The sequence below is a fragment of the Petaurus breviceps genome, unplaced genomic scaffold (genome assembly GCF_028583685.1).
Source record: "Petaurus breviceps papuanus isolate PSGF00001 unplaced genomic scaffold, PetGlider_PUasm1.0 37, whole genome shotgun sequence".
In the NCBI taxonomy this organism is placed as follows: Eukaryota; Metazoa; Chordata; class Mammalia; order Diprotodontia; family Petauridae; genus Petaurus; species Petaurus breviceps.
In genome coordinates this window covers 97,036,816-97,180,994 of record NW_027186296.1, presented here as the reverse complement: position 1 = coordinate 97,180,994, position 144,179 = coordinate 97,036,816, and the positions used below count along the sequence as shown (strand labels likewise).

At 37.6% G+C, this 144,179-nt stretch overlaps 2 protein-coding genes and 1 pseudogene across 12 annotated transcripts; 2 read left to right on the top strand and 1 right to left on the bottom strand.

The window, feature by feature from the left end:
• LOC138169548 (small ribosomal subunit protein uS17-like) overlaps positions 1–24,434 on the bottom strand; it is a 29,177-nt pseudogene extending 4,743 nt beyond the window's left edge.
• A 469-nt stretch (positions 24,435–24,903) lies between these two features.
• TIAL1 (TIA1 cytotoxic granule associated RNA binding protein like 1) lies at positions 24,904–45,800 on the top strand. 9 transcript variants are annotated; one of them, XM_069099081.1, is made up of 14 exons: positions 24,930–25,005; positions 26,181–26,285; positions 27,877–27,937; positions 31,910–32,006; positions 35,286–35,435; positions 35,674–35,728; positions 35,875–35,962; positions 37,849–37,924; positions 39,215–39,323; positions 39,844–39,939; positions 40,090–40,174; positions 40,511–40,634; positions 40,950–41,089; positions 42,892–45,800. In XM_069099081.1, exons 3-14 carry the CDS (start codon positions 27,897–27,899, stop codon positions 43,007–43,009), a joined length of 1,179 nt encoding a protein of 392 aa, XP_068955182.1. In that variant the 5' UTR covers positions 24,930–25,005; positions 26,181–26,285; positions 27,877–27,896; the 3' UTR covers positions 43,010–45,800. The 9 variants fall into 9 exon arrangements, with proteins under 9 accessions (XP_068955183.1, XP_068955184.1, XP_068955181.1 ...); XM_069099080.1 differs by lacking the exon at positions 26,181–26,285 and having other exon boundaries at positions 24,925–25,005; XM_069099084.1 differs by lacking the exon at positions 27,877–27,937.
• Positions 45,801–71,582: 25,782 nt separating this feature from the next.
• Positions 71,583–142,201, top strand: RGS10 (regulator of G protein signaling 10). 3 transcript variants are annotated; one of them, XM_069099077.1, is made up of 5 exons: positions 71,583–71,841; positions 95,068–95,186; positions 97,754–97,840; positions 114,180–114,323; positions 140,950–142,201. In XM_069099077.1, exons 1-5 carry the CDS (start codon positions 71,793–71,795, stop codon positions 141,094–141,096), a joined length of 546 nt encoding a protein of 181 aa, XP_068955178.1. In that variant the 5' UTR covers positions 71,583–71,792; the 3' UTR covers positions 141,097–142,201. The 3 variants fall into 3 exon arrangements, with proteins under 3 accessions (XP_068955178.1, XP_068955179.1, XP_068955177.1); XM_069099078.1 differs by lacking the exon at positions 71,583–71,841 and adding an exon at positions 86,728–86,884 and having other exon boundaries at positions 140,925–141,012; XM_069099076.1 differs by lacking the exon at positions 71,583–71,841 and adding an exon at positions 86,732–86,884.
• The last annotated feature ends 1,978 nt before the right edge of the window (positions 142,202–144,179 follow it).

The following is a 144,179-nucleotide window of genomic DNA, read 5'->3' as shown; positions in this document are numbered from 1 at the left end:
GGGGTGCCCTGGGTTGTTCACTAGAGGGATTAGGTGATTTAGAAGGCAGTGCTTTGGCTAAATGCCTAGACAGGTGCCTTTAGCCAGCCACTCAGGAAAGATGGAGAGGATTAGCTGTGAAATTCCTGGGGTTGGGGTGTGGTGAAAGAATAGAAATAAATTATTTTAGAACTGTGGTTTAACAAGTAAATGCATCTCTCTGAGTAACGTTTAAGTGGAGAAAGATAAAATAGAAGAGGGAAAGGTGACATAAAACAGGGATAAGAAGTCAAAATCAAGCACTATCCTGCTAAACACTGATCAATCCAACCCAAAAAGTATTAGTTAAATATCTACTGTGTGCACTGCAACGTGATAGGCCTGCCCTAGGGATATAAAGACTGACCCTAAGGAATTAAATTCTACTGAAGACAGGGAACATATAACCAGATAAGTATATACATGAAGGGAACATGTAAATATATAACTATGTACACAAAAACTTAAGGAGGGAGAGGACATTGATAACTAAGGAGATTAGGAAAGGCTTCCCACAGAAAAACACATTCCCAGCACAGGATCTGGGCCTTGAAGGAAAGTTGGGGTTAAGCAGAGGTATGGAGTGAACCTATTCTAGATTTAGGAGAGGACTGTGCATAGGCATAGAGATGGGAGATGGAATGATAAATTCAGAGAACAGCAAGTGAGAACAGAGTGCCCGAGGGGCAGCAGAACACAATAAAACTGGAAAGGGAGGATAGAGATTCTGAGGCCTTAATGCCATGCTGAGTTTCTATTTAATCTTAGAGGTAACAAGGAGGCACACAAACTTCTTAAGCAGGTAATTGACATGATCGGACAGTTACAGATTTGTTTACACAGCAGGGTTTACAACACTTTTCACCTCTGGGAATTTGAGTACCATCACAGAGGAAACTTTGGTAGGACATCAAAAGCTGGTGGCTTGAGGGTAGCACCGCCTGGCGGCTATTCTATAGTATCTTCCCTATTTAATAAATTGGCAGACTTCTTTTAGACAGATTTCGGAAAGCAGGAAAACCATCTAGAAATCTGGGCGAAGACTGCAATTGCTACTATAGTACCAGGGATATCCACAAGTCCATCCTACTATCTGTCTCTCTTTCTCACATACACACATACACATGGCACCAAGTTAGGGGAGGGCCTGATGCTGGCTAGCATCCTATTAACTCAAGTCCTATGTTTAAAAAAAAAATTTTTTTTTAATTTTCAACACTCATTTTTGTAAAATTTTGAGTTCCAAATTTTTCTCCCTCCCTCAGACAGCATGCAATCTGATACAGTTTATACATGTACAATCATGTTAAACATATTTCTACAGTAGTCATGTTGTGAAAGAAGAGTCAGAACAAAAGGGAAAAATCAGAAGAAAGAAAAAACAAAAAAGTGAAAACAGCATACTTCTATCTGCATTCATACTCCATCTCTGGATGTGGTTAGCATTTTCTATCTTGAGTTCAAGTTCTATTGAACAGCTGACAAAAGGTTTCCTTAACTCTACCAATGCAAGGATCTATATAACAAGGATACAGAAACATTTAGCTTCTATAGACCTCGCTTATCTCCACATGGAAAAAGTATCTCTTTAGCAGGGTTGGCTGTGGGCATTTGCAGAGTATTCTGGCATACACTAAGTCTGAAAGGTACCAACCCCATGAAAGTGGGGCCCAGAATGTCCTTAGGTGACCAGAAACAACCCTCAACACTGCCATGGGAGGCACAGTTCAAGGAAATCTTTTTCCGTGAATACTAGCTTTATTGACTTGTTGGGAAAATCTAGCCTAATGCACTGGATGGGGATGAGGGGAACCCAGGTGAACATTGGTCCTACCATAACATAAAAACAAAAAAAAATCCTAGGATGTTTGGGAACTTTTGTCAGTATCTGCAATTTCCAATGAACATCTAAATTTTAATTCAATTCAATAAGCATTTATTAAGAGCCTTTTCTGTGCTAATCACTGTTTTAGGTGCTTCAAACAAAGTTTCTTGCCCTCAAAGAGCTTACATTCCACATCTCAGTATCTCTTCAATATTATAATACTTGACATTTAAATAGTACTTTAAGGTCTGCAAAGAAGTTTACAAACTTTATTACCCTGCTTGATTCTCATAATAATTCTGAGGTAGATTTCCCCTTCCCCAGACCTATTTCATGAGTACAGATATTTCTTGTGGGAAAGTTCCTCCACATAGACTGCTTAATCGGTCTATATCTTTCAGTTTGAGAGAACTACCTAAGGGCATAGACAGACCTGCCTGCCTCAGGGTCATGCAGCTAGAGTCAGAAGCTGAACTTGAACCCAGGTTTTTTCTGCAAGAGTGGCCCTCTATTATACCATCTTGCCTTTTATGACGTAGGTATGTCTATTTTACAAATAAGGAAACTGAGGCTCAGAGCAGTTGTGTAGAGTCATACACAGGTCTTTCTTAACTCCAAGTCCAGCACTCTTTCTATTACACCATATTGTCTTTATATTGTAATACTTAGCACTGACTCAAAATTTTCATTTTTTGACAATCTTCTATCTATAATTACATCAAGGAGTACAGGAAGACTATAAAATAATATTAACTTGTGTTTATTGTAAAACTAGAGCATAAGGAACTGACACAAATTTATGAGTGACAACCAATGGATAAATGGCTAAAGGACATGAAGAGTATTTTTAAAATAAGTAAACATATACACATACACATGTATAGTTAATTATTTGAAAAATTATTCAGATTACTAATGTGAGGAATGTGAATTAAAACAACTTTAAGGTGCCACCTTATATCCATTAAATTGGCAAAGTTAGAAACTGACAAAAATTTAATGTTGAAGGACCTATGGGAAAATAGGAACCCTATTAAAACTTGTTAGAACAGAAAAATGGTGCAATATTTTTGAAGACCAATCTGGTAACAAAAAATCTGGTAACATAGATAAAACCTATCCTATTTATTACTATTTAACAATTTAATTTTTTTTCTTTTTAAACATTCTTATTCCTAGCTTTGGGTTTTATATCATCTTCACTGCCAAATAGAGATCTTTCCCATCCGCTTTCCAAAGAGCCATTCATAACAAAGAATTTAAAAAAAAAAAAAAGGAAAAAAGCAGGTCAGCAAAATCAACTAAAACATTACCAGTCTGATATATTCTATATGATACAGAATATAATATTCTATATCTGTAGTCTTCTTGACTTCTACAAAGAGAAGGGGGGGAGAGACTAGACGTGTATATACATCTCTTTAACTCTTCTCTAAGGGACATGTGTAGTCATTGTAATGCCTCTACTTTATATTATGCTGTCCAGATTTGCCACAGCTTTCCTTCCAAGGAGCAAGTGTCTTTTATTTAACGGCTACAAGTTGCCTTCTGAAGTGATTTTTGAGTCCAAGAATATAAAAACTGAGAGTGCTTCCATTTCTTCTCCCTCTGTTTGCCAGCAAATGATGGGACCAGTTGCCAAGATCTTAATTCTTTGCTGTTATGCTTGAAACCAGCTTTTTACACTCTCCTCTTCCATCCTCATTAAGAAACTTCTTAATTGTTTTTCACTTTCTGTTATCAGGGCGAAGATGTCAGAATGCTTTTTTTTTTTTTTGCTTTTTGTAGAGAGAAAGATAGGGCAATTGGGGTTAAGTGACTTGCCCAAGGTCACACTGCTAGTTTTTGTGTTGTGTCTGAGGCTGAATTTAAACTCAGATCCTCCCTGACTCCAGGGCCAGTGCTCTATTCTCTGTGCCACCTAGCTGCCCCTCAGAATTCTTTTTAACATTTATAAAAAGCTTTCATCTTAACTTAAATCCATCTTATGTTGCTTGAAAGGTCAATGGAAATTACAGTAATTTTATTTTGTCATTGAAAAAGAACTACCTACAGGACTACAATATTTCAAATAAATAGTATTGCAATTTGTACAAATTCAGATGAAATCTATAAAGAATTTGTATTCCTTATGGTCCTCTAGGCAGTATTGGGGATATAGAATTTTAGGATCCTTATTAAGGAAGAAAATGAAGACATGATTTTACGGCATCTTTTCTTTTCTTTTTTTTTAAACTGCATTCAAGGAGGCATAACCTAGGTCAATGATTTTGGCAGGTCACATTTTGCTTCAGCGGAGCCCAAGACACAAAATTCAGGAATTTCAAATTTTAACCCATGAGCAAACAGATGTGTTCCTTACAGTTTCAAATTCATTTTGTCATGGAGCACTGTCAAAGTAACACAAATTTGTAGAAATACTTAGAAGAGGAATGTCTGTTCATGCTCACACCACCATGACTGACTTTTAATGAAATGGCATATTTAAGAGTGTGTAGCTTGAAATATTTTATAATGAGTAATCATAAGTGATAAAACTATACAAGATGATCCAGCAATCTTAAAAAATAACCACAAGCAAAGGCAAAACATTTGAATCAAGAAAATCGTTCACAACTCTTAAGGCAAATTTTGTGAACTCAAAGCCTGTGTAAGGTCTCTAGAGGAGAAGGACCCCTAGGGTATAATCCTCTCATTTTACTACAGAGAAAATTTAACCCAAAAAGGTGATGAAACTTGCCCTTACTTATCAAAGAACTCCAGTGAGCAAGGTGGAAAATTATGTAAGAGATTGCTTTTTTTCCATTGGAATCCTGCCATTAGCTACTTCATCAAACTGCCAGATGTTGTCCTTTTGCATATGAGTTCACATATTATTACTACTGTCATTATCATTATCATTCAAGTTTAACACCAGTTAAAAATCTCCTCCCTTACACTTATATTATTTATGCTGGAAGGCAAAGTCTTCCTAAAGTTGCTCCAACAATTTGCTTGAATTACTACAAAGGATTTCTTTTTCCTAACTGGTTCAGTGGTTATTCAAAAGAAAGTGGCTTGGAGAATCTGCATGGCAGAGATTCAACAGGAAACCTTCTCAGGGTAAGCTTCCCAATTAAATCTTTCCACTACTATGAAGGCTTTTTGGTTAAAAAAAAAAAAAGCCTTGCTTTAAAAAAATAAAACCAAAATGCCCAGATGAGAATAGAAGAAAAACAAGAGAGATCAGGACCAATTTTAAAGTTACAAGCTGAATTTATTGCATTATTAAAATCTTTTTCTGTTCTTCAATAAATGTGTAAATGTTAGTTTTATTTGTGTCCGAGATCACAATAATTTTTTTAAGCTTTAACTTTTAAAATATGGAATAGTTTCTAAAGCAAAGTAAGTAAACAGAGGAGAGTTCATTACTTGAGCTTAAGTAATTTCATTTTGTAATACATAATATTTACCTTATTATTCTCTATTTCTTTTTTTTTAAGCAATTGGGGTTAAGTAACTTGCTCAAGGTTACACAGACAGGTGTTTCTGGGTGGGTGCTAAGTGTCTGAGCCCGGACTGGATTCCAGGTCATCCCGACTCTGGGGCCAGTGCTCTTACTCGCTGTGCTACCTGGCTGCCCCTTTCTCTATTTCCTTTAAACCACATAGCCCCGATGTTATATGAACTAGGAGGGCAAAAGGATGAGGTTTGTATTTTGGTACTACCATAAATTTTAAAAAATTTAGGAGTTTATAGTATTCTGAGGTGGGAGGAGAAGAACATGTATGTAAATAAACACAAAGTATATACAAGGTAAGTAAATATAAGTAATTTAGGGGCTTGTAAGGAAAGCACCAAGAGGTAAGATACAGGGAGCTCAGGATAGTTCTCTGAGGGGGTAGCACTTGAACTGAACCTTGAAGTAAGCTAGGGATTCAAAGAGAGGGAATAGGCCAGGGGAAAATCTGTGCAAAGATACAATGGTGGGAGATCAAATGTTATGTACAGTAATAGCAAGTAGAGCAGTTTAGTCAGAACATTAAGTCTATGAAAAAATAATGTGAAATTAGTATAGAAAGATAGACTGGAACCAACTAGATTAGGAATGATGTTAAATACAGAAAGATTTCATCCTAGGAACAGAAGGGAGTCATTGTAATAATAACTCTAGTCAGCATTTATATAGCACTTTACGGTTTGGAAAAGGGTGCACAAATATTATCTCATTTTATCCTCACAGCTACCCTGCAAAACAGGTGCTGTTATTATCTCCATTTTACAGATGAGGAAAATGAGGCAGTCAGAAGTTAAGGGCCTTTCCCAGGGTCATCCAGCTAAGTGTCTAAGGTCATGTTTAAACTCAGGTTTTACTGATACTAGGTCCAGTATTCTATCCACTATGCCACCTAGCTACAGCCATTTGGGTTTAGATTTTTGTGCAGCAGAGAGAGCTATATTTAGGAACGTATCAGTTTGGCAACTGTGTAGAGGGCAAATTGGAAAGAGGAGACCGAAATACCAATTGGGACAATATTGCCATAGTTCAAGCATGAGGTGATGAGAATGTGAACTACATTAGTTGTAACGGGAGTGAAGAAAAGAGATGGGTGTTATGGGGGTAGAATGGAAGTTAGGAGAAAGGCTTGGCACAGGAGGAAAGAGAATGAGTTCTGTTTGGGATATGTTAAGTTTGTAATGCATAGGGGATATCCAAGTGGAGATGTACAGTAGCAGCTGGAGATGACAGAATGGAGCTCAGGAGTGAGTTAAGGGCTGGCTGTATATGTGGACTTGGAAATTATCTGGGTAGGATGATAGTTGAATTCATGGGGTTGAGATCACTGAGTACAGATAAGAGAGTCAAGAAGAAAGCCCTGAGACACACCTATGCATGGGAGGTGAGACATGTATGATGAGCCAGGAATGACATTAGGATGGTGGCAGTAGAGAAAAAGGAAGAGTCAATAGGGTCTAGCAACCCATTGATTATGTGCCATGGGAAAAAGGGAAAAATAAGAAATGACAGAGGTTTGGAAGGAAGATGGTGATGTCATTAACAAAAACAAGGAAGCTGTGAAGAGGAGTAAGTTTTTGGTGGGAAGAACATTAATTCTGTTCAGACACTTAAAGAGTTTGAGGTACCAGGGGACATTCAGGGGAAATATCTCTGCAATTAACTTTGAGCAAGTAACTTAACCTCCATAAGCTTTAGCTTTTTCATCTATAAAATGAGGGGGTTAGACTAGATGGTTTGCACAGCCCCTTCTGACTTTAATTTATGATTGTATAACCAGACAAGTGGGAATAGAGACGAGAGAGTAATAGCATGAAAATCAAGAATATTTAGGAGGAAAGATTTGTTCAACAATATCAAATGCTACACAGTGGTTAATAAGAAGGAAGATTGAAACAATATCACAGAAATTGGCAACTAAGAGATCATTTAGAATCTTAGAGGATGAATTTCAATCTGATAGGGTCAGAAGCGAGACTGGAAAGTTTTGGGGCTGAGTGGAATACGATAAAATGGAATGAATATAAACAGCTTTCACTAGGAATTTGGCAGTGAAAGAAAGAAAAAAGTATAGGAATGAGAGTCTGAAGAGATGATAGGGTCTTCTGAAGGCTTTTTTGTTTTGTTTTTGAAGAGTATTTTTTTTAAGGATATGGGAGATCTGGGCATATTTATAGGCAGCAAGGAAGGAGGCAGTAGTAAAGAGAGAATCAAGATTACAGAAAGGAGATGATGGAAGGGACAAACTGCTAAAGGAAATGGAAGGAGATTGGATCAAGGATACCAGTAGATGGGTTGGCCTTGGAGAAAGATTACTCTTCCTTTGAGACTAATGCAAAGGAAAAAATGGGGGATGATTTTGAAGGGATATGAGGTGAGGAAGTTTATGGTAGATGATTTTTAATTTCTTGGTAAAATATAAAGTAATATTCTAAGATGAAGGGCTGGGGTGTTGCTAATATTATGGAAGGATCAAGGAGAGGAGGTTTGGAAAACATGCTACAGGAGAGTATGATAGGGAGTCTAGTCAGGGAGAGTAAAAGGATTGTTGTCTAGCAGTGATGGTCCAGCCAGTTAAGAACAGATATCATAATCTTTTAGTGGAATTTTAAATTACAATTATGATTTTTCCAGTGGCATTCATCAGTAGGTTGTCTCTAGAAAGGTAATGGAGCCAATTCAGAAAGGAATGAGCAGCAACAGGATAAGGGATTGGAGAACAGAGGAAGATTTAAAATCTAATTAACTATGAACATTAATATTTTTAATTAATCAATAATTTTAATAATATGTGGTGAGACGGAAGGTAGGAAGGAAGGAAGGAAGAAAAGAAAGCTGTGTTGCCCAACTGGAAGCTTGGTCCCTAGTGGGCAGCTCCTCCCTCACTTAAATACAATTCACTTGCATCACCTCCTGTAATGTAATGCCAAGCAAAGGCAACTTCCCAAGGTTCAAAATACCAGCATAGGTGCTCTCCATTTTATTCAGTGAAAAATTAGGAACAGAGAAGATCAAAATATGGCATCATTCAAAATACAGCATTTACTAAGTGTGATTAAATAATCTCCAAGTACTACCTGATTTAATCAAGTACTTCCCCACCCCAGGAGGTACATTCATTTAATCAATCACAAAGTCCCTCTTCTAAATACTACTCCACCCCTAGGCTGTACATTCATTTAGTCCATCACAAAGCCCCTGTTCTCAAATGGAGATTAGTTTCCAATCATAAGTAAAGTACATTTATTTGTTCAATCACAGAGCACAAAAAGGTCAAAAATTCCCCACCCTTGGATCACAATTGAACCTACCCCAGAGTTATAACAAGCTTAAGCACAGCACTTAATACCCAAATGGAGGTCTTTTCTTCAAAGCTTAGCAAGGACACAAGATACATAGCCAGTCTCCTCATTAATTCATTCTCTGTCTGCAGAACAGTCCTAGGACCCCTGAAAACATTAGCAAAACCCTCTTCCAGGATTTCTGTAAACATACAACAACAAGAAAATCCTTCTTCAGGGCTTCAGAACCAACAGCAAGGTACCAAGACTTCTGCAACAACAGCATTGTCCTTCACCAGTGGACAAATCTGGCAAAACAACATCAAAACAGACAAAGTACCAGCATAACAGCCATATCTCCTCAGTCCTTGGCAGCTCTGGGTGGCAGCTCTCAAAGTCCTAGGCAATTCAAAGTGGCTCTCAGCAATCCTCTCAGCCTCTCTCTGCCTCCACAATGCTGCTTCCAAAAAATTCTTCTGCCTCTCTCTTGTGTCTCTCCAAATTTATGTCACCAGCTCCTCCCAGTCCAGTCCTCTCTTTTCACGTCAACAAGTCCATCCCACAAGTGGGATTAACAAGCTCTGGGTTTTAACACCAAAAACCAAGCCAATACAGGGGGATCTTTATATTCCATTACTATTACACCTCCCTGATATCATGGTCCTCTTGAGAACAAAGGACAAACAGCAACTTCTGTGAGAATTAGAGAAGACATATCACATAAGCCCCCAATTATAAAAAGGGAGGAGTTGAGATGTAGAGAAAGACACTGAGCTGGGTACTTGACTCTTCAAGAAAGGAAGAAAAATGCCTTAGGAGCTGACTCATAATTTTCATCAGGATCTGAATCTAGATATATTCTTGGAGGGAGTGAACAGCAAAGGAAAAAAGCTGAGTAATGGTGGTAGTAGAGGGTCTAGAAGTGGCAACAAAGAGCCAAGAAGTGTGTGTAAAGTAAAGGAAATACACCTGTTCTTGCAGAACATCTCAAATCAAATTTCATAAAGGACCTGAAATTAGTCTCTTGAACTTTCTATGTGTGCAACACCTGGATACAACTGTGAATCACCTGGATCCAATCTTATACCTCTTCTTGTTGTTGTTGTTCAGTTGTTTAGTAGAGTGTGACTTTTTCTGACCCCATGGACTACATGGTCCACAGAGTCTTCTTGGAAAAGTAGTGGAATGGTTTGCCATCTTGTGAACAGAGATTAGGTAACTTGCCCAGGGTCACACAGTTAGTAAGTGTCTGATGCCAGATCTGAACTCAGTAAGATGAGTTTTTCTGACTCTAATGCCTGCATCTACAACACCACCCAGCAGCCCTATTCCTGCACTTAGCATAGTGCTTTACATAAAGATATTCCAAAAGTTCCTTCCATTCAATGGAAATCATTAAGCTAATAAAAGAAGACATACTGACCAAAAGTGTAAAAGCAGTACAATGCATTAAGATATGAAGAAAGGATCACTTTCAGTTACATATCAAGTGGTAAAAGTAGAAGCAAACGGAGAAATTGCAAGGATTGCTTGCCAACAATTCTTTGTTGGACAGCTCTCCTGAAGTAACAGGTTAATAAGGGTTTGTTTGCATCAAATGCTAAGTGCAAACTGGAGACTGTTTTGCTCACTGTTATATTCTTAACTAGAGGCCAGCTATGATTCAGGTCATACACAAGACTCTTTAACTGATTTTCTGACATGCTTTTGGTAGATACCCAATATGCAAAGAGAGATGTCCTCTGTCCAGCCATTTTATGCATTACTTTACTAAGCAGCTTATAATACAATTCAGAAATACACGGAGGACATGATTACTAATGCCTGCTCATGTAAACTATTTGAATAAAGTATCTAAAAATAATTTCAGGTATAATTACTAATACAAGGAAAGGACGGGGTCAAATGATTCCAGAAATATCTTTCAAATGCTGCATTAAATAATTACTGAGCTCTGGAAAAAGAGCTTACTGCAAAGAATTAAGTATAATTGCTGAATCATAAATATTAAGCTTGGCTGAACAGGTAGCTGGAAGAAAGGATTTTCAATCTGTATCTTCTGATAGCAAGACTGTGAATTTGACTTTTTGGTTGCCAAGTGGATTAGCCTAGGGACAACCACCAGAGGTAGTAGGGAAGTGTCTCCCGATACTTTCCGACCCCCAACCCTGTATGTCAGGAGGTTGTTAAATAAATTAATGAGTCACAAGAATTCTTCAGTGCCAGTATCATGTGGCTTTCCAAAATTTGCCTCCTGTGGAGGAAGATCACTACAGTTTCTAGTAAAGAGAAAGTCATTGAGAGATCTAACTGTACTGAGTAATGTAGGCACTTATTAATGAATCAGCTTTGTCTGCTACTGTGAGAAAATGGTGCAAACAGAAGGGTGGATGAAATCAGCATAGTATATGGTGGAAAAATACAGAACTGTACTAGGAATGTGTGTACCTGAAGGAAGCACCACATACTACATCTAACTCAAGAGGTATAAAAGATGCCCTAATTTTTTTTGGGGGGGGGGTAGGAGTGGAGGAGTACTGGCTATCACTCCATTAAAAGAGGCAGATACTCCAACATACACAAGGTTGCTGCTTCCTCTCTGGGACAGGGGTAATGGATAACCCTTAGAGCAAAGAGATGTTTTTGTGGAGAAGTTGAAAGAAACCTTGAAGACAACCCCCTCCAAAAACTCTCTAGAAAGGACTTTAGGGATCATTTAGTTTTAATTTCTTATTTTATAGGTGGGAAAAATTGGATTAAAGGGAGGGGAAATGATTTGCCCATGGTCACAAAGGAAAGTTCATTCAATACTTACTGACCCTGTTTGCTTCAGTTTCCTCATATCTGTAAAAGAACCAGGAAAGGAAATGGCAAACCATTTCCAACGTTTTTGCCAAGAAAACCCCAAATGGTATTATGAAAAACTGGTCACAACTAAACAACAAAGACTATAATCCTTAGAAGAAACATACTATAGAAATATGAAGTACATTGTAACCATACATATAGTATCTAAAGTTCTAACTAAAATGGAAACAAATTTTACAAACTCCTTCAACCTAAGTAGCCTTACTTCATAGATACCTCAGAATTCAAAGGGACCTCTCAAAGGCCATCTAGTCCAAACAGTACCTGAGAAAGAATTGCTTCCACAACACCACCTAAAAGTCATCATTTAACCTTAGAAGACATGCAGTGAAAAAAGCCTATTACCTCCCACTCCACTTTTGGATAATTCTAATTATTAAGAGAGGCATCCTACACAGAGAATCACACAGTGGTTCAAGCACTGGGCTAGGAATCAGAAAGACATCTTCCTAAATTCAAATCTGGCCTACTACTCTGTAACTATGGGCAAGTCACTTAACCCTGCTTGCCTCAGTTCTTCCTCTATAAAATGAGCTGGAGAAGGAAATGGCAAAACACTCCATTATCTTTGCCAAGAAAACTCCAAATGGGGACTGACCCAACTGAAATGATTGAACAACAACAATTATTAGGAAGTGTTTCCTTACATAAAATCTAAATTTACCTCTTTGAAATTCTGCTACTAAATCTATTCCCTGAAGCAAACAACAAACACTCATTAAATGCCTACTATGAGGTGGCAGGCACTGCATTAGGAGTTGGCAATACTGACAGTCCTCTCCCCCCCCCCCCAAGTAGCTTAATCCTATAAGGGAGAAAGCATGCACATATGCAATAAGTATGCACAGAATTAAATACAAGGTAGTTTGGGGCAGAGGAGGAAGTTCAGGTGCATACATGTGCACATGGGTTATGTGTATGTATATTTGTGTAAAGGCTTCATACTGCAGGAAGGTGAAATCAGCTGAGTCTTGAAGGAAGTCAGGGATTCTATGAGGCAGAAGGAAGGAGGAATTGCATTTTAGATGCAAGGGAGAGCAAATTCAAAAACACAGAAACAGGAAATGGAGTGTGTCATATGTGAAGAACAAGAAGGCCACTTTGGCTGGAAGGTAGAATGTAACAATGAGAGTAATCTATATATAACTAGCTATGTAACTTTGGGCAAGTCACTTTTAAAAGGATAACAAAGAGCATTCATCTTGTGCACTGACCAAAAGAAGAAAATTCTTACCCAAATCCTTGTACTCTCAAACAAATGTTGGAAACTAATATGGTGTTTTTAATGAAAATGACACTAAAAATGCATTATCACCTGCTTTGCTATTATGCTCTAAAGACCATGGTGCCTTTCCATCTGACTTGGAGTAGAAACCTGTAGGTTGTCTCCTCCAATAGGAAGTTAAGTTCTTTCAGAGTAGGGGCTATCAGAATTACTCCCAGATTCTCTATTTAAGGAAGGGTCCCAGAGTAAATACTTGAAGGACTTCTTCACATACTCCATACCAAGTACCCCCTTAACTTTACAGCTTCTTTTTATCTGTTGTCTTCCACCACTGGACTGTGGGCTTTAGGGTGGGGGCTATCTTTGGTTTTTCTTTGAATGTCTAGTACTTAAACACAGTGCCTGGAACATAGTTGGTGATTACTAAATGTTTACTGACTGACTGAAAGCAGGGGCTATCTTACTTCTCTACTTTAAACCCTAGTACTCAGTATACTGTTTTAGACATAAGTTTTTTCATTCATTCATTCATCTATAGCTCTTTACAAATATTATCTCATTTGATCTTCATGATAACTCTGTGAGACAGTATCATTCCCATTTTGCAGATGAAAAAAATTGAGGCTCAGAGTAGTCAAATGATTTGTATATGGTCAATATGCCAAGGATTTTTGTGGGAAGGCCTATTATGAAATTATGAATTTAACCCAATTCTACTGCAACGTCTTTAATGTCCCCTTATGACTCTAATATTCTCAGACTTCAGCAAGTTATCTTATTTTGGTAAAGAAGGCAACTGCACTAATTTCCAACAATACATATTGGAAATGGAATGTCAGAGATGGAAATGACATTAGAGATCATCTATTCAGTTTTAAACCTCAACATACAGATGAGGAAGCAGAGGCCCAGAGAAGGAAGGTGACTGTGCTAAAGTTACAGACAGCGGTAGAGCTGCAACTAGCATTAAACATCTACCATTTGCAAAGTACTATAGATATAAAGCTGAAAAATAAAATAAATTTCTGCCATAAAATAATGGACATATTCATAGACCTTATAAATAAAAATATGAATTATTTTAATAACTTGAGCTTTATTTTCATCATTAATGAATCTGCCTTGATCCACATTATAAGAGTATAGATTTTCAAAATCCAACCATCACAATTAAGTACCATGTAGACTATAACATTTACATGCAATGAAGTGAAGTGCCCACCAGAAATTATACACTAGAGCCCCCTTAAACCTGCTAGAGGGACCCCTACTGGGTTCCTTGGAAACCACCTAATAGGCTCCAATAGTAAAGAAATGTTTCACCTGTGTTGCTAAAACATGCCACAGATTCCCACAGATTCAGGTCTGTTTCGCTTCAGTAGAAATAACACTAAGGATTTGTTTCAATAAGAATAATACTGAGAATGTTTTGCTTGAATAGAAATAATACTGGGAATGCTTTGCCTTAACAAGAATAATACTGAGAATGTTTTGCCTCAATAGACACAATGCTACAGATATGGTACCCCTTAGAAACATATTTCGTTGCCAGCAATCACATTGTCTATAAAATTATGTCTAACAGAAAGCTTGCTGCTGTCTTTCGGTCTGAGAGGCAGTCCCGGCCGGTTATTCCTGTCAAATTATAATTGGCCTAGCTGTCCTGTTAATATCTAAGTGTCCATTACAGAAGAAGGTTATAAGCAGCTTGTTACTACGCATTTTTAAATCAAGTCAAAAACTGAAGATAATTTTCAAGTAGATTTAATAGTTATTTGTTTAGTTTTTTAATGACAGTATTAAAAAACCTCTTAAATTTTCCAACTGCTTAGTAGGTACTTTTAAGTAAGTACCTTGCTGGTGGAAGGCATCTCAAAACCTGCCAAGTCTTAATTGAAGAGGAAGTGCCTGAAGGTGACATAAGAACTGGGATCAACAAATTGAATTAACCAAGACCAGTTACAGACCTTGCTGGAAATTATCTCCTAATCTACTTCTAAACACCTTCAAAGAATTTCAGTTTGGGAAGCAGAAAGATCAGAATAGACTTCCAAATCGAGGATGAACAGTGACTGGTTTGGTCTCCCTATATCAAAAGGCTAGATTTGCAGTAAGAAAGGGTCACGGGAAACAGTAGGATTATGCTGCTTTTCTCCCACAACTATCCTAGTCTTCACCTTCAGTTGGCCAGGAACCTCCTGGGACAGACAAGGTTTTCTAAGAAGTTAGGCCACAAAATATTTATCCAGCTCCTGATATAGTCCTATGCTAGTAGGTACTGTGCTGAATACAAAAATATTATGGTCTGGTCTCTGGCTTACAATTATCACTTGAGAGACAAGACATACACACTTCAAAAATGAAATATAGGGCTATACATTATGCATAGACAACACTTGGTACCCAGGTTAAAGTCATTATGTGCCTTGACAATATGGCAGTGTAGCAGAAACCTGTCCTTCACACCTTTCCACCTCCTTTTTTTCATCCTTTTCCCATCTCTTTCTCTCTCTCTTTCTTTTTTTTACTGTGTGGGGAAAGCACTTTTCACAAGTTATTTAACTATATAAAAGGTAGGCTAAGCTGTTACATGTCCCTTAGACTGAAAAAATCTATTTTTATGAATTTATCCATTTTAATGCAATTCTACTACAACAAAGTAATCTGGGGTCTCTTGTGAATTAAGCCCCAAAGGGCCTCTTCTATAGCTGGTATTTAGGAGTCAAAGAAAAAAAAAACATTTCATCTCACCATCAAACCTTCATAGAAAGTCAGGAAAGAAGAATTATAGTTCTAGGTCTACTCTGAAATTGTGAATACTGCTTTATTTCTCTGAATTTCAGGTTTTAATTTTTTGCGCATTTTTGAAGTCTTCTGTCTTCCTATTATATTCATTTCCCATTTTATCTTGTAACAACAACAAGAACAAAGCAAAAAATATTCCATACAAACTTTGTCTGATGATATATACAATTTCTGTCTGAATTCTCTGTCATGATAGGGAAATAGTATGTATGTTTCAGTGGGTCTGTTTTCTCATCTATAAAATGAGGAGGTTGAACTATATGATCTCTAAGGTCTTTTACTGGCTAAAAAACAATATTTACCTCAGAAATAATAAACCTAAACAATTATACATAGCTTAGTACTTCCAGGATTTGCGATTTCATCAGTGTGTTTCCAATGTAGGTTATATAATACCTCTACACCTTTGTAGGTATGCTTTGTGAATTACTGAGCTTGAGAAATTGTCATACTCAACATTTTGGAGATGAGTTTTTTTCTAACTTAGTTAGCTCTGTCTTTGAACAACTGGAATAGTCACTGGTTGGGTCTGTACTTGAAGGCCTTTCCAGCTTGGTAGAATGTACAGAGTTCATTCTACTAGTATAGCCTTTGAGAAAGTAGAGTCACTTCTAATGAGAGTGAAGCACTGGAATAGGATATTTTATATAGCAATGTAATATTTCATATTTGTTGTTGTTTGGTTGTTTCAGTTGTATCTGACTCTTTGTGACCCCATTTGGGATTTTCTTGGCAAAAATACTGGAGTGGTTTGTCATTTTCTTCTCTGCCACATGCAGATAGCTAGATGGCACAGTAGACAGAGCACTGGGCTTGGAATCAGGAAGTCTCTTCTTCCTGAATTCAAATCCAGCCTCAGACACTGCTGTGTGAACCCTGGGAAAGTCACTTAACCCTTTTTTTTTTTTTACCTCGATCCTTACCTGTAAAACGAGCTGAAGATTTTTGTTGTTATTGAATCACACAGGGCACAGCTAGTAAGTGTCTGAGGCCTAATTTGAACTCAGGAAGAAAAGTCTTCTTGACTCCAGACCTGGAGTCATTTTATATGGCAATCAATATGTTTAAAAGCTATTTTACATATCCCTTGAGCTTTATAATAACTTTGTGAGATCAGTAGAACAGAAACTACTTTCACTTTAGAGATGCAGAAGTCTGGTAGACATCTTTCAAGGTTAACTACCAGAAGAGCCTCAAGGATCCTAATTATCTCCATAGCAAAGAGCTAAAACTCCCTCTAATGGTATAAAGTTATAATTTTCTGAGGACACAAAGTTTTTTAGGTTTTTCTAAGGAGAAAGTCTTTTTCAATCATATCATCAAATTCAAATTCTCATGTTAATCTAACTACATTTTAGGAAGAAAATATTCTGAAATCACCAATAATCTGCAATAACACTAAGACATATTAAAGCAATGAAAAACAGCATCATACAGAACCACATACTTTTCACAAACATAAGGTACACTAGCAGCCATACAACTCCATCCAGGTTGTGTTTTACTTTAAATTAAAACACATAAACATACATATTTACCCAAACATGTTCTGAGTTAAAAAAAAAAAAGGTAAAACAATGTTTCAACTGTCTGATCTATTATTCTGATACTGAAATAACTGGGGGGAGGAGGGGCAGTGAATAGACTCCTACTTCCACAAGCATAAATGTTTTTGTGAAAAAAAATCCATAAAGTTACACCTTGTGGCAACTTCTAGCATATCTATCAATCAGTAGCTGACATCCATGTAACACTTTGCATACACTAATCATATTTCATCCTTACAACAATTTTATGAGTTAGGTAATAAGCATGCCCATTTTACAGATACAGAAAATTATGTTTAGAGGCTTAATGATTGTGAAAAGTTACACTGCCAGGAGGTGGCAGGATTAAGATTCAAACCCAGGTCTACTAACTCCATTTCCAGTATTCCTTCCACACAACCATCCTGGTGTGAAAGAAAGTTCCTACCCTCAAGTAACTTTACATAAACACTTTAAATAATACAAAAGACAAACAGCCTTCCAAAACAAGTCACAAAGGAGTCTAACCCTGGGACTATAGAATACCATTTCCCCCCTAAACCCATTAAATTCACATCCTAAAAAAGGTACCCTTTGGGCAATACGATAATGGCCTTCTTTGAATGAATGAAAAATTTTAAGTGCTTACTTGTTACCAAATATGGTGCTAAACCTGGAGATACAAATATAGAAGTCAATTCTTGGCTTTGGGGAACCTACATGTTAATGGGGAACACCAGGGAAGAGTATTTCAGTTTGAAATCACTGGGATTATTAAGGGAGTAGATTTACATACCCTTTCTAGCAGCAGCAAGGACAGTACTGATTTATGCTTATAAAACTAGAAGGGGGTGAGGGACAGGGATGGAAGCAGACACAATAGGGAGGCACTCATCAATTAGGACAAAGCACTATGCTTACTATATTTATTTTTCTCTTTTTTCATAGAACTGTAAGAGACCTCATAGTCTTTCATTCTACTGAGGGGTAAATTAAGTCTCAAAGAGATAAAGTGACTTGTCAACAGCTAATACATGGCAGAGCCAGTACTCAAATGTACACCTAATTTTCTTCTGTGTCTTCTAACTTTGTACCTTAGCGGTCATATATAGATCATGCATTTGGGAATCAAATGGTTGCCACAAACCATTTTTCCTAACTATTTTATGATCATTTCAGATACCAGTTTCTGAGAACAATATAGAGGTTGAGGTACAATAGGTCTTTTTCCTGGAACACTTTGTTCCCTCTTATTTTCTGACATTTATAGTTTGTTGGTTGGTGTAGCAGCAAACACCCCAAGCGTCCTCAGGGTTGCTGCCACCACAGGTTCTTGGATCTGCTTTGATAAAGGAAAGCAACTCAAAATGGGTTAACAAGCTTACTTTTATCAGTCAAACATATATCATTTACCTAGTTCAGGGGAAAAAGGTCAGCACCCCGAACTTCAGCATATACAGAGAGAATTATCAAGACAGAAAAACAGATCAAGTAGACAGTTTTCCAAACTGTGCAACCATTACATCCATACCAAACAACATCTGGGTTTCAACATCTGGGTTTTTCAAAGCCGGGTAGCTCTGGACAACGGCTTCCCAGAATCCATATCAAATCACAGAACACTTCTCAAAGTGAGCCCCAAAACAAAGCTGCACATCAGGGCTTATATAGCCTTCTCCTAGCTCAGAGAATGTAACAACCTTATTGACTCACTGGCCAATCAAGAAGTATCTACTGAAAAACAAGCCTCCCACCCCAGGCTCCAGGTGCACTTTAGCCTAGGGGCAGGGAAGATCTTTAAATTTGCATTTCCATTACATTCGGCCCCAAGATCTTTCATGCCCATAGCATAGTCAATTTACTTTTGAATTAGCACTGAACATTTCTTAGGTCACATTTTCAAGATACAGAACTAAAGTTACCAAAGTGGCCACTGGGCCTTAAACAAACACAAAGTACATAGCATTATCACTTCAATTCAAAACAAGTGTCCAAATAAAGTTCTCTTGGGGTGGGGGGGTGGGGTTTCCTTCCCCTCACACAGCTCCAGCCCCTGCTTCCAAGTACAGAGAGGGGGCTGGGCAACAAAACCAACTAGGTGGGGTCAGTGGGAGTCCATGGCACTTCATTCCACCCACCATAGTCACAAGTCCATCCTCCCCCAGGGTCCCAAACTGTGGGATGCAGCCAGGAAACACATTCAGTGCCCCTGCTTTGCTGCTCAGTTCTTATCTTTTCCTGTTGCTGAATTCCAAACTCCTGGGTTCCTTCTCCTCCTGCAGGCGGCAGCCGCTCCTGGCTTCTGCCCAGGTCCCGATGCAGGCAGCTCACCATTCCTGCTCTCAGCTCAGTGAAGTCCACATGCAGGCCATTCTTCTCTCCTGCTCCACGGCTCCACAGAGTCACAGCTACCACAACTAGGAAACAAACAATTATCCCAGCCCCCATACTTTCCTTTTACTCTGCAGATCCTGTTCGTGATGCCATTTTGTAGCAGCAAGCACCCCAAGCATCCTCAGGGTTGCTGCCACCTGTAAGGGTTATGGGATTTAAAGATCTTCCATGCCCCATTGGACGTGCTGACGTAGCAGGAAGGGGCGGAGCAAGAGAAAGCGAAAGCCAAGCTAGCGTTCCTGCGGTGGCTGGCGGTGGTGGCGGCAGCAGCAGAGGCGGCGGCAGCGCGAAGCCCTTTTTGAGTTAGGACTGCTAAGGACTTTCTGCTAAGGACTCCTGCTGAGGACTGCCAGGGGCCAGAGCTGCTGGGAGCGCGCTTCCAGGATGCTGGGTGGTTGCTGTGCGTGGGGAGAGGAGGACCTTTGCCTGAGGTAGCCTGTTCTGTTTTAAAGGCTTGAAAATGTGGGTGCTTTCTACTTTATCTACCTGTGCCAATGTCATAACTACTCTGATGGCTTTCACTTTCTGGTTTTGGGACTCAGTCTTTTGGTATCTTAATAAATTTTCCAGCTTATTCCCTTATATGACAAGCATGATGTATTTTGTGATGGATAATTATATCAGCATACTGTAATCTCCATAGGCATTGTGAATATGGCATTGCTGATACACCACCACAGGTTCTTGGATCTGCTTTGATAAAGGAAAGCAACTCAAAATGGGTTAACAAGCTTACTTTAATCAAACATATATCGTTTACCTAGTTCAGGGGAAAAAGGTCAGCACCCCGAACTTCAGAACATATAGACAGAATTATCAAGACAGAAAAACAGATCAAGTAGACAGTTTTCCAAACTGTGCAACCATTACATCCATACCAAACAACATCTGGGTTTCAACATCTGGGTTTTTCAAAGCCGGGTAGCTCTGGACAACGGCTTCCCAGAATCCATATCAAATCACAGAACACTTCTCAAAGTGAGCCCCAAAACAAAGCTGCACATCAGGGCTTATATAGTCTTCTCCTGGCTCAGAGAATGTAACAACCTTATTGACTCACTGGCCAATCAAGAAGGATCTACTGAAAAACAAGCTTCCCACCCCAGGCTCCAGGTGCACTTTAGCCTAGGGGCGGGGAAGATCTTTAAATATGCATTTCCATTACAGTTGGTTATGTATCAGCTGCACACATGACATTGGTTTTGCCTTAAACATACTTATTTCAATCATTTAAATTGCATTCGAGTTATTAAATGCTTGAGGGCTAATTTTCTTATTTCTGAGTTCAAACTTCTCAGTGTTGCAGAAAAAGCCTTATCCTGGGAGACAGAGAATTTTAATTTGAAACAAGTTTCTTCTATGTGGTACCTGTGTTACCTGGGCCCAGTCTTAAACTCTCTGTTATTTAGTTTCCACCTCTGTAAAATGAGGGGGTTGGACTAGAAGAAATTCCAGTTCTAAACCTATGATCTTATTCATACCATGTTGAACTAGATTATCTCTAAGTCTCTTCTAGTTTTAAATCCTACAATCCAATAAAAAGTCATGAGGATCTTGAACCTGGCACTACTACAAGCAAATGATAAGCCCTAGATTTCTTTGAGTGATTAGGAATCTTAAAAGTGCCTACAACATAGACGGTGCAGCAGATATCAAGGGAGAAACAAATTTTCTAAAGAGCAGGGGAATCAATTTGATCATGGACTAGAGCTCTCCAATGGCTTACAATAGTTAGTCCCTGGTGTTTGTTGTTGTAATAGTAATGGAATTTAAAGATCCCCCTGTATTGGCTTGGTTTTTGGGTTGAGTGTTAAAACTCAGAGCTTGTAAATCCCACTTGTGGGATGGACTTGATGATGTGAAAAGAGTGTGCTGAACTGGGAGGAGCTGGTGCCATGGATTTAGAGAGGCAGAAGAATTTTTGGAAGCAGCATCATGGAGGCAGAGAGAGAGAGAGAGAGAGAGAGAGAGAGAGAGAGAGAGAGAGAGAGAGAGAGAGAGAGAGAGAGAGGATTGCTATGGGCCAGTTCGAGCTGCCCAGGACTTTCGAGAGCTGGCACCCAGAATTGCCAAGGACTGAGGAGACGTGGCTGTGATGCAAGTATTTTGTCTGTCTGTTTTGATGTTGTTTTGCCAGAATTGTCTGCTGGTGAAGGACAGTGCTGTTGTTGCAGAGGTTCTGGAACCTTGCTGTTGGTTCAGGGGTCCTGAAGGACCTCTCTCTCTCTCTCTCTCTGCCTCCATGATGCTGCTTCCAAAAATTCTTCTGCCTCTCTAAATCCATGACACCAGCTCCTCCCAGTTCAGCCCTCTCTTTTCACATCAACAAGTCCATCCCAAAAGTGGGATTCACAAGTTCTGGGTTTTAACACTCAACCCAAAAACCAAGCCAATATAGGGGGATCTTTAAATTCCATTACTATTACAGTTGTCTGCAAACACAATCTAAAGTTGAGTGTACTTTCAACAAGTTAGTGACTTAGAGGAAGAGGTGTTTCCCTACTGACTACCAAATAAAGTCCAAATTGCTTATCTTGACAATGGAGACCCACTACAACCTGGCAACCCCTTAACCTTCAGGTCTTACTCAATTCCCTTCCAACTACACTATTAGCCAAAGAACTTATGGTCCTCATACCTACCTTGGGCTTGCATTCATTTGTGCCTTTGCTCAGGCTATTCCCCACACCTGAAATTCTGTCCTTCCTCTCTTCCTGCTAAAATTACTCCTATTCTTAAAGCCTAACTGAAATATCAACTTCTCCAAGAAGTCTTCTTTGATAAACCAATTGTTTTTGACCTTTCTCTCTAGGACTTCAGACAGCAATCTATTCTTACCTTTCTTATGCACTTATCTATTAGTTATTTGAAGAAAAAATATTGATGGTCATCTTCACTTAAGTCCTCATTATGACATGAAGGATTCTCAAAAGCTATACCAAACTCTGGTGGGCCCTACCAAACTAAAAAGATTTTGAATACAGGTGATGAACTTTATCTGTCATCCAAAGACCTACTTAGCTAAGTCTGAAGAGATTAATCAACAGGTTGGTCACAGGATAGTTCTTTTGGCCCTGGCAGCTCTTGAAGACTGCCTACTAAATCACTGAGGGGTAGAGTCAAATTGGTGAAAGAATTGTCTATACTGACAAAACTCATAGATCCTGCCTTGTTCCTCCACTAACCTATAAGTTCTGCAAGGGAAAATATTGCCTTAACTAAATTTTATAGAGGCAAAATTCTCTACAAGCTAACACTATTCTGCCTTTCCTGCATTCTCATACTTGCAAGAATGGAAGAAAAGAATAAGCATTTATTAAGCACCTACTTCATGCCAGGCACTATGCTAAGTGCTTTTCAAATATTTCCTCATTTGATTCTCACAACAACCCTAAGAGGTCGATGCTGTTATTACCTCCATTTCACAGAAGTGGAATGGAATCTGAAGCAGACAGAGGTTAAATGACTTGGCCAGGGTCACACAGCTAGGTAGTGTCTGAGGTTGGATCTGAATAAAGGTCTTTCTGACAAATGGGCCCAGGTTTCTATCCACTGTCCCAAGCAAATCTATAACAGGAATTTTTTTTTCTTTCTATGTGTATGGGGGGGGAGGGGAGAAGGAAAGAAGGAATAAGCATTATTAAGCCCCTGGCACTTTGTGCTAAGTGCTTTACAAATATTACTTCATTTGATCTTCACAACAACCTTAGGAGGTAGGTGCTATTATTACCCCTATTTTACAGATGAGGAATCTGAGGCAGACAGCGGTTAAATGACTTGGCCAGGGTCACACAACTGAGTAGTGTCTGAGGTTGGATCTTAATAAAGGACTTCCTGATTCCATGGACCCAGGTTTCTATCCACTGCCCAAGTCTGTAACAGGGATCTTGTTTTTCTTTCTTTCTCACTGTCAGTAGGAGTGGGGGGGTCTGAGGAGGGAGAGAAGACAGATTTTTGTTGACTGAAAAAAAATTATTTTTATCAAATATACTTTAAATAAATGAAATGAAAGGGTTGGACTAGATGGCCTCTGAGGTTCATTCATCTACGATCTCTGAGCGCCATTCAAGGGCTCCCACAGTTCGGCTGCAAATATCTTTGCTGACTTACCTCAAACCATCCCCCTGCAGTTCTCTCGAGCGGGCTCTCTCCAAGCGATTCCTCGGCCACGGGACCGCATTCCCTCACCTGTCACCTCCGACTAAATCCTTCTCTTCCCTCCAGGCCCAGCTCCCAAGCCCCTTCCCCGACCCTGGCCGGAGCTCATCTCGGCGCACTCGAGTTTCTCGTAGCACTGTGCTTGGGCCTTCTCTTTCCTTTCCACTTGTCTCCTTCTCTCTCTGGCATCACCGTTATGCGTGTGCTTCATCCCTTTTCAGGAGAAGGGAAGGTCCTCGAAGGCAGGGCCCGGCTGGCGTATCTCGGTACCATCCACCGGGGTAGTGGGGGTGGGGGTGGGGGTGCGGGTACCTTGCAAGAAGTGGGCGCTTGAAAAGTGTCTGATGAATTCAGCGGGGTCTAACGACTTCCAGTCCCTCGATAGATTTCCCTTCTTCGACGACCAAGTAATCAGAAGACAGAAGTAAGGCGGCTCAATGGCTTTAGAAACTCCATGGAGATGAGGGGAGGAGAAAGCGGAAACTCCGCCCCAGATCCCGCCTATTGGGTACTCCGCCCTTCCGGGCGCTGTGCCAAAGGCTGCACTCGAGAAGCCTGAAGTGGCCCACGGCATTCTGGGATCTGTAGTTTACTTTCCGAACAGCTTGTCTCCTAGTTTATTTCCCCGCCTTTCCACGTCGCGTCCTCCAGGGACTCTTACTTCCTGTCGGATGCTTGCCCTGACGTGCGACTACCCTACCCAGAAATCTCTTCTTCACGTCTCTGCGATCGTGCGGATTAAAGACTCAGGACTGCAATTCCCATAAGTCCTCGGGAATAGCGTGTTCCTTTGCTCTCCTCTAGAACCACAATTCCCAGATATCTCAACTAGCTTGTTATGTGCCCTTTTCGTCGCTTCCGTCTTGGGTGGGCTGAGCTGGGATCGGCCGGCGAGTTCAACGGAAACAGTGTATCAGGTGTAACTGAGCACGGAGCTCCTTCAGTCTCCCAACTTTATCTCTCCTCAGACATCACCCCCTTTGCCCCGGCTCGCTGCCCCCAGTGTCAGGTTAAAGCTGCAAGCGGGCGGGCGGCGCCTGCGCACTGCCCAGCTTCCTGCCTGGCTGGTGGCGGCGGCCATTTTGTCCATCCTTCTCCTCCTCCTCTTCCTCTTCCTCCTCCTCCTCCTCCTCCAGCTTCTGCTCCTCCTGCTTTGAGCGCAGCGTCCGGAGCGGGCTGGGGGGAGAGCGAGAGTCCGAGAACAGGGTTCGGCGCCTTCTCCTCTGTCCCCAGCCAGAGCCCGTCTCCCCCCTCCCCCCCTCCTCCCCTACCCCGCCCCCCTCCCCCCCCCCCTCCTGCCCCCCCCCCCCCCCCCCCGCCCCTGCCCCCCCCCGCCCCCCCTTCCCCGGGTCCCGGGATCTCTCCGTCTCACCCACCGCGATGGAGGACGACGGGCAACCCCGGACCCTGTGAGTACCCGAGCAGGGAGGGATGCCCGATGCCGCGAGGCCCGGGCCCCTGGGGGGCCGGAGGGCCGGGGGGGTGGGAGGAGAGATGGGAGGGGGGGACAAGGCCGGGCCGGGGCCGGGGCGGCGGCCTCTAGCTGAGGAGGACACGTACACATTCTTCCTCCCTCGCCGCCTCCGCCTCCTCTCTCCTCCCAGGCAGAGACCTCCTCCCCACTCCCACCCCATCCCGGAGCCTGCCTCCCCTTCCCCTTATCTGCATCCCTTGTCCCAGTATCCGAGAGGCTGAGGCTGTCAAGAGACTCACCGCCCCTTGTTTTTTACCCCCGTCCAGGGTCGGGGGGTCCGAAGAGTAAAAGACTCAAAACTGGGGGGGGTGGCAAGGGGAGGGGGCTTGGTGATGGATGCAGGGTTAGGGTGGGGGGCGGGGAAGAAAAGGGGTGGGAGGGTCCCCGAACGGGGTGAAGGAGGTTAGCTAGCGGAGCATCTGTCTCATTACCTTCATCCCCTGCACCCCAAATTCAGAACCTTGTGTGTCAATCACTGCGCCTTCTCACTCCACTCTTATTTCTGCCATACATACAGCCTCTCCCTCTGCTGATCTCTCTTGACTGGAGTATTCACCTCATTTCTGTGCACTTGTCACCCAAGCATCTTCCTTTCCTTTTTTTTTTCCTCTGCAATTCACTTGGAAAGCCGCCTCTTCCAAATGGATAACCACTTGTTGAGCTCTTCTTGCCCTTCTCACTGGTCACTTTTAAGCCCCGAAACTTTCTGAGTTGGATGAAAAGAATGTCTTTTCTGAGCTTTTGTTTTGATGTCTCTGTCGTTTTCTTTTATTTTGCTTTTGTCATGTAAATGCAAGCAGATGAATGACTCCCTTCTTTAAATGACTTAATTTTATTGTCTTCTTTCTGAAGTGATGACTCAGCATTTGTATTCCTTTCCCTGTAGTGGTGGCATTCCTTTTTCCCTTCTGCTACCGTGTGTATCAGTTTATTCTGAATATTTATAATGGGGAATGTAGTTGTTATCTTTTATTTTGTTGGGTATCTTTTATTTTCTTAGTCTTCTGCTTTGCACTTCCCGTCTTCAACATTTGGAGTTAGATTCCTACTCTCAATACTTATGTCTGGTTATCATGATTTGAGGTTTACTTTACTTGTCCCCGTTAATAGACCAAATGATCTTGTGGGAAAATTACTTTCTTTGGAGTGGGGTTAAGATGGTTACACGAGCAAGTTGAACATTTGGCTTCCTATTGGTTTACCCTACCCAAAAAAGTAAGTGCTCCAGTAATATACTTTACTTTGAAAATTATTTTCCTTTTACTATTTATTTTCTTGTGAACATTGTATTAACCCTTTTGTTGATCACAGAACACTTCTCAAAGTGAGTCCCAAAACAAAGCTACACATCAGGGCTTATATAGCCTTCTCCTGGCTCAGAGAATGTAACAACCTTATTGACCCACTGGCCAATCAAAAAGTATTTACTGAAAAACAAGCCTCCCTCCCCAGGCTTCTGGTGCACTTTAGCCTAGGGGCAGGGAAGATCTTCAAAATTTGCATTCCCATTACACCTTTCCATTCCTGTTTTCACTGTCTTTTTGGGAGAGATGTTTTCCATATTAGATTTTCAGAATGGGGGCCAATTTATGCATATAGAATATACGAAAGGCCCCTTTTGGTGGAAACTTTGTATTAATATTTTTTGTTGTCTTTTCGGTTTGGTCTTCTCTTTTCGGAAAGAGGAGAACTGGAGCAAATTTTGAAATTTGTTATTCACTAATGAAGCCAAGTTCTAGTGTTTAGTTAGTGATGTGTAATTTGACTTGAAGTATTTGGAGAACTAGGTTTAACCTCCAGCTAGGATTTCTTTAACAAGGTAGAAGTTACTTTGTGTCTAAAATCTGAAATGTTTACATCATAACAGATTCTGAAGAAATAGCAGTTTCTTAATTGACACACTTGCCAATTACTCTTTAGACCAAAAATTGTTTTCCTCTAGAAACAGAGCACTCTTACTGAGATTTTCGTTCATCCCATATAGTACATTGACAACATCACATTTTTACTTCCACAAGTCTCATCAGGCTTTATCCAACAGTCCTAATATGCTAACCTCTTTTATGTCACCTGTTTCTACCCCTACCTTCTATACCTCCTCATCTCATGCTCTGACACTCATCTAAACTTGGATTTATCTGTTTACAGGTATGTACAAATATGTTGTGTATATATACATAAGTAAATCCTGTAAACTCTATCCATACCCTTGTTTGTCAATTCATGTTTCATTGCCCTATTTCCCTTTTTCTTTTTTTGACTTTGCTGTGGTAAGCTTTCTTCAGACTTCATCCATCCTCCCTCCTATGTATTACACCTTGTACACTGTCTTTTATGTAATATCTATTCATTGTTTTATATTCATTGTATTCCTTTCTTCAAATCAGTATAGATAGCAAAAAATACTAGTTTTCATCATAAACAGAAATAATTACCCTATTTCATATAGGACAAGCTCCATTTTTCTGTTTACTATCATAGAAATCACTAATAAAAATTTAAGATAAAGTAAGTTCAGATTTGTGATGTATCAGAAAAAAAGAATAAGTTTGAATTCTTTTTTTTTTTTTTTGAAATATGCTTTCTGGGTTTTTCCTTAAACAGATACTTGCAGGCACAAGTTTGAAAATGTTAAGAGAATTAATGTTAGATACTGTGTCTGACTATTTGCCTTAATTACTTTGATCATGTGATCTATGGAATACATTTTCAAGCAGTTAATATGCTTTTAATCATGTACTCTAACCAAGACTTGTCTGTTACCCTGACATGCCTGTGTGTTACTAGTGAGGTTTTTTCCCTACAGACACACACAAGCTAAGACATATGGTTCTATCTTCAGAAAACAATGTGGTGTTAGCTAATAGGTAGGTTTTTAAATATTAATTACCTACAGTATTATTTATTTATTTTGTAGTGCTTAAAGTGGTATAGGATTGCATTTTTGAGAATAGTGTTATATTTGCCATACTCTACTTGAAATGCATATTTTTTTGATGTTTGTTCTCCTGACATTAATTTTTGTTTAATAAACAGTAGGTAACTTCCCATATAGAATATAAGGAAACTGCTTTATAGCTGGTATGGAAACATGATAGAAACCTGCCTCATAAGACTACATCATCCAGACTAATGTAACTTTTTTCAGGGAAGAAGGGAAATATGTTTTGACATATTGTATGCCTGCTGAATCTATGTGGAATGTCTCTTTATTATAATAGGGGAGGTCCTACTATATTAGTTTATTTTCCTGTTTGCCTATAGTGCCAGATTCTAAAGAAATTATGGAGTTAGAAAAATATCTCATTAATTCAATCAGTGAAAAGTAGAAGGTTTTAATTTGACTCTTTCACATAACTGGGAATCAATTAAAAGTCTAGAAATCTAAATTCAGTATTATTAATAGGAAAAACTGTATTAGGGCCCCATTATAAAACCCCATGATGTCAAAAACTTGGTTATCTTGTCAAATCAATTCCCCTATTATATGTATTGTCACTGTATCAAAACCCATAACATAGTATATCTGCCTTGCTGACTACCCTTCCACCCAAATAAAATAGTTGTGTCTGGCCTAAGGAAGCAACTTTGAATAAGTGACTTGTCAGGGATCTGCTTAAGGATGCTCTTTTTGACCTCTGGGGATTTGGTAAGAGCAAAGTAGGTTTGTTTTTCTTTTTCTCTTCGGCTCTTTGTCTTTCCATCCCCTCTGCATCCAATGGCTAACAACACTGACCACTCAATTCCCATAAAATAGTGTTTTAAAATAGAGGTACCAGCAACCTTAGAGGCATAGTGCAAAAGTGTTACTTTGGTAATGGTGGAGAGTTACTGTTAAACAACTTTACTTCAGCTTTTGAGCTGGATTTTAACACTGATATTAGAGATGAAAAATATCTTTTTCAGTTTAGTACTTACAGTTTTTATAGTTCCTGCCCTTAGAAGAGAAAACAGTGCTCTAAAGTATGCCCTTCCTTTTTTCTTGTAGTCTAATTGTCAGGCGTACCCTTTTACTAACTTTGTTTTGGAATTCCTGTAAAGTTTTCATCTGTACATTGATTTCCCTTCAAATACAAGAATTTGCAGTGTAGAATCTTTCTAATATTTTAGATTCTTCAGGTAACTACAAATATTTTTTTTCAATGACTATTTCACATAACCAGCATAAGGGGTGTAGGGAAACACTGACAGCTATGTTTTGCAGGGTAGAAGAAAAGGGTAACTTACCTTTCCCATTACACAATCTATGTTTTTAAGTACAAGTGATCTGGAGAGTTCACTATTACAAATATCTTAGATTGGTTTTATAGTATTTTCTAGGAAATACTTAATATTTGATGATGTAAAACCAAATCATATAGTACAGGTCAGGGTTTTTTTTAAAATAACACAAGAAAAATACATAACCCACTTTTTTTTAAAGCACTATATAATATGTGACTTATGCAACTCTTAAAATGTTATGCTGTTATGAGTAAAAGAACTGGTGATCAGATTTTGGCAAAAATTTAGGAGACTATATTAGGACCTTCTTAACATTAGGATATTAATGGAGTGATCTTAGCGGTGACTTTTTTGAAACTAAAAGTTAACTACTAACATTTATGTAGAGTGTAAAAATTAGGCTGTTAATTTTTCTCCATAAAATGAGGCATGTGATGGGGGAAAAGTAAAGCTGAGAAATCTGATATAGAAACCTTTATCAGTTGTCTACATTATAAATTATATTCTATTGTGAGATAACAAGAATTGATCTAAAAATTATTTAGTGCTGTTTATCTGATTGCTAGAAATGAACACAGTTATCTAATTGTTCATTTAGGGAATTCTTTAAAACCTATTATATATATATATATATCTTTACATATATATTGCGACATAAAAGTTTGCATTTTGGAATTAAGTGGTCTGAAAAAGGAATGAACGAGAATAACTTTATTTTATGATTATACCCTCTTCAAACTAGTTAATTACAATATATTTCCTGCAAACATTTTTTAAACAAGAAAGTTTTACATATTTTTTCAAACTTTTTAATACTTTACATTGGTTTTTAATACATATGCTTCTATGTTGATTATTAAATTGTTTCAAATGAAAATAAGAACCTATTTACTTCTAACCACTATAAGGATGCAGTCTCATATTTTTAACTAAAAATTCAACTAGTTCATTTGGTTAAATAAAACAATTTCCCACAAGGTTCAGTTGCGAGATAGCCCAGGTAACTTTTCACAAAAGAAAGCAATGACCACTAACTACATCACTCACAGATAAATACTAGTAGTTCCAAGCAAATGAATATGGACAATGCATAAGTCCATTACTACTGCTGGAAAAATGCAATGCAATATATGTGGTCGTCTATTGGATCAGTGATGTCGTATGTGAAGGCTAGTATAGAAACTTTGGATGAAATTATTTACTATTAGAAACAATTTGTCACTTAAGTATTATGGAATTTTTTTGTTGCCTTTTCTGAATGTGTATATCAATAGTTTCTACTGTAAACATTTTAATGCAATTAAAAATTATTGTTTATTTTCTCCCTCAGATTTTTATAATTTTACCTTTTCTTGTCCTGTGTCATTTTCTCTTTTGGATTTCTACATTTCAGAGAAATTTAGATGGTTTAAAACTATCTAATTATTATTCATGTAGGACTTATTTTTGTCTAGAAACTTGTCTGATTTTCCAGATGTTATATATTATAGTGATAATGAAACTTAATATAGTTTCTTCCAGAAAGCTAAATAAAGCATGTTAATGTTTTATCTACATTGTTTTGTTTATGTGATTGAAGGATACTGTTTACATATAAGTTCTTTGTTTTTTATGGAAGACTGGCTATCTTTACATACAGTAAGTGAATTCTAGAAGACTTATAAATTCTGGAGATAAAGCACTTTTAAAAATCCATAACAGAGGGTATGTTAGGTTTACCTTTTTGTTTCTCTGAATCTCATAGGATCTTCCCTCTCTGCCAGTTACTTCTCCCTCCATCCCCAGGAAAGTTATATTTTTGATTTTAGGAAAATTAACATTCAAATTTACTCTCTTCAAAACTATACTTTTATAAGGATTCTGATGCAAAGTATAGCTAAGTAAATAAGGTGAAACGACTATATAAAGATGTATAATATAGCATGGTAACTTTTTTTACCTCATGTGAATCTTAATCCAGTTAAATACAAAATTTAACTAATAAAAATGGAAAATTTCTTTTCCAAATTCACTATTTCATTTTCCCATCCCCTTAAATCTCCAGTGACATTGGCTATATTTTAAAAAATGTGTATATGTGACTGTGTATATATTTTTATACTTATATTGGCATTATCCCAAAATGCTGTGTAGGGATTAAAATAGACCCACCTTATAATTTGTTCCCTTTTTGTCCTTTTAACATCTTAATTCTTAGAGGTTGGTGTTTATAATACAAGTGACTCTTTTGAGTTATTTGAGACTATTTTGTGGCTATTATCTGTAATACAGATCTTAGTTTGAGAGGTTTGCCTTTTTTCCCCTCAGATATTCTATGGAAATAAAAAGCCTGTTCTGCAAATGGAGAAGAATTGAAATAAATATAGTTATATTAACTATAAGTCCACAACTTAAAGTCGCTCTTAAAGTTCCCAAAAACTACCTCAGTGGCAGAAAATTTTGTGGTGCTTATAAAAAAGTAAATGTTCACATTTTATTTGTAGGATAAGGTTCAACATTAAGAAACTGAGAAATTTTATGAAGATAATGAAATATCTTAAATTACCTAAAAACTTGTCAGTGGAAAGTAAGAAGATAATATTTGTGAAAATATTATTTTTCCCCTTCTTGTGTAGCTATGTAGGAAATCTCTCCAGGGATGTGACAGAAGTCCTTATTCTTCAGTTATTCAGTCAAATTGGACCATGTAAAAGCTGTAAAATGATAACAGAGGTAAGATCTTCCCAATAAAATGTGACATCAACTACCATAGCATTTTAATTTTAAAAATGCAGTGATGCATGTGTTGATAGATAAGGATTTTTTTTTTCTGTAAGCTCTTGGAATAAGCTCTGTCAGAGGGAGCTTGAGTTTGGCCAGGTTGGTTATAGTACCTAGATGTTTTTGTCAAACTGTGTTCAAAGAGGTTTCATTTAAAGTCGCGCTTCATGCTACATTGTTGTCTTCAGAAGATGCTGAATGTAAAAAGATGTTCTTGATGTTGCATCTGCTCATGTTGAAAACTGAGTGAAGTTATTTGAAAGTAAATATAATCACATGAAATTGTAATATACTTAGTACTATGCAGTGCATCTTAGGTATGTTTAGTAACTGTCGATTAATAATAACCAGCTTTGTATACAACTACACTTTTAAAGTAGAAATCTATTCTTATATTTAAAAGAAATTACCAGGAAGATATCTGGGACAAAGTCTATAAACAGTATTTCCTCCATTCTTTCTTTGTCTTTTTGTTATATCCTTTAAAAATTAACCTATATTCTCCCCTATATTAATTTGGGTTTATATAGGTTAAGTTGTATAATCCTAATCTTCCTTTTGTCTTCCAAATTTGGAATTCCCATCATCTAATAATAATTGATGATATCACTAACAAGTGTAAAGGAAACAATTCACTATTGTTATTCTTAAGTGTTACTTAGTGATGCCCTTTAAAGTTGTAGAGCTGTAAAAGTGGAAGAATCCAAAAGTCCTTAAACAACTAGTAATTTATTTCCCTTTTGAAGTAATTTTATTTTAAAACTTGAAGAATCTTATTTTTCTGTTGAAATCTTGAATTGCTTTTGAGAAGATTCTGTACATTGCAAAATAGACTTGAACCATTTTTCCTTATTATTCATAATGTATGGAATTTTTACAATTTAGTATAATACAGTAAATTTATTTAAAATGACAATTCCTGGAGTGCATTATCTTAGAGCACCTGGCATAATGTAAGCACCAAATAAACATGAAATTAGCCAGTTGTTTTAAAGTAGGCTAATACTTTTAGCTTTCAAAAGCCTACAGCAATTTTTTTTAACTAACAAGTAATGAAGACTGTTGTTTTTCCAAAACTGTTTTTTGAAATGGACTACTGTATATTTTTCTACAGTTAGCAATCTATGCTAGATAACTCCTATACTACTTAGTAGTAGGAATGAAAGAGTAAATATACTAACAGATTTTGGAAAGAGTGGAAGACTCTACCCATAGAGTTTTAGTTCCATATTGCTTTTGTTAGTCTTCTCTTTTATAAATGTTATTAATATTTGTTAATTAGCTCACTTAAATTTGTTTTAAGATTTGAATTCTTTTCTCTTAGTTTCCACAAGTGAAAATAATGTTGACACTATTCCAACAATAGGATTTTGTGTGACAGCCCAGGGTTTTTTGCCAGAGCTAATGATCACACTTCTCTGTTTCTGATTAAATGTATTCTGATTGTTTTGTCACTATTGTTTTAAGAGTCCTATTTTTGGATCACTTTACTGAAATTTTTCCAGGCACAAGAAAATAGTTGTGGTTAAAAGATTCTTATTTTGCTGGTATTTTAGTCCCTTTTCAGACCATCTTGAAATATATACACTAATTCTCTCAGTAGCATTTATAATGATCAGGGAAGGTTTTGAATCATATGTTTATTATATGTACTGTGCAATTATGAATTAACTTAGAATCTAATTTTGCAAAATTGTTTTTGTAACAATTTTTTTCACAATGTGTAATTATAGATATGTCCTTAAACATTGTTTACTTGCATTTTCAGAAAACACTTGAAAATTTGATAAACTGAGATCAAATTCAAAATTAATGGAAAGGATCTCTGAACTAGATTTGTGAAATTCTAGGAAGGCTCTGTCTTAGAGAATTTGTTTCAGTAGGTACTATAAGTCCCTCACTTTGTTTCTTTTTCTTTTGTAAGAGGAAATTAATATGTAATCCAGTCTACCAGTACCATAGGAAATCTCCTATAGTACTGATGAAAGTCAGAAAGGAAAAGACTTACACTGTGATTTTATTATCCTGTGGTTGGTTTTTTTTTTTTTTGATTCACGAAACTCTAGAAGATGCAAGAGTATAATGCATGAGTACAACTCATCCATTTCAGATGTACATAGGAGAGAGAAGCACTAGTAATTAGTGATCCTTACCCTTCTATTCTAAATTTCAGGTTCTCTTTGGTCTAACTTTTGGAGTTGGAAGAACTCTTAGGGGTCATCTAGTCCAACCCCCTCATTTTACAGATGAGGAAACTGAGAAGTAGGGAAGTGAAATGACTTGTCCAAAGACACCCAGGAAGTTAGTAGTAGAGTTGGGACTGGAATTGGAGTCTTTCTGACTCCATCCTCTTCCACTACTCAGCATTGCCTTACTGCTTCTAATGATATATGTAGCATCATTTCAGACTTGGTGTACTTAATTTTGTGTTTTGAACATTATTGGTAAAATAGTCTTTAAAATAGTTCTTTTATAGAAATTGGATTATATATATTTTTCACTAATTACTTTATGGTTGATTACCTGTTAATCTTTGGTCCAATGTTTTTAACTAATACCAATGACAAATGTTGAAGCACTTTGGTACGTACTAATAATTTTAATAAAGAACACTTTTATGTTAGTAGCACCAAAATTATTGGAAATAATTTTTGATATAAAGCTAAATTATTAGAACATTACAAAACGATTAGACCACTTTTTTTAATTTTTATTTTTTTAGCAATTGGGGTTAAGTAACTTGTTCAAGGTTACACGGCCAGTTATTTCTGGGTGTGGTGCTAAGTATCTGAGCCCGGATTTGATCCCAGCTCATCCTGACTCTGGGGCCGGTGCTCTTACTCACTGCGCCACCTGGCCACCCCTAGAGCACATTCTTATAACTTAAGTTTAATATTGGCAGGCTATTATAGTCCCTTTTATGGTTCTTTAAGAATATCAACTATAGGGGTGGCTAAGTGGCGCAGTGAATAGAGCACCGGTCCTGGAGTCAGGAGGACCTGAGTTCAAATCCGGCCTCAGACACTTGACATGCTAGCCGTGTGACCTTGGGCAAGTCACTTAACCCCAATTGCCCTCCAAAAAGCAAAAAAAAAATATCAACTATTTTCCTTCTTATTATGCTTAAGTTATAAGGTTTATCTTTTAAAACTTTAGGCTTCATTAGCTATTTGCAATCTCACTTAAAATTCCTAGCTGTCAATAATGTTTTTTCCTGGATTTTCTTCTCAGCAACCCGATAGCAGAAGGGTCAACTCTTCTGTTGGATTTTCTGTTTTGCAGCATACAAGCAATGATCCATATTGCTTTGTGGAATTTTATGAACACAGAGATGCAGCTGCTGCATTAGCGGCTATGAATGGGAGAAAAATTTTGGGAAAGGTAAGTGTGAAGAACACTTTGTACCTTTTAAAAAGTAACTCCACACACATATCTTTGCATGCTAACTACTTTTGATTTGTGTTAATTTTTGGTGACTTTTCAAACACAAAGAGCTGCTAAGTCATCTGTTTTTGCTTTATTCGGTCTGATACTTCATTAAAAAATCCTTCCAAATTAAAAGTAAGTTAGTGACCTCAGTGAAATGGCTAATTGTATTAAATGCAATCTTTATTTTTAGGAGGTCAAAGTAAACTGGGCAACAACACCAAGTAGCCAGAAAAAAGATACCTCTAGTAAGTATATTGTAGCTATTATGCTACACCTCAGGGATCAATATGGTGGCATTTTTATGAATTCCAATTTAATCATGTTTTCTCCAATCCTGAGGTCTACTAATTAAGTTCCTGAGTGTTTTTATCCTAAAATGCTTCGATTCCAGATCACTTCCATGTATTTGTTGGAGATTTGAGTCCAGAAATCACAACAGAAGATATCAAATCAGCATTTGCTCCTTTTGGTAAAATATCGTAAGTATTATTATCAATATCTCACTCAGTAGTGCCAGGAAAGTTGTTTAAGACTGACTTATTTCAGAATTAGGATTTTTTTCCCCCTAGTTAGCATTGTTTTGTATTATATTATTTTAAACTGCAAATGTGGTATTTTAGTGTTCTTGAGTCTTGTTTTCAACTAATTCTGTGCATAATATATGTTTATAAATGAAATTGTTCTGTATGTCGACTTTAAAGAAACATGTTTAGTAGAGTATAAGTAAATGCTAACCTAAAGTCCAGGTTTTTGTAAATGTTTTGAAAATGTATTAGATAAAGATAAACAAAAGGAACTGTGATTTAGGCTGTATATGAATGCTTTGGGGAGGGAGGGAGGGAATAATAAAGTAAAATCTTAGAATGTGTTGTTATGAATTTAGTATAGTGAACTTGTAGAGATTATTCTTGCTTAAATGTAAAATACATTGTTTTCATGATTTAGTCAGTAATAATTTTGTTGCTATTAAAATGTCTGAGTCAAAGGTATTGTGATATATGAATAGATATTCTTGTTGGTGATGCATGATTATGCCAGAAATGGGAAAATGCCATTTGATCTTTCTCTAACACATGTTGTAAAATTTATAATATATTCTGTGATCAAATGTTATTAGAAAATTAAAAATTTTACAAGTGCTACAAGTAATATATCTTGTCTTGCTATTTAAAAGCAAGATATTTTGTAGATTTATTTTCTACAGATTTAAATTAATGAACATTTAATACTGCTTTACAGGAATATAATTCAGCTAAGAACAACAATGTTCATTTTTCTATAGTTTTTGTTGTTCTGTATATTTAATTTTAATGGACCAGTATATTTAATTGTTAATTTTCTATTTTTGGTGTTTGCTTTGCTTTTAAATCTCTTAAGTGTGGTAAGTAATACTATTTTTAAAAATCAGTATAAAAAGAATAATACAGGTTGCTGTTTCTCAATCTTTATTTATACCTGAGACCTGCAGTTTTTCTAAAGTCCAAGTCACAATTAAAAGTAATAGCATTCTGGTTATTTTGCAGAATTGCTCATAAGAATGGACAGGATCTTGAAGGCTAACTGCAAGGAACTGTGCACACTGGAACTCAGTTGTAGATTTTTTTTCTCATTTTCTATTTATTCTTATTATACATTATTTATATATACATATTTTAGTATTTACATTTTAACATTCTATATTCAGTGCAGTTCTATATTTCCAATCATTTTAACTTACTCACTAAAAATTTCTGTGTAAATTTGTTGTTTTCGTACTGGTGTGCTTAGCATTGTTGTTAGTTTTTTATTCTCCTTTCTTAAATTTCTGAAAATGTCAATTTTTCAAAATTTACAGCTGCCCAAACTCCAAAATGATGGTAGAGAATTGACCAAGAAAAATAAAGAAATCTGTTAACAGGCCATGTATGCCTTTTTAATTCCTATTTTTTTCCTCTTTTTCAATTTTTTAATATTTCATATATTTTGTATCACTAGGCAGAAGACATTTAACTATTTAGAGATTGCATGGTAAAGTAGTTAGCATTGTTAAAGTAATTTATAGAACAGTAAACCTTAGAGGACCATAGTCAATAGAATATTAGAAAAGGAAACTATTGTTCCCTTTAATCTTCAAATTTGAGCATTTAGTTTTAGAAAGAATAGGCTGTATTTGATAGGTTGCATGTTTATTACATGTTTTTGTCCTACTGCTTTTTTCTAACAGGTAAAGAAGCAATAGGGAAAGTTCAGGAATGGCTATAGTTAATTAGGGTTAACTGGAAATTTATATAAAAATATGCTCACAATACAGTGTGTGTGGTTCCTTTTAGTTTTTATTTTGAAGGTAATTATTATTTCCCTCATTTAGCTGTGCTTCTTTTCACAGGGATGCTCGGGTAGTTAAAGATATGGCAACTGGAAAATCAAAAGGCTATGGTTTTGTATCGTTTTATAACAAACTGGTAAGTAACTTCCAACTCCATATTTTATTTCTTGTAGAAATTTTAGTCACTGATATATCTGAAACCTAAATATTTCAAATATGTAATCTACTAGCTTAAATATTTATTGTGTATGGTAATTTAAAAAAATTTTTTTCACATACTGTCTTCATTCTTTGTCCATGAACTTGAATATAAGAACATGATATTAGTTGGTAAAGATAAGGAAGATTTTTTTTAATGTTAGTATAGGTAAAGTGGGTACTTTTTATGATAATTTTAGAACAGAAGTTTGGCTACAGTAACATCTATTGAAATAACCACACTTGAGTGGTAACTAGTAATGTCCTGACATTAGGATAATAAAAAAAAAATTTAACCTTTTCAAATTTTCTTTGATAATGTTGCTCTCTCTGCTTTATAAATAACAATAACTTATTCTTTCTACTTTCCATCTATTATCTCTTTTTGTAACTGGGAATTTAAGGCTGTACAAGAATATTTGAATGAAAATTAAAACAGATTGTGTGTGGTCTCTTTATTAGAAAAAAATATCAAACAACCTTATGTCTAAACATTTTGTTGATCATAAAATACAAATTGAAACACTTAAACCAAAAACTGGCACCAGTTTTTTAGAAACAGGTTTTTAAAAAAATTTTAAGCTTTTGCTTTAGGAACTTAGAATCTTTGCATTTCATTAAATCACTGAAATTTTGAGTATGTAAACCCAGTGGCTAATGACAGGTTTTTTTTTAAACACTTTAATTATGTTGCATAAGTCATGAGTGATTAAATTTCATATTGCATTGACTGTTATTATTATATTTCTCTGTCAAAATGGGTTTCATCTCTAGGTGTCCTGAAATCAAAGTTACATTAAAAACCTGTTTTTAAATATGCAGTTTTATTCACAGAAACATCCGATTTTAAGTTTATGATAGGAGAAAGGTTGTATTCTAATGACACTAAAAATTTCTTGGATCAGGGTTTGTTTTGTTTTTGTTTTTACTTTAAGAATAAATTATTCCTTGATTACCAGCTCAGTGTTTTGAAATTGGTAAGTAAAAAAATTTTTTAATCACTTGAGTTGAAATTAACCTCTTGATATTTATCCATTTATCAGACTGTTGCTATGACTTATTTAGGATATCTGAATTAAAGCTTATTGATATGATTTCTTGAATTCTTGCAACTCCAAAATTCCAATTCCTTATAATAGGCCGTACTTACTGGTGATTTTTTTGTCTAGCAATTGTTTTAAATTTCTCAGTCTTTTGTTATTATTATTTTTTCTTTCTGGATTTATAGGATGCAGAAAATGCAATTGTACATATGGGAGGTCAGTGGCTGGGAGGTCGTCAAATCCGGACCAATTGGGCAACACGTAAACCACCAGCTCCTAAAAGTACACAAGAAAGTAAGACAACTACTATTGTTAAGATTATAGGGATCAAAAAAAAAAAGATTTATAGGGGTCACAGTACATAGTATGAAGAATTTAGTTGGGATCAGACTTATGGATCCATTATGTCTATAGCATGGCCAGCTTAATTGGGGTCTGATTTATGGTTTCAGCACAGAATCATGTCTTAGTGTTCTCAGTAATACCAACCATCATAATTTTATCCTTAGAATTCTAGGTTTCATCCTAAATTTACTGTCTCCAGAGAATAATGGGGTTTGTTTTGAGCACATATTCTTTTAAGGAATGTGAAATTAATTAGATGAGAATTAATAGATGAGGTGATATAAAGAGAGGAAGAATCATACCTTCCTCTCTTGTCTATTTTTGTAGAATTACTGTGTTCATTTTTGTATGCTGATGTAACAATTCAAAATAATACTGTGTCTGAACAATTTATACTTCTCAAAAGCTGAATTTTGTAGGACCTTACAACTAATAAAACCTAAACTTCCCATCTTCTTTCTCTAAAAAGATAGCACAAAACAGTTGAGATTTGAAGATGTGGTAAATCAGTCAAGTCCAAAAAATTGTACTGTGTACTGTGGAGGAATTGCTTCTGGGTTAACAGGTAGGAATCTGTTTCCTTATCTTGTTCTAGTGGGTATTTCTGTACCATTGACATCGTTTCATGGTATGACACCATTTCATGGTACAAATCTGCTTTAAATGTTATGGGGGTTTTTTGTCTTTTTTGTTTGGTTTGATTTGGTTCTTGTAGATCAGCTCATGAGACAGACATTTTCACCGTTTGGACAAATTATGGAAATAAGAGTTTTTCCTGAAAAAGGTTATTCATTTGTCAGGTAAGGTTGCCACATATAGTCGTTTTTGTTGCTTTCAAAAATGTTGATTCATTCCTTTGAATTGTTTTTGGTTCGCACCATAATATCAACATGCCATATGCTAGTATTCTTTTGCAATGCAAATCTTTTTATAGGCCCATAGGATTTACCTCTTAGAAGGATAGGAGCCATTTCTGTAAGCTGTCATTTTACATGCATGCTTCATTGTGCAAAGTTGGGAAAAAAAACCAAAATACACACATCCAAAAATGAAGTCTACAACAAACAACAAAAAAAACTCTTGCAACTGTTTGCCTTAAAATAAAAGTTTTAACATATTGTTTTTTCATCTCTTAGATTTTCAACACATGAAAGTGCAGCCCATGCTATTGTTTCAGTAAATGGTACGACAATTGAAGGACATGTAGTTAAGTGTTATTGGGGTAAAGAATCTCCTGATATGACTAAAAACTTCCAACAGGTAATTGGATTCATGAATTTCACACTTTTTCATATATGAATTAAAACATGTCCCAGAGGGAGTTTTATAACTTTCTGATGAAAAACCTGAAGCATAGTAACATTTTTAAATGTCTTTAAATGTTGTTAAAAAGAGAATAAACTTTAAGTTGTGCTAGCGGCTCTTCACAGGTGTCACCTTTAAAAATTTGCATAACAACGTCTTATACCATGAGGATCTTCACTCAATACATTCTTTCTCTTGTCTCTGTCTCTTCACAAAATCCTGAATAAAACTTGTTTCTTATATATCATCTAAGAGATTTATTTTTCCTAGGTTGACTATAGTCAATGGGGCCAGTGGAGCCAGGTGTATGGAAATCCACAACAGTATGGACAATACATGGCAAATGGATGGCAAGTGCCATCCTATGGAATGTATGGGCAAGCATGGAATCAGCAAGGATTTGGAGTTGAGTAAGTTATCTCTTCATATTTTTATAATAATCTCCATGGAGCCTATGCCGACTTTTCTGAGTTGCTGATTGGTTAAGTAGTAGTGAAAGTGAAATATCAAATCTTTTATAGGGATGTGTTTGATATGGGGATTTTTTTATCCTTATTGCCTAACGCAATGTTTTCTATAATCCATAAGTAGTGAATGATTTGGCAGATTTCCTTTTTCCTAGTTAAACTTATTACATTTTAAAATAGTGCCAAATAAAAGCTATTCATAAGAAGTTGAAAATGCTCAGATTTCTTTTATACTGTTATTCACTGTTTAGTCAGGACTATAAGAAAGGGTTAAAATGAACATCACCAGTGTCTTTACATTGTGGGGTCTTCACACCAGTTGCTTTTGAATTCTTAAGAAATACAGTTTAGTCATGTAAGGAAGAACCTTTTGTAGGCTTAGTTAGTTTTGAGTCTTATTAATATTTTTTTCCAATTACATGTAAAGATAGTTTTTAATATTCATTTTTGTAAAATTTTTGAGTTCCAGATTTTTCTCTCTCCCTTCCTTTCTCGCCTCCCCAAGACAGCAAGCAATCACATATAGGGTATACATGTACAATTATGTTAAACTTATTTCCACATTAGTCATATTGTGAAAGAAGAATGAGAATAAAAGGGAAAAACCACAAGAAAGAAAGAAAACAAAAAAAAGGGAAAATAATACTCTTCAATCTGCATTTAGACTGCATGGTTCTTTCTCTGGATGTGGCTAGCATTTTCCATCACAAGTCTTTTGGAATTGTCTTGGATCATCGTATTGCTAAGAAGAGCTGAGAAGTCTATCATAGTTAATCATTGAACAATGTTAGCTTTGAGTCTGACCATTAGCCATGGTTAGAATAATGTGTTATGTAGTTAGCTTGGTGTGTATTCTCATAAATTTGATTTCACTTGTATGATATAAGCTATAAGGTAGCCTAATGCCTTTATTTTATTGGATATTTGCATGTTAATTTCTCAAATTTGTGTAATTCTGAAATGAGATTTTACTTTATATATGGAATAAATAGAAAAAAATTACCTGATACCAAATAAAATATGTAGCATTTTTTGTTTTTTTTTGCTCCTATGAGTTAGTTCCTGATACTATTTTGGGCTTCTTTCAATATCACAGAATCTCAGAATTTGAAGGAAGGAAAACAACAGTTTTCAGAAGCAAGCTAGTCCCAAACTGTATTTGTATAGGAATACCTTCCCCATCTCTCTCACCTGAAAACCAACAAGTGACTGTTCGCATTTTTTTTTAAACCTTCAAGGCAATGGAAGGAATCTCCTTCCATCTCCTCACCACCTCCTAAGGCCTTAAGGCAACCTGTTCCACCTTTGGGTACTAAGTTGTTAGGAAGTCTTTTGAGTCTCAGACAACCCTAAGCCTTCCTTTTAAAATCTCCCATAGGCTTTACACTGTGTATGAAGTACTCTGAGGTTGTATAGTACAAGATACCCAAAGTAGTACATGTACTATAGTTATGTATGACTTCTAGTGTATATGAAATTTCACCATTTTAAACCTTTTTTTGTAGATTAGTGGGGCATGAAACCCAAAGATATTTTTTTTCTTTTGGTTCTATTACCTTTTTTGGTCTTTCTGTTTCAAATGACTGTAATCCTTTGTAGAGCAAGTATATTTCTTTTATTAGCATCTCCTTTAAAATTTTGCAGTAAACATGCTGCTCTACAGAAGTTTTTTGTTACCAAAGAACTGTTAGATTCTGTATCTTCACTATAGATGAATTCTAAATGAAACATTTCTTTCTTTATAGCCAATCTCCATCTGCAGCCTGGATGGGTGGATTTGGTGCTCAGCCTGCTCAAGGACAAGCTGCTCCTGTAATACCTAACCAAGCTGGATATGGCATGGCAAGTTACCAAACACAGTGAGCTGGGACTCTTTAAACAAAAGGGTAATTCATAATAGGCTTCATTTTCCAGTGACACACTGTGAAGACGGGAACGTAGACATCAGGAAATGGAAATATTTATTTTTAAAATGGAAATGTTTGGAACCTTTAGCACAGCTTTGCTTTGGTGAAGGACACACATGTCTTCTAGTTCTGCCTTTTTTTTTTGTTCATGATGGATATGAACATGATTTTTCTTTGTGTACAAAAACAAAAATAAAGTCAATAAAGACAATTCTGACTACAAATTTTGATATAATAGCAGCAGAGAAATGGGTTATGAATTTTGCTTCTTATATTACCATTCCATTTTTTTCTGTTCTGTCTTCATTGTTTTATATCACTGTTCTAAAAGGAAAAATTGGGGATCTGGTAATACAGTGAATCACTTATAAGTTCTACATGAATCTTGAATCCTTTTCTCTTAATGGTGGACCAAATATTTCATCCCGAAACAATTGTCATTCAGAAGAAATACATACTTTGCAAGTAACTTAAGAGCATTTAATTATTTCCTGAATGCCCAAAGAAACTGAAGTTTGACATAGAAATGTTGCAGTCTAAAAAAACTATCTGATTTATTTGAACATATGTTTGTGGTCCACATTTAGGCACATATCAGAAGTGTTTTTCTTATTAAAATTACAGTATATTGCATTTAATTTTGGAAGCAAATTTTTAGCAAAAATGTTCAAGTGGAAGTCAGACAGGCATACTTGGTCATTTGCATTAAAGACTGAAAACTACATATTGTAAATATTTAATAACTGCAGTGTTTTAAAAGCATGTTCAGATATAGAATTAGCAATCTATTTGAAGTAATAATATATTCTACTGCTTAGAAGTGGTAGATTTACAAGAATGTGCAAGGATAATGTTTCCAAAGTTGGTTTTTATGTAAAGTTACATGAATTACTATTTGGAGAGAGCCTTAATCTTAATTTCATAAATTTTTAATGCATTCATGCATTGAACTATATCATTAAATTTTTATTTTATTTTGCTTTGTATTATTTGGTATGTAAATACATTGGTTCAGAGCTTTGTAAATGTATTTTAGGATTACTATAAATTGGATAGTGAGTGTTTTGAAAATTTTAGGGGAATTTTTTAAGCCTGAAAATATTTTGCCCAAGAATTTTTTAAATAAGATTGTTAAAAACATACTATTTTAGACTACTCAATGTGCCATTTGGAAAATGGAGATAAAATTGAATCAGTACACTGAGTTATGACTTTCTTATTTTTAAAGTTTATGTCTTAATGGGTGGTTTGCATGTGATAGACCTGTACAGAGGTGGGGTGTTTGTATACTATGTATAAATGGGAAATCATGAAGGTGTTTTAGATTGATGATTATTTCTGAATAATTTTCTAGATAAATTGACCTAAAACTGCCTCAAATTTGTAGCTGAACAGGAATGTATACTACGCAATTCTGTCTATATTATATATGACAGCTAGGGGGTGCAAATGTTTCAGCTGTGTATTTGAATACACTTGAAACAGAAGCCCCAAAACTAGAAAACAACGCTTAACAGTCAAGTAAGTTACAACTTGCACTGACAAATTGCTATTTTTAAAAGTTAAAGTTTCAGAGTATATAAGATGTAGTTTAATATAAGCAATTTTATAAGTAAAAGTTGCTGTAATGTATTTTTCCCTTTCCCTTTAGTTATACATTTACCCTGTCTAGTCTGTTTCTCCTTGTAGATTTACAGGACCTCAAGTTTTGTCCAGGTTGTAACTCTTGTGTCCAAGTTGATAAACTGATAAAGTTCTTTCATTTCAATTAGAAATGGAGAGTTAGAAAAGAGCTGTACTAGTCAGCAGCTATGCTTTTCTGTTATAAAACTTACCCAGTTAAGGTAAATATCCTGAGGGATAGTATTTTTTTTAAAAAGTTGTTTTATATATTAAATGGAGAATGTCCAAGTGAGAATCATTTGTTTTCTGTAATTAGGCATTTAAAGAATTAACTGAATTTTAAGAACTGAACTTTTTATTATACAGAAGAAAAAAGGGCTTATTAACTCACCTAGTTTTAAACTATCAGCTAGATTTTAATACTTTTTTCTTCTAAGTACTTATTTCTGAGTTTAGGTATTCAAATAAATTTAAAGCAACAATTTAGATATTTGACCTAACGTGTTAGTTAGCTATTGTCATCAGTATGCACTGATAACAATATTCTAGGATTAAAAAAAAATCTTTTAGCATACAGCTTCATTACTATAAATGGGCACATTACTTAAGTGTCTTTGGCCTTAATCTAAAAGGATGAAGAACAAGATTTCATGATCAACTAATGAAAATGATTTAAGCCGTTTTTATTTTGTGAAGTTTTTTTGAGTGACATAATATTTCTTCCCTGTCCCTTCAAATCAAGCCTTCAAACTAATACAGGTTTAAATGTTTAACTGATTTGTTTCTTAACATGATAAGAGTTTTTATTTTCTTCATCCTAATTCAAGCTAAGAATTGTTTCCTTTCTTTAGTGTTTATAAAAGCATCAATGAAGATTGCCTTTGACACTCAAAAAAGCCTCAGGGCAAACTTTTGTGGAGGTTTATTATAGTGATATGTTTTTACTCTGGTATTCTCTTTGCTCTGGTAATTTATTTACTAGTACTAACTCCCTATATGCCACCATGACTTTATTTCTACAACCATTGGCAGTTAGTGGCTGAATGACTAGCCTTCTTATGCCAAAGCTGTAAATCACAGTTGAAAAAAGTCTTTAAATAAAGACTAGACTATATGACAAGTGATTTATTCTGTATTGTCATTTGTAATTCTTCCTATATCTACTCTCAAATCTAAATATTTCATTATTGTTTATATGTTAGGATATATATATTTATTTCTAGATACCATATATATTTCATGAAGCATAATTAACAGTAAACTAAAATTTAATCTCTGGATGATAGAGGTTTTGCATACTCCATTGAAATGACTTTTTCAGTTTAAAAAAGCAAACAGAATGAAATGTCATTATTTAGACTCCAAAAATTTGGATGTTAAGGTAATTGAATGATGTCTGGAACAAAATTTATCCTTGTATTATCTGGAGAAAAAAGATTAGTTTGGCAACTGAGGAACAATAATTTTTTTCAGGAAATGTCTTCACTACTCATATGTTCATGCACTTTAATAACACTTGCTAATTAATGTTTATTCAGGGAAGACCTCCATTTGAAAACATTGTGTTAGATTTTTTTTTTCACTTTTCCAATGTACTAGAAAGTAACTAAAACCTTTAAAAATATACTGTAACTTTAAACTTTTTACCAATTGGAACTGCTTTTCGCTCTAATCTGAATTAGTAAATTTGCTTAAGTATGAAGCATTCTGCTATATCACTATTGAAAATGTGTTATCACATTGTGAATTTTAAATAGGTTGCAGTAAATACTTCAAAAGTACATTAGCATGTAAATGACAATTATTTCTACATCAGTTCCTAAATATCATTTAAGAAATTTAGTATGCCAGTATCATGTTAAAGTGCCTTAAAAATATGAAGTAGGAGCATTTCTTACTCATAATTTAATATTAGTGAAAACTGAAGTTCAGACAGGCTGCATCCCATTTGGTTCGAGAACTTCTATTTGGGTATAAGTTGAGTACATACAATCATGGTATACTAACTCTTTTTAAAAAAAAATTGTATATCAATGTGCTGAATCAAGAGTTTTCTAAATGCTGCTCTAGAGGGCCTGCCATGCTTTAGGTTTATGTGTATGGAATTGGTAGGGTATGAAGAGCAGTTCTTGACTTAATTCGACTTTGAAATGAAATGCCAATTAAAAGTTAAACATTGACACTTTTGTAAAGCTGGAAATTAGACATGTTGGGTGAAGAGAGAAAAGTGTACTATATTCACTCAGCCTTCATAGTCTATCTTTAAATAAGAATGTGAAAGGGAAACTTAACAAAAGGTGTTTAATGTGAACAGTTTTTCTTTTTAGTATTCCAGTAATTTTTCCAGACTTGTGCCAAGATTTAATATTAAGTAAAATGCATTGAGATTGTTGCAACCTTCACAAGTCATTTTACATGAGATTTTCTTTTGGGGAAATAGTTCCTGATAACCTTGAAGTTAGCTTGTTAAATTCACTAAACCTGTATAAAACTGAAGTGCTGGTGGACAGCTGTTAGAGGAAAGTTAAAGTAATTGTACTTTTACAGAGAATCTGTCAAGACTAAGCTGGCTATATATAGCTCTTGCAGCTGTGTTTAGGTTGCCTTGGACCTCATGCATGGGATTGTCTGACTTATTCTTGCGCACAGGCAGCAGTTTTGCAGAGATGTTATTTAGTATTCTGCAGAATAGAATACTTGTATACAGTTCTTTATTTTCAGCAGTGGAGTCAATATGTGTAGTAATACCTATCACTGAAAAATAATAGCAATGTTTTGTTTTTGAACTGTCTTCGTGCCTTAGATTTATTTGGCCCTTCGAAGAGGACTGTTTAAAAAGATAGACCATATTGTGGTCAATTACTAACTGCAACTAGGTCTATATTTTGAAACTGATAGCAAATTATCCAAATTTCCAAGTTTGACTGTAAAATGGCCAAATTATTTTAATTAATATTTTTGGTTATCTTTTTTATTGTTTCGTTGTTTGATTTTATTTTATGTTCTTTATCAATATGGAGAGGCAGAAAGGCCTAAGAACAGAATTGATGTTAAAGTCTGGAAGACTTTAACCTGTGACACATACTGCCATATCACAACATCTTGGTGTTTCAGACATCTTTGAAAGAAAAAAAGTTGAAGAGCAGTTGTTTACCTGCATTAACAGAGGGAATCTGCTCACTAGGGTGACCGTTTCATCTGTAGGGAATTGTCCATTTGGATTTTATTCAAGGCAGACTCCATGATAGGTGAACAGCCTAAGCAAACATACATCTTGTTTTGTGCCTTACTGTAATAATTGAAGGGTCATTGAACCATTCTCTGTGGTTGCAGTTACCAAAGAATCTTCTAAGTCTATAAGACTGCTTACTCTCCCAAGTCAAGTGCATTTTAAAAAAAGTAATCACTAAACAAGTGCCATCTGTTATTTTTTTTTTCCTTTTTGGAGGGGGAACAGCAGGGCAACTGGGGTTAAGTGACTTGCCCAAGGTCACACAGCACGGCACCTAACAGTTAAGTGTCTGAGACCGAATTTGAATTCAGGTCCTCCTGACTCCAGGGCTGGTGCTCTATTCACTGCACCACCTAGCTGCCCCAATCTTATTTTCTGTACCTTTCAGTCAGGTATATCACTTGATGTGGCCACAGTTAGAAAATTGTTTACAAAACTCTGTTCCTTTTTTGTGTTTTTCTCTAGGCTACCCTCAGTTCAGATGTACTTCATAATTGTAAAGATGGTGATGTAGGTACATAATGTTTTCTCCATGATCTTTTTTTGGTGGTAGTAATATAATTTTTCCTTTTATCCTTTTGATATCTTTTCCATGAGATTCTATAAAATGAACCCTTTAGTGCTTTTCAAGATTGTGTTGCTTCCAGATTTCTTCAGTCTGTGCTTGACCTTAAATATTTCAGCTGTATTTTGGCCTCCCAGATTCTTCCATGGATGCTCTTGGGATGGTATGTCCCAGGTGAATATCATGCTAAGGTTTCTGTGAACATTTAAAAAATATATATTACTGGTTTCCTTTGTAATTTTATGTGTTTATTTTATGCATTTAAAAATTTTAGGAGGAGTCTGCCTGGCAGTCTGCTAAAAGGGTCCATGATACAAAGGTTAAGAACCTCTGCTCTAGACCTTTTCTTTCATTTCTACTTTTGGCTATTTCATGAGGCAATACTGCTAGCAGTCATTCACTATTCTTAATTTTTTACAAATGAGTTTGTATTCCAAATATGTGTACCCCTTGGTTGCCTTGCCTCTGCTTGGCAAGATCAAATGCCAATTGCATCAAGCCCCCAAATTTTACACGGTCATAGATATGAGACTAGCAATCCAAATAAGAAAAAGTAAATGTGTAAAAACAAATTTTAATGCCCAGATTATATCTAGTTGCTGACCAGCCTATTAAATTAATGCATCTTTACATGTATATATGCATGTGCAAAAATAGATAATGAATTTAGTTCAAAATTGAATAGGAATAAGAGTGGGCTGGATTGCATTTTGGAAATTCGTTCTTTTAATGATCCTAAGCTGTTCCTGGTACAGATACCTGAGTTTTCAGACAATTGTGTTCCTCATTAGGGTGGTGACTCCAAGGGCAATGGAGAAATGCATAATAGACTCGGGTAGACTTCAGCATGTTTTCAAAGTTTTAAGCAAGAAATGATGTGAAACGGTGGTGTCAATCTGAAATAGAAATGGGAGCCACTCATTCATTCATAAGGATCCTTATGGACTGCAAAATTATTTGTGTTTTACTGCATTTATATTTGTTAAGTATTTGCTGATTACGTTTTAATCTGGATTGTGTTACATTCAGTATTATGGGCCACTAGTGTTTTGACTCCTCTAGTGAAAAAGATGCCATTGATGAAATTTATGATTGGAAAAGGATCAGTTATGTCAAGCATGGGACATTGAATGCCTCATTGATACCTGTGAAATGTAAAAAATATTGGAAGACCTCTAACATGTTGTCCCTGTGGAGGAGTTTAAAAAAGTATGAACAACATTTACACAGGATGAAAAAATATGAATATATGGTGATCTATGCCGGAAAATGGGATCACCCACAATGAGATCTCAGATCCTTTTGAAATGAAGTATGTGAAGATTTCAATAATTTTAGCATTTTAATATCTAACACTTTAACATGCTGAAAACAAACCTTCATAAGTATATTTAGTACTAACTTAATGTATAGATATGTTAATTTTGAGAGTCAAACTGTTGAGATTTTAAAATAATTCCTTGTAACTTGGATTGGAATTTATTTAGAATTCATCACAATTGATCACTTTTAAGTGGAGAAGGGAGATGTGATGGATAAAGGAAAACATGCTCCTGGATTTTCATGACACTGATCCTATCTATCTGACAGCTCCTTAATATCCTTTGCAGGCTCATCATCCTTGACCATTCCCTCTAGATGGTATATTTGAGGGTCTTCCATATCATTATCTGTCTGCTGAAAATCTCAGATGAGATATTCTATAGATATTTCAACTTATGCCCAAAATAGAATTCTCTCCATGCTACCCCCTTTCTAGTTTCTCTTGAGGGCACCTCCTTTTTTTTTCCAGTCATATTTATAACCTGAGGATTCTTCCACCATCTCCTCTCTCCTCTCATCCAACTAGTTGCCAGGTCCATCTACCACCTCTGCATATCACTCAGTCCCCTTCCATTAATTCATAGCCAGCATTTCCCAGCCAGGTCAGGCCCTCCTTATCTCTCATCTTGATTACTATAGTAGTTCCCTATTTAATCACTCTTCCTCTTCTATTTCCTCACACCAGTTTAACCTCCATTTACCTGACATTGGTATTCCTAAAGCACATTTTTGACCACCACACTTCCTTGCTTAAGAAACTGGTGACTCCCTTGTGTCTAGCTTTTAAAGCTCTTTGCAATATGTTTCTACCCTACCTTTCCAGGTTTATTATAAGATATTCTTCAGGTACTCCTTGGTCTAGTGAAACTGGCCTGCTTTCTTTTCCTTGCACAAGACATTCCATCTCATCTTTTTGCATTTCTGTATGCTATTTCTCATGCTTGGAATGTGCTCCCTACTCATCTTTGCCTTATAGAATCCTTAACTTCCCTTCAAAGGTCAGCTCAGGTGCCATGTCCTATGGGAAACATCCCCACAGTTTGCATATATTTTATATATATGGTTTCCCACACATACTATAAGCTCCAGAAGGACAGACTTTTCTTTGTGTGTGTGTACACTCATACACATACACATACACACACATACATATATATATATATATATCCCTAATACCTGCATGTAGTAGGCATTTGATAAGTATTTATTGAATTAAATATTGCATGCCTTGGCAGACAGGTTAGGCCATCTTGGGGGAGATATGGGATGATGGGGATAACAGATTGATAAGTGTAAAATTATATATAAACTCGATTGTATTAGATGACAATAACACTACTTGTTTCTTCTCCCAGTAATGTTATCCTCTTATTGACCCTAATGTTCCCTCTTTGATATCTTTTAATATGTTTTCTTTAGTAAAGTGTAGTTCACCTGCTTATTGAAGTATTGTATGCAATTATTATGTTTCATAGGTTACTCTTTGTCACAAGGTCTTTTTAGGGAAATAACTGAGGTTTTTAATTCATTCAGTTTCAGTTGCTCATAGCAATGACAAATCTAAAACATAACCAGGGTACATTCCTACATGGAAAAGTGATCATTGTAACTCATGAGGCTTTTCTGAGTATGAGGATAATTGAAGGGAATGTATAGGAGGGTATATGCGTGTGTATATATGGTGTATGTGTATCCATGTATACATAGACAGGGCACAGGTTGAATTGAATATGAAGGGATGATACCTAAAAAATAAAATTAAGAGGTGAGAGGAATATATTGGGAGGAGAAAGGGAAAGATAGAGTAGGGTAAATTATCTCACATAAAAGAGGCAAGAGAAAACTTATAATGGAAGGGAAGAGCAGGAAGGTGAAAGGGAATGAGTCAACCTTACTCTCATTGGATTTGGCTTAAAGAGAGAATAACATATGTACTCAATTGGGTGTCTTACCCTACAGGAAAGCAAGGGGGAAGGAGATAAGAGGGGGATGATAGAAGGGAGGGCAGACTGGGGGAGAGGGTAGTTAGAAGCAAACATTTTTGGAAAGGGACAGAGTCAAGGGAGAAAACAATAAATGGGGGGGAAGGATAGAATGGAGGGAAATATAGTTAGTCTTTCACGATATAACTACTATGGAAACGTTTTGCATAACTATACATGTACAACTTATATTGAATTGCTTGTCTTCCCAGTGCCGGTGGGTGAGGGGGGAAGAAGGGAGAGAATCTGGAACTCAAGAGTTTTAAAAACAAATGTTAAAAATTGTTTTTTACATGCCACCGGGAAATAAGATCTACAGGCAATGGGGTGTAGAAATCCATCTTGCCCTACAAGAAAGTAAGGAGGGGGATGGGAGAAGATATGAGAGAACAGATTGGGGGGCGGGGTGTTCAGTAGACTCGCTATCTTGGGGTGGACAGTAGGGGAGACACTGGGAGAAAATTTATAACTCAAAATTTTGTGGAAATGAATGTTGAAAACTAAAAAAAATAAATTTTTTAAATGACCAGGGTTGTTATAAGAATCAATTGAGAAGATGCATTTAGAGGGATTTACAAAAGTCAATATGAGGATGAAATTGAGGTTTGCTTTGTGGAGTTTATGGGAAAGAGTGGGGTGATACATTTCATTTCAAAGGATTTCTAGGCAGCGCAAGAATACAGCAGATGCTAATGGTGTTCTCAAATAGATTTTTCACTGTAGAAGCATGACTTTGTGGGGAACAACTAGAAATTTGTTGAATTCGAATCCTTATTTTTTTATTGTGAAAGACATACATTTAAGACTTTGTGGTTTACCTATACATATCAGCCTCTGAATGTTGACTAGGCTTTGTGCTTGGGGTCAGATACATGAGTGAAATTTACCTGTGTTAGTGATCCCATTCTAATCTCATCTCTTCTAGCAAATTGCCTCCTCTGTCATCTGTTTTCTCACATCTTCAGTTTCTTCCTCTACCAGTTGTTTACCTACTGTATGGAACACCTATTTTCCCCCATCTTCAGAAAGCTCTCACTTCATCCATCTCTGCTTTTGTCCCATATCCTGCCTTTTGTGGCTAAACTTGAGAAGGCCTTCTGTAATAGATGCCTCTCCTTCTCTTCTTGACTCAGCCATCTGACTCAGCCATCTCTTCATTCCACCAAAACTGCTCTCTAGAGATACCAGTGATCTCTTAATTGTCAAATACGATAATTTCTCAGTTCTCATCCTTCTTGACATCTCTGCAGACTTTGATACTATTAATCACTCTTCTCCTTGATACTGTTATGTTTTGGAGACACTTCTCTTTTCTGGCTCTCCTACCAATATTACTATTTCTCAGTCTCCTTTGCTGAATCTTAATAAAATTGTCTGATAAAAATTAGAAGCTATTTGGGTCACTCCCATCAACCACAGGTGTCCCACAGGACCCCGTCCTGGGATTCAATTATCTCTATAACGAAGCTGCTCAAATCTACCTATAGTGCCTTATCCTCTCTACTGCCCTCCAGTCTCACATCTCCAGTTGCCTATTAGACAGCTAAAACTTAATGTCTTGTAGACACTTTAAACTCAGCATGTCTTAAACTGACCTCATTTTCTCCCTCCCCTCCCCCTTTCAAATTTCTCTATTACCATCTAGGTTGTTATGCTCTCAGGCTCACAAAGTCTTAATCTAGTTGTCCTCTCACTCTCACACACTTCCCACCCCTCTGTATCCAAACTGCTTCCAGAACCTCTTGATTTTGACATTTCAAAATCTCTTGACTATACACTCTTTAATACTACCACCACCCTGGTGCAGGCACTTTATGCCTGCCTGGGCTCCTTATGCCTGGACTATTGCAATAGCCTGCTGGTTGGTTGACCTGCTGCAAATCTCTCCCCACTCCATCCCACCCTCCACTAAACTGCCAAAGTGACTTTCCCAAAACTCCAGTCCAACAGTGTCATCCCATCCCCACAAACACTCAGTAAATTCCAATGGTTCCCTTATCTCCTCCAGGTTCAAATGTAAACCTCCCCAGCATTCAAAGCTCTTCATGACTTAGGCACCCTCTCACCATCTTTCATTCTTCTCATACTTATCAGGTGCTTTTTGATACAGTGACATTCTGGCTTCATTGCTCTTCCTAGAATGAGATAGACCATATCTCCACTTGGGACATTTTTATCGTCCTCCATGTTTGCAATATTCGCTCATTTCCTCTCCTGGCTTCCACTCCCAGCTAAAATCCTACCTTCCTGTAGAGGAATCCTACCTACCTTTGTCACTCCCTCTTAATTCTAGTGCCTTCTCTATTGATTATTTCCTATTTATCCTGTATATAGCTTGTTTTTACATACTTGCTTTCATGTCTCCTTCATTAGATTGTGAGCTTCTTGAGGGCAGGTACTATCCTTTGCCTCTTTCTATTCCTGGCACTTTGCACAGTGCTTGACCCTGAATAGGAGCTCAATAACTAACTAAATAACTCAATAACTGACTAAATTGCACAGATCTGTGATTTCTGTTTGTGTGGGTAATCCTTTCATCGAAACACATCATAGTCTTCCCCTACTTTGATGTGTTCTCTGTGAGTTGCTTTGGGCAAAAAAATTTATTGCACTGTGACCAACTTGGTGATGAATCTTTGAGCTTAGCCATTCTTGTCTGGCATGTTCCCAGGCCTTGGTTCCAAACCTTTTCAGCTTGGTGTCCCCAGCATCATCTCAGTGCCAGAATGAGTCACTGAAGTCATAGCTGCAGAAATTAAAATATATTTGCCTGTTTTCACATGGACAAATAGCTTTTAAAGCCTCTTTAAATGGTTAGCTGACAAAGTACAAAGGACTAGAATTCAATAAATTGTTTGTGACAGGTGACACTTTCATGCCAATAACAGTTTTGATAGGGTTTTTTTTGTCTTATTTTTAGGAGGGAAATGATCTGCATTGAATTGGATTAAGTGGCCTATTGAGGGGCTTAGAACTGTGAATAGCTGTGCTTACAGGAGTTAACATATAAGCAGGGGGCTGGCTAGGTGGTGCAGTGAATAGAGCACGGGCTCTGGAGTCAGGAGGACCTTAGTTAAAATCCGGCCTCAGACACTTAACACAAAAACTAGCCGTGTGACCTTGGGCAAGTCACTTAACCCCAATTGCCCTCCAAAAAACATGTAAGCAGGAAATAGTGTGCACTCATTCTTTCTGAGCTACTGCACCTTTATGCCTCCCAAAGTAAAGAGCCATTGAATACTTCTCTCTCTGAGGCTTTTGTTGGTGGCAGCCTTGGGGCTTTTAAGTACTTTGGGGGAGAAAACACACTAGCTTTCTGTTACTTCTCAACTTAGAAAAGCAGATTGTATTTGCTATTGTTCCCAGGGAAGGTACCCTAGGGCCCATCCCCTTTTTCAGTATGGTGCAGTCAAATAAGGATTGCACTTTAAATCAGGGAACCTGGGTTCCAGTTCTGGTTCCGTGGTTTCCTAGCATTTAATTATAGTAATATAACTTGATTTCTTAAGACCACAGTGTCAGCATGGAATGGTGGACAGGGCCCAGAACTCAGAGGGTAAACACCTCAGTTCAAATTCCATCTTAGAGTTATAAGCTGTATGATCCTAAGCACTTCATTTCACTGTGCCTCAGTTCCTTCATCTGTAACATTGAAGGGATTGAACTTGTTCACAAAGGTACCTCCCAGCTTCAAATCCGTGAACCTATAAAATAAGGATATCATTTGCATAACCAACCTCATAGGACTGACTATTGACTGGGGAAACACTTGGTAAACCATCTTTAAGCACTGGAGAAAGAAGAGAAATAGGCTAGAAGACACTAAGGAAACATGAAAAAGAAGTTGAACTAGTCATACGTGCATGTAACAAGAGTGAGGGATAATGTACCTTGAGGCCTTCATTTTGGTAACAGGTGCAGGATAACCAGGCTTCATTTTCCTTCATTATTATGCTTCCGAAACTCCTGGCCTTCACTCCTATGCCTTAAATGGGTGTCTTCTTCCCTCCACTCAAGTTTTCCAGTTCCTTTTTACGTGTTGCTTCCTCCGTTTAAATGCAAGTTCTTAGAGTCTGGGACTGTCTTTACTTGTATTTGTGTCCTTAACACAGTGCCTGGCACACAGCAAATGATTACTATATGCTTCTTGCCTGCTGGTATGGGCAACTGAGTATTGTACTGGTGTCTGAAACGTTAAATAAATTGAAGGAAAGCTTCCTACATGTTTCACAGAACCTTATGGAGAATGTACAAAAAGGTCCTAGTCAAGAATAAAATAGGCTAAGGTTGGGGGGAAGGGAATAAGCATTTATACAGCACCTACTTTGTGCCGAATGCTAAGTACAAGTATTATCCCATTTGAGCCTCCTGAATCCTCATGATGATAAAGTCATGGATCCTCTGGTGTAAAAATTATTTGCTCACTCTCAAGTAGCTGACTTAAACTGACATTGGCACTTTCATTGGATGCCACCACACTTGCTCCACTATGTGTTTTGTGAATTCCTCAGAGGGAAGGGTTTTTGAAGGTGGTGGTATATTATTGGATAGATTAAGTAACCAGCTTGGGGCTGGATATCAGTGAACAAAAGGGGCAGTTTATAACAAGAAACTCAGATTAAGTAGCAAAGACTTTTTGTAAGAAAACCTTAAATAATTGGGCAGAAAAAGTAAATAATTTCATGACTTTAGGTACTAAGTTTGTAACATGGGACTTTGTCATGAAAATGTGTCGGTATCACATAATCTACTTTGACAGTGGATGACCATTTAGTTATTTTCTTACAGGCGTGATTTCAAGTTATCTGTGACTAGAAAACATTTGTAATTAAGAAATAAAGTGGTATTCTTGGATTTCCGGACCAACATGCAGAAGTGGGGGAGAGGGAGCTGTGGTGTGACCTACCTCACAGGACTGTTGGGAGGGAAAGAGCTGGTGTGGCCACAAGGGATTTCCCTCTATCTTCAAGAACAGTAATGAAGGGCAAGAGGAGACATGGCAGAGGTCACATTTACTTGCCAGTTGGTCTGTGAGGGAATTTATGGACCTCAAACTCCTGGCTATTGGGTGGTTTTTGTTTTTGAGGTTTTTTGCCCTTCTGTTTTCTTTCTCAAGTGCACGTCAGTGAATAGTTTTTGCAGAAGCACATGGCACAGTTGCCAGTGGTTACACATCGTCAGATTCTGACAAGGCAGGGACTTTCCCAGCCAACCTTGGATAGTTATCAGAGAGAGTAGGGTTATGGGGGATGGGATCAGGAAAGTGATCTGGATCTTGTCACCCTTGCTGTTGTCACGACTTGCTCTGATGGGGTAGGGCTGAGGTTAATGGGAAGGGCTGGTTAAACAGCCTCCAAAATGCCTTTACCATCCAGGGACAGTTTAGTGAACTAAGGCTTTATGTTTCTTTGCGGACTCTTGTGAGTCCTCAGTACCTTCTGCATTTTTTCTGTGATGGGTGAAATAATGTAATGAATGACTTTTAAAAAATTTATTAAGTATTTATTATGTGCAGTGTGAGGGATACATATATTTAAAAAGAAACCCTTCTTACCCTCAAGGAGCCTACATTCTAATAGGAAAAGACCTCACATGGGGGAATAGTGACCAGGAAGGGGTGTTTTGTTCTGATGTGGGGAAGGTAGGTAGATGATAAGATCCCTTGGGACTTTGGTGGTATGGAATATAGAACAGAAGCATGGTCTGGTGTCTAGGGTCAGCCAATTGATATAGCAGACTAAATGGGTTAGTTTGCTTACACACAGTTACCAGTCAACTAGTTTAAAAAGAGCAGTGGACTAATTTCTCCAGGGATGGAGAGCTAGATTTGGAAAACCCAGATATATGAAGGTGCAGGTGTCAGGTCTGATGTGTAGGTGCTGATCCAGATGAGTAGGGACAGATTAGTAGTGCCTGGCAAATGATGAGATGACCTGGTTGGGTTGTTGGAGAAAATGTAAAGCAGTTCCAGACCTGATAACAATATTCTGTTTTTAGGACCAACTCATACCAGCACCGGAAGAGTCCTTTCCTGGTTCCTCCGATTTTTAGGGCTTTTGTCTTCCCTCCCCTGCCTCTCCCCTATCACTATAGCTGTAAACATGTATTCCTGTTGCCAGAATGCAAGCCGCTGAAGGGCAGGACCATCTTGTTTTCTTATTTGATTGTACCCCTAATTTGTAGCACAGTGCCTGTCACCTCGAGGGCATTTAATAAATGCTTGGTGATTGATCCATAATCAGTCTGGGTCATACAGAGTCAAGGGGCTACAGAATTTAGTGGGTGATGATTTTGTTAGTTTTTATCTTCAAAACTTGCATCAATCAGCTTAGCCTGTAATGTCAAGTGTGGATTACTCGCAACTGGAAAATTTATTGCTGTTTTTTTTCAAGATGGGAGGAATTCCTGGTGATCCTGGAAAGAAAAACCAAACAAACATTCATCTAGTTGGAGGTGGGGAGAGAAGAGGTGACTGTGTATTCTAATTAGAGAATCTTGCAACTAGGAATTCTTCCTAAAAGTAAATTTTACTTATTGCCTAAAAGTCATGTGGAAACATGGACTAAATACAAGATACACGTATCCTAATGTTTCAAAAATGAGACCTCAAATATGTTATGAATTCATAGAAATATATGGGAATTATCCCTATCTTTTTTCTCAGATAAATGCAGTCTGACTTTTAATTAGGGCTAGACTCATGCATGGAATCTTTTGCCCTTATCCACAGAGCTCTTCTGTGAGACTGCTGTTCTCTCCCTACGGATAACTCTTTTAAGGAATGCCTTTGGTGCTTAGAGGTGATAAGCACCAGGCGTTAATGTGGAATAAATAACTGCTTTCAAGAGGTGTAAGCTTCCTAGATTCCCTCAGAAATTATGTAGATGCTTTTCCAATATCCCTCTTTATTGTCCCAGATGGCTGCAAACTTGTTTTTGTTTATTTAGAGTGAGACTTTTTACTTTTCCCTCTCCCCTAGTCTTTTGGGTCTACAAACTTCATGTATTACAATTTTTTTTTCTTTAAGGTTTTTTTTTGCCCTTTTTTGGGGAGGGCAAGTGGGGTTAAGTGACTTGCCCAAGGTCACACAGCTAGTTTTTGTGTTACGTGTCTGAGGTCATATTTGAACTCAGGTCCTTCTGACTTCAGGGCTGGTATTCTATTCACTGCGCCACCTAGCCACCTCCATAATAATTTTTAAGCAATCAGATACAAGTAAAGTAATATTGAACTTTGGAACCAAATAAAATTGCCTGAAATGTCTTTGGTGCAGTGAGTAAGCACCCGCCCCGGAGTTGGGAGGACCTGGATCAGTTTGGCCTCAGATACTTAACACCCACACACCCACACACACACACACACACACAACTGGCCATGTAACCTTGGGCAAGTTACTTAACCCCAATTGCTTTAAAAAAAAAAAGTTAATGGTGCAGGCATTATTTCTTGCTGTATAAATTTAAGAACTAATCAAATATGTAATTGCAAGTTTCATTCGCGTTTTAATGTTTAATTTTTTTAATTCTGAATTTAAACACCAAAAAAAGAGCCTTATAATAAATACATAGCAGAACACAAAAAGAGGATTGTATATAATACCATGAATCTCCATTTCATACCCATGCTTTAAAAAAAGAAAAAGGTATATAGAATTCCATGCTATTTTCAAAACTGTGCTTCCTTCTGAACTTCCTTTTGTTTTCTTATGTACATTTAAAAATTCTTTCAGTAATGTTTTTGGGGGGGTATCACTGTTGCAAACTCTTTCCATCCACCCTCAACTCCTCAACTACCGAGAGAAAGTGAGAGAGAGAGAGAGAGAGAGAAACCTTTTAGCAAATAAGTAGCATAGTCAGGAAAAAGTAATCTACCCAATGGTGGTGTCCAAAACTCATTTGTCTCCTCCATTGTAAGTTCATCAGGAAGTGGGTAGCATGTTTCTTCATGCTGATATATAGCTAGTCTAATGACCATTAAATGGAGTTGTCTTTCAAAGTTATTTTCCTTTATAATGTTGTCCTTGTATAAACTGTTTTCCTTGTTTTTATCGCTTTATACCTAGGATTCTATAAAATATTTTCTTTTGTAATTTCTTACTTCACAATAATAGGGCATCACATTCACATATTGCATATTTATCCAGCCGTTCCTCAGTTGATGAGCACCCTCTTAGATTCTAGTTTTTTTATTTTCTCCCCAACTCCTTTTAATTTTCTCTTCAGCATCTGAATGTTTGCTTACAACTAGTCCCTCCCTTTAAGCCCTCCTTATCCTGACAAATGAGAGCTCTGCAGAAGCGGAGTGGGCTGTTCTCTGTACATTCCCTCGTCCCTCCTCTGGGCCTTCTCACAGGCTCTTTCCCACACCTGGAATATTCTCCTTCGCCAGTGTGGCATGGCAGAAAAAGCACTAGCTCTGGAATCAGAGAACCCAGGCTCAACTCCCTCTTCTGATGCTCATTATTGGTGTGCATTGCACATTACAATTCTCAACTCTTAAGATTATTTAAAAATTGTAGTTTTCTACTATTATGTGAAAACATTAAGGCACTATGTAAAAAAGAAGTCTCAAATTAACCTGATACACAAATGTTGAAAAGGACAAATGACATCACAGGTGATATGTTGACATATATGTCATGTATGTGAATTGAATTTAAGTGAGGCAGAGTTGCACAAAGTGGTCAGCGAATTGAATTTAAGTGAGGCAGAGTTGTACAGAGTGGTCAGCCTCACTCTCCCAGTCATCAAAGTCCAGGGCAAGACAAAAGTCAGGATACAGCAGATGTCTGACCAAGCTCTAAGTGCCCCACAGCACCTGCTGCCGGTGTTTTCATGGCTCTTAAAACCAATTATCCCCATCTGCCCATTCAGCAAAGAGAAGTTTTAGTATGCTTGGGGTAGACATCCCCCTAACTGATGAGTGTGAGGCCCATCAGTTTCTCTCAACCTGGTTTAGACCATTTGCCACACACCAGGGTGTGGCTGCTGGGAATGCTGCAGTATCTTGGAGCCCACAATTGAAAGTTGGGTAAATTAGGTGGACACCAAACGTGGATGAGTAGCCCTGAAAAGGGCTTGGCAAGCCCTCATACCAGCAGTGCTAGTACTTCTAAACACCCCATATACTCCAGAAGCACACACAAATACACAACTGTACAAATCCAATTTTTCTGCATCTCAGGTTTGAATAATTTAGCCCCATTTCTGAATTTGGCATAGTTGACGGATGAGTTCTGGTGATTCCTTATCTGCCTTTAACCTGTGCCAGGTCAAACTGGTCATTCTGGACTTTACTTTTCCAGTTTCTGGTAAATTTCCAGCCTACAGATCTCTGGTGGCTCACCATTCTAACCTTACAAAGCTTAGTAGATTAAAGTCATGCTATGTCATGGGAAAGAAGGAAGAATAGATACAAAAGACATAAGCCATACAGTCATAGGCCACATGTGATAGAGCCCTAGGTCTAGAGTCAGGAAGACCCAAGTTCAAAACTAGCCTCAGTATTTATTAACTGGGTGACCCTAAGCAAGTCCTCTGTTAGCCTCAGTTTCCTAAACTGTAAAATGGGGTTAATGACAGTGTTGCAGATCAAGGTGTGTTGCAGGGTCATCTTGAAATAATTTACAGACTCAAACCACCTGCAACCCAAGCAAAGGCATTTATTGAGGATTACACCCTCTCAGTGGGCTAGGCTGCTTAGAGGACCTAGTGGCTTAGCAAAGCAAAAAAATGGATTTTTATAAAACAAATTATGTAATCACATTACAGAATGTATGAATATTAAAATATAGAAGGAGTTTGCTAATATGAAGAGGGGTTCTCATGTTGGTGGGAGTGTGTGTGTGGTTACCCAAAATGCATACAGAAAAGCCCATGGTGGTTACATTAAAACATGGTAATGATATTATAATAAGTCTCTACATCAGAAGTTCATCTAAAGGACAATTTTTGCTATTGTTGCACAGGCATCTAAATACTTAGGCATTTAGTGGTCAAGCATCCTGTTGGTGCTGCTTTCTGATTGGCTAGCTATTGTGGTCCTGTCTGAGACTAGACAGATGATGTAGTTGAGATCATGGACACACCTGCTATTTTTTATTTATTTGCTTTTTGGAGGGGAGAAGGTAGGGCAATTGGGGTTGTGACTTGCCCAAGGTCACACGGCTAGTTTTTTGTGTTAAGTGTCTGAGGCCTAATTTGAACTCAGGTCCTCCTGAATCCAGGGCTGGTGCTCTATTCACTGGACCACCTAGCCGCCCCTACACCTGCTATTCTAGTAAGATAGTGAGGCATATGAGAAAGTTGGGATATTGGGGCTAGGGGTGAGGCTAGACCCATCAATAGTACCCACCTCCCAGGATTGTTGTGAGCATCAACTGAGATAATATATTTTTTTAAAGCAATTGGGGTTAAGTAACTTGCTCAAGGTTACACAGCCAGTTATTTCTGGGTGTGGTGGTAAGTATCTGAGCCCGGATTCAATCCCCAGGTCATCCCGACACTGGGGCCGGTGCTCTTACTCGCTGTGCTACCTGGCCGCCCCTGAGATTATATTTCTAAAGAACTTAGTACAATGCCTGGCGTGTAGCAAGCTCTTAGGAAATATTTGTTTCTTTCCTTTCTTAGCACTGGCTATTACTGAACGAACAAGGGGTGACTTTTGACAATTTGTTTGGACAGCTTGAATCTTAGCTTCCTAATGTATAAAATGAAAGGGATGGATACATGGTCATCTAACCACCTTTCCACCTGTTGGAACTCCTAGCTCTAGCAGAGCCAGATCAGGAGTCACTCCTACATGAGACTTTTTTGACCCCCCTTACTCCAGTTGTTGGTGTTTCCCCACTGGAATTGTTTTTTATATATTTTTCATTTAGTTCTATATTTTCAGGTTGTCTTTCCACCATAGAATCGGCTCCTCGATGGCAGAGACTGCTATATTTCTGTCCTTATAACTGGTGTACCTAGTGTAGCAGCAAGCACCCCAAGCGTCCTCAGGGTTTGCCGCCAATACAGGTTCTTGGATCTGCTTTGATAAAGGAAAGCAACTCAAAATGGGTTAACAAGCTTACTTTAATCAGTCAGACATATATCGTTTACCTTGTTCAGGGGAAAAAGGTCAGCACCCCAAACTTCAAAATATACAGACAGAATTATCAAGACATTAACAGATCAAGTAGACAGCTTTCCAAACTTTCCAACCATTACATCCATACCCAGTCAACATCTGGGTTTCCACATCTGGGTTTTTCAAAGCCGGGGGACTCTCAACAACGGCTTCCCAGAATTCAGATCAAATCACAGAACACTTCTCAAAGTGAGTCCCAAAACAAAGCTACACATCAGGGCTTATATAGCCTTCTCTTGACTCAGTGAATGTAACAACCTTATTGACTGACTGGCCAATCAAGAAGTATCTACTGAAAAACAAGCCTCCCACCCCAGGCTTCAGGTGCACTTTAGCCTAGGGGCAGGGAAGATCTTCCAAATTTGCATTCCCATTACACCTAGCTAGCACAGTGCTTGGCATATAGTAGGTGCCCAATAAATGCTTGTTAAATTAAATGAAACTTAAATGTGTAATGCAGACTTTTAGAACAGCTTTATATCCAAGGTAGCTCTTTTATTTTTTTTTAACATGTGAAACCTTACTTACCCTTACCATCTGTGAGGCTTGAATACTTGACCTTCTGCAAAGTAGAAACCTTCAATTACACAAGGAAAGCTAGCATTTGGACCTTTTAACACATAAAATAGGTATTTATAGCTAGACTCCAAACATGGGCTTTGACTGAAAAAAAAAATCCAACAGAAAAAAAAAACTGTTTATATTAAACCATGATGGTTTTCTCTATTGTGACATTTACTGCCTTGTTAGATAAAAGACAGGAAAAGGTATTTGTAGAAGTAACATTTTCCTTTTCCTTTATATGAGAATGATGGTAACTATTTATTCCTCAGTTTCATTGTCTCCCGGAGCTATGAGGCCCCTCCTACCTCTAACATTCCACCATTCTTGTTGCAGTGGGTAGACACTACAGTAGCCCAAATTAGGTTTCTTCAGGACTAGGTAGGGTGGAGCTGGCTACCATTTTAAAAATAAACTCTCTTAACTTACTTTTTTACACTCCTGTGCCTGTTTCCTTATTTCCTCTTTTAGGATGACTTGTAATTAGGTATATGGATTAGCTTTCTGGAGAAAGTATGCTACATAAATTTACTTGTTATCATTATAAAAATGTAATTCTTTCCTTTGGAACTGGAATAAAGTGCCAGGGTTTAAAATTTCTGCTCTTGGAAAAAGGAGAATTCCAGGTCCTCTTAGAGGCTACAAATGTGAGGATTTAGGCATTTTCCTTCCTGACGATTTGTGTCTTTGTATCTTTACCCAACTATTTAATATTAGCCCAACTACTTAAGACTCATCCTTGGCAGGACAACCAAAGAAAAAGTGGGGTCGCCTCAGTGTGGGTCCTTTAGCACCAAAACATAAGGGAAAAAAGGTTGATCTCATCCTTCCTCCAGAGGGTCATATAGACAGGCTACCATGTAGCAATCTCCTCCTTCTTTGCATTGGTGCAACCCAAACTTGCTTTGAATCATTCTAACCATATTTTAAATATTGCCATCTACTCCTTTCTTAGTTGGAGCTGAATAAGAATAAACATCAATCATAAGGGAAGTTTGCAGGATATCTCTGAGTTCTGAAAATGAGTCATCTTGGCCGCTAGGTGCACAGGCACAGTGAATAGAGCACTGGCCCTGGAGTCAGTAAGACCTGGGTTCAGATCCAGCCTCAGACACTTAACATAAAAAATAGTCATGTGACCTTGGACAAGTCACTTAAGCCAATTGCCCTCCAAAAAGCAAAAAAAAAAAAAGAAATTGAGTCATCTTGGCAGAGTAGAGTGTTGGCCTTGGAGTTAGGTAGACTTGAATTCAAAGCCTGCCTCAGTCTCTTAGTAGCTGTGGGATTACAGGCAAGTCACTTAACCTTTCTCAGCCTTAGTTTCTTCATCTATAAAATGGGAATAATAATCACACCTATCTCACAAGGATGTTGTAAGACTTAATGAGATAATGTATGTAAAATGCTGTATGTTAACTATTATTATTATTGTTAAAACTTTTCATATGTTTTTCCCCATCCTAACCCCACAAGCAAAGGCTAAGGTGGCACGGGATGAGGGAAAGAATGGGGTCTGGGTATATTTTAATTTCCTTAATTAAAAAATCATGTCTTTTGGGGCTTGATCATTATCTTCCAGCTCTAATGATCTATAACTCCTGTTCCTATACCTGTATATTAAAAATAACATGCAGCACTTGGGAAGAGTACTTTGAAATACAATAAGCAAACATGACTTTTTAAATGAAAAAGAAATAGAGAAGATTGGGAGCTAGTGGCTAAAGGTGTTAAGCTAGAGAAATTCAACTCAATAAACATTTATTGGTGTTGTTCAGTTGTATCCAACTCTTTATGACCTCATTCAGGGTTTTCTTGGCAAGGGTACTGAAATGGTTTGCCATTTCCTTCTCTAGCTCATTTTACATATGAAGAAACTGAAACAAACAGGGCTAAATGACTTACCCAGGGTCACACAGCTAGTAGTTGTCTGAGGACAAATTTGAACTCGGGGAGATGAATCTTCTTGACTCCAGGTCCTGCCCTCTTATCCACTGTGCCACCTAACTGCCCTTCTGTACCCACTGTGTTCCAGGCATTTCAATAAGTGCTGGGGATATAATTAAGGAAAAGTTCAGTCCCTGCCCTCAAGGAGCTTACAATCTAATAGTGGGAGACAACAATAAGAAGAATCAGGAAAGAGGGTATCCCATATGGGGGCATCTTGTTCAATGGAACTAAAACAAGGCAGGGCATCAGGTACAGAAAAAAGTGACCCAAAGTCCAATTTCTGCCTTTATAAAGGAAGGCATTTGGAGGAATTTGGTACTCCACCCTCCAGCCTTCCATTCTGAGGGGAGAGGAGACTGAGGGAGGTAGGGTCAATCAAGGCCTGAGCAGCATGGTGGTGAGTATAGAAGTGATGAGTTTATCCTGGGAAGGGCATCTTATCCAGAGGAGGTGAAACCAGGCAGGACAGCAGATGAATAGTTGAGTAATGTTTAAAAAATAAAAAGAATAGGGAAAGAGAAAATTAAAAAGGAGTGAATTATAGTTAATTGTCTCATTTCTCCCAGTCAAAAGGAAGCAACTTGAGGACAGGAATCATTTCATATTTGTTTTTTAATTTCTTCTGCTCCCCCTACACCTTGAGCCCCTCAGCACCTAACACTACACTTAAATATTGATTCACTTGAAAGAATGGAATAAGGGGAAGGTGTGGTCCAGAAAAGCAGATATAAAGGAAAGTTTTCCCTAGTAAAGAATGAATCAGTGAGAAATTCAGATGGGGGGGAGGGGTAAGGGAGAAGACATAGAGAGAGAACAGCTTAGAGAGATAGCAATTAGTGTAACTAAAAATAAATGTCAATTTAGAGACAAAGACAAATAGACAAAGAAGGGGGTAAGAAATGGCAGAAAAGCAAATCCCTCATGAAACAAACAAACGACAAAAAAAAAACCCCAAGCAAATGGAAGAGAAAAGAAAGGAGGAAAGGAAGAATGAAGATAAAACAGCCATAAGCATTGACAATTATTTAGATTATTATGAGATAAGGGTCATTGCTTAAAGACTCCACCAATATTAACACTACAAAAGAATGAAAAACCTACTGGAGAAGTCCCACATAGCCATTTCTTGGGAAAGAGAACAGTTAATTTGGGATGTTCCTAACGAAATCCCACAGCAGTATACTTAGGTTTGAGTACTTGGGAATTTGGAACTACCAAATTCCAGTGGGATTTCCTAGATTTCAACTTTCAAAATAATTTTAAAATCTGTCCTAAATATTTGAAATCCCTTCCCCTTCTCCCAAATCACAGGCATACTTTGTATGATGTTAGCCCCCAACATCATTAATAAATTATAACCAAATCCTCCTATCATCACTGATTCCTCAGGTATCATCATTGTGACAACTGTACATTGATGACATTTCAACTGTCCTGGTTAACATAATTTTGCCTAATGTTATGATTCTTGTCTGTAACCAATTATATGACAACAGGCAGCGTATTCCTGTAAAAATAAGACCACAGAAAATTACTAGTAAATAAGATAAATTTGCATTTCTTTTTCTTTTCAAATGGGGGTGGTGGTGATAAGAGGGCAAGGAGCGATAGGGAGAAAGAAAAGAGGAAAGAAAAAAGGGCCATTGAGGCATTTTTTTTTTAATGGAGAAAAGAACAGAGAGAGCTACAGGTTAATCTTAGACTATTTAAAAAGAAAATGCAAGCTGTATAGAAGAGGCCTGAAATTTCATGTGGAATCAGTTTTTTCTGTTATATATATTCACAAACAAAAGCACATACAAATTTTCTTTGTAGTTTATTAAGTTCAGAATAAAAGAAAAATAGATGAATTTGTATTTGAGAGGCAGTATGGTACAACAGGGGTCAGGTAAGAGGTATAGAGGATAGATTGCCAGGCCTGGAGTCAGGAAAACTCAACTTTCCAAGTTCAAATCTGGCCTCAGATACTTACCAGCTCTGTGACCCTGGGGAAATCACCTAACTTTGCCTCAGTTTCCTCATTTGTAAAATGAGCTGGGAAAGGAAATGGCTGACCACTCCAGTATGAAACAAATGAACAATGGTGCGATAGGAAGAATAAAGGACCTAAGATCAGGAAAATTGGATCCTAATTATTCCCAGCTCCAAGACTTATTAGTTGGCTGAGCATGGGCATGCTACCTAACCTCTTAGGGCTTGAGTTTTCCCATTTAGAAAATGGGATTAATAATAACTGACATGTATTAGTGCTTTTCCCCATCTGGAAAATGAAGTTAATAATGGCTGACATGTATATAGTGCTTTAAAGTTTACAAAGCATTTTATGTACCTGATCTCATTTGATAATAAAATGTGCACGGCTGCCCTTACAAGGCTCTGTATTGAAGAAAGTATATTCCATGTGACATTATAAGTAAGATCCATGGTCACTAGCACCGTCAAATTAAATTATAGCTTTAACAAACATTTTAATGACATCAGCTTTTATTTTTTTCCTCCTTTGCTCCTACCCCCTAAACTCTAAATGTCTAAACAAACCTTTTGGAGAAACCTTTGGATCCTGATCCTGGCAAAAAAAAAAAAAAGATACTTCAAGCATTCCTACATCAGCTGTTACAGTTTCTTGCTCACCCACACTAGCCCTGCAGAGTAATTGATGTCAGGGTTGTGACTTAGCGTCCTCCTGAAATTCTGACATGGAGAGATAAAACCAAAGACCAGCATGTCTCATGGTTGTTAAAAATAGCCATGGAATAAAGGAAAATAGGGACTGTGGCAGCTTGGTCCAGCATCAAGTTTGTTGGAGGCAATAAGAAAGCTCATTTATTCACAGTTCTCAGTAGAAGCAGCAGAGGCAATAGCATCTGTCCTGCCCCCTCACCCCTTTTAGGAACATTTTAACTAAAATGCCACAAACATCAAATTAATCTATCTCAGTGTGAGCCGGATGTTTCCATGTTTTTTTTCAAGAGTTTTTAAGCAAAAATTTATTCCTGAACAGTTGATAGTTCAAAGATATATGGTCTTAGAATTTAAGTACTTAGAAGGGGAGAGAATACTACATATTTATATAGTGCATACTATATGGCAAAGACTTGAGGGGGGTCAGGGTGTGGGTGTACACACATTTAGGTTTGTTTGTGCTGTGGTTTTTTGTTTTGTTTTACAAATATTATTTTGTTTGATCCTCACAACAACCCTCCATTGTAGGTAGGCAATTAGAGCTTAAATGACTTGAACAAGGTCAAACAGCTAGTAAACATGAGGCTGGATTTGAACTCAAGTATTCCCGATTTCAGACCCAGTGCTCTATCCACCCAGCCACTAGCTTCTTTCTAGTGGGATACATATTTGGTACAGCTTCTTATATGCTGTGCAAGTGAAATACTCTTTAATATATCATTCTTTAGCTCAAAAGAATTTAATAGCTTCTCTTTAGTTCTTGAATAAATTCTAAACACTGTATGCAGCATTTAAGGCCCTTTACAACCCGGCCCTAACTTGGTACAGGTTATACAGATCTGGATTTGGAGTCTGAAAGACCTGGATTCAAATCCTGCCTCAGATATACTAGCTATGACCGTGGGTAAGTCACTTAGCCTCTCTATATTGTCTCGTCTATAAAATGGGTGGGGAGGTTGCACTAGCTGACCTCTTGAAATCTAGGATGCTATGACCTTTCTAAACCTCTCACAGTACATATTAGACAAATTTACCATCACCTGGGCACATAGCTTGTTGCCATTCCAAGTGCTACTCCTTCTGCTTGAGTTGTCTAATTTCCCCTGCCCTCTCAATCCCCTGTGTCCAAATACTCCCCATCTCTCAAGGCCAGGTTCAAATGCAAACTCCTTTACAAAGTCTTCCCTGCCATATTCCCTCCTACCTACAAGTTAAATATGATGTCTCCCTCCTTTAAGTTCCAAAATACTTTGCACTATATGAATTGAATGGTATCATCATCATCATTAGATTGTAAGCTCCTGAAAGCAGGGATGGTTATTTATTTTGTACAGTGTTTAGCATATAGTGGATATTTAGTAAACATTTGTTGGTTGAATGGATACATAATCATTTAAAGACAACATACACAGTCCATAGTTCCCATATAGGAAACTCCAGGGTAAGGAAGCTTCCTCTACCAATACAGGTCTGAACCCTTCCTATAACTTTAGAATTTTTAATGAGCTGTCCAGAGCACTGAGAAATTAAATGAGTTGCTTACAATCATAGAGCCAGTATATATCAAAGTTGGGATAAGAATGGAGGTCTTCTTCTCTTTGAGATATCATGAATGTAAAAGGTAGGCTAAAGTTGTTCACAATTACAGTCTGGTTAATTTAAGGCATAAGGGGAAGGAGGGAGGGATATATTGCACAAAAATTTGACATAAGAACAAAAGAGTAGTAAAAACAAGATACTTGAAAAAAACATTATGTAAAATAGAGTCCCAAGGTCACACAGCTAGTAAATGTGTCAAGTGTCTGAGGTCTGATTTGAACTCGGGTCCTCCTGACTCCAGGGCCCGTGCTCTATTCACTGCACCACCTAAGCTGCTCCAATGTCATTGTTTTTGAAGAACTTTGTGATAAACTAAACAAATCTTTTAACCTCCCTGGGCCACAGAATCTTCCTCTGTGAAATTGGGATCATAATAACTGTTCTTTTCTCATCGGGTTGCTGTAAGGATCTGGTCAAAGGATGCACACTCAGTGCTTTGCAAATTTCCCAATTTTACAGGAATGTCAAGTTTCTGCCGCTCTTGACTTGCCTATTGTAGAGACTAGGAAGGAAGAAGAGAGGAGAGAGGTGGAAAAGGAAAATGGAAATAGTGTATCTGAGAACAAGAACTTTTGAGAAGAACGGTGACCAATTAGAGAGCCAGCACACTAATTGGAAAGACCCAGGCTCATCTCCCATTTTAGACACATATTGGTTCTTTGAACCTGGACAAGTTACTGAACCTTTTTCAGTGCCTCCAGGCAAAAGTAATTTCGTTTCCAATAAATAAAAATTGATTCAGTTTTTATTATGTAAGAGGCACTGTGCTTAAACACTGGGGATACAAAGATAAAACATTCTTAATGATTTTGCAAAGCAAGTTACAAAAATAGCCTCATTGATTCTCTCAAGCTCCGTTTTACAAAAGGAGAAATCGAGGCGAAGTGATTTGCCAAGGGTCACACAGCTGGAAAGTGTGAAGTGGGTTTTGAACTCACATTTTCTTTACTCCAAATCTGGGATTCTATTCAATATGCTTTGCTGAGCAGCTGCTGTCTGCACTGGTAGAGGGAATTTCTAAGACGGGAGATCGATACACAGATCCTGCCCTCCCTCCTCTCCCCCCCCCCCCCCCCCCCCCAAAAAAAAAGTAGAGCAAGGAGACAGAGAGAAGAGAGCATTTATAACAGATCCTAACTAACACTACAGAAATGAGACGACCCATAGAAATTTCGATCTGGGAGAGATCTTGAAGTTCAATTCTCTCATTTTATGGAGAAAACCAAATCTCCCGCTCCCCTCCCACAGCGAAGTCAAAAGACACCTGGGAGGTTTCAGATCAGTTCGTAGTTGTGTTGGGACTGGAACTCACATCTCTTAGCTTCACAATCAGTTCAGCGGTCTGATTATAACAGCACTCCAAATGCAGTGCTTTCCTCATTTTATTCTTGTATACACAACCTGGGCTTAAAATAGGGCAGAAGTTCCTTTTCTCGGACCAATTGGAGGAGAGAGGGGATTCACAGGTGTCAAGACTTCCCAGCTGCCTTCACTCATCCCTCCTCAGGACGCCCTCGGGGAGACTCTAGGAGGATGGGGGCAGGAGAACGGCACTCCATTCCAGTGTAGCTTGGCAGCAGTAGCAGCAGCTCCAGACTCAACATCTGGAGCTCTGTTTCCTTCAGTGCCCACACCCTTCTCAAGCTCTCCTCCCTTTCCCTCTCCGCTCCGTTAGCCCTTCTCTCTCGGGTGCACCTTGCCCTGGATCCAGCACTGCACCGGTGGGCAGCAGTGCATCCAGGCGAGGTCTATCACTAGGGAGAGTGGGGAGAGGTGCTGGAGGGAGCAAACGGTTAAGTTTCAACCTGCTACTGACACCCTCACACTTCGGAGGAGCGCGGAAGAGAAAAGAGGAGCGCGGGAAAAGCCAAGGGCGGGGGCAGGGGGGCGAGGGAGCCCGGGAAGGGCCCCCGCGCGCACAGCGCGTAGTGGGACGGCGGCGCACTGAGCGCCACGCGGCGCCTCCAGAGGTGGGGGCCTCGCACTGGGGTTGGGGCGCCGCACGCTCCACCTCCTCCTGCTCTTCCCCAGCTCGCGCCGCTACCACTGTTGCCTCGGCTTTCCGCAGCCCCGGGTCTCTCCTCGGCAGCTGGAGATGTTTAACCGGGCAGTGAGCAGGCTCAGCAGAAAGCGACCGCCTTCAGGTAAATGGGTGCTCCCGGAGCCCTCCAGCGCACAGGGGATGGGGGAAGGGGGGGAGTGTAGAGGGAGCGGAGTGTCGAGGGCTGGCAGGCGGATCTCGAACTTGCAAGGAGTCGGCATCGGAGCCGCAAAGTTGGCGCTGTGCAAACGGAGTGAGCTGCTTAGCGCCGGGAGGGGAGAGCAGTGTGTGTTTTTGGGTAGTGCCTACGGGAACGATTGCCCAAGTTTGACAAGGGAACGGTTCTCCAGCTGGTGCTTGGAAAGCACCCTCCATCCCTCAGACAGCAGCCTCCGACCACAGGCGGGGAGGCAGGCACGGTCGTGTCCCTCCTTTAGCGTTTCCATCTAAACCTTCCCGCACTAAGGGGCTGCGTCCAGCCCCCTCAGATCTGGCAGAAAAGGGTTTTCTCCTCCCCCTCCATTCTCCTTCCTCTACTTTCCTCCTTCCCTTCTCAGGGATCACAACTTCAAAACTCTAAAAGCAGTAGCCTTTCTCTCCTTTCGAGTCCCGTTGAGGCGGGGGAGATGTTTTAAGATGAGCTCGGAGACTCTCAGAACAGGAAGTTTGGCTGAAAGAGGAAGAGTAGCAGTTTTCTTTTTACTAAATGTCTGGGAAGAAACTATACACACGCATACACAGCCAAGCACGTCGAAAATTAGAATCGAAAAAGCAGAAGTAGGTGAGGATTTCTCTTGGATCCTTTTATTACCGGGGGTGGGGGCGGGGGGGGGGGAGGAGGAGGAGGAGGAGGAGGAGGGCAGGCAAGGAAAGGAATGAGGTTAGGCGCTTGTTAGACAGGGATCTCATCCTTCTGCTTTCCAGCCTGAGTTCTTGTGTCTTTGTTAGGTGTAGAGAGATGGATATAGAGGAGAGACAGAGGGAGAAAAGAAAAAGACAAGAGAGGCGGGGGGGGGGGGGGGGGGAGGAGGGGACTGTGCGGGGCGGGAGGAGGGGGGAGGGGGGGGGGGAGAGGGAGGGAGAGAGAGAGAGAGAGAGAGAGAGAGAGATCTCTATCCTTGTTCCAAAAAGATCACACAACAGCCCAAATCATTACTTTTGCTATGCATGAACTAAGCAGAGTATCAGTACCTGGGGGGTATAGTGAGTTTGGATCTGAATTTTCAGGGAATGACTTGGTGACAAAGCAAGGTTCACTTTAACCCCTTCACTTTTGCCAGATTCCACCAAGAGGTTGACCCTATGGGGACTGTCACCAGACTGTGAAGTGCTGAATGAAGTTTTAGGTTTTGAATTGAGTTTCATATTACTTAACTAGGGTAATGCATTTTAAAATTTAGGATCTTAACCAAATTTTCCCTATTCTTTCCACCCTATTTCGCTCCCCCCCCCCGAACCTAATGAGAATTAAATTCTAAGTGTTTTATTATTCCAAATTCTCTTCTATCTTCAAATCTCGCATATATTTACATAGGTGTCATCCCTGTTTATATTATATCCTTTGCTTTTTTCCTTAATGTTATTTCAAGTACAGTAAGTATTTCTAGGGCAGCTGGGTGTGCAGTGGATAGAGTGTCAGGTCTGGAGTCAAGAAGACCTGAATTCAAATTTAGTCTCAGACACTTACTAGCTGTGTGATCCTGGGCAAATCACTTAACTGTGTTTGCCTCCATTTCCTCATCCATAAATGAGCTGGAGAAGGAAATGGCAAACCACTCCAAAATCTTTGCCAAGAAAACCCTAAATGGGATTATGAAGAGTTGGGCAGGACAGAAACGACCAAAAAACAAAAGGAACCAACTGTTTCCATGTGATTGGATTTGGAGTTAGAAGAACGTGGTACAAATCCCAACTCTGTTCTTGATACCTGTATCATCTTGGGCAGGTCACCTAATTAATCTCTGCAGGCCTTGGTTTTCTCATATGTAAATGACAGGGTTGGACTAGATGATCTCTATGGTTCCTTATGGTTATAAATCCATCAGTCTGTGATTGACAGTCTTTATGCTTGTCATTTTAAAGAGGTGTATTATTGTGTTATTGTGCCCTACTTTACTCAGCTGTTCCCCTATTGATGAACATTTGGGTTATTTTTAATTTTTCACTGTTCTAATCACCACTTCTGTGTACAATGTACAAATTAATTCTTTTTTTCTTTTGGATTATTCCCTTGGAAAATATTCCAAAAAAATTTGCCAGGGCAAAAAGTGCAAACAATTGTCTATCTTTTTTTGTTGTTACATATTAGATTGCTTTCTGTACCAATTTAGAACCCTCTACCTTATCTCTTCTCATCAACCACCCTCCTCATCCTCCTAAGCAACATGCCTATCAATGTACCTGTTTGGGTGCAGCATTAGTTAAGCTTTAAAAAAATGTTCAAGTCATCCATAGTGAGACTGATGGTATTTACAGTGTCATCTAGTACAGTGATGGATACCTAAACTAGTTTTTGTGGTACTATGATTGATTACCTAATACTTAGATTGAAATCTTGAGACTTAAAAATCTCACAATCTGGCATGAAAGAACCTGAGACTCATTGGCTAGTGTTGTAATTATCAGTGTAGGGAGCAAAGTAAAAATAAACAAGAGGGTTCAAAATCATGATCTCTAAATTCTAATTCTAACATTCTGTGATCTAAAGGATGAGTGGATAAGAAATGGGAGTACATGTTTTTTAAGTGTTTTCCACAACTCTAAGTCTGCCATACATATCAAATCATTATATTTTAAGACTCTGATGGTCAAGTCACTTTACTGAAAAACTGATGGGAGGAAGTACCCTTAAACTGTTGCTTATGTTTTTGTACCCTTCTATTCAACGTTCATAAACTGTCTTTATGATTATCTTTAAATAAACATTATTGGAGCCTTTTGTCTTCATATCAAAACATTTCTGAATGTGTTCTATCCATCTCCTACCCCCGCCTTGTCAATAGTCTTTTCTTGGAACAAAGACACAATTAAGGTAAACCAACTTAGAATGACCACATCTGACAGAGTATGCCATATTCCACACCTGGAGTCCTTCACCTCCCAACTGGAAAGAAAGATACACTTCCTCATTTCCATTCCTGGGGCCAAGATTTGTCATAATTACTTAGCATTTGACTTCATTTTAGTGTTTTATTTGTATAATTGCAGTCATTGTTTATATTGTTCTCCAACCTCTGCTTACTTTACTCAGTATATCTGTTTATATAATCTTTCTCATAGTTCTCTGAATTCCTCATGTTTCTTATGGTGATATTCCATTTCATTCATAATGAATGAAAAAGAATTTTCATTCATTTGTCCGGTGATTTCCACATCAGCAGACACTCTCTTTATTCCCAGTTTTTGCTACCACAATAAATGCTACTATAAATAATTTTTGCTTAAATAGGACTTTTCTTTTTGTCTTTGACCTCCTTGATGTATATCTCTGGGTCAAGGTAGATATGAAGAATTTAGAGATTTTTCTCACATAATTCCAGATTGTCTTCTGGCATGGTTGGGCTAGTTCAGTTCCAAAACAGTAAATACCTGTTGTCTATTAGACTTTCCAGCATTGGCCATTTCCATCTTCTGTCATCTTTGTCAACTTGGTGCATGTGAGATGAAACCTTAGAGTTGTTTCAATTTGTATTTCCCTTGTTTTTATTGATCTGGAACATTTTTTCCTTATTGATAGTTTGTAATTCTTTTGAATATTGTTCATAGACTTTTCACTGCTCTTTTGTTGGATGATGGCTCTTGTTATTACCTATTTGTGTTAATGCTCTATATGTCTTGTATTTCTGACTTTTATCAGAGACATTTGATGCAAAGATTTTCTCATTTGAAAATTCCCCTTCCTAATCTAACAGTATTGATTTGGCTCACACAAAAGCTTTTAAATTTTATGAAGTTGAAATGATCTATTTTCTCTTATTACCTCTATCCCTTGTTTAATAATGGAAGGAGGTAACTTTCATAGCTTTTTTTGACATAGGTACGCTTTACTCTTTCTCCTTACCCAAATTTTAATAATTCACCTTTTTTCCTCCCCTTCTCCCTAAAAAGACCCTCATATTTTGGATGACTCTGGGGCTTCTCCCTAATCCACTGACCTAAAGAATATGAACAATGACTTTTCCACATAGAGAAGCAATTGAAAGAATACTGGATAGATTAGGAGTCTGAAGATCTGAATTCTGTTCCTGTCTCGTTTACCTATTAACTGAATGACATTAAACAAGTTATTTTGCCTCTTGTAAATGGGTATGTTAGATGCTCTGAATTCTAAAACCTCTATAATTCTGATGATTAGTGACTGTGTTTGAGTATGTAGTAGTGAGTATATAGTAGGCTTCCCAACTACTCCCAGGCTCTCAAACTTTTCCCCAAGGCCTATTAAAGATTATCTCATTAAGCGCTTTGAAACATTTTTTGATTTATTAGCCAGCTTGAGTTCTTATTTAAAGATGACAGTGTATACAGTCATTTAATTTAATATCTTTGTTGTAACAACTCAGCAGAAAGGCAGCCTCTGTGAGGGAGGAAGATTTCCCTGCAGAATGTTTCAGGTGACATATTTGCTGACTTTTGTAAAGTAAGGCTAGGTCTCTCATGGAATTAATCCAATGACAGGCCAGAGTAGGGCCTGAGGGGGATCTCACAGTATGTGTCTCACAGCCTTTGTCCTGCGTAACTTCAAAAAAATAAAAATTCACACATGATTATTAGAATTGCTTTACTTGTTATTGATGATTTTTTTTAAAACATTGTGATAACTTCCCAAAAGACCTTTCTCCCAATAGGATCATAGACTTAGAGCCAGAATGGACCTTAGAGGTCATCTAGGTGAACCCCCTGATTTTTCAGCTGCAGAAACTGAGACCATAGAAATTAGGTCACTTGCCTAAGATTACACTAAAACAAGTCTTCTGACTCAAATAAAGCACACTTTTCATTATATCAAACTTCCTTTCAACAGTATCCTTCCTTATTTAGGAAGAACAAAATACTAATAAACCAGTAAGCAAAACCAATTGGTTACAGTGACTGTAACTGACTGTATATATAGCATTCTGTATCCACAAATTTATCACTTCTCTAACCAGAAATGTGTGCCAACAAAAGCCCTCTGGAACCAACACTGGTCTTTGTAGTTGATCTTTATTCTGTTACCTTTTAGAATTGTGATAATAGGGGGCGGCTAGGTGGCACAGTGAATAGAGCACCAGCCCTGGAGTCAGGAGGACCTGAGTTCAAATGCGGCCTCAGACACTTAACACACTTACTAGCCATGTGACTTTGGGCAAGTCACTTAACCCCAATTGCCCTCCAAAAGAAAAGCAAAAAAAAAGAATTGTCATAATTTTCATTATTGTAGTCAATGCATATATTATTCTCCAAATTCAGCTTTCTTTGCTCTGTATTAGCTCATATACATCTTTCCACATTTCTTGGAATTCTTTTTCTTTGTCATTCTTTACAGCACAAAAAGACTCCAGGACAGTCAAGTACAACAGTTAGTTCAGCCATTCCCCACTCAATGGATGTCCCTTTGCTTCCACAAACAGTAATGCTATGATGTTCACATGGGGCCTATCTCTTGTTGACTTTGGGGTAAATGCCCAATAAAGCGATCAGAGAATATGGACAGTTTAGTAACTTTTCTCACATAATTCCAAATTGTTTTTTAGAATTATTGAACTAATTCAGGGCTTCACCAACAGTGTGTCCATCTTTTTACAAGTCATCTAACATTTTCTATTTGTCTGATTTTTGTGAATTTGATGGGTTTGAAGTTATCCATGAGAATTACTGTAGTTGATATGTCTTGTTAATCACTTGTAGCATTTTCATGTGATTGTTTGCATTTTGAATTTTGAAAGCTCTTTCCATATATCCTTTGACTAGTTATCAATTGGGGAGCAACTTGTCATATACTTGAATCAGTTCTCTATAGACTTTAGATATCAGACTTTTATCAGAGCTACTTCAGATCATGGGATCATAGATTTAAAATTAAAAGGGATTTTAAAGGGTATCAAGTACAATCCTCATATTTTACAAATAAAATAATGAACTGAAGCCCAGAAAGGTTATAAGACTTACCCAAAGTCATGTAGCTAATGCTTGTATGGAGCAAAATTTAGTCCTTTACCTTCCTGATTCCAAGGCCAAAGATTCCACTTTACCATGCTGCTGTCTTGTTTCTGCTTTTATTGGTATTGATACCAATCTATACCTTTTGTTATTTGTTCTATATTGATTTTATTTGAACAGAATTTTTGTAATTTTTAAAAATAGAAATGTTCAATTTATCTTTTGTGATCTAAATCCCTTAACTGTTTGTGAATTCTGCCCCTAACCTTGTCTGTGAAAGATACACTCTTATTTTACTCTAAATATTTTTAAAATGATATTACCATTTATATTTAGATTATTTATCAATTTGGAGTTTACTGTGCTGTATAGTGTAAGATGCTGTTCTAAACCTATTTTATGGCAAACTACTTCCTATTTTCCACACTGGGTTTTACAAATAAATTTTTATCAATGTCATTTGTTTTTATATGGTCCCACTGTATCTCTCCCCTTCCCCTTTCCCCATGGAAGAAATGATTTTTAAAAAAAAAGAAAGAAAGAAAAAAGAAGATAAAACAAGTAAAACAGATCAATATATATTAAAAAAAAAAACTGTGATGCAGTGATCTACAACATAGGCTCCTTACCCCTGGAAAGTGTTGGGGGAAGTGCTTTCTTATTAATTGCTTTGTGGTTCTTTCCATTTTCATTATTCTAGTGATCATGTATATTGTTTTCTTGGTTCTGCTTATGTCACTTGCTTTAGTTCAATTAAGTCTATCTCTGTTTTTCTTTGTTCATATTGTTCATTGTTTCTTACAGCACAGTATAATTCCATTATATTTATGTACCATAATTTCTTTAGCCATTTCCCAATCAATGATCATCTACCTCATTTTCTGTTCTTTACTACCTCAAAAAGGGATGCAATAAACATTTTTGGTATATATGGGGCTTTTCCTTTTATGAGTAATCATGAGATATATTCCTATCAGTGGAATCTCTGATTCATAGACAATGGACATTATATAGCCATTTTATTTGGATAATTCCAAATTGCTTTCTTAGAATGGTTCTACTAGTACTTCACAGCTCCCCCAACAATGTATTAGTTTGCCTTGTTCCGCAATCCCTCCAGCATCGACTATTCCCATCTTTTGTCATCTTTGCTAATTTCCTGGGTGTGAGGTGAAGCATCAAATTCATTTTGATAGGCATTTCTCTTACCATTAGTCTTTTGGTACATTCTTTTATATGGTTGTTAATAGTTTGCATTTCTCTCCCTCTCCTTTCTTCCTTTCTCCCCACACCCCACCTCCTTCCACTAATTTATGTTGAATATAGAGTCTTTCCGTAAGTAGTTTGTGTTCTAAAATCTATCTGGGCTACTTTGCTCATTTGTTTTTAGCTGTTTTATCCACTTTTCTATTGCTCTTTTACTAACCAGTGTCAAATAACTGGTTTGGGGGAAATAAATTATTACCTAAAGGAATAAAATATTCAAGTTAATAAAAAAATAGAAACACAAAACCTTAAACAATCTAATCTCAAAAAAGAAGGATTGAACAAGTTATAAACTACAAAAAACTTTATCTAAATGGATGTACAATTAATTCCATCAAGTATTTAGAGAACAATTAATTCATATGCTAGAAAAATTATTCTCAGTAACTGAGGAGGAAAACATTCTCCTGACCTCCCATTATCTAGCAAATATAGTACTGCTACAAAAAAAGATAGGGAAAAATCAGAAAAAGAGAAATGTAAATCGCTATCATTAATATTAATGTAAGTATTTAAATAAAATATTAGCAAAAGAATTATAACAATATAGTTAATAAATAATTCACTGTGACAAAATTGGATTTAAAGCAGGTGATATAAGAATAGTGCAATATTGGGGTGGGTAGGTGGCGCAGTGAATAGAGCATCGGCCCTGGAGTCAGGAGGACCTGAGTTCAAATACGGCCTCAGACACTTAACACAAAAACTACCAGTGACCTTGGGCAAGTCACTTAACCCCAATTGCCTTCCAAAAAGCAAAAAAAAAAAAAAGAATAGTGCAATATTAGGAAAATAATTAGCAGCAAAAATCACATGACACTGATAAAGTCTGCCACAGATGTTTTTGATTAATTAAGTATTCCTTTATTTTAAAACCCTAAAAAGCATTGATATGGAAGAATCATTCTCTAATTAATCAAAACTACATATTTAAAACCAAGATATAGCGTCATTTGCAATGGAAAAAAATGGAAACTTGCCCAGTAAGTTCAGGAATAAAGTAAGAATATACCTTCTCCCCACTATTAGTTTTGTATAGAACTAAAAATGCTAACTATAACAATGACTAAATAAAATAAGAGGAAGAAGCATCAGCAAAAAAGGGACAAAAGGTGTGTGTGTGGGGGCGGAACTTGAGGTCTTGATGCCACATGTTGCCCTCTAGGTTCTCAAGTGTGACCCTTTGACTGAATCCAAACTTCACAGAACAAATCACTTTAATAAAAAGGATTTGTTCTGTAAAACTTGGATTCAGTCAAAAGGCCACACCCAAGGATCAATAAACCTTTAGGAAGTGTTGATACTTGACAGTATACTGTGAAGCTTTTCAATAGTTTACTTTGGAAGAAATAAATTTTTATTGATATCTCTTGCATTTATATAGTATAATAGTTTCTGTTAATCTTTTATTTCCTTTCTATTTATTATGAAATTACCCTTTTCATTTTTTATTGACAACTTGATTTTCCAAATATCTGCTCATGTTTTTCTTTTTTGTTAATCTTTCTGCTAGATTGACCCAGCTCTGAAAGAATATTAAAGTTTTCGTAATTATTATTTTATAATACATAAATGTGAATTACTATGATCATAGTTCTGCTGTAATACATATATCATTATGCTCAAAACAAGTGACAGTTAAGGTAAGTAGCTTCACCCATGAAAGGCAGTGTGATATAGGAGATAAAGACCTGGCCTTGGAGTCAGGAAAACCTAGTTGCAAGTTCAATCTTTGAAGTATACTGAATTGTAATCATGGGCACATTACTTAATCTCTCAATATCACAAGGCTACTTTCTAATAAGTTAAGTTGCCTGAGAAAGTACCAATGTAAATAGCTGAGGTCACTTCCTTCACTGTTGCAATCACAGACCCAGTTAAAAGAAAAGTTTTAGCCATAGAGTTTTCTCAAATATGGTAGGCTTCACCAATAACTGTTCTTCCTAGTGTTTAGCTTAGCATGTCTGTCACCTTGGAGATATTTAATAAATACTTGTTGGTTGATTATTTTCAAAGCCTTTTTGTAATTCATTTAGTTTTTCACTTAAGACCTTAGTTGATATCTTATTGGTACACTTATTTAATAATGATACTTTTTGACTATCTATGGAGATTTTATATTTAATATAGTTTCTCTTTATTTCTGTTATCATTTTCCATTTTAATTTTTGTCTTATATGAAATTATCATTTCACCTTTATCTTATTTGAGGACTTTCTGGACTATGATAAATTTTGTTCCAGCCATTCATTTTCACTTGTGTATTTTTTTTTAATATTTTAAATGTTTCTTATTGTTGGGTCTAGTATTTTATTCATTCTGCCATTTTCTAACTTTTTAATGGGGAATTTGATCCTTTCACATTTAAAGTTGTAATTTCAAAGTTTGTATTTTCCTCCATTAAATTGTTATGCTAATTTTCTCCCTCTTGTAAGTCAGATACTTTATCCCTAGGGTTAGGTTACTAACCTAGTTTCCCTCCCATAGAGTCTTCCTGCTTCTTTTCTGAATATCTAGTCTCAGCCCACATACCCTGAATTTAATTTCATTTTCATTCTCTCCCTCTTTCTGCGTGTCTTTGTCTGTCTCCGTGTCTCACTTTATCTTTGTTTTTCTCTGTTTCTGTCTTTATCTCTCATTTTTTTTTGTGGTATAAAGGGAAGGAAGGATGTGCATGTGCACGCAACACAGAGACATTGACAATGTAGGCTCATTCTGCCCCTATGGTCCAGTCTCTCTCCTGAGAGGAAGGAGGTATGTTTCATTAGGAGTATTCTGAAATCAACAAGCATTTGTTAAATATGTCAAGCACTGTGCCAGATATAGGGGATATAAATACAAACATGAAAGTGGTCCTTGCCTGTAGTTTCCTTTCACTGCATTGGTCAGAATCTTAACACTTTGTTTCCCCTTTCATTATTATGGCCATTGTGTAAATATTCGTGTAAATATTCTCCTTGCTTCTATTAACTCTGTTCTTCATCAGTTCATATAAATTCTCACAAGTTTTTCTGAATTTTTAAATTCAATTTCTGTCTGTTTTTATTTTTTATTTATTTATTTTTAAAAGCAATTGGGGTTAAGTAACTTGCTCAAGGTTATACGGCCAGGTGTTTCTGCGTGGGTGCCAAGTGTCCGAGCCCAGATTCGATCCCAGATCATCCCGACTCTGGGGCTGGTGCTCTTACTGTAACGCTGTGCTACCTGGCCACCCCTCTGTCTGTTTTTAAAACAGTCACTTTTGGATACACCTGTTTGTTTTCCACTCCCATCCCCAGTGAGCCTTTAGCCTTTACTATGTAACAAATAGTTATGTAAACTCAACCAACATATTTAACAATGTGTCTAATAGTATATAAATATTTGTACACATAGCCCCATAGTACACTTCTTCACCAGAAAAGAAGGTGCATTTCCTCATTTCTTCTTCAGGGCCAAGATTAGTCATTATAATATAAAAGTGACTACCCTGGCCCCCCTTGCTTAAAAGCCAAGTATATTTCATCCCTCCCCCAGGATTTTCCAGTAGCTTTAAGAGAGTTTGGGATAGTTATGGTTAGATGAAGCCCCTATTGATTGTGTTCTACTGATTTTAGGAGTCTCCTGCACCCCAATTACACTTAACCACTCAGTGGTTAGATGAGCTTTTACAAAGGAATATTTGCTTTAAAAATATAGCAAGAACAAACATATTAACCCTCCCCCCACACGCCTGGGTGGGGCAAGATTTTCTTTTACACCACCTCAGTCTTTAGGGAGCAAAAGAAGATCAGGTTCATAGCTTACCTCACTTCCTATATAACATGGTCCCACGAAGTCCAAAGACCCTCATGGACTTGCGTCCAAGGGTGTCATGGTTTCCTAGGTCCATGGACTCTGCTGCCTGTACTAGAACTGGAAAAGACAAGTAAAATACACCAAAACTCCAAACCTAATTCTTGAGACCACAGGGCCTCAAGGGAGAAGGGGAAGGTAGCCTTTCCCTCTACTTGGCTTAGTTTGCCCCATGCTGTGGGTGAACAGAACTTTCAGCTCCCCTGTGCACTACTAGAAGAGAGAATGGGACGGTTCCACTCTGGTAGTTTTAAAGATACAAACTGTTCTGGCTGTACAGCCATGGAAAGCAGAGCTACTGCAACCCATATGGTAGGGGAACACAGGATATCTTTTTCCATAAACAGATTCCTATCATTTCCCACATGGGTATCTTTATCTTGAAATTGATGTGCAATGCTGATGAACTTCTCCAGGCAAACAAATTTTGACATAATTTTCCATAAGTCCTCATGACTGACAATATCAAAGGCCTTGGTCAGATCTACAAACGTGTACAGAACTCAATTCTTCTCCTTACATTTCTTCTGGAGTTGTTGGGCAGCAAACACTATATCGACCATTCCTCAACCTCTTCTGAAGCTACACTGGTTCTCAGGTACATGACTCTCAAGGTATCTCCTAAACGAACTTAGGACTTGATTGTGTGACATGGGAGACACTGGCACAAGACTGCTTAGCATGGCATGTCCATATCGGAGAAGGTGACGTGCGCTATGAGCAAAACAAAATTGAAATAGCTCAAAAGAAATGTGAGATGTGCAAATTTAGAGAATCCACCCCAAATGTTCACATGAACCATTTATGCCCTGGCCTGTGGTAGAACATTCTGAGCTCATACTGGTCTGATCAAGCTACAGTCAGATCACTGTAATTTGACTCTAGCATAGTAATGTCATTTTGGTCCTCTTTGAGAATGAAGGACAGCAATCGCTTCTATCTTAGGTGATTTGAACATACATAGCAAAGCCCTATTATAAAAATTATACAAATATAATTTCTTATGGTGCAAAAATAAATATTTCATCCCATTTATATACCACAGTGTGTTCATCCATTTCCTGTTTTATGGCACCCATTTTACTTTCATCATATATGTGTATAAATTGTATTTTTATGTGGATTCTTTCCCTTTGGTTTTATTCTTTCAGGCTGTATAATAGTAATGGAATTACTGGATCAAAGACTTTATATGTTAGCGAATTTTCTAATATAATTCCATTTATTTTCCAAAATGAACCAATTCTCAGCTCTAACAACAGTGCCTATCTTATTACAGCCTTTCTTTTAACCATTTTTACTTTTTGTTATCTATACAAATATGATGCGTATTAAGTTGGAATATCCTGAGTTTCATTTCATTTCTCTTATTATTATGATTTAAAGAATTAGGATGGCTAGGTGGCACAGTGAATAGAGTCCCTGGCCCTGGAGTCAGGAGGACCTGAATTCAAATCTGGCCTCAGACACTTAACACAAATACTAGCTGTGTGACCTTGGACAAGTCAACCCCAGTTGCCCTCCAAAAAAAAAAAAAAAAAGAATTGATAGTTTGCATTTCTTCTTTTGAAAACTGCCTTTTCATATATTTTCACCACTTATTTCAATTTCCCTGACTTATAAAGATCTTGTATTCTTCACATCTTATTTTCTTTTGATTTTGTTCAGTCAGTTTTTTTCCCCTCTGCATCCTTAAGTTACAAATCCTGCACATGATCACATGGATGGTTAGTGTTATAGGTGGAGATTTGAAGCTAGGTCTTTCAATTTCAAGTCCAACACTCTTACAAATAATAACATAATAGAAATGCTCATATTAGGGAAACAGTGAAAACATAATCACTCAGTTCCCCTCAGAATCTGTTTATGTATTTACAAAGAACTCTTGCCTTTGTTGGCTTTAAAAATGTAGATGTAATCTAGATCTTTGTTGGTATTGTTGGCTGACCATGCTTTGCATAATTTCATATGGATATTTCCTTCTTTTATTTCTTGATATTTGTTATTTTGTGTCGTCATGATACTGGATATTGCAAAAATTTAATCAATCATTTCTTAATTAATTAATTTAGATTTTCAGTTGTTCAGTATTACAAATGTATTAATAAATGTCAGAATATCCAGAGAAGGATCAGGGCAGCCAGGTAGCACAGTGAGTAAGAGCACCGGCCCCAGAGTCGGGATGACCTGGGATCGAATCCGGGCTCAGACACTCAGCACCACACCCAGAAATAACTGGCCGTGTAACCTTGAGCGAGTTACTTAACCCTGATTGCTTTAAAAAAAAAAAAAGGCTATCCAGAGATGTATGTTTAGGATGGTGAGATCATGATTCATGGTGATTGGTTAGAATGAGGTAGGGATATTTAGCTTGGAGAAGTAAACGTTAAGGAGAACATGATGATTGTCTTCAAGTATTTGAGACTATCATGTGGGAGAGGGATCGGCTTTGTTCTGCTTGATCCCAGAAAGCAGAAATAAGGGCAGTGGGTGAAAGTTGGAGAGAAAGAGACTTATATTTGCTTATAGGATCATGGATTTTAGTGCTGGAAGGGACCTTAGAAATAATCTCACATAACAGAGAGGAAACCGAGGCCCTAAGAGAAGTGACTTGCCCAAGGTAGTAAGTAGCAGAATTGGAATTCAAACCTAGATCTAAATTATATACTCTTTCCACAAAACCAGTTTTACATGAGGAAAAAGTGCCTATCAATGAAAGCTATCCCAAAATGGAATGGTCCACCTGGAAGGAGGTAGCGGATTCTTCTTCATTAGAAGTCTTCAGGGAAAAGATTGTTGTGCACTTGTGAGATATAGTGCAAAATGAATTCTTGGTCAGAGACTAGTTGGCCTCTGAGGACCCTTTCAAGTTTGAGATTCTGTGAATCTGTAAAAAATAAAGCAGCCATGAATATTTTTGTACAGACAAGTTTCTAAAAAAAATTTTTTTTAATGGTGTCTTCAGGATATGATCCTAATAGTGATAGTAGTGCCCTGTCAAAGGGTGTGTGACAAATTTTGTGACTACCTATTGCTAGGTTGCTCTTTCAAAAGTTTGCCCCAGTCTATGCAGCCTTATCAGCAATGTAATAAAATTCCTTCTTTTCCATCACTAATTTCGTATTTCATTCTTTTCTTGCCAGAGTATTTGTGATAAACAGGCTGTTTTTTCCTTTTGTTTCTTTGATGGAGAATATAGTCTATCAGCTACATTTACTGCAAGTGCTTTCTCTCCCCGCCCACCGCCATCCGTCTTTTATCTTAATTTTGGAGAAATTTCCTTTTGTCATGCAAAAATTCTTCAACAACTATACAATAACCAAAACCCATTGATAATTTTTTTTTCTTCTTCACAATTTAGGGACCTTACTATTCATTTTTCTTATAAAATTACTTAAAATTTAGAAATTTAATTATACAATTATATAGAAAATATAATTAAAATGTATAAATATTTAAAATTATATAAAATAAAATTATTATTACTTTTACATTTTAGAGCATTAATCCCAACTGAGCTTATTGTATTATATGGTTTATGTTGTGGAGCTGCCTCTCCCCTTTCCTCCACACACTTGTGCCATTATGTGGGGCTTTTGCCTAGTTCTCTGGGTATCTGCCTGGAGAGCAAGGATTCAGTGGAGACTACAAATAACAACAGCTCATCCTTTTTTTATTTCCTTCCTTCTGGTTCAAACTGGAAGTCACTGAATGAACATCTGTTGTTTAGTCCATTCAAAAGAGGATGTTGAGGCTTGTTCTTTGATCAAGTCAAAGGGTTCATAGGAGACACAAATTCTCCGCTTCTTTAGGACACAGAGTCTTTGAAAACTCAGAGATGGCAAGGGCAGATCTATGGGCATCCATTTCACCTGGGAGCTATTCAAGTAATACTCAGAGGATGGAAAGTAAGGGATGGCTTCCCTTAGTAGATTTGGCCACTCTTCTGCTATTTTAGCTTTGATTTCCAGTTAATGATGGGAAAGAACTTTGGTTTTTGTGTGACTTTTATGGTAATAACTAGGTGCTTGGTTTCCTTTAGGACTGTTTAATATCTGTGATACTTTTTTTTTCTTTCAAGAGATTCCCATCTATCCCACTCAAAAAAAGATGTTTTAATTGTTGTTGTTATGTTTTATTTTTGCTACAGATATTGGTATTTGTTGTTATTTTATTTCATTTTATTTTTCAGTTTGCCTTCAGTTCATGTACAGTTCCCTACCAGGGGAATTACATATTGTTCTCAGAAGTTTGATTCTGTAGCTATTAACACTTGATCTTTTAGGAGGATTCTTTCCATAAATTAGTTTACTCAAAAGCTGTTTTCTTGGATGCTCAGTTGTGTTTAATAGGCTGTCACTCTTGGGTTATGAGTCTGAATGCATTCTTTTTCTATGTGGATATAAGGAAAATGTGTTAAGAAGGTGGTTAGCTTTGACTAGATTTTGTGGGGCATACAGATTTCTGAGCAGTCTCTTGCTGTGTTGCTGCAAAGTAGAGTTTATTTAAAGGAGATTTATCTCTGTACACATGCATGCACATGTGCACATACACAAGGACATGTACACAGTTTACATTTTCTTTGGGCAGTCATCCTAACTTTAAAACTTTTTTTAGGAGAAACTTGAAACTAGATCACATAGTATAGAGAGGTAACTCGAGGCTTTTGGGGAACCATAATATGCTACTAATTAAAACGTTACTTAACTCTTATAAGTTATTTAGCTACAGATGATCACATAGAATTTCATGCTCCTTGAGCTAGTAGTCCAACTGCCAGAATTCCATGCTGATGAATGTTATAGATACATTTTTGGTATTGATTTCTAAGGAATTCATATTAGGAGGTGGCATGATGTGTGGAACAGGTGCTGCACTCGATATCAAAGGAGTTAGGTTTGAGACATGACTTTGTCCCTTCCTACCTACCTCTAAGACCTTGTACAAGTCATTTAATTTTTTTGGTCTCAGTTTCCTTATGTGTAAAATAAGGGGGTAGTGTTAGAAAAACCTTAAGGACCTGTCCAGTTCTATATCTTTGATCCTACATTTATGTTTGAAAACTTGATCATTTCTAACATGTACATTGCATGTCTTTTTTTCTTCCATATAAGATAAAATAAGATTCAAAACCAGCTTTTCATATGTAAGTTGGGATGGGGTGGGGTTGGACTAGATGACCTCGGAGATCTTTAATCTAGGATTCTATAATTATATAAATTAATTGTTCTGTCTCTTTGTATTTTATATTCTAGCTTCTGTTGTCATAAAGATCAAGTTATAAAAATTAAATTTTCTCTTTTTTAATAAATATTAACTATATATTTAGAGATAAATTTATCAAAATCCATATTTTAAAGTATGAAATAAAATTATTAGTCTGTGTACAGGTTTCATATTTGTAAAATGCTACAAATTCCCTAAAGGATAAGCACTGGTATTAACTTTCCTAGAGGAATTATTTTTACAAGATGAAATTAACAACCCAAAAATTTAATAGTGATTAACCAAATAACAGCAAAGTCAGATTGTCGAGTAATAATAAGTCTGAAGGCATCTTTTTTGTTGTTGCTTAAGTTAAATTTTATTTTTCCATTATCAAGTATTTGTATTTTTTTCTCCTACCTCAACTGGAAAAAACAAAGAAACCCCTATAACAAATAAGCAGAATCAAACAAACCAAATTCCCCTAATGATCACATCTAAAAATGCGTTTCTCCTTCTTTCTATTAGCCAATCACCTATCTATATGGGGATAGTCTTCATCATCACTGGTCCTCTGGAATCGTGATTGATCTTTGATTGATTGAACTTCAATCAGAGTTCTTTAGTCTTTCAAAATTATTTTAGCAATGCTGATATCTTAGTATAAATTGTTTTCCTGGCTCTGCTCATTTTACTCTATATCAGTCCATATAAGTCTCCCTAGATTTCTCTGAAGCATCCCCTTCATCATTACTTACAGCACAATAGTAATTCATTGTATTTCTATACTATAATTTGTTCAGTTGCTCCCCAACTGATAGGCACCCCCTTTGTTTCCAAGTCTTTGCCACTACATAAAGAGCTGTTATAAATATTTTTGTACAGATAGAACTCCTTCCTCTTTCTTTGATCACTTTCAGGTATAGGTGTACTATGTTAGTGCTGGATTAAAGTGAGTGCACAATTTAGTAAGCTTTTGCCCATAGTTCTAAATTGTTTTCCAGAATGACTATACCAATTCACAGCTTAATCCAGAGTGTGTCAATGTCCCTGTTTTCACACAGCTCCTTTAATAAATGTAACATCTATAAATTTACCATCAGAGTTCAGAATTAGAAGGAACCATAAAATTCACATGGCCTAATATGTGTCTGTCCAAGAATTTCACCTATCACATTCCTAACAAGTAGATACACGACCTTTGTTTGAAGACACATTTATAAGGGGAAACCTACTCCATTCCAACAGGGTGCCTTACACTTGTAGATTGTATTAATTCTTAAGGAGTTTCCCCTTCTATTGTTCTATTGCCTCATGGGCATTCCAAATCCTGTTCTCCTAGATTTACAGTATTTTAAATCTTGGCTATCTTTTACTTATCAAAGAGTCTTTAAAAATCTCCATAATAACGGAGAGAAAGACACTGGGGGTTTTATATCTGGAAGTTTAATCTGTTTAAATTTCTTTAAAAAAAACTCATTTTTTTTTTTGGAAATAAACTGAGGCTGAAGTGTTGTTTTTAGCAGGAGTGAAAGACTTCCTTTTAAAATGATTTGAAATAATCTAAAACTTCGTTTTAGATCGGTTGTGTGGATTGGAAAACAGTGGAAGTATTGTGAGCAAAGTAATGGAAACATTGCAAGGGTAAGGGAGGTATTTAGTTTAATGCCACAGAGAGTATGATTAGTTAACTTGAATGTGGCAATGGTTCAGAAGAAATGTGAGCTGATAGTTTGCTGTATATATGTCTGTCAAATGGTTGCCATTTAACAGCAGACCATCAAGTGTGTGTGGTTTTTAGTTTTTGTTGTTTTTTAAAAATATGTTTATCCATTTAAAGTATTTTATTTTTTCAAATACAAATAAAAATAGTTTTCAACATTTTGAGTTCCAAATTTTTCCTCCCTTCCTCCCCTCCTCTCTCCCTAAGAGAGTAAAGCAATCTGATATGGGCTATACAGGTACAGTCATATTAAACATATTTCCACATTTGTCATGTTGTGAAAGAAGAATTAGAACAAAAGGGGAAAACCACGAGAAAGGGGAAAAAAGAGAAAATAGTATGCTTTGATCTGCATTCAGACTCCATAGTTCTTTCTCTGGATATGGATAGCATTTTTTCCATCATGAGTCTTTTGGTGTCTTGTTTTGTTTTAAAAGTTCTGAAGATATCTCAAATATGAGTTGAAAACTAGTGGTCAGAGACATAAACTTTGACAGACATAAATGTCCTGCAGTGTTAGCTGAGCTCTGCCACTTTTTAAGAACAATGAACTTCTGGGAACAATGAACTCAGATCTCCCCATTTATTGAATGTGAATGAATGAATCACAATTAACTAGTGAAACTTTGGCAAATTACTGTGCAAATTTTGCTGTGTAAAAGAATAACAGAATGTTACATTTTCTCATAAGAACAGGACAAGTTAGCTGTTGAGTAGAAGATTCCAGTGTTAAAGGTTCTCCAAAGGTATATGTGTCTTATTATACAAAGATAAAATATACAGAAAGTAGATATTCTAGCCTCTGCAAACTAGGGAACTAATTTAATGTGTATTACCTTTAGATGTATTGCCACTTTACGTAATCTTTTTTTTAAAAATACTTTGTTGGTGTTTTTTTTTCTTTCTTCATTACCATCTCTTCCTAATGATTCCCACTCCCATTTCCAAGAGAAGCCTTACTTGGAGCAAAGAATTGCAGCTAAGCAAAACAAACCAAGACATTGCCTCCTTCCATACCTCTTGACCTCTTCTCCATTAAGGAGAGGGGGTGGGGCTTGTCTTACTGCCCTCCTACTGTCACAACTGGTCACAGTTGGGTATTTTAAGTGGTCAGAGTTGAGTATTTCATTTTCTACATTAGCAGAATCTTCAGGTCCATTTGCAGTTCTGTAAATATACTTTCTTTGACTTCATTTACTGTTTTCTTTGTCCAGTAAATATGTGTTCACTTTTCCTGCTACCTATTGAAGTCTGATTTCTCTGTCTCCTTTTCTCTTAGGACAACCTTCTACCACCTCTAACATTTAGTCTAACATCTACTTTATAAATGCTAAATGTTTATAATATAATCAATATATTAATTTCTGAAGGCCAGAAGTTTCTTTTTTTTTAAGAGTTATTTATTTATTTATTTATGTCTTTTGGAGGGCAATTGAGGTTAAGTAACTTGCCCAAGGTTACATGGCTAGTTTTTTTTGTGTGGGTGTTAAGTGTCTGGGGCTGGAACCGAACTCGGGTCCTCCTGACTCCAGGGCCAGCACTTTACTCACTGTGCCACCTAGCCACCCTGGCCAGCACTTTCTACAAGACTTAGGCAATGGGATCAAGCAACAAAAGAGAGTTGCCTGTTATCTTCCAGTAGGATGTTAGAGAAGGGAATGCTATTGTCTAAGAGACATTTTGGCATTGGAAGAGACCATCTAACTAGCTCTTACCTCTAAATTTATAGGAGGTTTTTAGGAGCTATGTGCCTCCCCTCCAAAAAAAAACCTCACATTATTGGTTTTTAACATTAATTTTTTAAAATTTGAATTCCAAATCCTTCCCTCCCTGAAAGCTCTTCTCCACCCATTGAAAAGGCAAGCAATATGATATCAATTATGCATGTGAAATCATGCAAAACATTTCCATGTTAGTCATGTTGCAAAAAAAAATTTAAAGAAAAATAAAGTGAGAAAATTATACTTCAGTTTGCCCTCAGAGTTCATTAGTTCTCTCTCAGGAAATAGCATTTTCTATCAAAAGCCCTTCAGAAATTCTTGGATCTCTTTATCAATCAGAGTAACTAAGTTTTTCCACAGTTGATTATCATTACAATATTGCTTTTACTGTATACAGTGTTCTCCTGGATCTGTTCACTTTACTTTGCATCAGTTCATTAAGAGTTTCAAGGTTTTTCTGAAACCATCCTTCTTGTCATTTCTTATAGCACAAGAATATTCCATCACAATCATATACCACATTGTTCAACTATTCCCCTGATTGATAGGTATGCTTTCAATATTCAATTCTTTCCCACTGCAAAAAGACCTGCTATAAATATTTTTGTACATATAGGTCCTTTTCCTTTGTTCTTTTTGGCTTACAGACCTAGTAGTAGTATAGCTGGGTCAGAGGGTATGCACAGATATGTAGCTCTTTGGGCATAATACTAAATTGTTTTACAAAATGGTTGGACAAGTTCAATGATTTTTATGAATTTGACTCAGTTCCCTATAGATTTGAGAAATGAGGCCTGAGAGAAACTTGTAAAAAAAAATTTCACCCAGTTTCCTGCTTTCCTTCTAATTTTGACTGCATTGGTTTTGTTTGTGTAAAATCCTTCTGATTTCATGTAATCAAAATTAAGGTCAGCTAGGTTGTGAAGTACATACAGTACTGGGGAAGGTATCAGGAAGACTCATCTTCCTGAGTTCAAATCTGGACTCAGACACTTACTAACTGTGTGACCCTGGCCAAGTTTGCCTAAATCCCCTGGAGAAGAAAATGGCAAACCATTCTAAATGACTTTCCAGTAGTCCCAGCAATTTTGGTCAAATGATGAGTTCTTGCCCTCAAAGCTCAGATCTTTGAACTCAACAAACTACTAGATTACTATCGTCTTTTTCTATTGTGTATTATGTACCTAATGTCTACCGCTGATCTCAATTTCTTAACCACTCCCAGTTTGTTTTGATGTTTACCACTTTGTAATATAGTTTGAAATAGGGTACTAATAGAGTACTTTCCTTTATATTTGTCATTGATTCCTTTGATATTCTTGATCTTTTATTTTTCCAGATGAATTTTGTCACTATTTTTTCTGGATCTACAAAATAATACTTTGGTTAGTTTGATTGGTATGGCACTGAATAAGTAAATTAATTTAGGTAGAAATGTCATTTTTATTATATTGGCTTGGCCTACCCATGAACAATTACTATTTCTCTAGTTGTATAGAAGTCCTTATTTGTGTGAAAAGTGTTTTGTAATTGTGTTCATATAGTCACTGGGTTTGTCTTGGCAGGTAGACTTCCAAGTATTTTATACTATCTGCAGTTATTTTAAATGGAGTTTCTCTTTCTATCACTTCTGCTGGGTATTGTTGGTAATATGTAGAAAATGCTAATGAATTTAATATATTTATTTTATATCCTGCAACTCTATATTAATTCACTATGAATGTTTTATACGGTAGTATGTTTTATATATAACTATATAAAGTTGTTAATTGTTTCACCTAATTTTTAGTTGATTTTTTAGATTCCCCTAATTATACCATCATATTATCTAAAAAGAATGTTGTTTCCTGTAATGTTAAGGGAATTTGAAGATCTTCCCTGCCCTGTAATATGCCCACGTGACCTGCTTTGAGCTTTGGCCAGCCCATAGCTGGACTTACATGGGGCTCACTGTGGGAGGAGTTTACTGAACAGAGCAGGAAGGATAGGGCAGGAAGTGGGAGAGTGAGGTGGAGCTGAGAGAGAGAAGGCAGAGAGAGGCAGAGTAGCTAGCATGTGTGAGAGAGGGGCACTTTGCTTAAGGGAACTTGTTTTGGGGGGAGGCCTAATGGAGGGAAGGTTTGGGATGTTTGTGTTTTTTGTATTGGTGATGTGTATGGACTTTGTCTTAAAAAACAATTGGGGTGTCGGTGCTCCCTTCATTGGCAATATGTATAGACTTCTTTATTACTGTGATAGATTTGGCTTACTGGTGTTTGAATAAATGTCTTGGTTTCATTTTCAAGGAAGAGAGTCTGTTATATCTTGTGATTCAAACCTGGGAATACACCTGCATATTAATAGCAGCTGCTATGGGTATAGCATTGGCAATATATTTTCTCATTTCCTATTCTAATTCCTCCAATTTATTTTTTCTAGTACATTTCTAGTACAATATTAAATAATAGTAATGATAATGAATTCCTTTGCTTCAGCCCTTATTTTATTGGGAAGGCCTCTAGTTTATCCCCTTTACAGATAATGCTTCCTGATGGTTTTAGATATTACCTATCATTTTAAGAAAAGCTCCATTTATTCCTATGCTCTCTAGTGTTTTTCTTAGTAATGGGTGCAATATTTTGTTTTTCTGCATCTACTGAGATAGTCCTATTATTTTTGTTGAAACTATATGACTTTTAAATTCAATCTGATCTTCTAATTTTTTTCTTTAGACCATCTAACTATTGTTTCAATTCAGTTAACTATGTAATCTCAGGCAAATTATTTCTCTTTAAGTCTCAGTTTCTTCCTTTTTAATGAGAAAAGGTTGGACTCAATGTACTCTGAAATTCCTTCTAGCTATAACATTTTAAAATTCTATCCCTAGCTATTCTGTAAATATTAATATTTGTTAAAATGATTTTCCCTTAAATATTTAATTTTTAAAAGTTTTGCTGTTTTTAAAAATTGTCATTTTGTTATGGCTGGGGGTTTGATTTTTCTGCAAAAATAAGTTTTCAATGAAATGAAAGTAATCTGGGAGTAGAGATTGGAGATTTTTTTAATATGAAATAATTGGGGGGAAATCAGAGGAAGTCATTGTTCTGTGAATTGAGGCTCACCTTTATTTGCTATCACTTTGATTCACCTATTAATCATAGTACTTGGCTCATAGTAGGTCTTTAATAAACCTTTATTGGTTGATTAGTTCTATAACTTCCTTTTCCTCCCTTTTTTGTATGTCACAGTTAATAGATTCCGATGAGAGGCCTGTCAGATTGTAAAAACTAAATGGTAAAACATTTTAGTTGGTGAATCTACTTGAGGTAAGGGAAGGGATCCCTAAGGCTTATAGTAGGTGCAAATGATGTTGGATAAGATTCAGGGTTTGTTTTAAATATTATCTTTAGAAAAATGATGTGTGTAACCTTCATTTTGGGTTTGTTGGTTTGTTTTTTTTCAGATATACATGATGGTGATGGAACTCCTAGCAGCAGCCACCAGAATGTAAAAGGCACTGCAAAATGGGCGACTTCCTTGGAGAACTTACTTGAAGACCCAGAGGGAATTAAAAGATTTAGGGTTGCTATTTTTACTACTGATATTGACAGGGCTTAGTCATGTGTATCATGTCTGAAAGACTAAGGAATTTCTCACTACATAGTCATTGATGAATTGAAAATATTTTTTATTAGTAGAGCTTTACTAAGACCGAGTGGAAGAGAGTACATTTCAGACATTGAATACTATGTCATGATGGTGGATGTGGGTAGAGAAGAATATTTCAAAGTGATTAGAGAATTTCTAGCTCTTTGATTACAGGCAGGACGCTGTCTCTGTCTGGCTGCCTACTATAAAGTCATATTAGAACCATAAGAGCCAAAAGGAACATTAGGCATCATCTGATTCAGATCCTTAATTTAACAGATGAGGCAATTGAGGTTCACAAAAAAGAAATTACTTTCCCAGGCTTAGACTTAAGGCATTCTTAGGATCATGTTACTGATGGAAGCATAGAAAGTCTTTTGTGGTACATTTTAAGTTACCTCAATATTCACAGAAAGTGCAGAGAATTTAGTGAAAAGATCATTGGACTGGAAGTCAGAGGACATGGGTTTGAATCTTCACTTTACTGTTTACAACTTATGGAATCATAACTTCCCTGACCATCAGTTTCCTTATTTAAAATAAGAGGTTGGGACTTGAATATCAATTGCTGATATCAGTGGGTGCCTCCAAAATCTTTGAAGACTTTTGAATATAAGTTCTCCAGAGTACTTTAACACTGTCTCTGGATAGCCAATTAATTTTCCTGTTAAGACCTTTCTTCATAGCATGGTGCCCAGCACATGCAAGTATAAATAAATGCTTATTGATTGAAAAAAATTAAATGAAATGGCTGAATTAGAGGACCTTTGAGGTTCTTTTGGCTCTAAATCTTGTGAACTATGACAGCAGAGGAAAAAGTAGGTTGATATAAATAGCAAAATTTATTTCTCTTACTAATGTACTTGTCAAGTAGCATTCATGAAATGGTAATCTTTCCTAAGATTTTGTTGAGGGAAGAGTTGTTGAATTCTACTGTTAGCCACTTAAAAGCACCACAAGCAAACACATAAGAATGTGTAGAATCTGCCTAAACTGACCTACTATTTGAAGCCAACTGACTGAAAAGTCAGATAGGGCAAGGCAGGCACCATCAGTATTTCCTTCCTACCCTCCTGTGCTCAGCTAGAAGCTGGGAAGCAACTTCAGGCTTTTCCCATGTCTTAGTGAGGAAATATTTGATAGTTATGGTATGGCATTATGGAGAAAATACTGAACTGAGAATCAGGAGAATGGAATTCTAGTCCCATACTTACTGTATGACCTTTGACAAGTCATTTCCACCTCTCCGAGACTCAGTTTCATCAGCTGTAAAATGTTTGGGTTGGATTAGAAAATACCCAAGATCCTTTTCAACCCTAAAGTTTGATGAGTCTGAGTCAGAGTTGCAAGGGACCTCAGGGGACATGTAGTCCAAAGTTCACTTCAATTATGAACCTCCTTGGGGGCGACTAGGTGGCTCAGTGAATAGAGCACTGACCCTGGAGTCAGGAGGACCTGAGTTCAAATCCACCCTCAGACACTTAACACAAAAACTACCCGTGTGACCTTGGGCAAGTCACTTAACCCCAAATACCCTCCAAAAAGCAAAAAAAAAAAAAATGAACCTATCCTGCAAAATATCCAACAAAAATGGTCATCCAGTGCCTTCCTGGACATTTTTTGGTGTTGGGTAACTCAGTAGCTAATGAGGCAGCTCTTCATTTTGAGGGATGCTCTAATCAGTAGTAAGTTTTTACTTATATTGAGCTGAAATCTGTCTCCCTATAACTTTTTCCCACTAGCTTTAGTTTCTACATACATCAGGAAAATACCTAAGAATATATGAAAGACACTTGGTAGGGGCAGAAAATAGCTCTATTGGCATTCCAAATGATCACCTGCTATTTTGGCAAAGTTCAAAGTACACATTTTAACTTTTTTTTGTTTCACATTTGAAAATAAAAACACCATATTTAAAATTGTTTTAATCATTTCTTTCATAGATAAGGCTTGTCTATTGACATGTTTTCTCTTTTAAAAATATTCTTGCTTTTAGAGGAATGTACTTTGTTTAAAAACTGTCTAGGAAGAACTAATATATTTTCCGTTTTTATTTACTTTAGGGCCATTTATTATCAGTGAGAATTTTTTTAGAAACTTTCCCAGTTTTTTGCTCATCCTTATGACATCAAAATCAGCAAATCCAAATGTTTATAAAATCTCTATAATCTTATTAGTTTTTTTTAAAATCCACTGAGTGGGGCGGCCAGGTAGCACAGCGAGTAAGAGCACTGGCTCCAGTGTTGGGATGACCTGGGGATCAAATCCCAGGCTCAGACACTTAGCACCCACCCAGAAACACCTGGCTGTGTAATCTTGAGCAAGTTACTTAACCCCGATTGCTTAAAAAAAAAAAATCCACTGAGAACAAAGGCATTTACTGTGGACTTGTTACATGATTGCACGGTGTTGAAGAGTTGATTATTTCCATGTGAAAAAAATAAAAGAAGAGAGACACTAAATTAGGAGAGTGTGTAATGTTTTTCTCTTGTTTCTCCCAGGAATTTTTGAAAAAAGAATTTAGTGAAGAAAATGTCTTGTTTTGGCTAGCATGTGAAGACTTTAAGAAAATTCAAGATAAGAAACAGGTATTTCCTTCAGTACTGTCATCAGCCAAGAGTTTCTGTAATATTCCCTTGGGATATATTGTTTTTCTCTCCTTTAAAAAAATTTTGAAGTAGGTGTAACTGTCATGCCAGGACACATTTGTAATGCTTGGAGAAATTGGCACATAAGATATTTGGAATGGGTTTGACATGTTATTTTGGAATGGGTGAGAGCATTGTATTTGGAGCCCTGAGATGTGAGTTTGACTCCTAATGTCTCTTACTTACTAGCTGTGCCATCTTGGACAAATCACCAATAATAATAATAATAGCTGATATTTATATTGTGCATTGCCAGTTTTGGGTTTTATTTTTCCTTGTCACAGACCTTTGAAGGAAGATGTTATTGGTATTAGTATCTCCATTTTACACATGAGGAAACAGAGGCTGAAGTCAAGTGACTCCCAAAGTTAACTTGCTTTTAGTGGTTGAGTTGAGCTTGGGTTTCTAATTTCAGGTTAGTTATGTTGCTCTTTCCACTATACCATTCTGCTTCTCTCTCTTTCTCTCTCTCTCTCTCTCTCTCTCTCTCTCTCTCTCTCTCTCTCTCTCTCTCTCTCTCTCTCTCTGTGTATCTCAGTTTCTTCATTTGAAAAATGGGCATAATAATGTTGTCTTACTCAGCTCATAGGGTTGTCATGAGGTTGATATGATATAATCTTCATAAAATGCTTTGTAAGTATAAAGTACCATGTAAATGGCAATACTTACTGCCTTTGTTATCCTGAATAAGTTACTTAATCTCCCTAGCCTCAGTTTCTTTATCTGTAAAATGAAGAGGCTACAGAGTGTCCACAGAGGACTTTTCTAGCTCTAACTCTATGGTCCTATGACCCTAAGTACCCCATATTAAGAAAGAAAGGATAGTTCAATCTAGTGTAAAATCACGACAACTCTCTAAGGCTAAAAAATTGCCCAGGAGTGGCAGTTCATGTTGGAAGGAGCTTCCTTATTAGGAGTTCCCTGTGCCAATAAAACCACAGGTCTAGACTCCCCAAAACAAAAACAAAAATCATAATAAAAATAGATTAAATTACCTAAATTTTAGAATAAAACTATTCTTTATGATACCTAGAGTTTGATTTTGGCCATAGCTTTTGTTCTATGAATAAATCACAAGGATGTCTTTCCCTTACTGGGCCACATTAAGAATGCATACAGACATAGTAAATGGTAACCAGATGTTTAGAGATAAAAGCCGAGTGTATTGTTAGATATGTTGTCAATTATTTAATATCCATTTTTATGAAGCATCATGCATTTGGCATGCACTCTATTTAGAACATTTCTAAGTGTTCTTCCTAGCAAATGTGTGTTCTATAATATATTAGGCAATTTGTATTATGTGGCCTTAAGTGGATTTCCATGGCCATAGAATTCATCACCATGGACCAATACTGGTGATGGCCTTTCTTAATTTAGCTACATGGGTCCCAAGGAAGCATATATCTTCTAGAGGTGGGACCATACTAGAACTGATTTTTTGTCATATTTTGAAGGTGCTATGAAATCAGATTGCTAAGGCAGTAGGAAGACAAAGCCTTGGAAAATCAGAATGTAGTGGTAGCCTAGGGATGTTTACACCACAATTACCTTTAGGTAATGCACAGACAGATTTTAAACTGGAGAGAAGTAGGGAAGTTTGAAGATACCATGAGAGCAACAGAAGTTGAACCAAACACTTCACATTTGAAAGTAAATAACAAAAGGGGCAGCTAGATGGTGTAGTAGTTAGAGCATTGGCCCTAGAGTCAGGAGGACTGAGTTAAAATTTAGCCTTGACCTTGGACAAATCATTTAACCCTGATTGACTAAAAAATGTAAAAAAAAACCCGCTAGTATTAAAAACAAAAAAGTAAACATCAGGGATGAATTTCCAGGTCTGAATTGTGAGCTGATATTTTAAGCCCTTTAAAGTTTACATAGCCCTTTCACACATAGTGACATGTAATCTTCATGAAAACCCTGTGAGGTAGGCACTGGAGGTATTATTCTCATTGCACAGATGAGAAAACTAAGGCTCATACAAGTATGTAACTTGCTGATCAATAGTCACACGGCATGTCAGAGGCAGGATTTGAATGCAACCTTCCTCTGACTTGATTGAGTATTTTTTCACTAAACCCTGTTACCTCCCCAGTTTCATAATATGTGTTTACTCTTATTTGTGTTTTAAAATTCTAAGGCATCTCAAAAAAAAAAAAAAAAAGGAACAGATTAGTCCTCTAGTCCTTCAGGGAAAGCGCTCGTGTATTGGGTTGAGTGCTTGTGTTCGTAAGTCTACAGTCCTACAATCCGAAGTGACTTAATATTTACTTTCTTTTATGAGATAATCTGTTGGACAGATAATATTCTGGTCTTTACGTTCCCCAATGAGCCTAATTCCAGTATCATTCTATGGAAAGTTCTTCTCATAGGTTTCTTAGTGAGGTATTCATGCTATCTGGAAATAAACTCTGATTAGTTTTATGCCACACATTTTAGGGAGGACAATATAGGATAGAGGGCATTTGGAGGAGGGAGACCCAGATGGTGAAGGGCTTCAAGGTAAAACTAGGTGAAGATGAGTTGAAGGAACTGGGAATGTTTAGCCTGGAGAAGAAAAAATCTGAATGGGGGAGAAGGTGGTAGAAGATGATTTCTGTCTTTAAGTCACTCAAGATTGTCCAATGGAAGAGGAATTAATTGTTCTGCTTGGTCTTAAATGTCAGATCTGTGTGTTAGGAGGGGAAATTGAAGAGGCTAATGTGGAATAATTAGAGCTCTCTAGAAATAGAATGGGTTGCTAAGGATGGGAGAAATGAGAGGCAGGGAGTGGTTTTCCTTCCTGAAAGGTATTTAGGTAAGCTCTATTTGTTGTCTCACAGCTGACATTTACATAGAACTCTAAGGTTGACAAAATCATTTATCACATTGTTTAATATGGTCTCCACAACAATCCTTTGGGGTAGGCAGGCACTATGTGTATTATCCATTTACAAATAAGGAAACTGAGGCTCAGAGTAGCGTTATGGGACTTGCTCATGATCACAACGCTAGTCTCGGAGGTGGGATTCAAACTCAGGTCTTTGAGGATCCAGGTCCAACTCTTTCTCTGGTAGCCCATGGTGTTTTTCTCAGTTCTCTAGAATCTAGAGAACATCTTTGTTCAATCATAGTTGGATTATACAGCCTTTGAGATTCTATGATTCTGCACATTTCTACACTGGAAGAACTGGACTCGTGTGAATTGTAAAATTACGCCTATCACATTTATTACTGCTCTGGAAATTTTCCATGATTTTTTTTTCCTCTGCACTGGCAAATGAAGGCAATTATTGGGCCAAAAAGAAAAAAAATCACAAACCAAAACAAAACACAAAGAGCAACTAACTTTGGCCTCAGTTATTTCAGGCAAAGCTGAAAGCTGAAAGGCTTTGTCCTGTTGGTCTCATAAAAAGTAGATTGTTGAGATAATTGTCTCAGTTCTCTTTTCCATTTCCAATATCCAGACACAATTTCAAGGGCGCAAAAGGCAGTGCTGAATAGATCAGTATTTTGTTAGGATTCTTTCTTTAGAAAAGCTACTCATTTGAATCATACTCTGTCCTGCCTTCTACTCTATAGCCCTTTCCTAGTGTCCCTCAAAGGGAGAAAAATGATTTTTCTTTGTTGTCTGCTTGTCTCTTGCGGAGTTTCTAGCCCTTCTAAGTATATAAATAAATAAATAATTAGGATTAGGAATTTAGAACAGCTAAGAGAACTAAGTTCTTAGAAGTTCCTGCTCCTGCTTTTTAAATTGCTGCTGCTTCAGCTTCTGGGACTTTCACATGGCATTTATGGGATAGGAAGGTCATCTCACAGTCTACTTTTTGCTTTCAAAAGTAAGTGGTCAAAATCCCTTATGTTTGCAAAGGGCTTTGTGGACTTTAAATTGCTACATAAATATTGCTATTATTATTTTACTTACTATTATTAGTATTGTTGTTATTGTTCAGTAATGTCCAACTCTTTGTGACCCCATTTGGAGTTTTCTTGGAAAAGATCTAGAATGGTTTGCCATTTCCTTCTCCAGCTCATTTTACGGACAAGGAGACTGAGGCCACCAGGGTTAAGTGACTTGCCCAGTCACAAAGCTAATGTCTGAGGCCAGATTTGAACTCAGAAAGATGAGTCTTCCTGACTCTAGCCCTAGCACTCTACGCCCTGTGCCACCTATCTAATATTAGAATTAGGAAGATATGGTACAAGTTAAGTTATGCTTCCTTCACACTACCTTCATAATTCTCCATTTCTTTCCATTGTGAAACCTGTCACTGAACTGCCAAACTGTACTCATTGGTTGAGTGACTAGCCCTTCAGAAGAAGGTGCTTCCTTTCCCCTATCTGACTCCCAGGAGCAGAGGGGTGGGATGGGCCTGGCCTTTTCCTGGCATCTGGATGCTCCAAGAGTTTGGACAAAAAGGAAAGAAGTTGGGTCAAACCAGAGGGCCTGAATGATGATCCTGGGAATGTCAGACTCATGTGTAGAATGTCAGCTGTGGAAGACATGAGAGATTTAGAGAAAGGAAGTCAGTAGCTAGCATAAAGTCACCCAGGTAGGAAGTCAAAGCTTGGAACAAAGTTGAGATCCTCCCACCCCACAGCCAGGGCCCCCTTCACTTACACCACAGTTATTTTAATGCATGATATCCTCCAAAACACAAATGTATTACTAACAATTACAAAATGAGTCTAAGAAAATAAAATGAGATTCAAGGTTAAAAGTTCATGTACAACATCTTTTTTATTGTACTATGTTATAGAAATGCTTGTTTTATTCCATAAGTTAAAAATAAAAATTTTAAAAAGGACACAGAAGACTTTAAAATTATATATAATATAAATAATGTAATATAATATATACTTACATATAATTTTCAAGCACTGTGATCCTCTCAAAGGCTTTCAGAAAGTAAATGTTGTTATCATATTGGTGCTGAATAGAATCAGCTCAGGCCCATCTTGAGGAGGAAAAGCAGCACATAGAGTGGGCCATATTGGGAAAGATGGCATTGGTTAGCTGGGAGATACAAACAGTTTGTAGTTAGGACACTTGAATTCTCTGAATCCACAGCTGCCGACAAGCACTTTTCTTTGTCTCTTCTTCTCTAAGGAGGCAGAAGGAGAGGAAGCGGGGAGACCCAAAGTCAGTTCTATCACTTTATAAGCATAGAACTAGGCAAAGGCATACATTTAGAACTGCCAGAAGAGAGAGAAATTTAAGTCAGTGTTTTCATGAATTTCTCAAGTGGACACAAGACAACAGGGTTTCCTCTTTATTTTTAACATTAGCAAAGATAATTATGAATTATTCTGCTTCATTTCACTAGAAGGTATCACCTTATTAAAAATTTCAGATGAAAGGTATTTCAGGGGAAAAAATGTTGTGTCACTTTAGATTTATTTAAGTGCAGAGTGAATACTGATGTGCATCCTTAAAGAGGAGTGTGGAGGCTTTCCATGACATATTTACATTTTGTTATCACAGGTGGTATGAGGTAGCTCACCTGAATAAATGAAATGCTTTCATAGGGCCCTAGTATTTAGAGCTGGGGAGGGACTTTAGAGCCCATCTGATCCAACTCTTTTATTCTCTAGATGAGGAGATTGAGATCCAAAGGAGGAACGGTGGCACAGCTAGTAGGTGGTAATACTGGGGTTTGAATACAGGTCCTTCTATGCTAAAGCAAATACTATCTTTGTTACACCATCAGAGCTGCTCCTTAACATAACTGGTACTGATGCCTTGCCTTTTTTTTTTTTTTTGCTTTTTGGAAGGGCAATTGGGGTTAAGTGACTTGCCCAAGGTCACACGACTAGTAAGTGTTAAGTGTCTGGGGCCGGATTTGAACCCAGGTCCTCGTGACTCCAGGGCTGGTGCTCTATTCGCTGTGCCACCTAGCTGCCCCAGATGCCTTGACTTTTTATAGATCCTTATACTCTTTAAAGAACCTTCAAATCCTTTTATCTTATTTAATCCTTGTAGCATCACTGAAAAGCTGATAGGGGAAGCTCTGTTCTTTCTGTTTTAAAGCTAAGGAGGGGTGGCTAGGTGGCATAGTGAATAGAGCACCAGCCCTGGAATCAGGAGGACCTGGGTTCAAATGTGACCTCAGACACTTAACACTTACTAGCCGTGTGACCTTGGACAAATAACAACCCTAATTGCCCTGCCTTCCCCCCTCCAAAAAGAAAAAAAAAAAGATAAGGAGACTGGGGCTCAAAAAAGATTGTCTAAGGTAAAAGAACTAGTTTATGACACAACTAGTTATTTAGTTGTTTCAGGGGTGTCTGACTCTTCGTGACCCCATATAAAGTTTTCTTGGCAAAGATACTGGAGTGGTTTACCATTTCTCCAGCTCATTTTACAGGTGGGGAAACTGAGTTAAACAAGATAAATTGACTTTCCCAGGATCTTACAGCTAGTAAATGTATGAGACTGGTTTTGAACTCAGATCTTCCTTACTCTACTGCACCCCCTACCTGCCCCCATGGCAGAGCTAGAGAAGAACCTAGACTGTCTGACTTCCAATCAAGTACTCTTTCTGCTGCCACACACTGTGAGTGGCTCTCCACAAGACTGGAAAATGCTTTTCAGTAATTATAAATAGAGAATGCATCTTAAAATGGCCATGAGACTGGGATCTAAGGTCAACCTCTGATATGTACTGGCTATGCAGGTATGCCGCTTCACTTCTCAGTGCTCCAGGGAACTCTCTAAGCCTCTAAATTGAAGAGAAGCTGCTGACCAGCATTAGTCCATAGAATTTCTTCTTCTGGAAATTCCCTCTACTAATGAAATTCTGGGCTTTTCCACTAACTCTATCCCTTTTCCTTAGAGCAAACCTGGGAGAGAGGTAGACATATACCTCCCTCATATGTGTGTATACATGTACATGTATGAGTGTATGGGTTCACACACATATATAGTACACATGTATGCATACACTTCTCTCCCAGGTGTGTATATGCATACATAAACACATGTATGTATCTATACACATCCCTCCCATGTGTGTTAATAGATACACATGTGTATATATACACACATGAATTGTCTGTTTATACCTCTCTCCCATGTGTCTATGTGTGTTTAGTTATTTATGTCAGATATATTTAACGAATCTCCATTGTGAGGTTAAATGAACTGAGACATAGAGATTTCAATGATTTTCTCATAATCACATAGCTAATTGATAGCCAAGATGGGACCATCTTTTTCTGACTCTAGGTCTGATTCTTACCATACTATGCTGTCTCTCTTATCTATTTATATATATTCCCCATCTTTCTAAACGAATGTACACGGGTGATTACTTTATATTTTTAAACATTGTTTAAAAAATGCTTCTTCCTCATGAGCTAGCATATAGGGTATATTTAGCAAAACAGCTTTTTATCTCTTAATGAACCATGGAGGAAGTTCCTTGAATGTAGCTGAATGGTGTGGTTCATAGTAAATATATACAGAAACAGAAAACACTCCCAGACCCTCTCCTCCTCCCAAGATCTATAAATATGTTGAATGAATAAATGATCTCTTTAAGCATCAATATAGGCAGTGCGTGAGAATAACCTAACAATGGGAAGAATTTCCTTTTCAAAATGGTGGCATCCTTTAGTGGTGGCAAAGAGTCCTGGATTTGGAATCAGAAGACCTGGGTTTGATTCCTACCTCTGATATTTATTAGCACTTTGGTCTTGGTCAAGTCATTTAACATCTCCATACCACAGTTTCTTCATCAGCAAAATGGGGATGATAACATTTTCCTTAACTATTTTTTTTTTCTTTTTGGAGGGGGAAGGTAGGGCAATTTGGGGTTAAGTGACTTGCCCAAGGTCACACAGCTAGTAAGTGTCTGAGGCCACATTTGAACTCAGGTCCTCTTGACTCCAGGGCCAGTGCTCTATTCACTGCACCACCTAACTGCCCCCTGCATTAACTACTTTTGACACTATCCAGGGGACCCCAGACAACTTCACTTTTAATGTTTCTCTTAAATTGTCAGTTACAAAGAATGTGCCAACCTGAATTGGTAGAGGGAATCTCCCCTTACAGGCATTGCCTGTACCAATTAAATTACAAATACGGCCCCATTAACTACCTCATAGGATAGTTGTGAAGATGGTACTTCGTAAAGTGTTATATTCATTTGACCTGTTATTGGTGAAAAGTACAAATTAGGAATCAAGAAACAGGAGTTCAAATCATGCTTCTCCTCCAAATTACTGCCACCTCCTTTCCCTGACCCCCAGGTCACCCTCTGTCAGCTGAATATGTTGGGCTACATCTGTGAGCTTCCTTCCAGCTCTAAGATCTGGGGATTTTTAAGCAATTGAATAGAGCAACACATTGCTTACAGTTCTATCATCTACAGAAGCAATAAACACTAAAAAATTATAGACAGGCCTTGTTCATCCCAAATGATTGCAGTTTCCTTTACAAATTTGACACATATAAACGTAATTTTCAACTCTTAGTTGGATTCCAATTCAGCCATTTCTGGAGAAGGAATAATGAAACTTAATACTTACTCATCTGTGATGTCAATGTGAGATGCATATTGCACTCGGGAGATTGCATTCCCTCTCTGCCTTAATAGATTATCTTTAAGAGTTTCTGTGGCCAGAAAATCTTCTCAACTTGAAGTCAGTCTAAGAATGAGCCCCTCTGTACATAAGGAGCTATTCTGCTATTGCCTCTCCCAGGCAAATCATTTAACCTCTCAGTGTCCTAAGCAACTCTCTAGATCCAATAAGTTGTTTTTTAAAAAGTGTCAATCTGGGAGGAAGGGGAGGGGAAAAAAGCATTTATTAAGTATCTATTTTGTATGTAAGTATCTCTCTGGAAATACTTCATATGATAGCCCCAACCACCCTGTGAGATTAGGAGCCATTGTTTATCCCCATTTTACAGGTAGGGAAACCGAGGCAGACAACTCTTAAATGACTTGCACAGGTCACATAGCAGGTAAGTATCTGAGGTAGAATTTGAACTTAGGTCTTCTTGACCCCAGGCTCAGCACTTTATCCTGTGCTTTATACCATTTAGCTGCCTCGATTCTTCCTGCCTTTGTCTTCTGAAAGACAGAAGGATATAGTGGAATGATCTTTGGATTTGTATTAAGAGACCCATGTCTATATCTGGCCTTTACCGCCATTTCACATCTCTCAGCCTCGGTTTTTCCATTTGCAAAATGGCAATAATATATTCTGCCTATTTCATAAATTTGTTGTGAGGAGAACACTTTACTTACCATAGTGGTCTGTCATGTGTTGTCATCCCTAGCACCTATAAAGATCAGTCAGCTAACATTTACTATATCCTTATGTATCAGACACTGTACTCAGTGCTGGGGATAAAGGGACATTTATTAAACCCAGAGACAAAGTCACTCTCAATTGCATTTTCCTGTCTATTGGAGGGGATTGAAGGGAATGCTTAAATACAAAGTCCTTTTAGACTAAATCTTTTTTCCTAGTAGAACTAGCTCAGAATGGCCTGTCTTACCTTGGGAAGTGGTAGGTTCAATGTGGTGCCAACAAGATTTGGAGTCAGAGGGTCTGGGCTCAAAGCTGGACAATAGCATCATGTGATACCGGGCAAGTCACACTCTCTGGGCCTCAGTTTCTCCACCTGTAAAATGAAGGGCTTGGACTAGATGAACTCTAAAGCCTCTTTAAGATCTAAATCGGTGATTCTGTGGGTTTTTTTTTTTTCTTTTTGGAGGGCAATTGGGTTTAAGTAACTTGCCCAAGGTCACATGGCTAGGTTTTTTGTTTGTGTGTGTTAAGCGTCTGAGGCTGGATCTGAACTCAGGTGCTCCTGACTCCAGGGCCAGCACTCTACTCACAGCGCCACCTAGCTGCCCCTGATTCTGTGGTCTTATGGTCTGTCATAAGCACTTGTCAGGTTCTCGAGGGCATTTTTGTTTAGTTAATTTAAATATTGAATTCAGTGGCTTCTGAGGTCTCTCATGGCTCTGAGATTCTGAAATTCAGGTGACATCCAGAGATTTTTTAGCTAATTAGCAACTGACACTGTGGGAATAGACCAATATGTGTTAGAATCCCAGAAATTTAGATATAGAAAGGTTCTTATATAATAATTTACTAAGTGTACATCCTTTCTCTATACTACCTGCTTGACCTTGAGTAAGTTAGTCCTCTTTTCTGGGTCTGTTTCTTCGTCTATAAAATGGAAGGGTTGGATTTAATGGTGACCAGGAAGGGCCCTCTCAGCTTGGGCAGGCTAGGATGGTATAGTTCTGCAGGGACACCAGTCCTCTCTGCACATGCGCACACATACACACACATGCATACACATGTACACATCCCATAGGAGCTACAAGAGGGTTAACAAAACACCGGAAAACTCACCAAAATAGCCAGACATGCTTCTTCTTTTTTTTGTGAGCTGTTCTGTACTTGAACATAGAGTATTCCCGTGACTTGTTTGTGGTCGACTATTTGAGTATTTCCCTTTTCAGTCACATTTCCTATCCTGACCAAGATAAGAACTGCTACTTAAACCACTCTGACCAAAATATACTGTACAAAAACACACAGAAAATGGTAAAAAAAAAAAAAAGTTATTGGCTTCAGGCAAAGCCATAAATAGGGTCCAGAGAGTGGGGCAGGCTCTTTAGTCTCTGTACTCTGGTCTATCACCATATTGGCATGGTAGCTGGACATGAGAGAGGTCCTGCGGCATATATGTGCATGTATATGTTATATATATAATATATGTGTGCATGACACAAACTTGTACAACATACAGTATATTCTACATACACATTGTATACACATGGTATATATACACGCACAGTGCACTGGTGTGTACACAGACACACAATGTAACATACATATGTGTATGTATAATATGTGTGTATCCATATCACCTGATCCTCACAGGCACAAACCATAATGCTCATTACCACCATCAAAATCCCTTAATATTTAGCTAAACTGGAAGCATTGGCCCTTACTACTTCCATTCATCCCCTTTGCAGGTTACCCTATTGCCTTAACTTCTTTTCAGTTTCACAGCTCTCCTAGGCATCTATCGTGATTCTTATCTCACCTGAACAGGAATGGAGAAGTATGGTAGGATATAGCATAAACAGACCCCAAAGTGTGATCTTACTTGAATTCCCAAGAGATGGCCCTACATATACTTTACTAGTCTTCTGGTACTTGGCAACATCCAGCCTTTATTGAGGTTCCCCGGAAATGGTAGATGATTTTATCTTGCAGTGTGGACATATGTGTGTGTGTGTGTGTATGTGTGTGTGTGTGTGTGTGTGTGTGTGTGTGTGAGTGAGTGAAGGGGGTGAAGGTGGTTATAGTTTTATTGACTAGGGCAAGGCCTGAAGGTCTCATGGTCTTAAAAGTCTGGCTCACCAACATCTTCTCAGTTCTAGCCAGCAGTGCTTTTTGCAATGTGGTATTTATTGCCTGTACTTTTTTTCCCCTGGCACAAATGTATCATTTTGCTTGAGATGTCCTGTTTGTTCATTCATTTGTTTTAAGAATAGACATCATTTCATCGATATCTCTTCCAAAATAGGGCTTCTTTTTTATTAATTCTGGTAAGGCGGTTTGTTTTCTTTTTAAGAAATTTTCCATTCTTTAATTCTAAATTTAACAAACATTTAATGAGATGAGAGGGTTGTGTATGAAATTGCAGATCCCTACTGTTCCAGGCTTTTTCTCCTAAGTACGTGACAAAGTCACGTATCTTTCAGAGCTGTCCTGCTTCTCTGTGTTTTTCTCCTTACCTTCCTTAGGTTTTCTTCTGTGATTAAAAAAATGCTTCAGTGATCGTGTCTTTTTCTTTCAACAACCCTAGTGCTACCTTGTCTTATTTCCTGCCCCCACCCCTCTCCACTGAAAAAAGAAAAACAAAACTCTTGTAACAAACATTATGGTTAAGCAAAACGAGTTTGCACATTGGCCATCTCTAAAAATGAATGTCTTATCCTGTACTTCAAGTCCATGATTTACTTCTCTTCTTAGGAGGTGAGTAGTTTGCATCATCATCTGTCCTCTTTAACTGTGGTTATTTTTTGCATTGATTAGAGTTCTAAAGTCTTTAAATGTTGTTTGTCTTTACTACCTTTACTAATTTGTTGTTCTCTTGGTTCTGCTCGCTTCACTCTTTAATTCATACAAGTCTCAGATTTCTCTGAGACTATCCCTTTCATAATTTCTTTTTTAATGAATTTTTTTCAATGGTCAAGCCCTCTTCTCTCTCTTCCACCTCCCTCTCACTAGAAAAAGAAATCTCTGTAACAAATGAATATAGTCAAGCATAACAAATTCCCATATTGGCCATTTCCAAAAATATGTGTCTCATTCTGCTTCTTAGTTTATTGTTACCTCTCATTCAGGATTTGGATAGCATTCTTCACCATTGGTCTCTGGAATCATCCTTGATCTTTGCATTGATCAGAGTATTTAAAACTTTCAAATTGTCGTACATTTGTACAATGTTAATGTTACAGTTGAGATAGTTTTCCTGGTTGGGCTCACTGTACTCTACATAAGTTCATGCAAGTCTTCCTGGGTCTTTGTGAAACCTTCTCTTTCATCATTTCTTACAGCCCAATAATATTCCATTTCATTATTTTATCATGAGTTGTTCAGTCATTCTCCAATTGCTGAATGACCCCTTAGTTTCCAATTCTTTGCTTATAACAACAAAAAAGGCTTATATGTTTTTGTGTGTGTGTGTGTGTGTGTGTGTGTGTGTGTATATATATATATATATATATATATATAAGTTCTAGATGGTTTTCTGAAATGTTGGACCAGTTCACAGCTTCACCAGCAGAATATTAGTGTGCTTATTTTCCCACAGTCCATCCAACAATCATCATTTTGCTTTTTTTGTTATCTTTGCCTGTCTGATGGGTATGAGGTAGAGGCTTGTAGTTTCTTTTATTTTCATTTCTTGAATTATTCGTGGTCTTGAACACTTTCTCAAATTGGCTATTGATTGCTTGGAGTTTTTCCTCTAACAACCGTTTGTTTACATCCCTTGACCTCTATCTATTGGGAAGTGGTATTTGTTCTTTTATATTGAATCAGTTTCTTATACATCTTAGATATGAGACTTTTATTAGAAAAACTTGCTGTGCATTGGTTTTCCTCAAAAACTTTAATTTTATGTAATCAAAATTGTTCATTTTATCTTCTGTAATCCTCTCTATCCTTTGTCTGGTAATGAACTTTCTCCCTATTAATAGCTGCAAAAGGTGTTTCCTTCTTTGCTCCTCTAATTTTTGATGTCACTTTTTATATTTCAGTCATGTCTATTTGGGTTTGTTTGGGCATATGGTGTGAGTTTTTGTTTTATACCTAATTTCTGCCATGTTGCTTTCTAGTTTTCCCAGCAGTTTTTATGAAATAGTGAGTCTTTAGGGGAGGAGATAGGGGTCTTTGGATTTATTGAACACTATGCTATTATATTTGATTTATTTTGTAGGTTGTGTTTCAGTAATTGGCACCTCTGTTTTTTAACTTGCACCAAATAGTTTTGATGATGTTGTATAGTTTGAGAGCTGGTACTACTTTGCCCCCTTCTTCCTCATATTTTTTCATTATATCCCTTGAGAGTCTTGATATTTTGTTGTTGTTGTTGTTATCTTTTCTAGTTGTCTAAAGTAATTCTTTGGTGGTATGATTGATATGACACTGAATAAGTTAATTCATTTAAGTAGTATTGTTCTTTTTATTGTATTAGCACAGCCTACCCATGAGAAATGATTATTTCTCTGGTTATTTATATTTATTAATTCTTCTTTCCATTCTTTTATATCTTTCATTTAACACTGAATTTTATGCTTTTTGATTACTTTCTTCATGTTTTAGAATCCTTTTTCCTTTGAGCTTCTTTTTGGACTCATTGTGGAGTTACTTGCTTTTTCCGGGTTTGTATCTTGGACTACTTTCAGTACATAGTATTTATCATGTTGAGTATTTTTTTCCTGTTTACTCATTGCTTCAGCTTCTGGTCAGGATCTGCTCCCTTCTATAGTCTTGGGCGCTCCATTCTCTGCAGGAATTCCTTGGTATTAGCATGGGCTTATGGTGGTTTGACTTAGGTTTTGACCTTAACCTCTTCTATGTCTCATTCTTGAACAGTCCAAATCTGCCTCTGGCTTGGTAACTGTCCCCAAAAAGATACTGATTTTTCTGGTAGGTGCTATACTAGCCTGGGCTCTTGCAACAATCTAGTTCTTGCTATGGTTTAGGCATAGGCTTCCTGTGTCAGATTTTTGTCCCGATGTGGCTCTAATGGACTCTAGGTGTCCTACCCTGGTCGTGTCCTATCTCCTGCTCTGTCTCTTAGTCACTAGCTGATTGGTTACTACTTGTAGCCCTGTCTCTCACTATGGCTAGGGCATGGGCTGACTGGATCTGAACTTGATGCTGATTTGACCCTATTTCCTGGTGCAAGTCTGGGTAGCTTGTGCACTGTGTTTTCCATTTACTGAGCCTTCACAGGTTTCTGGAAATCTTGTGAAATCCTGGACTGGCTAGAGAATCTTATGGTCATTTTTACTTCGGTTTTCTTTATAGTTGTTCCTTCTAGTACATTTTTTAGAGCATTCCTGGAGGGTATTTATCAGGGTTCTGGTCTCCTTTAGATCCTAACGTATTTCTACCTTAGCCAGAAGGCTCAAGGTAATATTTTTCAATACTGAAAAGAGGATTGACTCTGAAGTGAGGATTAGAGTTCAAATCCCAGCTCTTCCATTTATTACCTGTGTGATCTTTAGGAAATCCCCCTGCCTTTCCCTCACCTTCCCTACCCCCCAACTCCTACCTCTGATGGTCATTACTTCCAAGATCCCTTTAAGCTCTCATTTTGTGATCTCTTCTCTTTGATTAGAGTGTGTCTCCCAATGAAGGAATTTCAAGAGCCATATCTCAAACTCTTTTCTAGGCAGTCTGGCATCTCAGTCATCCCAGGGGGGTAGTAGCAATTTCCTGTCAGCTTCCCCAAGGTGAAAGATGTTAAAACTTTGTAATTGTAAGAGCACAATGAGGTTTCTTAAGACTAGCATGACAGAAATCCATTGAGAATCAGGAGTCTATAAGATTGACTACCTACAAACTTCTGGTACAGTTTGTTTGCTTATCTGTAGAATGGAAGAAAGGCTTGAGTTAGATGTCTCTAAAGCCCCTTCCAACTCTTAGTATGAAAATTTCTGTGAATAACTACTCAACTCTTCCCCCTTCCCCCCCTACTTTTTCAACTTAGTTGGCCAATCTATTAGAATTTTTGAAACAATCAGGTAAGAATCATACAGGATGAGACAAAGGGCTTAGAGGTTTTTGATCCAATCAACAAACTGTGGTTTTGTTGTTTTTAAAACAAAGAATACTTCCTACAATGTAGTTTATTCATTGTTACAAACTTTATATGACAAGTTACTCTGAGTTTTAGTAATAATAATAACTGACATTTATGTTGTACTTTAAAGCTTACAAAGTATTTATGTGTGCAAATCATTCCTCCATAACTTCTGGTTTTGAATATCCTTGTTTAATGTTTGGATGGGAAAGGCCTTCATGGGAGGATTCCCACTTGATCTCACCGTCTCCTCAGCAGGACTGTTCCTGGCTTTTCGTTTTGTTTGAAAGTATGTTGTATTTTTCCCTGTGTAACCTATTGGCCTGAAAAAAATCACTTGGCCTCAGTAGCATAGTGAATCATCAAGAATATCACATGAAAGGAATGAACATCTGGGTTAATGCAACTGAGCATCCATTTGTTATTTTACATTGGTGTCCTTAACATGTAGCACCCATGCACTGGACATAGTAGTCTCTTAATAATTTTTTTGTTGAATTATTGTTTTTGAATGATGTAGGGTTTTCTAGTAGACTAACTGACTGATGATCATATCATATATCTGGCATTCCATTGCTTCATTTGGACAGTATCTTAACCCTGAAACATTATGTTTATTAGAGGCATTGTTTCTGTTCTCTATATTTTTTTGCATGTTTCATTAAGGGTGTTCAGTAAGAAAGCCAGGTAATGACAGCCACTTTTTAGCTGTCATTCAGAAAGAAAATAAGGGTTAAAACTTTCTGTGATGAGTATAAATTATATAGGTCTTAGCCTGAGGGAAGAAGCAGGGGGAGATATATTATTTTCTTTGACATGGATGTACCTTCTGGCTGCCATATGTACATGACTAGAAGATGTTGACAAGTCTGGAAAGGCTGTAGAAAGAGCTATGTAGGCAGATAATAAATGGGTCGTTATTTTGCTTTCTTATAGATGCAGGAAAAGGCAAAGGACATTTACATGACCTTCTTGTCCAGTAAAGCCTCATCACAAGTTAATGTGGAGGGACAGTCTCGCCTAAATGAGAAGATTCTAGAGGAACCTCATCCTTTGATGTTTCAGAAGCTGCAGGACCAGGTAATGGGGCTTCTTTTTCAACCAACTCTCTCTTTTTTTGTGTGCGTTTTGGAAGGCAGTTGGGGTTAAGTGATTTGCCCAAGGTCACAGGACTAGTTTTTGTGTTAAGTATCTGACTTCGGATTTGAACTCAGGACCTCCTGACTCCAGAGCCAGTGCTCTATTCACTGTGCCACCTAGCTGCCCTCAACCAACTCTTAAAAAAATTTTTTTCAGTGAGCAAAGATTTACAATGCCATTTGTAATTCCAGAGGACTGATGATGTAATATATTATTCATTACATAGATGTGACAAATTTAGGATATATAGTGATGTGTGTGTGTATAAAAACCATTGAGGAAATTTCCTTTCTTTGATTCTGCATATTTGTTACAAGGAATTTGTTCTTCTTTTCCTTAATGGTGTGGGGATAGGAAGGAAAGAAGATATTTTTGTTAATTTTTTAAAGCTAATAAGTTGGGGGGGGGTTTGCTAAGATATGAAATGTTGCATACACTTTCAGATGAGGTCACTGTATTACTAATTTTACTTAACTGTTTTGCTTTGGTATAAGAGACCTGTCAGGAATATTGATCTTTAAATGTTCATAATGTAAAAATGAAACTCATCAATAAAAAGTTCTAAAAACCCCAAAAATCTATTTTATCTCCTTTCTCCCCTGCCCTCTCCTTCCCATGGAAGGGGTGAACAAATCATAGCCAAACAAAGCAAATTCCTGCATTGGCCAAATTGGTCCAAAAAACATAGGGCACATTTTGCACCCCAAGTTGCAGAACAGTTAACATTTTGCATCAGTAGAGAATCATAAGAGTGAACCTTAGAGGCCATCTGTCTCATCCCTCTCATTTTATAGATGAGAAAACTGAAGCCCAGAGAAGTTAAATGTGACCCAAGGTCACACAGATAATAAGAGGCAGAGCTAGGATTTGAATCCAGATCCATTAAAGTATTGAAGTTACATGTCTGTAACACTCATACGTGTATGCATATGTAGATGTGTGTATGATGTCCCAAAAGTCTCACAGCAGTTTTATGCTTTTAAACCTAATAATAAGATGTAAATTGATATAAGATTTACTGAGCACTTTCTTTACTGCAACTATATGTAGTGGGAAGTCCAAATTTTTTGCATTCATCATTTACAGAAAAGGGGACTGTGTTCACATAGCTAATATGCCAAGATTCAAACCCAGGTCTCCTGACTCAGAGTTGAGTATACTTTTCATTATATAATATTTCCTATTTCTGTTATCTAAGAAAAAAATCCGTTATTTGCAATAAATAATTCCCTTGTTGATGCTTGATAAATGAAGTAATTATACTTCCAAGTTTTAGACTAAATTTATAGGTATGGCTTATCAGAATATTGCATTAGTTTTACTTTATTCCATATTCTTTTCTTTAGTTATACTTTATTCTATAGACCTGTATCTACATAAAGTAAATATAGCAGTGATGTACTATTTGAAGACGCAGTTGAAAACAATATCATTACATGTGTGAATGTAAAGAGCATTCCTTCCTGCAGTACATTCATATGAAGACTGGCCTTTGGCTTAATCAGTTACCAAGCATTCCACTTTCAGTCATCTTGTCCAACTTCCTTGTTTCACAAACAGCATCCCACTCTGATCACTATATTCCATAGGTGGTCAGATCACGGCAGGATACAATAAGATGAGCACTTCTTTTTCCTGGACACCATACTTTTCTTAATGGAAACTAAGACTGTATTGGAACTGGGTGATCTGAGTGATTCACATTTTGAGCTTGTAAAACCATGGAAATTGTCTTTACACATGCTATTGACTATTGTTCCATCTCGTTCCCTGTACTTGTATAGTTTATTGTGTTTTTTTTTTTAAACTGAGGGCAAGACTTTGTATTCTTCACTATTATGCTTATTGCAACAAGAGAGAATGCAATTATTTTGTGTTATTCTAAAGAAAAATGAGAGTGGCATAGCTTGTCAAAATCTGATCCCATGTTGCTAAACAGTTGGCCGACTAGCAGACTTTGAAGGACTAGAATTTTTTCTAGATGCACATACAAAAAGGCATCAAAACGGAGACAGAAATAGTCAGAATAATATTGGCACCAGTGAAGAAACAGATGATTTTGTTCAGTCCCACGCTATGGGATTGTGCCACTTACAGCAGTGTGTAGTACAGGTGGCAAAGGAGGGAATTTTATGTGACTAAAAGTAAGCAACTTCTAGGACCCCTTGTTAAAACCTTTAGTTTGAGGAAATGGAAAAGTTCATGATCTCCAAAGGGATATGTGAATGAAAGTACCCTCTTTAAAACCAGGATTAATTCTAAAATAAATATAACAAAGACACTTTGGGTTCCCATCTCACTTCTCTAAAATTCTGGCTCTGGAGAAGTTTTGTTGGCAACCACTAAAATACACTTTCAGAATGATCTCTATTTCTCTTTGTTTCCCAAAGGTCCTCCTACCCAAGTCCTGTTTCTATAAGTAAAAGAGAGAGAAACTAAGCAGGAGCATGTTTCGAACTGATGGGTTTCATGTCATTGAAAATAAAAGCAAATCTCAGCAGATTTGGCTTTGCATGGGGCCTCTTGGCTTTGTGTTAGAGCCACCAGAATAGATTGTTCTGCACTTTCAGTTCTCCCAGAACATACTCATCAGGGAAAATTTAGATTGTCTTTAGTTCTGCATCTGAGTACAGAAGCACTTCACTTATCTGACAGCCTCAGCTATCCAGAACACAGCTAAGAACCTGGAAGAAAAAGAAAAGACCTCTGAGTAGCTAAAGCAGATATCACAAAGTTCATAAGCTGGTCATTTAAGAAATCATTCAGTGCCTATTTGCTCTTTAAAAAATAACCCAGAATTTTAATCAATGTAGTTAAGTAGTTTCTTGGTCCCTCTCTGATTAGAAGCAGCAAAATATACAGGGTATGGGAATTATTAAAGGTAGACATGAAGAGTCATCTAAATTGATTGACTCCACTTCCTCACCCTGTATTTATTTAAGACATATACATACATATTTGGACAGCTAGATGGCACAGTGAATAGAGTGCTAGGCCTATAGTTAGGAGAATTTATCTTCCTGAGTTCAAATCTGGCCTCAGACGTGTACTAGCTATGTGACCATGGGAGAGTCACTTAACCCTGTTTGCCTCAGTTCCTCATCTGTAAAATGAACTGGAGAAGGAAATGGCAAAGCACTCTAGTGTATTTGCCAAGAAAACCCCACATGGGGTCATGACAACTCATACACGACTGAAATGAATGAACAACAAAACATACATATTTAATACATATTCATTTCTCTAAATTATAAAAAGCAGATTAAGAATTTAAAACTCAGACTCAGCATAGATAGGACAATCTTGGTTATAATATAATAATCATTTATTAAGTGCTTTCTATGTTCCAAGCACTGTGCTACATTCTGGAGATATAACAAAAGGTAAAAACAGGGCCTGAACCCTCTAGGAACAGGGGAGACAACATGCAGATAACTACGTACATACGAGATATATACAATGTAGATGGAAGGTAATGCAAAAGGAAAGACACTGGCATTGGGCAGGGTTGCATGGGGCGGGGGCGGGGGGCTTCTGTGTTTTGGAACTGGAAAATTCGTCCTGCCTAAAATGGATTTTGAATTGAGCCTTGAAGGAAGCCAAGAGTTAGAAGTGAGAAGGGACAGTATTTTATAGACCTGGTAGACACCCAGTGAAAAAGCACAGATGTGGGATATAGAATGTTATGCTCCATGGACAGCAGGGCCAGTATAGTTGGATCATAGAGTGAAGGGGTAGAAAGTATAAGTAGATTGGAAAGGTAGGATGGAGCCAGGTTGTGAACGGCTTTAAATGCCAAGCAGAGGATTTCATATATGATCCAGTCCAGTTTATTGAGTGGCCAGTGTGGGAAGATTGCTGGTGGTGATAATATAGTCAGACCTGAACTTTAGGAAAAATTACTTTAGAAGCTTGAATGGCAAATTGACTGAAGTGGAGAGGCTGTTTCAATAGTCCAGGTGGGAGGTGCTGAAGGTTTGTACTTGGGTAATGTGAGTGGAGATAAGGGGGCAGACACAAGAGATGTTATAAAGGTTGAAATGACAAAATTGGAGATAGAGTAGACATATGGGGTGAGTTAGCATGAGGAGTTGAGGATAATACCACTGTCGTGATCCTGGGTGGCTGGAAGGATGGTAGTACCCTCAACAATAATAGCAAAGTTTGGAAGAAAAAGGAAGGTTTGAGGGAAGAAATAATGCGAACTGTTTTGTGAAAGTTGAAGCCTATAAGACATTCAGTTTGAGCTGTCCAAGAGACAGTTGGAGATGCATTATCTAGGGAGAGAGGCAAGGGGTAGGTATATAGATAGGGGAATCATCTACATAATGATGATAATTGAACCCACGGGAGCCAATGAAATCAGCAAGTAAGATAATATAGAGTGAAAAGGGAACCCAAGACAGAACCCTGGGCAATGCTCACAGTTAGTGGACATGATGTGACTCAGTAAGAGACAATGAGAAGGAGCAGTTAGAAAGCTTGGAGGAGAACCAAGACAGAGTAGTATCATGAAATCCTAGAAAGGAGATAGTAACCAGGAGGAGGTGGTCAACAACATCAGATGCTGCAGTGTCAATAAAAATTGAGAAAAGGCTGTTATATTTAGCAATTAAGAGATCATCGGTAACTTTTGACAAAGCAGTTTCAGTTGAATGAAGAAGACAGAAACCATATTGCAGAGGGTTTAGAAAAGAGTAAGAGAGAAGGTACATAATGTAGATGACTTTATAAAGGAGTTTAGCTTTGAAGGGGAGACATACAGGATTATAGTCGGCAGAGATAGCTGGCTCCAGTGAGGTGGGGTTTTTTTGTTGGTTTTTCATGGATGAGCCAGACATGGATGTATTTGTAGGCAGTAGGGAAGGATCCACTTTATTAGGAAAGATTAGCTATAAAGGAGAGAGTGGGGAGGATGGTGGTAGAAATTTGCTGGAGAAGTTGGGAGGTAATGTGATCTAAGTGTGAAGAGTGAAGAGATAGTTCGGGGGGCGGTGTCTAAATGGTAAGAGATTAGGAGGTGGAGAGGAGGAGGTTTTGGTGAAACATGAGGCAAGATTCTCAGCTAGAAGGGTAGGAGTGTGTGCCAAGAGAAGCTTGAGGGGAGATGAGATTTGTAACAGTTACTATAGAGAGTGAGCTCATGAATCAGTTAGAGATTAATAGATTGTTTGCCTTGCTACACTGAGGACCCAGTTGAGTTTAGATAACAAATTTTAATGAGCCCAGTCAACATAATTTCATGATTTTGTCCAGCTCTATTCAGAAGTACATGAATAAGAGTCGAGCAAGTGGATGATGGGAGTAATCCAGGGCTGGAGATTAGCAAGGGATAATCAATGATATGATACAAGGGCAGGGGATTTTAGGCTGTGGATAGTATAGAGTTGAGTTGGTTCACCAAGGGGCTGAGATAAGGAAGAAGCAAGAATGTAGCCCTGCTGATGTTATGTAGCACTGGTCTATGAAAGAATGGAGTGATTAGAAGTCTTAGCATGAAAAAATTAGGGGTCATAAGGGACAAGGAGATATTTAATGAAAAAGATTATGATCCAGTAAAGAAATTTTGAAGTTCATGAACATGGAAGTGAAATGCTTATGAGTTATTGCAAGATCGAGGATGTGACCACTTCTGAGGGTGGCTGAGGTGGAGGAGGTGATGGGAATTGAGTAAATTGAGGAACTGGGAAGTTAGGGCATTTGAAAGGATTTCAGTATGTATGAAAGGGACCTTAGGGGTAATCCAGTCCAGCTTCTTCCTGAAGATGAAGAAACTTAGGCTAGAGAAGTTAGATGATTTGCCCAAGGTCACATAAGTCATAAGTGATAGAATTTGGACCCAGACCTTGTGACTCCAGATCCAGCATCCTTTCCACTGTGCTATCCCACCTTGAGGATAAAATAGAAAATTTTCAGTCTAACATCTAAGATGCTCTACAGTTTGCCTCTGATCAACATAATGCTTTCCTTCCTTTGCACATAGTACTAACAATGACTGCCATTTCTATAGCCTTTTAGACTTTTAAAAAACATTTTATAAACATTACCTCTTTTGATCCCCACAGCTCTGTAAGAGAGGTACAACAGGTATGATTATCCCCATCTTATAGATGAGGGAACTGAGGCTGAGAGAGGCTCAGTGTGTAGGCATGCATTCATGATGTATGTGAGTATGATTCAGATGTTAAGTTTTTGTGGCTCCACTGTCTGTGTATACCCTAGGGTTGTGTTGTTGGGACTGAATAACCTCTACAGTCTCCTTCATTCATATTGATATCTTCTCAAATGCCCAAGTTCCCAATTCCTCAATTTACTCAGTTCCCATCTATACAATAGATAGCTAAATATTTGTTGAATTGAACTCATTACGGATAACAGTAATATGTAATAACTGCCAACCTGATTCTGATGTAAGAGACAGGAAAATGATAAAAAGCAGACAAACACACAACTCATAGTGGTCTGGGTTATTTAGCTAGTGTAGTGATCAATAACCCTGCATATCTCAGTAGCCCTTGAGAGCATCACTATATTACAGAATAATAAACTAGCTGATGTTCAGAATTGCCCAAGCTCAGAATTGGATCCCCAGAAGGCGTCCTGTCCAAGCCATAACTGAGTAAGAAGAACTCTCTATAACATAGCGCACAAGAGGTCAACGTGTGTGTGTGTGTGTGTGTGTGTGTGTGAGTGAGTGTGTTTAAGACTTCTAGTGAGGGTGAATCCATTACTCTCTGAGGCAGTCTTTTCCATTTTAGGGTTGCTCTAGTTGATAGGAGGGTCCCCCTCCCATTTCTCAAGCATAAATGTCCTTCTTTGCAATTCTTACTGACCAGCCAGAACAAGTGTAATCTCTCTTCCATCTGGGTCCTTGTAGATGGCTGACATGGACCCCCTAAGGACTAAATAGCCCCAATTTTAAATGTCCTTTAATGGCTCCTCATATGGCACAATCTCAAGGCCCTTTAATATCCTGGTTGCCCTTTGAATGTTCTCCAACTACCTCAGAATTATGCTTATAAGATCACATATTTAGAATTTCTTTTTTTTTTTTAAGCAATTGGGGTTAAGTAACTTGCTCAAAGTTACACAACCAATTATTTCTGGGTGTGGTGCTAAGTGTCTGAGCCCACATTCGATCCCCAGGTCATCTTGACACTGGGGCCGGTGCTCTTACTCGCTGTGCTACCTGGCCGCCCCACATATTTAGAATTTCAAGGGGCCTTAGCAGTTCCTCAGTCCAACTCCTTTATTTTATACGTGAGCAAATCGAGATTAAGAAAAGCTGAGTGACTTGCCGAGAGTTGACAATTAATAAGTAGCAAAGTAGGTATTTGAATATACTTCCTTTGACTCTAAATCCAGTACTTTCATGACTACAACATTATTTTTTGTTTCATTTTTATCATCTCCTGATTTTGTTGTTGTTCAGACATGTCTGATTCTTTCTGACCTCACTTGGGATTTTCTTGGCAGAGATACTGGAGTGGTTTGCCATTTCCTTCTCTAGCTCATTTTATAGATGAGGAAACTGAGGCAAACAGGGTTAAGTGACTTGCCCAGTGTTACACAGCTAGTATTGTCTGAGGCAGAATTTGAACTCAGACTCCAGGCCTGGCACTCTATCTACTGTGATACCTTGCTCCTGAAGCAACAATCAATTAACATTTTCTTCATTTTGTTAAAGAATCATGTATTTCAGTGTCCATTTCAATGACTCTCATACACACATACAGTCTGCTTAGCTCAGTTGGTTAGAAAATGATGTCAGTGAGGCCAAGATCCTGGGTTTGATTACTGCATGACCCACTTTCAGTTCTCTGGTCTGACTCTGGCCAGCTGACTTGCAAATGTGTCTTTGTTCAATAGGAATGATTATCTCAGTGTAAATATATCCTTTTACTAAAAAATAAAAACCCAAAAAACTAAGTATTTGGTTGGATCATCTTTATATACTAAGGATGGTACCTTTAAAAAAATGAAACACTCCTTTCTCCTCATTTCTTCCTGGATACTAAAGTCTGATTCATCTGCCACCTTCTTGTCCTCAGCATCATCCATTATTATTATTGGAAAGATAAATGGTCTTTATGAGCTGGCAGTCAGGAGTTTGCATGACCCTCAGTTAATCACCTGGCTTTCCAACAAGTGTCCCTAACTAATAAAATGGGTTTTGCTATCACATCTCATGTGACTGTAGATGCAGTTGAATTCATCATTTATTTAAAGTGTGCCAACATGTGAATCATTAGAGAGACAAAGACAAAAGCATCAAAAAAGTAAGAACCAATCCCTTCCTTCAAGGAGCTTACATTCTACTATGAGAGACAACATGCATACAGATAAGTAAATGTAAGATAATTGGAGGAGGGTGAGAGCACTGATGATTAGGGGAAATCAAGAAAAGCTTTTGCTAAGAGATGGTGCATGAGCTGAACTTTGAAGGAAGTTAAGAATTAAGAGAAGAAAGTGAACAAGTCAAAGGCAGTAAGACCAGAGATAGAAGGCTAAATGCCAGGTAGGCTAGTGTTTCTGGGATGTAGATTGTGTGAAGGAAAGTAGTGTGAAATAAGATTATAGAGAGAGGCTGAAATCAGCCCAAAGCACTGTGCTCATGTAAATGCCCACACATGTCAAATGATTATATCTCTTTCCCCAAATAAATCATGATAATCACATTTTCTTGGAATTATATCTTTCATTTTTTCCCCTTATTCATCCTTTAGATCCCCTGATCTTTGTGGTATGATAGGAAGATAGACAGTTAGGTGGTACAGTGAATAGAGCACTTGGGCTTGGAGTCAGGAAAACTCATCTTCCTAAGTTCAAATTTAGCCTCAAACACTTACTAGCTGTGTGACCCTAAGCAAGTCACTTAATCCTGTTTGCCTTAGTTTCCTCATCTGTAAAATGAGCTGGAGAAAGAAATGGAGAAGGAACCTCACCAGTATTTTTGCCAAGAAAATCACAAATTGGGTCATGAGCAGTCAGACACAACTGAAAGGACCTAACAACAACAACAACAAGGAATATAGAATTCAGACCCCAGTTGACTAGTCTTCTGAGCATAATCTGGCATGGTTCAAATGACTCACCTCTGTGTCCCTCAGTTTCTTCACTTTAAAATACAGGTGATAAATAATATGTGTAAGCATCATCAAAGTCTTAGTGAATTTGATGAAGATATTTATGAATTAACCCTATGTAAACAAAAATGTTTACCTGTGCCTACATTTCTCTTTCATTTTTTTAAACATGCCTAACTTCTCTCTCTAGCCTTTAGTGAAGTTTTTTCTTAACTATTTGTTTAAAAAATATTTAAAATGAAATGTCCATAAAGCACTTTGCAAATCTTAAAGCACTATGTAAATGCTAATTATTATTATCACTGTTGTTATTATATGTGCACATATTCATTCAGCAAATATCTCCATCAAATTTCTGACAGTCGTGTTAGTTGTTGTTTGGCATTAAGAAAGCCAGATCAATTTATTTCTCCCCACAGACTGGTTCTGGAGTATTTCCCCTAGTTACTAATGGAAACTTTGAAAGTTCAGTTTATAATGTGAGGAGACCAATTAGTCACAGGCAGTCTAACAAACAGTTTTCTTTGGAAAAGAAAATGTTAGGGTTAGTCCACACTGCCATCTGCTCTTGGGTCGGCATGCTCCTGCCTAGAATATGAGATTGGCAGGGATCTGAGGGGCTACGAGTACCTTACACTGGAAGAGGATTCCATGACTTTTCTGGAGAGGGACATCCTAATAAGTGACTCTTACAAATCAGCATGTATTTGTCCAAATTGTGGGTGGTGGGAGGAAGAGGAGTGTCTGTCACACAGGCTGTTAGATTTCAAAATGAAACAGTTTCATGGTGACATGGATGTGACAGATTTAAAGTGAAAGCCTTCCTTCCTTCCTTCCTTCCTTCCTTCCTTCCTTCCTTCCTTCCTTCCTTCCTTCCTTCCTTCCTTCCTTCCCTCCTTCCTTCCCTCCTTCCTTTCTTCCTCTCTCCTTCCTTTCTTCCTCTCTCCTTCCTTCCTTCCTTCCTTCCTTCCTTCCTTCCTTCCTTCCTTCCTTCCTTCCTTCCTTCCTTCTTTCCTTCCTTCCTTCTTTCCTTCCTTCCTTCCTTCTTTCTTTCCCTGTTCCCCTACTTCTCTCCTCCTCTCCTCCCTCAAGTTATCTCTAGACTATATATATATATATATATATATATTTGGTTCCTTCAATTACATTATGTCATTGATGTCTTGGTGTCCTGGTTTCCTTCCTATGGATGTACTTCACCTTTTCAATCTCCTTCTTAAAAGACTTTGTGTCAGTGCTAGCCTTGAACACAGTACTCTAGAGCAGTAGTTCTCAAATTTTGGGGTCTCAGGATCCCTGTATATTTTTTAAAATTTTCAAAGGCCTCCCAAAGAGCTTTTGCTTATGTGTATTATGTCTATCAATATTTATCATATTAGAAATTAAGACACCTTAGTATTATTATGAAATGTTTTTAACTTCTCATATCCACTGGAAGGGACCTGGGGATCTCTACAGGATCTTGGATCATACTTGGAGAATCACTCCTCCAGATGAATGAATGACCAGAGCAAAGAACAGTGGGGCTATTCCTTTCCAATTTCTAGAAGTTCTATCTTTTACATTAGTTTTCTTGGCTGCCATATCATATTGCTGAGCTTGTAGTCCACTAACATCATCACTCGCTCTCAGCTTGTACTTGTGAAGTTGATTTTTTGTACCCAGGTACAAGATTTTACATTTATTCTTTCTGAATTTCATATTATTAGTCAATAAATATTTATTAAGCACCTACTGTGTTCCAGGCACTGTGCTAAGTGCTATGGATGAAAAAGAGGCAAAAGAGAGTCTCTGCCCTCAAGGAGCTCACAATCTAATGAAGAGGACAAGCAAAGAAATATGTACAAACAAGCCATATTAGGATAAATAGGAAATAAACTGAGAGGGAAGGTACTAAAATAAGAGGGGTCAGGAAAGGCTTCCTGTAGAAGATGGGCTTTCATTTATTTGTTTATTATTATTATTTTTTGCTTTTTGCGTTTTGGAAGGGGGAAGGCAGGGCAATTGGGGTTGAGTGACTTGCCCAAGGTCACACGGCTAGGAAGCGTTCAGTGTCTGAAGCCGGATTTGAACTCAAGTCCTCCTCTATTGACTGTGCCACCTAACTGCCCTAGAAGATGAATTTTTAGCTAGGAGTTAAAGGAAGTCAGTAGGAGATGAGGAAGAAGAGCATCCCAGATATGGAGGACAGCCAGAAAAAAATGACTAGAGGTGAGGAATAGAAAGTCTTATTCTTGAAACATCAAGAAGACCAATGTCATGTGATCACAGTAGGTAGTGATAAGGTGTAAGGAGCTTGGAAAAGTAGCAATTATTATTACATAATTATCATTAAATTCAGCCCAGGGCTCTTGTCCAGGGATTTTTAATTTTCTTTGTATGTAATAGATCCCTTTTACGGTCTGGTGAAGCCTATGGACCTCTTTTCAGAATAATTTCTTAAATAACTAAGGAAAGTGCTAACTTTGAGGTCAGTGAAAATAAAGGTAAAAATTCTTTTAAACATTCAAGTTCCTGGACCCCCTAAAATCTATCCTCGGACTCCAGCTAAGAAACTCTTGTCTAGGGGTGGCTAGGTGGTACAGTGAGTAGAACAGTGGCCCTGGAGTCAGGAGGACCTGAGTTCAAATCCAGCCTCAGATATTTAACACAAAAACTAGCCGTGTGACCTTGGGCAAGTCACTTAAATTGCCCTCCAAAAAGCAAAAAAAACAAACCCCCCAAAATTCTAGTCTATTAAGATTCTTTTGGATCCTCACTCTGTTGTCCCCAGTGTAATCTTTTGCTTCCAGCCTTAGAGATTTGAGGAGTATACCTTTATTCAAATCATTGATAAAAATGTTAAATAGCACAGGGTCCAGCACAGATCCCTAAGGTACTCCAGTGGAGATGGAGTATGGCTATCCAAATAGTTGTCTAACACACATTTTTCTCTACCTTGGTGAAAAGGGTTGTGGTGTGACCCTTCTTAGCACAAAGAACATTCTCTTAACTTCCCAGGTATTCAAATAAAGATTAAATAACTATCTTTTTACAAGGTGGGGATAATGGTGGAAGAAATAAGATAACTCACTTCTTTTATGACCTTCTAAAGTTTATAGTGCTTTCATCTGGCCCAAGGGTTCTGGGGAGTCATCCCTTTCACCTTCAATTTGACAGGATGTAAGCCTTTGTCTCCTTTAATGTATTTATCACCTTATTAAGAGAACAAAAGGCAACTCTTGATTAAGTTTCTTTGATGGGGCTACCCCCAGATGCTTTGGTTGACTGGGACCACTGGGACTATAGTCAGAGAAGCTGTCCCTATGATGGCCTATAACAAAAAAAAAAAATTGGCAGACCTCTCTCTGACTCCTTTTTCCATTTTGCCCATGGACATTTCTTCTGAAATACAGCAGGTGGGGGAGGTGATTTTTTTCCCCACTCCACTCCCAAGACCATTAATGGTTACTTTGGGGCAGAAGCATATGGGTAATATACCACAGGGAGTCACCCAAATGAGTGAGAGGCAAGTTCCTAGACCAGGGGTGGGTAACCTGTGGCCACAAGGCCACATATGGCTCTCTAGGTCCTCAAGTGTGGCCCTTTCATTGAATCCATTTGGATTGACCATAATAAAAGTAATTTTTAAAAACCTCTCTTTTTTTTTTTCCTGCCTTCTTTGGGAGAATAATGCTTATGAAAAATGAAAGGTTATGAGTATTGGACTAGAAACAGAAATCCTTTTATTACCTTGAGCACTGTTAAGTTACCAGCCTAGATCAGTAGATTTATGCCCATAGTAATTTTATGTAATATCATCAAGGGAATATGGCAATGCAAAGCAACCCTGACCCATGGTGATAACCTTTAAGGTTTAGAAGGTAAATACAGATAAACAGCTAATGTTCTTGCTTAATCAATTTGCTGCCTCCCAAAATATACAGTCCTTTCTGTAGTTTATTTGTTTTCCTCATATAGACACCAATCCATTAGGAGAGCAGTTTCCAACCTCTGGGTCCTCATGGAAACTTGGAGGGATAGGATTATCATAAGTGGTCTTTGTATTCAGATGTGAACTCATAGAGAAGGAAAAATGTCTTCTGTAGAAAGATTAAATAGCATGTCTCACAGATATGTGCAATGTTTTACTGTTTTTCAAATGTACTATGTAAATTGTAAATTTATTTTTTAAAAAGACAGCTAGGTGGTGCAGTGGGATAGAGCACAGGCCCTTGAGTTAGGAGGACCCGAGTTCAAATCCAGCCTCAGACCAGTCACTTGACACTAGTTTTGTGACCCTGGGCAAATCACTTAACCCCAACTACCTCAAAAACAACAAAAAAGTAGTAAAAATCCAGATAATCCAACTGGATTCAGACAAAGGGCAGCATTAGAGGACCTAGAGGGCCACAGGTTCCCCATCCCTGTTACCTAGACAAGTGTCATTTCTACACCTCTGCTTCCTAAGTAGTGGAGGGGAGTTCTATACCAGAATCTAACCTTCTACTCAGGGAAACTTAATGAGGAATTGTCTTTTTTTTTTTTCAATTTTCTCTCCTTCCAAGGAGAGAGGTATGGCCCAGCAAAGGTCCTCTGCAGAGACTTAGCCCTTAACTGTAAGCTAATAAGATTTATCAGGGAATTCCCAGATCAGCCACAATTGCAATGGCAACAATTCTGTAGAGGAAGATGATCTCTATTTTACAGATCAGGAAACTGAGCTTCATCAAAGTGAAGTGTCTAAATGATAACTCCAAAATGAATTTACTCATCCTTTATTCCTGGTACAAAATAAATTATAGTAGTTGGAAAGGGCAGTGTCACTGAAAGAATAAGCTAATATTGAGATCTATATGAGTTGTCTTCCCCTTTAGAATGCCATCAGGTCTTTCTTGCTTTCATATCTCTATCTTTACTGCTTAGTACCCAGGAAGTGTTTAATAAATGCAGTTTTCATTCATTCATTCATTCATTCATTCATTCATTCATTCATACCTTAGACAAGCTTTCATTATAGGAAGTCTGTGGATGAACAATCACTTTCCTTCCTTTCTTTGGGCCCTTTCTTCCTTGGACTCCCTACCTGAAACCCCTTACTGGACCCTTCCCCTCTACCATTAGACTACTCTAGAAAGAACCTGGGGTTTTGAGCTGCTCTTCAAGTTTATATTGCCCTCTCATGAATTTAAGTAAGAATGACATACCAGTTACTATTGATCATTGTACCTTGATTTATCATGTGTGCTAAACAATATAATTTCTTATATTTAATTTAATGTATATATATAATACAAATATAAATATATATTTAATTTAATATATAAATACACTACAGGATAGTGTAGTTGTATGTGCATACCAATTATATGTGCATGTGAAATATATATATATCCCCCCCCCCCCCCAGCATTATCAGGACAGATAGGTGAAAAGCAGATTTTAAATTCAAATACAAGGAAAACTGAAGAGGCAATATGGTACATTGGAGAGTGCCAGATTAGAAGGCAGAGGATGTGAGTTCAAGTATAAGCTCCCCTCTTGTTATCTGTGTGACCTTAGACAAGTCACTGCAATTTTTTAGACTTCAGTTTCCTCATGTGAAATGGGGAGATAAGAGAATCGTGTTAGATGACTTCTAGGGATCACATATGGGGGACATCTGTAGTCAGGGAACAAATGTAGAGGAGTAACTCCAGCCTCTGAGGATACAGAATCCTCCAAGTCTTCATGGGACTTTACTGTGCCCCCTCATTGGCGTCCTTCCTGGTGGGTATAGCGTGTTTGCTGTATACGTTGTTCTGTTCATTCCTGTTGGTCTTGCTGCTGGTAGCTGCTGGGTGAGTAGTCTGCTGGGAATTGTTCCCTGTTACCAATTTCAGGGCTTCACTTTTTCAATGCTACTTGCCAATTATTTCAGCTCCAGGCTGTGAGGGTCGAACCTTCTGATGATGAGGGCAGACTGACTGGTTTTCAGTCATAGCCTCTCTGCTCTGTTAAAAGTCAAGCCAGAGCTCCCTTAGAACAGTAAAATCTTTTCTACTCCTTTGGAGATTGCAGTGTTGTGATAGTAATGGAAATACAGGGGGATCTTTATATTCCATTGCTATCACAAGTGTCTGTTCTAGATTGCTGTCTCATTTAGAGTTAGACAATCATTAAGTCTTCTCTGGCATGGCAGGTAAATGATTTGAGCCTGGATGGAAACGAAGAAGGCAGATAAATAGTTTTCCATTCACCAATGCATATCTGATGAGAGAGTAAAACCTCAGTGCTTTGGTGCTCTATTTTGAGTGGGTGGGTGGGAACGTCAGTCTCCTTACATTGAAATTTTGAAGGTAGAATTGTATATTCTTCTCTGGCATTCCATTTATATGAAGTAGGAGCTTTCACCTTCTTCCTCAGTTCTTTTCTAGTATCTTCCTTTTCATTCCTATCTTTAAACCAACAAAACAACATAAGCATACCCAGGCCCTATACTTGTCTTATTTAACCCCCTCTGTGACCCATGAAGACATTGGGATTCTGAATGTAAGTACTAAGTAAATGTCTTTGCCTTTCTCACTTTCTCTTGACTCCTGTGCTTGCATTTCAAAGAGTCTGCTGAACTTTGGCTCTTTCCTTAGGAATTCTTGAAAGATTGTATTAAGATCCATCCTTACTTACCCTTAACTCTTTCTCTTTCCAGTAGAATTATATGCAGTTTTTTGCAGGGTAAGCTATTCTTGGTTGTAAGTCTTTATCTTTGCCATTTGGAATATCTGTTCCCAGGTTTTCTCTCCTTTATAACAGTATATCACCAAATATTATTGTAGTCCTTTGGTTCTTGTATTCTTTTTTTACTGGCTGCTTGTATTAATTTTGTTTGATTTAGAACCTCTGGATTTTAGCTGTAACATTCATTGGTGTTTTCAGTTTGGAGTTTCTTTCAGAAGGTGATTGCTGGAATCTTCCTATTTTTACTTTGTTCTCTATTTCAAATAACTCTGGGCACTTATCATGTATGACTTCTTGAAATTTGGCATTCAAGTTTTTTGTATGGTCATGGTTTCCATGAAATGCAATGATTCTTGAATTATTTCCCCTTGACCTAGGAGTTTTTGACAATAGACATCTTACATTTTCTTCTAGTCTTTCGTTTTTTTACTTTGTTCTAATATTTCTTTTTGTCTTATTTAGTCATTGAATTATCTTTTCTCCATTTCTGTTTTTCATAGAGTCTACTACTTGGATGAAGTTTTCAACCTTCTCTTCTCTGCTATTTATTATTCTTTAATTTTTTTCCTCCTAAACTCTCATTTCATTTTTTATCCCTTGATTTTTTTCCCATATTCCCTTGAAGTCCTTGAGGCCAAGCCTTTTTTTTTTCCCCTTCTGCCTTTGAGACTTTGTTTATAGCTGATATAGAGTAACTCTCCTCTTCTAGGTTTACCTCTTGGACTTCTCGTATCTTAATTTATTTCTCGGTTCTGCCAGTGTTTTAGTTTGTTTGCTCATATTTGCAGCCCTTGTTCTCAGTATGGGATTTTGTGCTCAGGTTAGTTCCCTCAAACACTGTTGTATCCGTTGGGTAGGACTTGTTTTATCCCTCCTACTCTGTTGTTTGGATGCTGCTGCAATTGCTGAATTGGATGGGGTGGCTGGTGCCTCAATTCCTGCCTTGTGTCTCAGCTTCCTGGTGGCCCAGTACCGATTCAGATTTCAGCTAGCCTCTTCTTCTTTGCATGGTCCTCAGTGAAGAGATGGTTCTGTCCTTTTGCTCTGGCCTCATGAAGCCTCAGTGCATTGTTGGATATCACTTTGGTCTCAGGTGTCGACATCTTCAGGTACTGGCACTAGGTGCTGGGTTGGCCCTGTCTGCTTTTGTGGATCTCAGTGCTCTAAGGAGTTTACTGCCTGGCATTCTCTCCCTGCTCATTGACTGATTGGGAATGATTTTGTCACCCATTTATGTTCGAAAAGGCCAAGACTGGAATTTGTTTTCAGCCACCCAGTTACTGGAGCTGGCACTGGCTTTTAATATCTTCCAGAGTACTGGCTGGCTTTCAGATCCATTTGTGGGAGTTTTCACTGACTCCCCTTCCTTCCTTGCCTTGGGTTGGCTTCTACCCTTTTCCCTGCTTCTTCCTGCTTCTGGCCATGCTTTTGGACAGTTCTGGACTATGAGAAGGAGTTTCTGCTTCTTTTATGATTTCTTGGCCTTTCATCAGCTTTTATGAGGTTGTTTTCATATTTGCTGGAGTTTCTGTGGGAAGGCCAGGCTTTTCTATGCCCATTCCCAATGCCATCTTAACTGAGAATCAAAAAAGATTTTTTACAGAACCAAATTCATATTGGGTATCGGTGGGGAGGGTCAGGTGCTAAATCCTCCTTTAAAAAAACTTGGTCAAAAGGACTATAAAAGTGTATGAAAAAAAATGAAAGGAGAATAAATAGCTTTGAACAGAAGGGGGGAAAAGGAAGCAAGTTTAAAACCAACCCCTCTGCCTTTGCTTTGGTGATTCAAGTGGAAAACCTGACCCTGAATCTGGCTATCTTAAGCCTCTAGCATCAATCTGGTCATTTTCCTCTTAAAAGCACCATTATCTTCTTCCTGACAAGAAAGAATTTTAAAAATGACCAGCCTTTGAGGTAATTTCTGAGCTAGTGCCAGCATCTGCCTCTATAGGTCAAAATTGTCCACACTTTGTCAGTGCATGTTAATATTTCTGTACAAGCTTTTATAAAGTCTTGGCACTGTGATTTCCTTCCCTTTGGGAGAGCACTGAGAGTTCAATTTTAAAAGAGCTGGATATCTCAGCCCCAGTCCATCGCAAGACCTCCTTAGGAACTCCAGGAAAGAATTTGAAGCAAGAGTTTTTGTTATTTTAATTCCTGTTCAGCCTTTTCTCTGACCTTCTCAGGAGCAAACTGTCTGCCCCTTACATCAGAAGAATGCAAAGCAGTCTGAACTTTAGGATATAATCCTTCTGGATTTCACAAAACCATCACCCTTCCCGTTCTTCTGCCAATCCCTATAATCGCTTTATTGTGTAGAAATGTTCCTCTGCCCTTCCCTGTTTAAAGCACATGTGTTTGTAAGGAGTCTACAAACCACAGTTCAAATGTCAGAATACTTTGAGGGGTACACTGATAGTGACTACACATCCTGTATTTTTCTTTTTTTTTTTTTTGAGACAGTCTCAACTTTAAGTAAAGAAAGTATTGTCTTTTTTTCCCCCCACAAAGTACTTTGCAAAAAAAAAAAATATATATATATATGATTTATAAGACCATATATCCTGATTTTTGGTTTGGAAAATGCGGCAACTGTAAGTATGCTCCAATCGATTTTTAACTGCAAATAATCAAGTTTTTGCACAAGTTATAAACAATCATGTTTTAAATGTTTATATTATACTCGTTGCTAATTTTTTCTCCCTCTCACTTTTTGCTTATGCCTACCTGAAATGAATATAATGAAGGATTTTTGACAGTTTATGAGCCTTCTCCCCTTCCGAAAAAGGGGAAATAGGCTGTTGGAGGGGAGGATTCATTAAATCCTTCAAGTATTTATTTTTGAAAAGTTTTAAATTCTTTAGACTTGGAATATAACTTTCTCAGAAAATAGGGTTTAGAGCTAGAGATCATTAATGTAACCTCTTCTACAAATGAGGAAACTGAGGACCAGAGAGGTGAAGTAATAGTGGTAAATTTTGGCTTAGGGATCTTCAAGGGGCTTTATTAAGTGCTTATGGACTTTCAGTTTAGTGTCCTTATTTTCCATATGTTATGACTATATAACTCTGTAAAGGATTATATTACAAAGTAGGAACTTTAAAAAATTTAAACTTAACCTTTAGATTTTTCTTTCATACAATAAATAAGGTAGTACTCAACAATTGGGGGAGAAGGGGGAGTATTTTCGGATGTCATTTTAATTTTGCAGCAAACCATGGGGAAATACCAGAGTCAAGACTGAGAGGGGAAACTGAGGGTGGAGGGGGGGAAAGCTGCTGGTCGTAAAATAGGCTGCTCCCTTTCTGATGTGGAATGGTTATGAGAAGTTGCATGTCTGCAGCAAGGATCATTTCTCATTTTTCAGAGGGCGTCCAACCTCCAGCTGCTTATAGGGCTGAATTCCAGTGCAGCAATGTTCAACAATTTACATTCCAGGCCCATAGCTCACAGGCAGCCAGCGGTGCGTGTGCCAAAACCGAAAGCCCTTCTGGGCCACAGTTATCTGGCCAAAAAAGGGGCACACGACCACAATTGGCTTTTTTTCATTTCTTCTCTATTCTCGTTCTTCTGATTTTATGTTTCTAGTTAGTCTCCTAGTCAGATCCTGACAAGTTTCTCCTTTTGACCTCTCCAATTCTTTTCTATTTTTCACCAAACAATCAATAATTTGACTCCTGGTTGCCCTCCTCCCAGTGTAATTGTGCTACAATTCAGAATTAATGATGAGCTAGCAAATGTAACCAGAGACTCCTATTATCATCAGTCTGGATAGGATCTATATGTAAATATAAATATATACACACAACTGTACATATATATACACATGCATATTTGTGTCTGGGTTTATTATATATATCCTGGGTATATATGTATGTATATACATAGATAATACATACATACATATACACATACACATGCTATGTATACATGTATGTATGTCTTGCTTCTGTGGCTTGACCACTCACTAGTTATGTGACCTTGGTCCAGTCACTCATTTTTCTAGGCTTCAGTTTCACTGGTTGTAACAGGAGGAAACAAGGTGGCACAATGAAGTGCATCAGGAATACCTGTGTTCAAATCCTGCTTCAGATATCTGTTTCATGATCCTGGCAAAGTAACTCCACTTCTTTCAGGTACCAGTCTTTTCCTCTTAAAGCACCCACTTCACAGGGTTGCTGTGAGGATCGAATGAAATAACAAAACTGAAATTTTTCCAAAACCAAAATCACTATATAAATAGTAGCTAGGTGCTCATATAATAATAGCTAGTGTTGATATAGCTCTTTAAACTTTGCCATGGGCTTAACAAATATTATCTCATTTGATCCTAATAACAACTCTGAGGGGTAGTTGCTATTATTATCCTTTTGCTATAGATGAGGAAACTGAGGCAGGCACACAGCTATTATTATTATAGGACTTCTCAGGTCCTATTTAGTTCGTAGAATTTGTCAGGCCAGCTTATCAGGTTTGTGTGATGCTTTTGGGTAGAAACTACATTTGAACCAACCAATTGTCTTTTGGCTCTCTCCACTTACTCATTTTCCTAGTCAAGGGCTTTCTGGGATCCATTAAAATGAGACTTCTTCTAGCCCTGGAGTCAGGAGGACCTGAGTTCAAATATGGTACAGACACTTGACACACTTACTGGCTGTGTGACCTTGGGCAAGTCACAACCCCAATTGCCTTGCCTTTCCCCAAAAAAACAAAACAAAAGGAGACTTCTTTATTGTCAGAGCACAGCCAGCAGGCAAGGCTGCCTTTGGCACAGAACCATTTGGTTAAAAGGACTTTTGGAAAGTCTTAGATCTTTGGGACCCTATTGAGTGAGTGAATATAACAGGTATCTTATAACCCATCAAGATGAAGATACTTACAGGCTCCTAGAATCTTTGATTCAAAAGGTAATTCAGAGCTATTAAGTCTGATTGACACCTGAACAAGAATCTCCTTCAGAACATACCCCAGCAAGTGGTTTTCCAGCCTTTGCTTAAAGACTTCAAATGAGCAAAACCCCCTGTCCTCTCAAGGCATCCTGTTCCATTTTTGCATAGCTTTGTTCATAGATGTATGCCTTTTCTTTCAACATTATATGGTTCTCAGACTGACAGCAAAATGGTTCAGTGTAATTGAGTTATAGAAATTAAAGAAGTAATAAGCGCAGCCAGAAGAAGAGACAGATAGATGATGTGCCAATTGGGTCAAACCAGGGTTGGGGAACCTGCAGCCTCAAGGCCACATGTGACCCTCTAGGGCCTCAAGTGTGGCCCTCTGAATGAATCCAGACTTCACAGAACTGTAAAACTTGGACTTAGTCAAAAGGCTACACCCAAGGACATGTGGCCTCGAGGCCACAGTTTCCCCACTCTTGAGTCAAACCATTGCTTCAGCACTCAACTCCCCTCATACCCTAGTGGAGAAAGTCCAGGACGCTGTGTCCAAGAGCTCTGGTAAAAGCAGTACCACCCTCCTGTACTAGGTCACCTGCTCTTTTTTTCCAGGCTGGACTTCACAGCTATCATTCAGGAGAACAACCCAGGTGGAGAAGGGCCCTACCATCCTCTTTCCTATCACCAAACCCAACTGCTACAGATAGATGAGTCCCAAAGCCATGGAACAGCAGTGCTTCCCCACACCATCTATCTTTTCCCAGCCCATCTCTCCCATCATCCAGGGAAGCAATCCCTTGTAGATATGCAACTTCTGGGTACTGCCTCTGTAGGGACCACAGTTCTTGTCTTTTCAGAAGGCATAGCTACTGAACCTCCAGAAAGAAAACTTGTCATCACCAAAATCTTTGGCACCTTCAGTCATTTCAGTATCAGAAACAGGTTTTATTACTAATGAAAATGGCACCAACAAACATAGATTAACATCTGCCTTGCTGTTGGGTCAAGAGACCCCTGGGCCCTTCCATCTGACATGCAGCTAAGATTTCTTATGTGCTTTGTCTCTCTTTGAATGCTATAGAAAGTCTAATTTTTTTTTTGTATCTGTGATGGTAGCCTAATGTTTTGCACATAATAAACTCATTAACAAATTCATTCGTTCAGTATATGAGAGAACTCTGGGCCTAATCTAGGAAGACGTTTTTGGCCGGTGGAGCATTTCACATCTAAACAAGGCAGGGAAGGTTTTTTATGTTCTCTTGTGAAATACTTAGGGTGCACCAGAGCTGCCCAACAAAATGGTATTTGATTACACAAGGAGTTATTGACCGAAATATCTCATCCTTGTGTTCCCTGGTCCACACCCACTCGAAGCTTCCCTCTCTCGCTTGCTGTTAGAAGTCATGTTGGTCCATTAGTACCTTCCTTCAAAACATTTAGAGATTTTAGCATGTTTTTTTTCACTTTTCACTAAAAGGAGACAGCCTTCGCCTCTTTTATCTCCCCTCTCTTTTCTGCCCACCTGGTATGGCTCCAGATAAAGTGTTGGTTTTTTGTTGTTTTTTTTAAACTCTGAAGGAGTTGCTCTGAAACACGTACCTTAGGCAAACAGGATGTTACGCCCACACACATGGAAAGTTCCTATAAAACATTTGGGTTATACTTAATCTTTGATTTGTGTGTCTTTAACTTAAATATGTCTTTTTTTCTGTATAAACAGGAATGAGGGTGTGTGTGTGTGTGTGTGTGTGTGTGTGTGTGTGTGTGTGTGTAAAATAAGAAGTTTTCTTCCCTGTCCCGTAAGTCTGCAAATGCAGCACTTGAGGAGAAAGACTTGTAAAATTGTTTTCATTCGTCACGCTTGGCATATCCTGTTTATTTTGGAGGCTCTGGTGACTTGGAGAACTATGAAATGTAGTCAGTAGTGACTCGTGGCTTCATTGGTGATGAGTTTGGCACCCAGAGGTGAAACAAGAAGAGATTTAGGTGGTGGATTATTTCTTTTTTTAAAAGAATTATGCTTTTTGCCTTTTCTTACAAGGATCTTTTCCCTCAAATTTCTCCCAATTTAGGCAAAATATAGTAATATACTGTACTCCTATTTCAGACTTTCCTCTCATTCCCCCTCCCAGGAAACCCCATCAAAGGTCAAAGGTGAAATTGTTAAGGAGGTGAAGGAATAAAAAGAGGGCTCCAATTAGGGGAGCAGGTTCTGAATAGGATCACTAGCGATCTTAGGAGAGGTTTGAAAAGGATCTCTGGCATGAGCACAGCTAAAGGATACACACACAGGGGTTAAAAAACAAGAACAGCCATCCTTCCTGGTTCCATCAATTACATACTCATGGCAGACTGAGTGCTTGGAAGATGTTTAAGACAATCACTTTTAGAGGGTTTTTTTGCTTGTTTTTTTTTTTAATAACATATATTTGATAAATAGGCAAGGCATTTAGAAAAGTGCCCTAGAACACTTTTCAGGATAACCAACCTCCTTTCCCCTCCTTTTTCCAGCTCTCCTTTGGAGGGGTTCTAGAAGAAGCTGGATGGCGCCTTGTTAGAGATGTTAGAGGATGGCCCATACTTTATGCAGGGGCAAGTCTTTTGACTCAAAGAATCTAGGAATGAGGTTCATGAACATGTGTCATTTAAAAATTATTTTGAGAACTCAGTCTAAACTGTTTCCTTTGTAATCCTGTGCATTCTAAAACATTATCCTGAGTCGTTTTGACCATTATAAATCCCCAAATTAGCTACAAAGAACCTATGAAAGAAGACGCTATGTGCATCTAGAGAAAGAACTGAGAAACAGAAGTATGTATAGAATGCTTTTACATGCATGTACTTCTGTGTATGTGTGTATATACATATTTGTATCTAATAGCAGCCATGGGGGGAGGGAAGAAAAAAAAGAAATTTATATGATAACTTTATTGTATATTTAAAAGGAATAGCAAGTTGTACATAATAGATTTGTATTTTCATATGTAATTGTCTTTTTTTTTTAAATTCTACTATATCATAGAAATGCTTGTTTTATTGCATACATTAAAACAATTTTTTTTCTGAGAGGGATTACAAGTTTCACCAGACCGCCAAAGAGGTCCATGAGACAAAGAAGTTCTGAAACCCTGATGTTAGACTGATTAGGTGACCTCTAATGTCCTTTTCACTCTGTGATTCTCTGAGTTCTAAGAAGCTTAGGCAGCATTCCACTTTGTTATATGTGACCTCATAGAAGCAAAGAACTGACTTTTATTATATCTATCATCATGATAATTTAATATTGTTATCTCTCTAATGAATATGCCAAAAGCCATATTTAAAGGCACATGAAAGATATCACTTATAAAGGGATTTTCCCTTTATGGGTCACATCCCTATATCAGCCAGAAAATGCTTCTTTCTGCCTGTCCTTTTAAACATTTCATCTTTTTTGTTGGGCAAACATTTGCTGCAAATAATGCAATTATTATTATTTCATTTTTAAAGAAGAGGGAAAGTGAGGGTTGGTGATGTTCTCTTAGTAAATGGCAGAGATGATGAACCAGGAACCCCAACCTTCCAGCTTGAGCCCAGTGCTTTCCATTGGAGCTCAATGACTCAGACGTTATTTCTCTTTATTGTTTATTCAAGATCCTTTTAGCTCTAACTCTTCATGGAATGATTGATTTGAATGGTTTCCTTCATAGTGACAGATGACACAGATAGTCTTACCCCTTACTTTTTTTTACCGTCTAAGCACTTCTCATGTTTTCTTTTGAACAAATTCCTCCTGAGAGTCTCTCCTTGGCAAGACTGCTGCTTTCCTACCCTAAATATGCAACTGTATTGTTTCTTGGCAAAATCACAGATATGTTTGGAATCCCAGACATCATCATAATATTGGAATTGTGTCATGTGATCCATAATAACACTGTGACCAGTATTTCTACAGCCACAATTCCTATCCTAAAATGCCCCAAACCTTTCAGAAGTTTAGTGAAATAAGACCTCTGTTATTTTTTCAGGTAAATTAGAAATTATTAAATGACTTTTTGATACTACACTATAAATCAATGTTGGGCAGAATAAATGCTATAATAATATCTGACATATACACAATGCTTTAAAGTTTGTAAAGCTTTTCATGTATTTTATCTCCATTGAGATACCTTTATTGTTTGCAATTTTTTAATACTTTATACATTATTTCATTTGATTCTCACAACTCTGTTGGACAAATGGCACAAGTATCCTCATTTTAAAGCTAGAAATTAAGGCTCAAAAAGGTTGAGACTTGCCTAAGTTTACACTGCTATTAAGAGTGGGCAAGTAGGTGGTGCCTTGGATAGAGTGCCAGGCCTGAAGTCAGGAAGACTTCTCTTTCTGAGTTCAAATCTAGTCTCAGACACTTATTAGTTGTGTGACCCTGGGCAAGTCACTTAATCCTTTTTGCCTCTGTTTCCTCATTTGTGAAATGAGCTGGAAAAGGAAATGACAGACCACTCCAGTATCTTTGCCAAGAAAATCCCAAATAGGGTCACAAAAAGTTGAACACAACTAAACACCAACAGTAACAATAAAAATACTTTTTTTTTCTGGTACAGGTATTCATACTTACTAAAAGCCTCCAGGGAAGCTGCATACACAATACACAGTATCAGTATCAGTTTTCTTTTTCTCTTTGTATGTATTTTCTCTAGAAAATACATACAAAGAGAAAAAGAAGACTGGACTTGGGGTCAGAAAGTATATATTCAAGTCCTGCCTCTGGCCTTTAGAAGAGAAAGAGAAGGGAAAGGATAAGCATTTATGTGGTGCTGACTGTGTACCAGGCACTATGCTAAGTGCTTTTATAAATAGCATCTCATTTGATTCACACATGAACCCTGTTAGGTAGATGCTGTTATTTCTGCTATTTTACAGTTGAGGAAACTGAAGCAAACAGAGGTTGTGACTAACTTGCACAAGGTCACATAGCTAGTAAATGTCTGAAGTGGGATTTGAACTCACATCTTCCTGACTTCAGGCCCAGAGCTCTGCTCACCATGCTACTGCCTTAGAAGCTAGGTAACCATGGGCAAATCATTTAACCTCTCTGGACCTCAATTTTCTATTCTTTCAAATGGCTGCAGATACCTGCATTGCCTAGCTCCCTTCCTTCCTTCCTTCCTTCCTTCCTTTCCTTTCTTTCTTTCTTTTTCTTTCTTTCTCCCTTTCTCTCTCCCTTTATTTCTCTGTTTTTCTCTTTCTCTCTCTCTTTCTTTTCCTTCCTTCCTCTTTCTTTCTTTCTTTCTCTTTTTCTTTCTTTCTCCCTTTCTCCCTCTCTCTCCCTTTCTTTCTCCCTTTCTCTCTGTTTCTCTCTTTCTTTCTCTCTCTCTTTCTTTTCCTTTCTTCCTTCCTTCCTTCCTTCCTTCCTTCCTTCCTTCCTTCCTTCCTTCCTTCCTTCCTTCCTTCCTTCCTTCCTTCCTTCCTTCCTTCCTTCCTTCCTTCCTTCCTTCCTTCCTCTTTCTTTCTTTCCAGAATGGGGTACTGAATAGTTTTGAACATTAAAACAGATTGTGAATACTAAAATCTTTTGAAAAACTGAATTGCTATGTGAATGGAAGGTGACGTTAGTCAAGTAGAAATCTATGACTGCCCCACAGTGCCTCACAAACAAAGCAGATGGGGATGTTGCGTTTCAGTGACCAAGTGACTCTTAAGCCCCCGTGGTGAGCAAAGTTTTGTGTCTAGCACTAGGGGAGATAAAAAACTTGGTTGAGACTTAGCTCTTGCCTTCCTGAGCTATAAATGAGCCCTAGATGGGATGCATGCACAAATAACTGTAATGCTAGATTAAATATGTATTGATTCATTTGTTTGATTCAGTCACCTATAGTCTTCAGAATTTTTTTGTCTTTCACTCCTCAGATTTTTAATCTCATGAAGTATGACAGCTACAGTCGCTTCTTAAAATCAGATTTATTTTTAAAGCACAAAAGAACTGAGGAAGAGGAAGAAGACGCATCTGATTCCCAAACAGCGGCCAAGAGAGCTTCAAGGATCTATAACACGTGATCTGGAGAAGCATGATCACTGGCAGCAGGTGTTTTTTTAAACTCTCAGGAACCATGTGGCGTGTAGAACTGCTTGATGATCTATATACGGACTAAGAAATATGAAACCTATTTGTGGTATTGTGTGTATCTTACTAATTGCTTCAATCATTAGTTTTGCATGAAAGTTAATCTTGCCCAGTGTCCTTGAAGAAAAAGCTTTTCTAGCTCTTCCCAAATGACTGAGAGACTCTTTAAGCATTGAACATGTTCGATATTTATATGGATTAAGGTGCTTCCAAAAATCTTGTCTTCACTGAGAATAACAGAATGTCAGAGCTGGAAGATACCTTAGAGATCATTTTTATTAAAGACCCTTCCTTCCTTCCTTCCTTCCTTCCTTCCTTCCTTCCTTCCTTCCTTCCTTCCTTCCTTCCCTCCTTCCTTCCTCCCTTCCCTCCCTCCCTCCCTCCCTCCCTCCTTCCCTCCCTCCCTTTCTCCCTCCCTCCCTCCCTTCCTTCCTTCAGAATGGGGCACTGAGGTCCAGGGATGGGACTTAGGTAAGGTCACACAGCTAGTTGATGCCAAGCAACATGCTTATGAAAAATAGATAGGCTTTGCTTTTTTCCTTTTTACCCAGATGCCCCCAAGATGAGATTTGGGACATTTTTCCCAATTTGTTTTGCAAATTAGTTCAGGAATTAATTGTTTAGATGATTTATTTATTGGTTACTGTAGAGCTTACCAACCATGCAGCCATGCTTTTTGGGCCTGAATATTTCTTGAAGGCAAGTATATTAATGGAAAGAAATGATTTGTCAACATCTTGTAAAGATTTGGGGAGTTCTATATGTCTGTGTAATCAAAGAGTTATTATTTCTTCTGTGTGGATTTATGTGTGTAATCAATGGGTTATTATTTCTTCTGCTTTCCCCCCATGGTTCATGACATTTCATGCAATAGGCTATTGGCCTTTCTGGGAAGTCCAGTCATATAGCCCATCTTGACAGAAATAAGATCTCAGTAGTGAACAATAAATAAATACATGGGAAACAGTGCAGGATCCCCAAAGCAACATAAGCTGTAGTGTAATGAAAGAATAACATTAAATGCATGCTGAAACTCAACAGTGACTTCTGGTTCTTCCTGTTCCTCCATGGATGGTTCTCCAAAACGATACTTTTCAATTCTACCTAGTTTCTCTGTCTCTTCTCTCCCCAGCCTCCTCCCTCTTCCCCTCCCAAAAGAGACTTTCCCCCTTAAAGCATAGCTTCCTTGAGTGCAAGAGGTCAGATGGTGGTTTTTTTGGGAAATCTTACAGTGGAGAATTCAACAAGGCAAGAGGGGTGAGTAGATCCAAGGATCTCCTTACATCAGGCTGGGTGACTTGAAGAGAGGCTTTGGCCAGGAGTCTAGCAAGACTGGGCCAGGGTAGGCCAAGCCAGATCAACTATTCTCCCTTTTTCAGGACAAGGCAATAGAATTAGGAGGTAAGTGGGTATTTGGCACCTTTCCTCTAGGCATGAATATAGTTCCCAAATAATTCTCTAGTCTAGAATAGTACAGATGAATTTTTTTTTAAGCACACTTGCTAGCCTTAAATCCATTTACTTAGAAACAAAGAATCAACCATACTGTGGACTTTCCAACCCAGCATCTCCATTTTCCAAATGCTAGTAATGCAATTACTCTAATATAACCTATCTTACAATGTCTCGAGGACTGACCAAAAAAAAAAAAAAGCAAAACCAAACCCAGCCTTAGAATCATAGGCTTTCAGAGCTGGAAGGACCCTTAGAGATAAAATATTATATTTCTATATGGAGAAACAGTGGTTCTGCTAGCCAGAAGTAACTTACCCAGGTAATCTGAAGTCTTTTATTTGTGTTTTCTGGTTAAAAAACCCCTTCCTCTATACTGCATAAATGAGAGGCTGTTGTGAAAAGCATTTATGATTAACTTTCAATTAACCAAAATTCTCAGTTAAATGGTCTGTCCTTTATTTCATCAGGGTGTAAGCATCAGCAACACAAACTGACAGGCTATCCCACTTTAAAAAAAAAAGATTTTAGAGTATGCTGTGGTCTTTACAAACTCTTCCACTTCTGAGTCTACCATATCCTGAAAGGAGACGTTTCAGATTTTGAGAATGATCTTTCTGAGAGACTGAAAGATCCCCAGTCATGGAAGAAAGATACAATTATATAATGACAAAGTCAGAAGAGTAGACTAATGCATTTTGAAAAGCAAGGGGTAAGAGCAGAAAGCTTTCGAAAATAACTTCCTCTAAGGCAGGAATTGTTTCTTATTGATCCTTTCAAGCAAGGCACTTACTGAATGTTTGTTGAATGAATGAATGAATGAATGAGAAGAAAAATTAGGTGAACAATTCTTTCAAGAATTAGGTGAACAGCTTATTTCCAGTACATTCCAGTCATGTTTTGAGAATGATGATACTGACTGTTTCATAGGGAAAGCCACTAGATCAGTTCTTGTCCATAAGGAGCATGCTCTGCCAGGGTTCTAGGGCCACAGGACAAACTCTTAATTTCTCAATGAAAAAGTTTCAGCCCTTGTATGTTTGAGGGGACATAAAATCTTCCTCATAATATGATTTTTAAGAAACAATTTGAAGTCACAGAATTTTACATATAGTAAGTGTTCAATAAATATCTGGTGATTGAGTGAGACTATCAAAAATGTAAATCTTGATTTAAAATGGTGTGTAAAGACCATGCTAGTCAACAAAATAGAAGCATCATGTTGAATCCACCACGGCTTTTGCCAGTTCTGAAAACTCTTGCTGTTTTCTCCTTTTCTCACTGATCCTTTTTCTTTTTTTTTTTTTAATACAAACACCATTATCCATATGCAGAAATTTTTCATAACCATAGAACACGTTAGAATTAGGAGGGACCATGGAGTTCATTTAATCTATGTTTTAGAGAAATGGTAAAGGAACTATACAGGAGATTGAGGGTCAGACTTGTTGGCAGCTAGGTGGTACAGTGGTCAGTGCACCGTGGAGTCAGGAAGACTTATCTTCCTGATTTCAACTCTAGCCTCAGACAATTGCTAGCTATGTGACCCTGGACAATTCACAAC

Coding starts and splice junctions, on each gene's coding strand:
- TIAL1 (XM_069099080.1), top strand. CDS start 27,897: ATGGTTCTATCTTCAGAAAACAATGTGGTGTTAGCTAATAG. Junction 37,925..39,214: donor TATCGTTTTATAACAAACTG/GTAAGTAACTTC, acceptor CTGGATTTATAG/GATGCAGAAAATGCAATTGT. Junction 39,324..39,843: donor TCCTAAAAGTACACAAGAAA/GTAAGACAACTA, acceptor TTCTCTAAAAAG/ATAGCACAAAACAGTTGAGA.
- RGS10 (XM_069099076.1), top strand. CDS start 86,815: ATGGCAAGGGCAGATCTATGGGCATCCATTTCACCTGGGAGCTATTCA. Junction 86,885..95,067: donor TAATACTCAGAGGATGGAAA/GTAAGGGATGGC, acceptor GTTTTTTTTCAG/ATATACATGATGGTGATGGA. Junction 97,841..114,179: donor AAATTCAAGATAAGAAACAG/GTATTTCCTTCA, acceptor GCTTTCTTATAG/ATGCAGGAAAAGGCAAAGGA.